Source organism: Ambystoma mexicanum, chromosome 4q, assembly GCF_040938575.1.
Source record: "Ambystoma mexicanum isolate Mex_15411 chromosome 4q, UKY_AmexF1_1, whole genome shotgun sequence".
In the NCBI taxonomy this organism is placed as follows: Eukaryota; Metazoa; Chordata; class Amphibia; order Caudata; family Ambystomatidae; genus Ambystoma; species Ambystoma mexicanum.
Genome location: NC_090928.1, coordinates 289530060 through 289674238, shown reverse-complemented (window position 1 = coordinate 289674238; position 144179 = coordinate 289530060).

The following is a 144179-nucleotide window of genomic DNA, read 5'->3' as shown; positions in this document are numbered from 1 at the left end:
CGGGAACTTCAACTGCTTAATAGCTTTTACCTTCTCCTCCTGGGGTTTGATTAGTCCTTGGCCCACATAGTACCCTAGGTATTTAGTGTGAAAGGTAGCCATATGGGTTTTCTTGGGATTTATGTGTAGACCAGCTTGTCTCAGTGTTTTAGGAATACTCCATAAATGCTGCAGATGATCTGACCAGGAGGTGTTGCTGTAAATTATAATGTCATCTAGATAAGTTCCGACATACTGTTCATGACCTCTTATAATGTAGTTCATCAGTCTTTGAAACAATGCTGGTGCCCCATGTAAACCGAAGGGTAATACGGTGAACTGATATAACCCGGTAGGAGTGGCAAACACAGTCTTCTCCTTATCTGAAGGTAATAATGGAATCTGCCAGTAACCTTTGGTTAAATCAACGGTAGTCAAGAACTTGGCTTTCCCTAGATTATTCAATAAATCTTCGATCCTTGGCATGGGGTAAGCGTCAAATTTAGATATTTCATTCAATTTTCGGAAGTCCATGCAAAACCTTACACTGCCATCTGGCTTCGGTACTAGGACTACTGACGAGCTCCATTCACTATGGGACGGCTCAATAATTCCCAAATCTAGCATCTCGTGAACCTCTTGGTTGAAGGCCTTTATCTTCGTTTCTGGTATTCAATATGGTCTGAGTATTATGATGGTCTCCGGTTTAGTGACGATCCGGTGGTGAGTTAGCTTAGTCTTCACTGGGAGTGAGGAGAATATTTCCGAAAAACCTTGTAACAAGTGAGACAATTCATTTGTCTGGACAGATGTTAACTCCGGGTCAATGTTCAGGCCCTCTAGTCCTATTCTCTCCTTGAATTTTGGAAAATGTTCTTCCGGGGGCACATCTAAAGTTATCATTGCGACAGTTTGGAATGTAGGTGTCCATTTTTTAAGCAGGTTTACATGCTACGTTTGACTGGGTATCCTTCTCCCAGGCTGTCTCACTTCATACGTCAAAGGGCCTAGGACGTGTTGTATTTCATACGGCCCCTTCCAAGCCGCTAGCATTTTGTTCTCTGATGTGGACAGTAGCACTAACACTTGTTCTCCTACTTTGAAGGTTCGTAATTGTGCTTTCTGATTGTAATACCTCTCCTTGGTTATTTGAGCTTGAAGAACATTATCTCCAGCTATAGCCTGTAACTTCTCAATTCTTTCCTGTAATTGAGACGCATACTCTGTCAGGGTTATTTCACGTCTGGCTGCTCCTCCCAATTCTCCTTCAGTATGTCCAGCAGAGTCCGGACTGGTCTTCCGAACAGTAGCTCAAACTGTCGGAATAAAAAGTATATCGTACCTCCTATTGTAATAAATATATTAATATTGGCCTACGCCAAGTTGCTCGAAAGTCATTTGGGAGATCTGTGTTACAAGGTCCTGACCTTTAATCTATGTAGGCCGCCATTTTAGGTAGAACCGCCATTTTAGGATTTATGTGGAAAAGTCACCCTGTGAGCTAAAATGGTGGACGATGTCATTGCAAAATACAACATGGCTGCCTTGACCTCTGTACATCGCTAATGTGTAATCTGCCTGCAGGCTTTTTGTTGAGGTCATGAACTGAGACCTCGTCCTACGTTGACCTATGTTTAAAAGGATTACTCGCGCAATGAAACCAATCCACGAGTATATATTATGATAATGTATTTACACATTGGACAAAGAACATCTGTTTTACTATACTGTATTAATGTTTAAGAAGGCCTGTAATACGAAACTTAGAATAAGCAGTTAATGCATACGCTTATTGTTACATGTAATAAAGAACGAACCAGTTAGATGCGGTTATTTGAGACTCGGCAACAAACCCTAGGATTGGTAACATATAAAGTGGAATATTAACCCGAAGAAGGGTTGGCCATAGCGCTCACAAAATGTATAAAAAGCGAATGCATTCTAATGTACAGTCTTTCACTGAACACACTGAACCACGCTGGAGTTCGTTGTGTTGTACTGAGGGCCGATAGCTATCTGACTTTGCACTGTTTTGTAATTGTATTCGATAGAGAATAAAGTACTTTGTATGTTCCTTTGAAACCTGTGTTTGGTGTATTTCCTTTTGGGGTACTCAGCCTCGATATTTTGTTTCTCTTTTCACAAAATGGTGAAAACCCTGTTGAGGATTGTGGGGTGTTCCTTAAAGTCATCATTATCCATGTCAAGATTCTATCCCAGTCTTTATTTTCGGGAACAGTTGTTATCTTTAACATTTGCTTGATGGTTTGGTTGTAGCGCTCGACTAAGCCATCCGTCTGGGGGTGATAAACTGCTGTTTTTAGGTGTTCAATTTTTAACGTTTCACAGACCTGTTCAAGGACATTGGACATGAAATTTGAACCATGGTCGGTGACAATCTCTCGAGGAATTCCAACTCGTCCAATAAAGGGAATCAGCACATCACATATCCTATGGTTCCTAGATACTGTTTTCGTGGCTTTTAATGGAAAGGCCTCTGGATATCTGGTCGCGTAGTCTACTACTACAAGGATGTATTTATGGCCTCTCTTTGATGGTTCCAAGGGACCCATGATATTGATTCCTATCTGGCTAAAGGGCTCTAGAACGAGTGGCATAGGTTGTAGTGGTGCCTTCTTCACATCGGCCCTATTTTTCTTTTGGCACTCCTCACATGATTGACAAAATGTAACTACTTGATTGTACACTCCTGGCCAGTAGAACCTGTCAAGGATTTTTTTAGTAGTCTTTTCCGATAATAGATGACCTTCTCCCACCTGTATGTGGGTGACTTCCAGGATGGTCTTGTAGAATATCTTGGGGATTAACAATTGCTTTAGCTCCTCCCCGTTCCGAGATATGGTCACTCTGTACAACAGCCCATTTTCCTTTACAAAGTGGGGACCTTGCCCTGGTGGGTCTTCCAATGGCCCCTCTCTGGTATATTGTAATAACGGATCTAGGCTCTGGGTTGACCTAAAGCTATCCCCGTCCTTGTCTAGCCTCCAGTCAACTGCGATAGGGCAAATATTTTTGGCTCTCCATTCTTGTTTTAACACTCTTTTTATCTTTTTACTTTTCTGTGTCTTACAGGTGGTGTAAGTATTTCCTCTTCATGAAAAGGGGCCGTTTCCAACCAGCTCTTCTCGATTTCGTGGACTAATTTAGAAAATGTTGGTATATCCGATCCAATTAGTAAGGGTTTGGGTAAAGTGGGTAATATGGCAGCTCTCACGCTCATAGTTTCCCCGGCCACCTTTATCTGAACCTTCTTTGAAGGATAGGCCTTTATGTCCCCATGGACACATCGGATAGGTATTTCCCCAGATGAACAATAATTTTCACCTACCAGCTCTGTTGTTACGGCCGTCTGTAGACTTCCTGAATCGACCAAGGCAGTGGTGTGCTTTCCATCTACCTCCGCATCACATGTATACAGATATTGTGACTGTCTTCCTGGTGTCTGTTCATAGGTTTCACTCTCCTTTACAGACTCAAGAACACCGACATCCATTGGTTCCGTCTTTGTTTTCTTCGGGCAGAACCTGGCAAGGTGGCCCCATTCCCCACAATCGAAACACTGGGGTCCTCGGACAGCTGTCGAAGTTTGACGATAGTTGATGGGACTTTCACTATTGGGTCGGGAGCGTATAATTTCTCCCTTGGGTTTTCTCAGCATTGAGTGTGGCCACCTCGGTTGTGACATAGCTTTACTTACAAAAGTATGAGATCTAGTATTTGTCGTATAGGACAATGCTTTGCCTTGTCCGGCCTTCTGATAAGCGGAGGCTACATCCACAGCTTCAGATAGTGATAGATGATGGTGTTGTCTAACCCACCTTTGACTAGGACCAGGAAGTGCTTCGATGAACTGCTCTAATATCACTTTTTCGGTTATTTCTGCAGGGGAAGACATATTAGGCTGTAGCCACTTTTCCGATAATTATTTTACTCTGTAAAACAATTGCCTCGGCATCTCTTCTCCGAGTAATTTAACATCCCTGAATTTAATTCGATAAGTCTCTCATCATGTCCCATTCGTTCCAACACCACTTTCTTCGTGTCCCCGTAACTGGTATCCCCCGCGGGGTTTGCAGCCTGGTATGCACACTGCATTTCACCGGTCATTAATGGTGCGATGTAATGACACCATCTCTCGGCGGGGCACTGTGCATTCCGAGCCACCATTACGAAATTTACAAAAAAATTAGCCAGGTCCTTACCAGCCGAGTATTTTTTGAAAAACTGAGGTGGGAACTTGAGGGTTGTTTCTGACATTTGTAACTTCAAGAGCTGGGCCTGCTCCATCTGTAATGCTTGCTGGAAGGCCAGTCTATCAGCTTGAGCTTGTTGGCTCTGCATTTGTAGGGCCTGTTGCAACAGTTGTTGGCCCTCAGTTAGGGTCTTAATAAGGTCCTTAATGGCGCTCTCAAAATCCCACTTCTGACACCAAATGTGGTAAGATTCAAATAACTAACATGAATAAAAGTCTGAGCCAGTAGGTAGTTGGTATGGATTACAAAGAGAACCCACTTCTTTTATTAACATATAACTCTTTTCTTTTAGGTTCAACAGTAAAGGATGTGTCTTCTTCTGATTCTCAGCTCTTCTTGTAGATCTGGGTGCCTTTCAATGGTAAGTTCAAGTAAGTGTCAGTATTGTTCTTTAACGTCTCTTTCTTTCTGCTGACAGTCTCTATAGTTTCTCCTCCTTTCTTCTCATCCTTTTCTCTGGCCTCTTTATTTTCTAGCCTTCTTCCATTCTTCATTTCATAAACCACTATGTAAGTCTTGTATACAAAATGACTTTGGCCCTCTCCTTTAATATACTTTAGTTTCTGAAAGAGTTTTCTTTTAGATTCTGGGCAGCATTCAGTGTTACAGGGGAGGACGTTTGAACAGCAGCTTTAATTAGGAACCTTTCTTGGTGGCCATTGGGGAGATTCTCTGTTACTGTATGAGTTCCCTTCTCCCAGTATCAATTATGGTAGCAATGACTTTGAGCATATGTCCTTTTATTACGCAACGGCGCTTACCCTGCAATCTTCATGTTACGACAACGGTAGTTTTCAACTTGCAAACTTCCTTACTAATAAACGCTTCGGCGTTAGTTTTATTTATGTCCACACTGCGACAACGGTCGCTTTCAACTTGCAAAACTTCTTTAAAAAAAAGTCATGAAGTCAGCTTCATTAATCTCCACACAGTAACAACGATTTTATTTATTTATTTATTTTATTGCATTTGTTACTCGCCCAAACCCTTAGGTACCACGGCGATGTTACAGACAGCTTGGTTAAAAACATTACTTGGAAATTGCCAATCGGGCGCAGTACATGAGAATACAAAATAATCATACATGACAACATTAAATGCAGGGCTTAAGTACAGTGATATTTCCTGGAGCATGGAAGGGGATTTTAGTCTTGGTTAAATAGCCACGTTTTCAGAGATTTCTTGAAGCCTGAGAACGTTTGCTCATTTTTGATGGGGAGGGGAAGAGTGTTCCAATATGTGGGTGCGAGATATTGGAAACTACTGCCTCCTGCCTTGGTTGTCTTGTAGCGGGGGATAGCTAGGAGTAGTTGACTGTTAGATCTGAGGGGCCTCTTTGATACTTTTTTGGTGATGGCGTGGTTGAGGTAGATGGGGACACATGAGTGGAGGCATTTGTATGTGACGCACAGGGCTTTGAATGTGACCCTGGCTTTGATGGGGAGCCAGTGATGGTTTCTTCTAATATTTGAGATATGATCTGACTTCCTTATTCCAAGGGCCGCCCGAAGGGCTTTATTTTGAATAAGCTGTAGTTTGTTTAGATTGGCTTTTGAGGTACCCAGGTAGAGTATGTTGCAGTAGTCGAGCCTGGATAAGATTAAAGCTCTTGCCAGCGTGATACAGTTGGTGGGTGTCAGGAATTGGCGACTGAGAGCAATAAGTTTTGCGGTGTAGGAGGTAGAGGATGAGAGGGCGTTAATGTGCTTGGTCAAGGTGAGGTTGGCATCTAGGTAGACACCTAGTGTTTTGACTTGTTTGAGTACTGATATGTTTGTGCCATCAATGTTGATGGATGAGTAATCAGGATGTAAGGCTTCTATTTTGGATTGGGAGCCCACAATGAGAACCTCAGTCTTCTCATCATTGAGGCAGAGGCTATTTAGTGCCATCCAATTTTGGATAATGGCATATATTTTGTTGATAGTGTCGGTGTCTTGAGTGTAATCTCCCGATAAAGGGATGAGGATCTGGGTGTCATCTGCAAAGTTGGTGTAGATGACACCCATGTCGTCTAGCGCTGAGAAGAGGAGTTTAGTGTATGCATTATATAATGTTGGTGAGAGACAGGACCCTTGGGGGACACCAATGGGTACTATGATTGGATTGGCGGCTTCTTTACCTATGGCGACCCTGGAAGTGCGGTCAGCAAGAAAGGATTTGATCCAGGTAGTAGCTTCGGTGGAGAAGTTAAAGTCTTTCGCTAGTGTGGCACACAGTTTATTATGGTCTACTAAATCAAACGCTGCGGAGAGATCGAGTAGGAGGAGGATGCAGAGTTTTCCTGAATCTCTGATGGTATCCATCTGGATTTTTAAGTCAAGGAGCGCCGTTTCTGTGCTATGGTTGGGGCGGAAGCCTGATTGCCTCGTGCCAAGGAGGTGGTTTTGTTCGAGGTAAGTTTGGACTTGGTTGTATGCTAGTTTATCCAATATTTTGAGGAGAAATGGGACAGTTGTTATTGGCCTGTAATTAGTGGGCACCGTGGGGTCTAGGGTAGGTTTTTTCAGGAGAGGGGTGACCCAAGCTTCTTTGATGCTAGCTGGTACTAAGTTGGTATTGAAAGAAGCGTTCACGAAGTTGGTGATAATAGGGGTGAGGGTGTGGGCACAGGATTTGACTACTGATGCAGGGGCAGAATCGCCTTTGCAGTTGGAGGCTTTAAGTTTGGCGATGGTGTCAAACACTACATTTTGGGATACTGGTGTGAAATGGAATGGGGAGCTGGTGAATTCCTGGTGTGGTCGATTTAGATTAAGGAGGGCAGGTTTATTGGCTAGTGATTGTTTTTTAGTTGTGATTTTTATTTGGAGTAGTTCAATTTTGGCTGTTAGTGCGTCTTGAATAGTGGTGCACCATTCCTTGCTGGGGATGGTTGGGTTTATGGCTGGGGTAGGGTTTTCCAATTCTTTTAAAATGGCAAATAATTCCTTGGTATCTGAGGTAGCATTGCTGATCCTATTATTGTACGCATTAGATTTATAAGTAATAGTATCTGTTTTATAGGTTTTGTTTATTTCTTGGTAGGCTTTTTCTGCCTCTGCAGTAGGATGCTTTCTGTAGGCATGTTCACGCGCGCGTTTGGTTCTTCTGAGGGCGATAAGGTCCTCATTGAACCAGAAGCTAGATCGCTTGTCTGAGCGTTTTTCCTTGGTGGTAAGCGGTGCTATAGCATTAATGGTTGCAGTGAGACAGTTGTGATATAAGTCAGCTAGGTGACAGGGGTTGTCACTAGTGATCGAGGTAGAATCTAGGATTTTTGAAAGAGGAGGCGTGAGGTTTTCTGGCGTGAGTTTGCGGGCGTTTCTAGTTTCATAGGTAATCATAGTTTTAGGTTTCTTTTGTGTGGGTTCGGCGGGATTGATTGTAAAAACAATGTTATGATGATCGGACCAAGAGAGAGGGGAGATGGCCTCAATAGTTATGGGGGTATTAAGGGAGAGGATCCAGTCAAGGGTCCTGCCTTTGATATGTGTGGGTGCATTAACTAGTTGGCTGAAACCCATGTCCTTCAGGGCGGAATGAAGTGATTCTGCTTTGGCATCTTGGTTGTCATTGAAACCTAGGTTAAGGTCACCCAGGATGATGTATTTCGAGCTAGGTTTTATTAGTGGAGCTAATAGCAACGGAATTTCAGTTTCTGGGTGGTTGTTAGGGCTAGGTGCTCTGTAAATTACTATTAAATTAATAGTAGTTTTAGCATTTATGGGAAATTTTACGAGTAATGTTTCATACCCTTCTATACTTTCGATGGGACAAGATCTAAGCTGTAATTTAGTTTTGACTATAATAGCGACACCGCCTCCTTGTGAGTGGGTCCTATCTGTTCTAAATATGGTGTAGTCGGATGGGATTGCCAGAGTTAGTAGGGGACCTGATGCTTGATGGAGCCAGGACTCTGTGACTACTAGTATGTCGAGCTGTGATTCCATGATGAGGTCGTGCACTTCTATAGCATGCGCCCCTAAGGAGCGGGCATTGATAAGCGCTCCTTTAAAGGTGGATAGTAATTTATTGGGGGTATCTGGAGCTGGTATGGAAGTAGTGTTGGGTATCTGGCTAGGAGTATGGTTTTGATGAGGGGGAAGTACTCTGGGCCTAGTTTGTTTGGGAGGTGTGTGTTCATATTTGACTGGGTTGGGGTGGTTGAAGGTACGAGACCTTAATCGGAAGTGTCTTGCTACACCTATCACGGGGTTAGAGAATTTTTCAGTATGGCTGTGGTGAGGTGACTCTGAAATGGGCAATACGTGTGAGATTGGATCAGGGCTGATAGCATGATGCTTGATGGTATTCTGATCGGTCCTGGGGGTGAGACTTACGTTGTTTGGGAATGGGGGAGTAGAGGGAAGGAATGGTCACGATCACTATACTTTGGTCTCTCATACCGTCATCGCGACTCTGCTTCTCCCTCTCGGAGCGTGTGGCACCACGTACCTTGTAATGAAGTGCCTCCAACAGGCTCTGATGCCGGCGATTCGTTTCGTTGACATGCGTTCACAAACGTGTTATTTCACAGTCATTTCCCTTTGCTTCCGACATGGATTGAAAGACGTCACTGTTTTCTTGCGACGGCAACAGCCACCTGGGACTTCGCTTACTCCTTCTCGATGAGCGCAACGGCGCATTAAATCATGAACTTGTTCGGCGTTAACACTCCGCCGGTTTTCTTATGAAGCGGCGCCTTTTCAGCAGGTAGCTCAGCGTAATTTCGTTTTACAGCTGATGTTTGTCAAATCTTCCTTTCGTGATCACTCCTAGTAAGCTCAGCTACAACCGTCGTTTTCAAGCTCGGGCTCCACCTCAATGACCCTTGTTCCCTAGGCAATCAAGAGAAGAGTCACCATTAGAGGAAAGTCCATACATAAATGATTTCCTGTATTTACTTCCTATATTAGTGATCATAGGCATGACATCTGTAATATTCAGGCACAGAGTTATCCACATTGTCACATATGCTTCTTCCATTTAGATTCCTCAGAATTGTAGCACTCAAATTGTTTTGAGTACATCTACCCACAGAATATCCCTCCATCAGCACTTCTCCGGCTCCCTATTTGCCAGAACGTTTTCTTCAAATGTACTTTTTCACCAACAACCTCTCTATTGGTTTTCTTCACATTGTACTTCATGCACCTTGTAGTTCTGCTTTGTTCTAACTGTTCCTGTAGCTAGAACTCTCTCCCTCTCATTATTCATCTTGCACACTTTCTTTCCATCTCCCATCAGAAAGTCCACAGCCTTTTTTTTTTCTTAAGCTCTTGTCATTACCAGGGATATTGTAAAATGTACAGCCAACTGCAGTATTATGGATCATCTCTGGTTTGGATCTTAATATGTTTCATAGCAACATGCTGCAAATGACAAGGACAACATAGTCTTCGTTAAAGTTTTTTATAATTTTGTTGTTCATTTGGACAATAACCTATTCACTGGCTTTTATAGAGATATTGCGTCATCCATCTGAATCCCCTTTTTCAAACATCTGTTCACTTGAGATCTCTCCTTCACTTTCTGTGTCCCATGTTCATTGCTCACTTTCTGAATGTTTCTATCTCTCTATTTTTTTTCATTCTTTCATTCACTTTATATGTCTTTTGGTGTTTGTTGGTTCTGCCTATCATTTCCTGAGTTTTCTGGAGTCTGTTTTGGGCCCTCCTACCCTAGCATTCATTCTGACCTTTGCAGATTGTGGGTTCTCAGGCAGAGCACTCTGGGTTTGCCTCCAGTAGCTTCCGCCTTCAGGGTTTCATGCTTGCCATGCTTTTCCTGATGATTTTCTTCTCTTCTCCCCGCTCTGGGTTTGGTTATTCCTGTCCCACTTACTACTTCTGTGAGGCCACTCTCTGATGTTGTCTCATTCATCCCTTCTCTATGGTTAGCCTATCATGCCCCCCTCTTCCTTGGGAGTGTCTCTTTCTAGCTCCTTTCTAGAGTTCACACTTTTAGTCAGCTCTCTGGGGTTCGTCTTTTTCTGTCCCATTCCTGGGAATCTCCTTCCATCCCCTTTTCTGGATTTGGTCCTCTCTCTGGGAGTATCCCATGTGGTCCTCTCTCTTGGGGTGTACATTTCTATCCATTTACTTGGGGCTGTATCCTTCTCTCCCTTTTCTGGGGAATATCAATGTTGGTTCCCAATGTAGGGCTGTCTTTTACTGTTCTCTTCTTGGGTTGTCTCCTTGATTCCCTTTTCTGTGATTGTCACTTTTGATCCTCTCTTCATGGGTGTCTCGATCTGTGCCCTTCTTAGGGTTGTCTCCTTCTGTTCTAGAGTTCATCAATTTCCCATACCTCTTCCCTACAAGTCCTTCCTCTACTTTTTTCCACAGTTGTCTACATCTGGTCTTCATTGGGAATCTGGCTGTTTCCTGCACCGCCCCATTATTTTCTCATCTGGTTTCAAGTGAGTACCCTACATCACCTCACCCTTCTTTTTCTTCGGTCCGGCCGTTGCACTTCTGACTTGTGGTAGCAATTTCACCCCCTTTGTCCCCTAAGGTTATCTGCTTTGACAGTTGCCTTTCTCACCATCATAGATCTGTCTTCCTCTTGGTAGATGTTGGTCATCATGGCTGCACTTTCTGCATTCTCATATTACTTTGCCACTTGCCACTTTCACTTCCCTCCTTACTTCATTACAAAGCCTACTCATCATCAATTGGTGTAGGAGAAACCAATTTGCATCTTGGTAGGTTTGAATGTGGGTTCCAAACTGGTCAAGCTGTTTGTCTAGTTTGCGGCCCACAATCTCATCTCTAGAGAATATCGCTGTTCCCAGGGAGCGAGGAAATGAAGTGGTGTTTTCCTTATCTCTCTAGGTACCACTTCTCTTTATTTGGCAGCAGCTACCTGATAAGGTTTTCAACATGGAATTGTTTTTAAACCTTCTCTTTTGTAAAACCCAGGATATACCTAGACAGTTGCTAACTCGTAAGGACTCCTGGTTGGGTAGGCAAACAAGGTATCATTTGATTCCAAATGCTTTACCCTCTGGTTCCTATAGAGTCTAGAACATCTCATTCCTATGTTTAATGCACACCTATTGACCTCCTACATTACTCTGGAGTCATCATTGTTCCCTGCAGATAGACTGAAACGCATGCTTTGGTTATCACCAAAGCCCATCTTACTTTATAATAGCACACACAGCACTATGCATTAACGAGGTATAAAAGCACATTTGTTTGTGGTTATCTTTGTTGATCCAAAATTTGCTGTGCCTCTCATTGATAATTACTCATATCAATATGGTTATGCAGATCATAACCTATTAAATGCGTGAATGCTCTTTCACATGTATTCCCATCCCTGTTATGATATTGCCTGCTTTGAAAGAATCAACAATTCATGTCTTTCGCCAGTCTGCATGCATCATCATTACCTTTCTACAAATTATAATTGGGCTAGATAATCTGCAAATGTTCAGATGTTTTGAAAAATGGCTTTCATGATTCCTAACATTGTCTCTTCTGGTTAGAACTGGTGGGAGTCGTAGGGTAGCACATCTCGAGAGCCACAGCTTGCTATTTATTTTCAAATCTATTTATTGGAATTTGTTATTTATTACAAACATAGGAAAATTACCATTACTGCCATCAAACAGTAAATCACATAGCGTCTCATATTATTAACGTTTACAACTTAACATGAAACTTTAACTATCTCCAAACGTTTGTTTCTTGAGAGGCCGGTGCCGAGTGGGGGCACAGGGGGGGATTAGGACCTTCAGGAGGGGGGGGGGGGGAACTTCCCTTGGCAGGGTTCACATGAGGTAGTGATTGGGCTGCCTCGAGGACTCCAGTTCTATCCATGGGACTTCCTACTGTGGGTCTGCGGTGGTTCATGGGGGCTTATCGTCGGAGGGGTAGAACAAGGGGTCTGTGAGTCCCTTCCAGGCATCTAAAGTCATACTCGTGGCATCTGTGGATCTAGCCACGCTCTCCTCCCAGGCTCTCGTTTCCGCCTGCACCCATCGTTTCAGTTCTCTGTGCCAGATTTTCTGTTGTGGTCCCAACGGTTTCTTCCAGGACATTGCAATTGTCCTCTTAGCCAGAATACACATAATGTCCATTAGTCTTATAGATGCTTTAGCTTTGCTGGTCTGGGGTATGTGCCGAGTAGGCATTCCGCAGGAGTCCATTTGTATCTGGTCAGCCCCAGATTTTCACTTGTCTGCTGTATTGTAGACCACAGGGATTGTGTCCTGGCACAGCGCCAGAATGCGTGAAGCAGGTCCGCATTGTCCATTTCGCACCAGGTGCATTTGGAGCTCTGAGTTTTATGGAATCTGGCCAGCCTGGATGGGGTTAGGTATGTCCGATGCAGAAGGTTCAGTTGTATTTGTCTAAACCTATGGTTCCTAGATACTGTTTTAGGAAATGTCAGAGCCCTTTCCCATTCCCCGTCTGTTAATTCTCGGCCTATGTCAGCTTCCCATCTGGATTTGAGTCCAGAACTGCGTGGGTTGGGAGTGTCATTTAGGTGGCTATAGATCTGAGACACTGGTCTCCCTCCCTCTCCCAGCTCGTACAGTAGCGTGATCAGGGGGTTTGTGTCTGGTTCCTCTGGCCATGTCGACCATCTGGCGCGTGTCGTGGATCTTAATTTTTGATACCACAGACACTGGCCTGTGTGGACCTCATTTTGTTCTTGAAACGTTTCAAATTCTTTGAGCTCCCCTTCCGTATATAGGTCCCCCCATGAGTATATCCCTTTCTGTTCCCAGAGTCTAAGTTGTAGTAGGTCCGCGGGGGATTTGCATAAGTCCGAGATAAGCGGGATGTTCGGGGAGTATTGGTGTTTGACATGGGCGAGGGATTCGGTCCTACGCCAGATTTTGCGTCCAAGGGTGACCATTAGGGGGACATTACTTATCAGGTGGGTGGGGGTCCAGGGAAGTTCTTTCATGTACAACGGGGAGACCAGTGGCTGCAGGAGAGGTGTCTCCGATGTGGCATCGTCCGCTAACCACTTGGTGACAAAGCTAAGCTGCGCGGCCAAATAGTATTGGATTCCCCCCTGAGTATACGGTAACGACAACGTGGTAAGCGCTATCTTACGTCTTCCCTTCCCCCACAAGAAGTCTCTAAGCATACTTTCCAGTAGGCGAAAGAAGGGCGCTTTGATGTAAAAGTGTACGTTCTGAAATCCATAGAGGAATCTAGGAAGGACAATCATTTTAGTTATGGAGGCCCTGCCCATCATGGATAGGGGGAGTTTCTCCCAGAAAGCCATAGATTTCCTCAAGGTCGGGAGAGCAGCCTTAGTGTTGCGCTCATGCATTTGTTCGGGGGAATGCATTATGTGTATGCCTAAGTATTTGAACGAGGTGTGTTCCCACCGTATTCCCACCGAAGGAAGCTCCGATGTTTCCTTTCCCTTAAGGTTTGCCAGTGGGAAGAGACAGGATTTGGCTCTGCTGAATTTTATTCCGGAAACCTTCGCGAAATTGTCTAGGACATCTAGCAACGTAGGCACATTGTAGTATGGGTCCTTGACAAATAATAGAACATCGTCCGCGTAGAGAGAGATAATGTGGTCAGTGTCTCCCAGCCGGATCCCAGCATCAAAAAATTGCTTTCGAAAGTAGATAGCAATGGGTTCCAGGCCTAGTACGTAGAGCATGGGAGAGAGGGGACAACCCTGTCTGGTTCCTCTGCATATGTTCCAGACCTCCGATACGTGCCTCCCAGTTTTTACTCTGGCTCTAGGTTTCATGTATAGTATCTTGATCCACCTAATGAACCTCGGGCCGAAGCCGAACCCCTCCAGAACCGCCAATAGCCACTCCCAAAAGATCGAATCGAACGCCTTAATGGCGTCCAGGGACAGTAGTGCATATGCTTCTGTGCAAGCTTCAGTTTGAGCAATGAGATGCTGCACTCTGCGCAAGTTCATGGTTGTGTTTCGGGCTGGTATAAAGCCGCATTGGTCTTCGTGTACTACTTGCCCTATAACTCTAGCCAGTCTATTTGCTAACACCGTTGTCAGGATTTTCGCATCGTAGTTGAGCATTGCTATCGGACGGTACGAGTCACACCTGTCAGGGGGTTTATTGGGCTTAATTATCGGGATCAGGAGGGTCTCTCTCATGCTATCAGGTAATATCCCTGTCTCGTGTGCTTCTTGAAAAACCTCGTGTAGCAGGGGCGTTAGGGTGGGCTCGTACGCCTTATAAAACTCCGTGGGCAGACCATCGCTCCCAGGCGTCTTGCAAGTGGCTAGCGATCTAATGGCTTCTGTGATATCCTCAGTTGTGATGTCTGCATCTAGGGCCTCCGATTGCTCTGGGGGCATCTTGGGGAGTCCTATCTCTTCAAGGGTGTCCATGATTTTTCCTATGGGGATCTGGTCGCTATGAGAGTAAAGGCGTTCATAGAAGCCCTTAAAGGTATCGTTTATGGCTTGCTGTGTCTGTGCTAGCCCCCCTTCCTCGGTTTGTACCCCGGTGATAGTGTGCCTGGGGTGCTCTTTCTTGCAGAGCCAGGCTAGCATTCTGCCTGGTTTGTCCGCCTCCGTGTGTGTTCTATTAGTTTTGGTGGCATAATCAAATTTGGTGAGCCTATTCCAAGCTAAGGTAGAGTTAGTTCTAAGTACTTTGAGGTTGTCTTCCCTTTGTTCTGTGGCAACCGGGGCTGCTTCCAATTGTTCTATTTGTTGCTCCCAATGGGTCAGCTCGCCCCTGAGTTGTCTTTTAATGCCCCCTGCCTTTGCTATTATTTCCCCCCTCGTCACTACTTTCAGGGCATCCCACATCGTGCTTAAGCGGTCTACGCTTCCGGTGTTTCTTTCTATGAAGGATTCTATGAATTCGTGCAGGTCTTCTCTACATGTTGGGTCTCCCAGGGCATCTATCGGCATTCTCCACATTGGAATAGGAGGTCTGGGGCCAGTGTGATTCCAGCCCACCAGGAGTGGCGAGTGGTCGGAAATGGTTCTGCCCAGATAATGGGCTTCTTCTATTTGTGGCATATGCTCATTGCTTATGAAAACGTAGTCCAATCTGGTGTGTAGACCGTGCGGAGCGGAGAAATATGAGTACCCTCGAGCGTCAGGGTGACACTCTCTCCAGGTATCTGCCAAGTGTAACCTATCGACTAATAGGGAGAGAGCCGTTGTAGCCGCTGAGGGCCCTTTTGGGTGCGGGAGGGACCTATCGAGTATCGGGTCATGGACACAGTTGAAGTCTCCCCCCCAGAAAAGGATTTCATGCCGATATGGCGCAATCTTGGCGTACATGGAGTTTAGGTACGATGGGATGTTGGTATTGGGGAGGTAGGAGTTCACTATGCAAATATCTGTTTGTTCTAGTCTGCCCCATAGTATTACAAACCTTCCCTCTGGGTCTGACTCGGTCTTAGTTATCTGGAAAGGGAGTTGTGGGTGAATCCAAGTGTATACCCCTCTTGCATACCTAGAGTACGAAGTTCCAACCCCCTGGCCTCCCCAGTGTTTACTTAGCCTCTCTAGGGATTCAGCCGTGCAGTGTGTCTCTTGCAATAACGCTATCTGTACTCTCTTTCTGTTCAAATAGGACTTGACTCTATTCCGGCGTAGGTATGAACCCAGACCCCTCACATTCCAGGTCAATATCTTAATGTTTGTTTTAGCCGCCATGATATGGTAATTGAGTAACACTCACAGTTGTCCAACCCCTGTTGGCCTCGTTTGCCCTTCCGTCCTGTCTTGGTCTTCTCCCCACCTGTTCTCTCGTTCCGGGCCCAGATCTTTCGTTGGTTGGAGATTTTCGAACTTGTGTAGATCCCATTGTGTTGAATGGGGAAAAACTAAACAAAACTTTCCAAACTGACCCTAGCAGCTGCTTATAACTTGCAGCGCTCAGGGGCTCCTGAGCCTTCCAGGCCACTCCTGGCCTTCCGGATCAGGTTGTGTGTGAGCAAACTGCTTACATCTTTTCTGGTGGGGTGGGTTGCTTGTCCGCCGCTTGTGTGGTCCTCCGATCTCGCGTCCGGTGTTGCGAGACTAGTAGTAGGACCTACATAATGGTTCGTTCGACTACGGTTCGTGTTCATTTCCTTTTGTTTTCTGTGGGGATTGCCCATTGCTTGCTTTCACCGGGGGTGGGTGGTCATCCCCGGTCTGAGTTCAATGATACTTCCTTGTCGTCCGCCAGATTGTTATGCTCAAGCCACATGTTAGCTGCGGCTGGGGTCTCTAGGAACGTCGCTTTCCCTTTATATAGAATCTTGAGACGTGATGGGTATAAGAGCATATATTTCAAGTTGAGCTTCCTCAACCGGGCTTTTATTGGAATGTAGGAGTTTCTGGCTCGTTGTACTGCAGGGGTGTAGTCCGGGTATATAACTATCATGGAGCCGTTTCTTTTTATCTCCCCGCCTTCTCTAGAGAACCGCAGTATGGTTTTGCGGTCTCTAAAATTCAAAATCTTTGCTATGATTGGACGTGGGTGAGATCCAGGTGGGGGATGTTTCTGGAGAGACCTGTGGGCCCTTTCGACAGAGAATCCCTGGGAGAGGTTTGCCACCCCTATTTCTTGCTGTAGGAGCGTTTCAATGAAGGTCGTTGGGTGTGGGCCTTCTAGATCTTCGGGAACCCCCAGTATGCGAATGTTATTGCGGCGCGCCCGACCTTCTGCGTCCTCAGAGCGGGCCTCTAGCCTGGCTACCTTTTGCTCCAGATCTCTGACCGTCGTCTGTAGATCTCGGGTGTTCTCAACATTTTCTTGCAGGGCAACCTCAGTCTCTGTAACTCTTTCCGTTAGGTTGCGAGCATCCTGCCGCATGAGCTGCATATCTGACTTCACCTCTTCAAGCCGTCCCTCGAGTGATGTGCGGAGGGCAGCTATTGCTTGGAGGACTTGCGTGTGTTTGAGGTCCTCCTCTTGTTGAGGCGGATCGTCAGGGAATTCTCGATCTTGTTGTGATGACTGCCTTTGGGATCTGACTGTCGTAAAGGAGTCCATCGTGACTAGTTTCGGCTTGGTCCTGGGGGGAGACATCTCCTGGTTTGAGGTCTATAAGTGCAACCCCCTGCAGAGTGCAGATCTGTCGACGACCCCTGTATCAAGAGTTTTGTGTGGGCTACGAGGGAGCTGTAGGCCTAGTTTTTCGGTTGTTTCCGGCAGCTGGTGTCTGCACAATTAGGTTTCAAAATCTTGACCAGTGGCTGTGGGCTCAGGCTGTGTGGGGAGCCTTGTTCTGGGAGTCGCTGTGGTGCCAACAGGTCCCGGGCTCCGCCTCCGATGAGCTGCCGGCAGGCTGATGTCGTCCCACCACCTATGGGTCAGGCTCCCAGGGGCTCCCAGTCACTGTGGTAGTCGCCCTTCTCCCTCTCGGGCCTTAGCGCCGTGAGTGGGTTCGTTCCGCTGGGGACTGCCTCCCACAAGTCTTCTCGCGTATCAGGCAGCCTCTAGGGCGACCGCAACCCCACAGGTCCAGGCCAGTCCTCCTCGCAGGAGCCGGTGATGGGCCCCAGGGCCGACCGAGCTTTGCTCCCTCAGGCCGCTGGGGGACCGTATGAGGCGTTTTCAGGTGGTCCCGTTAGGGAGCGTCGTGAGGGGGGACCCAGCCCCGCTTTTTGCATTAGTGAGGGGCCCGCCACCTTCTGTACTGTTCCCCGTGACTCTCTCTAGTGCAGGCTGTGAGCGTGAACAGTCTCACCTTCACGCCGCCGGGACTGCTAAGTGCTCCCAGTTCCAGCGTCCTCCTCCTGACCGCGCCCGTGCAGCGGTTCCTCCGACTTCCGCGGCAGTCACCGGCGCCGGTCTCCCCCCGTCGAGTATCCACCGGCGGGGCAGGGAACAGGCTCTTCCGCAGCGGCCACCCCAGCTGCAGCGGTCCGCAAGATGGCCCAGGGGGCCGAGGCTAGCTTCGTCCTACTCCGCGGCGGGCGCCGCCATCTTGGAGTCCCAGGGGGCTCGGCTTCGAGCTTCCCGTTTTCCGTCGTCCGCAGTCTGATTCAGCCCAATGTTGTCGCCGGGTGTTGGCAATCGGTTCCCCCACGATATTCTGGCCTCAGGTCGAGTCGTAGACCTTAATTCAGCAAAAGTAAAGCATTAGTTTCAGGATCGCGGACGGAGCTCCGTGGAGGTCTGTCTTTACGGCATGCGTGCTGGCCACGCCCCGCCGCAGCTTGCCTATGCACGTTCTTAAAAGTCAGATTGCTTTAATTTAGTTAATCACTTGAATTAATCTTTTATAACACACTTAATAACCGGAGACCGGTCTCTAAGCACATGACTAGGATTCAAACTTGTGTTGCTCTACAGAGTCTACACTGTCTAGCTTCCAAGGCAAACGGATTGCCCCTGAGCTATCCACCTGACTTTGTTTTCTATTTAAACACTGCTTATGTGCTCATGGTATCCTTGATCTCTTTCCAAAATATCTCTATTTCACCACCGCATTCATTTATGTCAAAGAGATGAGAGTAGCAGTAGCTATGCAACACCTCCAACACATCGAAGGCAAATACCTCCATCAGACCTACTTATCTGGCTTCATACCCAGATGCAGCACAGAAATGGCTACAATTTCTGTGATTGACAATGCCCTAAAAATCCCCAACAATGACAATCCAAGTCTCGTGGTTCATCTTGAGCTCTCAGAAGCATTTGATATAGTAGACCACCAGACACTCACCACATGGGGAACAGTGACATCATCCTCAGATGGTTAAAATTGCAGCTTTCTAATCATCACCAGTTTATACAAATGGATTCTTCCAGATCATCAGCTTTACCCATTGATATTGATATTGATATTGTATTTCTATCGCGCTCGTACACAAGTGTTTCAGAGCGCGACAAGGCAAAGGAGGGTAACAGGGGAAAAGAAAACAACAACCTTACTAAGCCCAGTCACATTGAGAATGTGCAAGTGCATGAACCCATCACCTGTGGAGTACCACAAGGATCGATCCCCCCGCCAATTATCTTCAATCTTTACAAGGAAACACTTGAAGCCCTCCTTGCTCCAAACAATATACAAATACACAAATACGCAGATGAGACACAACTATATCTCATGATATCCTCCATTGAAGACATGCACAGACTCAAGGCCTGTCTCACAATGATACAGTCTTGGATGTCAAGAGCCTACCTTAATCTCAACCCCTCCAAGAATGAAATACAACTTCTGTTTAAAAACATTAATACACAGACATCCAGAACTGGCTCTCCATAATGCGCCTCAAGTGTTTTACACCCCAGCTGGCCACCTGTGCCAAATCCCTTCCGTTGTACATCAACAGACACCTCTTCTCAAATAGCACATAGCAAATAAGACACAAACGGCTGGGTACCAACTTTCTCTCCTGCGGAAAAATCCAGCTGTTCATCCCAGAAAACAACTTCAGATCTGCTGTCAAAATATTGCTCCTCTCCAATGGATGGTCGCAGTGCACTTTTGGAAGGCCTCCCGGTGACTACCCTGGCACCCATTAGATGTGTCCTGCATGCTGCAGCATGACTCGTTTACGGGTTCTGCAAATTAAACCACATCACTAAGACATTCATAGAACTGCACTGGCTCCTGCGGCAAGCAGAATCTTCTTCAAATGCTACTGCTGCTTCTACAACGCTGTCACCCTGAAGTCCCCAAGCTACCTCACTGAGAAGCTCAGCATCGCTGGAGTCCTACAATTTCCTAGAATTAAGGACATGTTAAGGCTTGCACTCTGCCAGTGCAGGAATGAAAGAAACAAAATACTGGCCTTCTCCGTCTATGTCCAAAGTCTCTGGCACCTCCTCCCCATCAACATCAGACTCACCCCCTCACTTCTACAGTTCAGGAAGGTGCTCTCCTCTTAAAGGAATGGCTGCTCCCTAACACCTAGGTTCACACGCTCTTACCTTCCCACCTTACCTTCTTTAGACTGGGTAATCTGGTGCCCACTGTTTCCTCCCGTGGTTGCTTGTAGATCCATTGCTGGATTCTTGCCCAAACTTCCCTGTTGGTAGATTGCCACTCCCTTGTTTCTCTGCTTCCCTAATCATGTTTTTCCCGCTCTTAACTAGGTCTGTGCTAAAGAAAATACCATAATAATATTATAAGAATGTTTTCCCCATTACCTTCAGATTTGCACATTTACCACCAGGCACATAATGGGGAACTTAATGGAGTCCAGGGAGCCAACAATTATATTAGTCCTCTAACAACCTTGTCCGATGCATGATTTTTATTCCATGTGGTTTGCTAGTACATAAAAGATCACTAATTGACTCAAGTGATTCATTTTTTCTTTCTTTCTTTTCCACAGAGCAACCTCCCATTCCATCTCCATGTTCCAAAAAATTATTTAATATATAGTCCCCAGATAGACACAAGTGATTCTAAAGGATTTTGGATTGCTTTACTGTCACAGTTAGTGACAGTTACTGCAAGTGACCTTAGTTTACCCCAGATCTTAATGCTAGGAATTTGCAGTCTTCATTATTATAAGTCCCCTTAAGGAACATATATTTGTTTAATTAATACTAATGTTAAAAAAAGCAAAATCCCCAAAGCTTTGTTCAGTGTGAGCAGAAGTTGCTGTTTTCTTGTGCACTGAGGGTTCAGCTGCTGCTGTCTTTGGCCCTTCTCGCCATCAATTCTCCATCACTCACCCAAATCCAGTTAGGAGCACAAAGGTTAAACACCCCCTTTTGGATCGAAGCATGGTGCCATTTCGGAATAGAGGGAAATCAAATTAGTTACCCTTCTCGCCGCTGTGCGGCTGGCCTGTAATACAGTCCTATCCACTGCTGTATGTCACCCACAGATGGTTAGCCTGAAATGTGTGAAAATTTAATGAAAATGCTCCGGCTGGCTTCTCATTTTAAATTCTCAGTCGTTCATCATCACCTATAACTTGCAGAGCCTCACCGCCCTCTCTCCCCACCTCACATACCGGCAGCCACACATTGGCATTCTGTCTTGGTGCTTTGAAATGTTTGAGCGGCGGTGAGACAATATTTGGCTCCACCGCAGCAGATGTCTTCAGACAGAGGGAGCTGATACAAAAATATATATATATTCGTTTTCAACGGGTGTCCAGATTGACTTCTTTTATATGGATGGCTTAACTGTGAAATCAAATGACATGCAATTAAAATGGCCGCAGTTGTTATCTGTGTTGGAATGTCTAATAGGGCGATAGTATAGAACTGACCATTAAAAGAACTTCCTCACGCTCAGGGATCATTAACACAAGAGGTCTGCTAGAATAAAACTTGCATTGATTGCAGAGAATCAGTCTGAAAAGCAGGCGCAATCCCTGCAGGAATATAGATGATCGATATGATGTGCTAACTCACAACTTTCTCCAGCTTTTGGTGTTGGAAGCATACTATTCGTTTTTTAGATGCATCCGTCCAATATTACAAGCACAGAGTAAACGGGTCAATGTTGCCAGATCAATCTTGGGAGGACACCTTACTGGATGTCTTGACACAATAGATGGAGCGGATGTGACTAATAAGAGTGTTTGGCAGTGGACACTGAAGAGTCTGGTCACAGACTTTAATGATTTGATGCTCCCTGCAGACTACTTGTCTGCAGGGCTGCAGGCCGTCTAGGATAGCAGTCACTTTACACTATGGTAGATGTGGATAGCTGTGTGTTCAGGGTAGTCCTTCTGCCTCCTGCCTTGCCAGTCTGGATCGTCATTTGCAATCATTCAGGCCCTTCTGGGCGTGGAGCGCTGTAAACATATCCAGTTTCCCCACGTGTTACCTTTTGATAGAAATGTTCTAAGGTGACCCCTAAGACAACCTATGCTACGTTACTGCAGATTTGCGTGGAGCGGAGGATGACACGTGCTGGCCATTCTCAATTGTTATCACTTTTCCCAAATGGATAGTGGTCTGTTTATAGCATTCGGTGATTCTTGTGTGTCCATGCACTTTTCAAATCTGTTTGCTTAGATCTGTCCGTGAAAGGTAAGCCAGGCAAGACCTCAGAACCTAGGGTCGGTTCCTGGGGGTGCTATATCCTTTGGGCTTTTGGTTGTAACCTCGGATTGAGGCTCAGGGGTTACAACCAAGAGGCTAGTTAGCCCCTAGTCCCGACATTAATCTAGCCCTGGGTCTTTTCCTGAACTAGCAGCACCCCTGCCTCAGTATCCAGTGCAGAGTAAGGTGGCAAGAGTTGCTAAGCATTTGGAATTATTCAGCAATAGCACAATACAGAGAATAGCTAAATAACACGATGCAAAAGGCAAACATGCACACACACACATGCATGTCACACTCAGCCACGTACAAAGCATCAGCTTTAATTGAGCAAGTCAAGTGGATATGTTACCCTCTCCATTTTCTTTTCGATCACATCAGTCCATGAGATAGCAATGGCAGCACTCAATGAGATAATAACCAATTAATCAATAAGCAAATGTTCTCAAGGGCAGAATCATCTAATTAATGGATCTCATTCTCATTGAGTTGGCTGTGAACAAAACCTAAAGAAATCAACGTGTCCCAGCATCCACCAAGTTCTCAAATGATTTCCCACATAATTTGGGAACCATTCGATGGCACTCTGACCCTGATGATCTCCCTCTCTGCTGGGTAAACCAAAACCTATCCGCATGGAATAGTATGGTGATCGCCATGCCTAAGCGTGTTCCATACATACAGTGCAAGCATTTTGCGAGCATACTAGATAGCGGATGCAGCACATAGAAGTACATTTTAATGGCCCTGCCATGTTTTTTCACGGTGCCTGTCATTTCCGGTCTCCACCGTGTGTACATGCAGTGTGATGTACACCTACACAAATACAGTATCTAGATGGAACTTTGATAAACAGTAGCTGGTAGTGAACTGGTCATGGTAAACTGGTGTTTATCTCCAAATTCTTCTTCCAATGAAGCGATATTGCATCCTTTTGTAAAGATGTTGGGAGTTGCACAGGGATGCTACAGAATGACTGTTTTCTACTAAGCAGTTGTTTTAATGCGTGTTGCAAGCAAAAGATCAACATTGTTATGGGATAAAATTAACTGGATGTTCTCTGGCTTGACCAGAGCCCACAGTTACCTCCATAAACTCTTCTAAAAAGAAAAATCAGTGCCAATGGTTTGCAGTTTATTCTAATATAGTCTTATAAACAGAGTGAGTGGTCACTGTTGCGGGATAATGACCCACCATCAAGTTATGGCCCCAGGTGAAGCAGAGGGACAACAGTTAGGGAAAGGCCATTGTTACAAGCAAAAAAGACAGTAACTCAACCTTGTCAAAAGGTGGGAGGGACTCTCAAATGGAGGTGGGAGAACTATCAGGGTTAAGACCAGATCCAGTCCTATCCCTCAGGTAGATGGTGGCATCAGAGAGGGCCTCATTTACAGTTCACCCCCTTGTGTGCCAAACTGTTTCTGAACAGGACCATGACTCCAGCCTTGCCTCTTAGTGCCTGTACTCATCAGTATTCTTTTACTATTTCAGATGCCATAACACAAGAGAAAGAAGAGAACCCTGCAAGCAAGAGGCGTGAGAAGTGAAGCCATAAAGGCCTGAAGCAGTTACTGGCTTGAACAAATCTCCAGTGCCGCAGAGACCCAATTGCCACAGTGAAGCAGTTAACGAGAGAGAGAAAGAGCGAGAGAGAGAGAGATAGAGAGCAGCAACACAGAGAAGCTGAGCAACAGCACTGAGTGCTGCACAATATATGGGAATGGCAAAAGCCACCAGTAGTAGTGCAACAAAAGACAATCCGCTAGACCACCATGGATTTAAGAGGATAAGGTACCCCAAACTAATTAGAGAAAGGGGAGGTGAAGGTGGACGTGAGTGGAATCAGGTAAATCTTATTGAATAGCTGCAAGGCACCAATTCCTATCTTTCCCCATTAGAACACTAACCTATGCTGAGAGTAGGGCAAGTTAGGAAGGCCCTGAGGGAGTTAGTGTGCTTGCTATCAGGAAGTACTCATTTAGCATAAGGCAGTAAAGTTCATCAATCGATTAAACTATAAAGGGGTTATATATGCCTGGGTTAGGGAGTAGGTTTGTGGAAGGGAAGAATTTAACAACTGGTTTAATTCTCCCTTTGAGACAGAAATGGAAAATTTGTAATCCATCAGAATGAACACGTGGAATGAAATACATAGAATTGAGAAAGCCTGCTCAAAAGACAACAGACAAATAAAGTAAAGACGCTAATTATATTTTAAATTTTCACTAGGACAGGCAGAGAAATGTTTAAGGTGGATTAACTTTCCATCAGTGGTTAAGATGCTTCAGATTCCAAATGGTGCCAATTGGACACACTCTGTACCAGGCGTGTCGTTCTGAAGCAACAACCCATTGCTGCCATGTCTGCCCTGAAGAAAAAGAAACTGCATCTTAATTTCTTTGTCCAAAATATGTCAACTTTGGTTCACCAAATCTTATCACGGTATTTAGATCATGTGGTTTCAAACAAGCCAAGCCAGCCCTCATCTATGTTTAAAGCATTTCAGTTATACCATTTTTGCTACTTTTTGCATGAACGGTTTTGACCCTCTTCATTATGATTCATCTGACGCTTTACAGCTAGACTGGATTCATGCTCTCGTTTTTTAATGTGTAGTTCCTATATTTGGATACAATTATTCTTTTTTGCTTGGGACTTTTTGAGGTTATACTTCTATGAGGTTATGCTGAAACATATCAGATTGGCTTGCAATATGTTGTTCCAAACTGTACATTTGTTATCTTTTGTCTATTTTTCAGTGGGAAGAAAATAGTCATCTATCTTATTGTCAACCTGTCTGTAAGCATGTTCTATTCTTACAGTTGTCCTCCATTTTGTGCGCTGCTTTCAAATCTTTCAAAAGGAAGTGTATTCAGCAAATCTACTATAACATCTGTTAGGAAAGCTTTTCTTTTTGTTGCTTTCCCGCCATAGAAATCAATGGGGCACCCCAACATCTTTGCTAACTTTTGAAAAGCCTTGCTAAGCTCCTCTGTTTTGGGGCACTGATCTGACTATCAGTGTAGGAGATCTCCATTATAAAATTAACGGTTTACTTTTCCCTGCACACATCACCTTACTGTGAAGTTTAGTGCAGGCAATTTGTGTCCATATAACTGTGTTATTTATACCCACTGTCCAGGATGGGCTGTTGGTATTAGTTTGCTAATGGTTACTTACCTGGTTCTTTTATTCACTTGCTTTGCTATGCTACAGTATTCTGAAACTTTGGCAGAACACAGCAATAGTGCATGTTCATATAATAATAGTGAATGTTTTAATGTAGTACTTACCTACGTTTTATCAATACAAAGAAGTTGTATAAAGCTGTCATAAATAACTGCATTTGTATCCTTGTTGCTTAACTTGTATTAATAAGAGTGGTTTGTGTGTGCTTAACTGAACCCTGCACCACTCTCACACTTCCTAACTCTAAGCTGGCCAGTCACACTATCCAGTTAAGGTGTTGCTAGCCATTAGTGTCTATACTCGTTCACCAGTTTAGGGTGGATTTTCAGAACAAGGTAAACTTAAAAAGCTCCCGTGGATAGGTCTCTTGAGGGTTTACTCACAGTTTATGTCCTCTTCTGGACTCTTTCTCTTTTCTGTAGTAACCCTTCAGTTAGGCTTCCGTCAGGCTGCAGGTTTTCTAGACACTTCTCTAAACTTTCCCTTAGATTTCTCTGTGGCTCCCCATTCACTGCATAACTTTCTAAGGTCCTCTTCATGACTTCAGGATGTAAAACAATTTTCTTAATGCACTTTACAACATCTAATTTCTCAGCACACCACTTCTCAGGTCCTTCACTTTCGGTTCTCCTGTTTCGTTTCTTAGTTGAGTCCAGTTCTCTCAAGTTTTCTTCATGGTTTCGTCTCCTCACCACTCTCTTACATACCTATGTGAACTCCACATGTCCCTCCAGGTCGCTCCAGGAACTTTTCTGTATATATCTTTTATATTGCCTCTGAATGCCTAACTCATCTCAGGTTACTGCACAAGCTCTGATTCTCTCACAGTTCTCTTAGGTGTTTTGATGATCACTGGTACTCTCAGTATTCTCTCAAGTCCTTCTATTAGCTCAGATTCTGTCACAGTTCTCTTCTGTCTTTCCACATCCTTTGGTTCGCTCAGGATTACTTTAGAAATATTCATGAAAATGTCTTGTCTCAGGATTCTTTTATGTCCCTCCACATCAAAGGACGCTCTCCCTTCTTCCAGGGTCCTTTCAGGCAGAACATAGTCTCACTCTGCTGTCAGAGGTTCTTATTCAGAGGCTATTTAAGGAAGTATCTGTGCTCAGGTTTTCTTCTTGGTGTCACGTCTGCCTGGTGGAAACTGCCTACAAATTCTACTGTCAATGTACAACTGGCTCTTGTGGTAGGCACTCCGGCATACCCCTGCCAGAGTACAGCTGATAACAAATGAACTACCTTTTTCCAAGGAGCAGTTGCCCTGTGTATTCAGGGTGCGTTGAGAGACTTAATCAGTCTTCTAGTCTTTCTGACTTTCCCCAGCCTCTTTTATAGCCCTGTGCCAGTGGCTATTATTGAAAACCAGAGAAAGATTGGTATTTCCAATAGGCGACTTATACTGAGCTCTTAAATTGGTTTTGACTATTGTAACATTCTGTTTACAAATGTACCTCCTTTGTATTCCCCTCTTCGTGTTGGTCAGGACTTAATTGATATGCATATGGTTCAACTTTGGGCTATGATACTTGAAGTATGGGATGGAGCCTCAGCACCATTTTGTAATAAATGATGTGAATGGATGTGGCTCCCATTACTTCTGAGGTGTCTGTCTTTTCCTGGCAGGCGGGGCTTGTGCTTTCACCTGAGCGCAATTGATCCAAGCAGTGTCTTAACATCAGCTGCAAATATAAAATGCTTTCCTGCGTTGTTCTTGGGGTGATCCCTATCCATGTTCAGAGGTCCACAAACATTTGTGGTTTAACTTCCTCATGTCATTCAGTTATTTTCCGAATTTGCAGTTAAATTATTGTGGTTAATCAACTTCGAGTCACCAGTGGTTCAAAGATGAATATTGGTTTCTAAACCATCAATCAGCCCCACACCTCTAGTACACCAGAATAGATCCAAACAGATTGGAAACACAAGCTTATTATAAACCGCCTTGTTCAAGTTTGGTTATGTGGGCGGAACGGCAGGCTCATCTCCAAAAGGTTGTGTATCGTTTGTTAGTTGCAACACAGCAAAAAATACAATTATTACCCAATGATAAAAGTGACAGTCCAGTCAAAGTTGTATGCAAATATCGATTTTATTATCATCACAACAGACAGTTTAAGCACACAACGAAATACAACCACCCTGTAAAGGAATCCACAGGACAGACAGTTTCCAAGAAGGAAAAAGGGTGCACTTTGGATACTGATAGGAGGGTAGGTGGTATGGTAAATAATCACAATGTTCAAGGATACTTGGTTTCAACACAAAGGGAGCAATTGGTCATAAAATATCTCTAGGGGCCTTCAGAGAAGGACCAGTGGGACTGAATTAAAATGTGCCTTGTGCTGTAGATGTTCTTGGTGCTCGACGGGGTCGAGTCAGTTTCAGGGTGCTTAGTAGCCTCTGCGACAGAATTCAAGATGGGAGACAGCTGTGGGTATCAGGTGGCAGGCAGTTTGGTGAGCGAAGCTGGACGGACGGCTGCAGGCTGGCCTACACAGCGGCTTGGGGTCAGGAATTTTAGTGCTGGTCTGCAATTCTGAAGCACTGGTTGAGATGTCTCAGATGACTTTAAGCAACTACGGCGCAACAGCAGTCAGCGCTGCAGTGGATTGCAGCTCAAGTGACTTGACTGCCTTGAACATTTCCTTCAGGGTGGACATCAGTAGATGCTCATCAGTGCAGTTCTCATAGCTTTTTCACTGTGCTTGTGTCATCCTTTAGACGGATGGCCCAAAGATGAGGATTGTTTTGCAGGCAGCTGTGCTGTCCTTGGTTTAGGGTTCAGAGACTCTCTGGCACTTCCCACCTAGGAAGCTTGCTGCAGAGCCTAGCAGGCCATGTTGTGAGCTGGCTGGGACCTGTTCTGGAGCTGCTGGAGGGTCTTCTGGATTCAGTATCTCCCTTTGTTCCCTGGGAGATGTTTAGGGGAGGGATCTTACTTCCATCTTGGAGGTTCTCAGCCCTCTTTTAAAGCCAAATGGACCACAGAGATTGGTGAAGGTTAAGCCTACCTTAATGAACAATTCCTGGGTCCCCGCCAACAATCTCCTGTATGCGTGAGATCATAAACAGAGTGCTTTCCAACAGAAAGGGTAAAGGGGTGAAGACATGTAATGATAAGTCCCACCCATTGTCCTGGCTGCTGTGGATCAAATGGTCTCTCTGGTTAATGGAGCTCTCTGTGGTTCCTGATTAAAGCACCGGGTCTCCCTTGAAGCTGCGAGACCAGACTATCTGGCTCCTGCAAACCTCATTCTCAAACCTTCTTCAAGGGGTCCCCCTGCGGGGAGGACTACTGTAAGCATGCAATCCCAGCTATGACAGTCTAATGTAAATCAATACTGAGGGCAGGGGCTTGCTTCAGGTTGACACAGTTGTATATGAAAGGTTGTTGGGTTTCCTGTCTCCTGTGTTACACTCTGCCCATGTGGGCCTGTTTGAATTATCCTATGAATGGTATGCAAATCGCTGCCACCAGCTGCAGGGCCCAACAAAAGGAAATCCATGCAGCCTTTGTTAGTTAGTCAGGCTAGCCATGGCCAGGGGGAAGGATTGGTCCTCCCGCTTTCTGAGCTGCATTGCATATTACTCCTGTAATATCCCAACTAATTATAACAAGGGGGACTGTGCCTGTAGGCTGCGTCCACCCAGAGTACACAGGTGTATGCGTATGCCATGCGGTGAGCATAGGAACATGTGTGCAGATTAGCCCCACACATTTTCACCAGTCTGGCAAAGGCCGTTGGAAAAGGCTGACGCCGCTCTCTGCAGCTGCGCTGCGAGGGCCTCACGCAAGGAACCACCCCAGGAACCACAGCTGAAGCCCCCACCCCGCCACCATTGTGAGGCACGCGGCCCGGCCCGCGGTGCACATGGGGGAGCAGAGCCCCTCCCACACAGCGCGACTCCGCACAGCTGATCCCAGCACAGCTGATCTGCCTGCCGCGCCCACCAGCCCCTCCTCTCCTGCTTTAAAGGGAGAGGAGGCAGACCGGCAGGCGAAGCCGCAGTCTGGCGAAGGCCGTTGGAAAAGGCCAACGCCGCTCTCTGCAGCTCTGCTGCGAGGGCCTCACGCCAGAAACCACCCCAGGAATAACAGCTGCAGCCCCCACCCCGCCGCCATTGTGATGCACGCGGCCCGGCCCGCGGTGCACATGGAGGAGCAGAGCCCCTCCCACACAGCGCGACTCCGCACAGCTGATCCCAGCACAGCTGATCTGCCTGCCGCGCCCGCCAGCCCCTCCTCTCCTGCTTTAAAGGGCGAGGAGGCAGACCGGCAGGCGAAGCCGCAGTCTGGCGAAGGCCGTTGGAAAAGGCCGACGCTGCTCTCTGCAGCTCTCCGCTGCTCGACGCCGCGCAAGGCGCTATTATGCTGTCCTACACAAGGTAAGGCCACTTGCCTTAATATCTGCATGTCCCACCAATCATGGGGGAAGGCCCTCCCTACTACTCTGCGCACAGTGCCGTGCAGCTTCAGGAACGCACGACTCCGGTCGCGCACCCGCCCCACTATCACCTACACCCCAAATATAGTAGACCGTAACCTAAAGGTAGGTCTCAGATGTCTGCCACTGTCACGCAGGCACAACTCTAACTCGACTTACCCGATGACACTCTTGTGCCCCACAGGCCTGCCTGCGCCTTGGCACCATTGTACACTGAAGCCATTCCACCTCATCTCCGCCCGAACACATCAGACGCCCAAATCAAATGCCCATTACTAACACTGTCACGGAACTACCATCCACGCCTAGGCCAAGTGATGCTTACAAACCCAATGTTGCTACTAATGTCTTTGCTGCACTTATACCTAATGTGGATTATGCACCGCCTGCTATGCCTAGTGATGCCCCCATGCCAAATGCTGATATTGTTGACACTGTTGATACTGCTGCCCTTATGCCCAATGTTGATTCTGCACTGCCTGCTATGCCTAGTGCTGCCCCATGCCTAGTGATGCCCCCATACCAAATGCTGATATTGTTGACACTGTTGATACTGCTGCCCTTATGCCCAATGTTGATTCTGCACTGCCTGCTATGCCTAGTGCTGCCCCCATGCCTAGTGATGCCCCCACACCAAATGCTGAGATTGTTGACACTGTTGATACTGCTGCCCTTATGCCCAATGTTGTTTCTGCATTGCCTGTTTTGCCTAGTGTTGACACCACGACCAAGTCCAAAAACATATTACCCCCTATCCCTGACCCACCTACTACGCCCCCCAGACCACCCACTTCCATCACACCTCCAATGGTCCACACCCTTAGTTGCGCCCTGCTCAACGCTCGCTCCGTACCTGCCCACGCCCTCGACATCGACGACCTGATCATCAAGGACAATCTTGACCTCCTATTCCTTACAGAAACCTGGCTCAATGAAAGTTCAGGCCCGGCACTATCTCTGGCTATTCCGTCTGGGTACTCCATATTCAGGAAGGACCGCACGTCTCAAGAGGTGGTGGCGTGGCCCTCATCGCCAGGGAAACCTTTGCTATTAGGGAAGTGGCAGGGCAACTTGACCACAATAGTGACTACCTACCACTCAAAATTAATATTTCTCCTAACTGCACCATAACTGTGCACATTGTCTACAGACCTCCGGGTCCTTGCACTGACTTCCATGACACCCTCATTTTCGCACTATCCAATAACATCAAAAAGACTTCCCAGGTCATACTCTTGGGCAACTTCAACCTGGGGCTCAATGACCCCAAGGACCCCCATTCCAAAACCCTCAAGAACGCCCTATCCACCCTGGGCTTTGTGCAATCTATCTCTGACTCCACCCACATCAAAGGGCGCACCCTTGACTGGATCAGTCAACACAGCTGCTCACTACTTGTCAAGGAAAACACGCCCATCCCATGGTCTGACCACCATTATATCCAATTCAGCCTTCGCACCAAAAAAGAGACCAACTCACCTCCCGCCCTGTGCCCAGCTACTCTCGCCAGGAGCTCCTGCCAGCTCACTGTCAGGAATTTAGCACCCTACCTCCGCAACCTGGCCTTGCAGGCCCCATTCTCCAACAACCCAGAAACCCTAGCCAACACATTCAAAGAAATCATCACCCAAGCAGTTGACGCCGTTGCGCCACTGGCCTTCAAATAAGCCAAGAAAACCAAACACGCTAACTCATGGTTCTCCAAAGAACTCCTTGAACAACGTGCGCAGAAGAGGACTGCCCTCTCCACCTGGAAAGCTAAACCATCTGAAACTACCAAAAATGCGTTCAAAGCCATCTCTAAATCCTACAAAACCAACATCACCCTAGCTAAAGCTGCCTCCTTCAACGCTAGGATCTATGACGCCAAATCGGGGTCAAAGGAAATCTTCACCATATTCAGGGAACTGGAAAAACCATCCTCTCCTCCTCCTGCTCTCATCAAAGATGACAACTGGTGCAATAGCATTCAATCCGCAATGCTAGACAAGCTTAACACTCTTCAAACTAAAATTCGTGGCCACCAAAAATCCCTATCCCGCCTCATAGCTAACCTGCATAATCAACCCACCATACCCTCCACCACTAATCCCTCTCCATCTTTTGACTTCAAAGATATATCTGAGCACGAGGTCATCGCCCTGGTCAAGTCCATCAAACCTTCCAACTGTAAGGGAGATGCTTGTCCAGCTAGTCTCATTAAAGACTCAGCACAGATCCTAGCTCCATTCCTTACAGCATTCATTAATTCATTCATGTTCCAACTGGACTTAAGGAGGCCTGGGTACGCCCACTCCTCAAAAAACCCTCGCTGGACCCAACGATCCCGGGGAACTATCGACCTATCACTACTGTACCCTTCCTGCTCAAAATTCTGGACAAAGCAGCTTACCTGCAGGTCCAAAAGTTCCTTGAAGAAAACTGTCTCCTCGGCCTGCGGCAATCTGGCTTCCGCCCACGACATGGTACTGAAACGGCTCTCTTGGACTTAAAGAACCAAATGGACGATCTAAGAGACGCAGGGAAACGTGCTCTCCTTCTGCTCCTCTATCTATCCGCCGCCTTTGATCTGGTGGACCACAACACCTTGTGCAACCATCTAGCTACCCAAGCTAACTTTTCCCCCAAAGCCTGCGGATGGATTACCTCCTTCCTCCAAGAAAGGGGCATGAAAGTCTTCTCTGACTCAGCCTGTGCCACCCCTAGCCACATCACCTGCGGTGTGCCTCAGGGCTCATGTATCGCACCCACGCTATACAACCTCTTCACGAGGCCCCTGTTCAGCATCCTTGACTCCCTGGGCATCTCGTATACAAACTATGCGGATGACACCCAGGTCCTCATCCCACTCACAGGCGATTACCTGGCGGATACTAAAACACTTACCACCATCTACTCCACTATCCAATCATGGATGGCAGATAACTGGCTATGCCTCAATAGTGAAAAAACCAAACTCCTCCTCATAGGAGCACCTTCCACGCTGGGGAACCTCGGCGAACAGTATGCTTCCTTCACTATTGACAACATTCCCATCAAGGTTTCCAATCACGTGAAGACACTCGGAGTCTACCTAGACTCCGACCTGTCAATGGATAGACAGGTCAATGCCATTGCCTCCTCCTCAGCCTATTACTCTAAAGTCCTCAACGCTGCCAGACATTTCCTGTCACGCCAGAATTGCCTCACCATTGCTAGGGCAATAATTGGATCTAGGCTGGACTACTGTAATGCCCTACTCGTTGGGACCTCCAATAAGAACCTGGCCAAAGTTCATCTAGTTCAAAATAATGCACTTAGGGCGGCCACAGGTACTGCGAGAAAAGACCACATCTCCGAAGTCAGAAGACAGGCACACTCGCTCTAACCCACAAATGCCTCCATGAACTTGCTCCACCCTACTTGACCCAAAGAATCACCAAGCACTCTGCCACCAGACCATTAAGATTGTGCTATTCCAACACGATTGTCACGCCCAAATCACGCAAGGTGCGCGCCAGTGGTGCCAGCTTTCACACACGGGCCGCCACCCACTGGAACGCACTGCCACCTCACATCAGAATGATTGAATCCCACCAAGCCTTCTGCAAAGCGGTTAAAACCAAGCTCTTTGTATGAAACGTACCTGACTGCATTCTGTTACTGTATTACGAATAGCATGCCTCACCTGCAACTATGCTTGTAATTGTGTATCCATAAGACCTCTGGTCTCATGCATATCTGCTGAATTAAGAATCCAACACTTACTTGTAACAGCGCCTCGATGTCCATGGGCTGCAAGTGCGCTATACAAATGCGAATAAATAAATAAATAAATAAATACATTTTCCAGAGGTGATCTTCCATCTTTCAATTTAATTTAACAATTTAAAAAAGCCTAGGCGAGCGCACACCCATTGTGCAGATGGTCGAATTCCTCACATTTAGCAGCACATAAGCTCATACCCAGGTGCCAGGAAGTGGACTTGACTTTACATCCCCACCCATTTAGCCCAACATCTCTCATCACCCTTGACTTCTGCCATGCAGATGTCTTTGAACTTGGCCTTGCAAAGTATGCTTCTCTGTGGGAATATATGGCAGTACTGCCTTTAACTATCGTTGTTCTAGGACTCCAAGCTCAACTCTGTTTCCATCCTCAGTTCACGTGCACAATGACCATGACTCTGGTCTATTCTGGAACATTTAAATGTCTTAATTGAATCAAACTTGGCAGTCTTGGTGTTCTTTCTTTGCCCCTCGATAAGGGATGATTAATCCTTCTAACGTTTATTGCTTTCGAGAATAGATAACCGACCATGGCTACTTAGTTTTTGATGCCAGGACAGACAGACCTGTCAGACTCTTCCAGGATTTCAGCTCATAAGTGCTGCAACACAATTTTCTGCCTTTTTTCTTCATGGGTTTCAGCTTACTATAATTTGTTACATCGATGTCCAGCTTCTATACAATGGCGTCTTCGCCTGCAGTCTATTCACCATGTATAGCCAGCTTCTATGATCACTTAGACTACTTGTGTTTCAGCATCTGTACAATCATTGAACTGTCACATTTCCATAGCACTTTGCATGCATGCAATCTTCTTTACTGCATAGTAAAGTTTACTTGATTCTTAACTTCGTCATCAGTTTCCGCAACATCCATACATTCTATTCAGCCAGTATTCTCAGTGCGTCACGCTCATCTATTATGACGTCACTGGCTTCTCTTTCACTCTTTTTCATATTCCTTGAGGGAGATACTCCCTCAAATTGTGGTCTCTTCAGGGATACGATCAATGGGGTTTTTTCAGTTGAAGTGGGAGAATGGGAGAAAAGACTCCCCCCAATCTCCTCGCGCCCCTGGCGCAGAGGATCGCGGCCCAGACACCCGCCACAAGATGAATTCGTCTATCTACCAGACGACCAAATACCCTGGTAGAAGAGCATACGGATGTGCCCACCAGCCTGCCCGCCAGCCTGCCCTACTCAAGCCGACACCTGCGGCATGGATGAACTCGACTAAGCCTTCCACAATAAGGACCTACATCGTTAGAGATACCATGACGACCTAGCCAACTGTCAGAACACGCGTGCAACCATGCACACTGGACACTCCCACACCAATCCACACGAAGAATATACTCAGTGCTATGACGTAGGTGACGGACACACCCACTGATGCGCATCTTTATTATTTTTCACATAGGTTTTCCAAAATGCAGAAACGCAAGACGCACAAAGCACTTGTTTACATGCTTGCTGACGCTTCTCCCGACCCTTGCATCATGATGAAAATACAACAAAGACATGACACTGCCTATGAAGCTGTGTGACACCGCAACATAAGTGCCGTGCATTACACATCCCCACCTATGAACCAGGTCCAAGTAGGCCGCAAGCAAGAGCCGCCATGAACACTGAGCGAGCAAGAGTACAATTGCTGACCCTGCAGAACGAGCCCAGCGAGAGCTGGCAGCCAAGGGAGCGATGTTGCAACTCGTATGCTACCAGCCGACGCTAAGGTCACACCTGTAAGCAGAACCAGGCACGCAGAGGCAAATACAACTTTAAATGTGCAGAATTCTGCCTCAGCCACGGTCTCTCCTCACGTGACCAAGCCAAACCTGACAAGGAGCCAGACCCATGAGGGAGAAGTCGCCTGGGTCTCACGTCTGGGACACAGGCTGCAACAATGAAATGACCCAATGGACACCTACAGCAATGGGAATGGCTGCTCTCAGGCCTATGAGCAAATCCACGCATTGTCTGCACGAACACATAGTTACATATTGTTGCAAATGACAGGTACACCGCGAGCTGGGAACAACGATGGTCCCAGGCTGGGGGGCTCGCGAGTGGACCAATCAGAACATGGGGCACTCATCACTGACTCCACTAACATTAGCCAATCATTAGGGGTCTTTGTGTAACAATTTTCTAATAGAAGGGACAACCCAAGTATACCACCTGACTGACCCTTAACCACTAACAATCTTCTCTATACGTATGCTATACTAACCCTACCACTCGAGGAACCAATCCAGAGTGGCGATAGGTTTTTTGCTAACTTTCCCAGGTGACGCAAGTAGCGCGTCATACTGAGGCAAAAAGGGGCCTGCGAGCCCCACGAATTTCGAGAGTCTGGACGGACGCGTACGATCCTAGACCCATCCCTGCCGTTGTTCAATAAACAGCAGAATCACCTTGCTTCTTGTGTGCGTCTCATACTCATTTTTGGGAAACACGGGAGGAGTTGGGGCCTCCCAGCCCAGAGGTCCGCGGACAGCCCAGCCGACCCCGGGAGAAACTCCCCGACACAGTGGATACCTTTTCTCAAACACTCGCTGTGGAATTAGCACAACTGCTGGTATCAAACATGTCACATTCTCTAACTTCCAACATATAGGGGGCAGGTGGGTGGGATTTCCTGCAGAGGCATGCAGCTGCTCCTCTACACTGCTTTATCACCCATCCAGCAAGTCATATTGCCTAGAAAAAGTGTTGCACGGCTCGGGCACTTGAAGGAGTTAAGGATTTTAATGATTTCTTCAATAAAGTTAGGCATTACTGGGGTGGCCGATAAATCAAGACCAGATTAAGGCTGCTGTTAGGATTTGGGTTCATTTTCTCACAATCCTTAATAGGGATAGGAGAGACAAACAGTCCTAGGTTTGTTTTGCATTCATTGCTATATGACCTAATCCTGTTTCCCTGTTTTATAACAAAGAATGGAGCAGCCTGGTGGTTCTGCTAGGCGAATCGCTGGATCACAAGTATCTCTAATTCATGTCCTAGTGAGACACTGGATGTTCAGATTTGTGTCCACTATCAGATCATTAATATGACAGGCGTGGTCATTCAAGGATCTGGTAATCAGGAGTACTATTTTTAGCATAACTCCTGGTTCCACTTGGGGGTGATTATCGCCTTCACTGGTGTTTCCTTGCCGTTGAGAGCCTGAAATATTCATATCCTCAGGGATGGCTGGCGGTATAATCATCTCTTGGGTACTAGTGATGCTAGTGGTTTGATCAAGTTGAGAAATTTTAGCTTGATTCATTGATGTCCTATATTCTGTCTTTTCCTTTAAACGTGAGTAGTTTATCCACTTAAGAATATCAGTGGTTGGTGGAAGTTGACTGTCAACCTGGACAGCAACAGAGCATGTGCAGCAAGTGACCAGGCACCTGATCCTGTGAGCAGGGATAATGGCCACAATAAGGATATCTTTGGGCCTCTGGGGCCCAAGAATCTGCCCGACCCTCACAGAATTTAGGCAGATTGTGTCCCCTGCTCTCCCCCACCCTCATGTCCCCAGCTGTGACAGTGTCCCCTAGGCTGACCATCCTGCTCTTCAAGATCCAGCTTTTCGAAGAGGGGCCCACACAGTTTGCTGACAGAACTACAGCTATTCCAATGGAGTTTCAGCAAGGTGGCCACCGGTATATTCTCACTCCTTGAGCCTAGCATCCCAGCAGCTGGCGTATGGGACCAAGAGAGGGCTAAGTGTTTTGGGGTGGAGTAACGGGCATTTCATTTCAGGTTAACAACTCTTCAAGATTGATGTGAATGTGATACCAGAAATTAGCAAAGTGGTTAATTCCTGTAGTGTCAATGATCACTCTTTGTGCATTTCAACTGGGGTTGTGATTATGTAAGGGGGTGGTAAAAGAGGGAAGTATATGATGATCCTTTTTGTTAAAATAGACAATGAAGATTCACCCCTCACCAGAAACATACATACAGAAACAACACATGAAGAGAACATGGTTGGGGATGGTAATGGTCCTCCAGGAACACTCTCGATGCCCCCTCCAGAGTTGAACAAATACACTGCACAATGGGTTTTATGGTGAGCAAGGGGGCGCGGCATGCATGGGGTGTAAAGAATATGGATAACTGCTGAGTGAAAAGACAGCAAGAGAAAGGGAGTGTCAATCAATATATTGTAGATCCAATGTCCACAAGAGGGGTGCACGTACAAGCTAAAGAAGAAACACACTAATGCCAATAGTAACGTGAAGGGTGACGTCACAACACACATATATCATACCTACATTACACCTGGTGTGCCACACATGAGGGAGTAGGGCGCTGCGCAGGGAAGTACATGTACGAAAACAGAACTTATATGAATTTTTAAATGTAACTTAGAAGTGTAATGGTTAGGTATATTGATGATTAACAGTTTGGCCACAGTTTAGTAAGCCCAGATCAGACTAGACAGAAGCCATTATTTTGTTGTTTGAAAGGCCAAAGTTCACAGTAGAATTGAAGTTCTGCTGACATTCACAGAAACGATAGATCAGCTCACCAGCGGTTTGAAACCAAGAAACCCACAGTATCTAATTAATTGTTGAAGAAGGAAAAGTTTCTCATTGGAAGAAACCTCCATCCAGATGCCAGGTGCAGTGCCATGTGATCATTTGAAGGACATCGGGCTGGGTAACAAGGCCCCAGCAGCAAGTACAGTAGTACAAGAAAATTAAATAGGAAAAATGTAGTTTCTCCAACAGTCTCCTGCACAGTTTGTTCTATCTAGCACTGTCACGATGCAAGAGCGGAGACCGTGAGCGAACAGGTGCAGGGGGACGAGGGAAGAGGGGAACCAATCAGGGGACTGGGATATGGTGTTTCAGAGGCTGTAACAATGTCCCTAACATTGTTGCTGTTCCCTCAAATTTCTATTGGATAGATTTGGTGGGATGCTGTGGCTCACGCTCTCTCCAACAAAAGAGGTCCAATACACATTCATGGATTTAACAACTTGTAAATAAGCGGATGCCAGAGTTTCAACAGGTCAGCAGATAATTATGTAATTGAGGGAAGGGACGCTTGAGGGTTATGATGTCATGAAGACCTGTTGAGGGTGGTATTCCAGGAAATGTTTTTATCCATTCAGTAAATGTAATGTATACAAATATCTAGGGGTCCAGTGACGACCAACCAATTATGTATTAGCACATCCCCGAAATTGTTATGATTGACAAATTATCTTAATATGTCATATTATTATATAAATATATAAATACTGTGGTTCGGGCCCACAGAGCTGTTTGTTCTCCCAGTCGATTAAACAGTCTACACTTCTTTTGGATAACTTTTGAATTTTTCTTTCATCGCCCCTGAAAACCTCTGGTCTACAGTTAAATGTAGCAGGGGGATTGAAGTGTGTACATAAAATAGAGAAATTAATCCCTTACGATTTAAATTTTTATTCCAACATTACAATATACAAACATCATACGTGAGCACAGAAATACACTATCTAGGCAAACAATTAACAGCGTATATAAAAACCAATTCTGCAAATGAAAGAAATAGATAAGAAAGGAAAACACAAGGGTAAAAGAAAGAAAGTCAGAAACCAAGAAAGGACAGAGAGCCAGAAAGCAATTTACATGTTTAAGTTATGAGGCTTAATCAAATAGTGTTTTATCGACAATGCCACAGCACAAAACTATGGATGAAATGCAGAGCAGATGATACCTTCATTGCATGGGCTACTTTAATGTAAGACCACGGAGCTATTGATTAGCGCAACAATCATGAGCGGGCAACAGATGGAAGAAAGTAAACTAAAGTCAGCAGAGGCACAGCAATGAACATACTTCGTGTGAATGAAACGCTCCCAGCAAGTGCTTGCCAAGGAATGGCCACTTCCCTTTGAGGAGTGTGAAGAACCAGTAATAGTTGCAGTACTCCTGGAAAAGAAAGCAGTACTCATACCAGATAGGAAAAACAATTCTGGTCAAATGAATATTTTAATACGGTCTCTCTTCCCAGTATATGATCTGTTGCTGCATTTGTATCTGTATGTTATCATAGTTCAGTGCCCTGCGGCCATTTTAATGGCATATACAAGGTGACAGGTATTGATGGTCTTGTTGCATACAATCAAATTGCCAAAAAAGCAGGTTCGCCTATTCTAGTCATATCCGCATAGAATGAAGCAGCTCGCCACTCATGAGAAATATTATCTCTTTTATTCCTCATGTGAGTTACGAGTACACTTCTCTTCCCATGCTTTTACAGGGCGAGTACCATAACACAAATGTAGCAATGCCAGTGCAATCCATGCACAGTATCGGGGATGTATTCCTTAAATGCACTTTATGTATCACTAAGAAGCAACGGTTAAGTGAAGCAGAGCATTCACAATATTGGTTGAGTAAAATCTCTGGCAGCAGCTTTGCATTCAGAATGTGCTGGATAGCAGCACATTTCTCCTTCTGATTATCCTTCCATAAATTACACAATCTACCCGAATAGAACTCCTCTCTACCTCAGTGATGCTTCTTCTTCCTCATCCTTCTCTTGCAGCGGTCTGAGGCCTACGGGCATGCAGCACCTTATAAGCAATGAAATAAATAAATAAATAAATAAATGAAATTAGAAAAGTGGCCTGGAAAAAAAGAAATATTTCTGTTTCACACGGAAAATATCTTGCACAATTTTTTATCAAATCGGACACATGCCACTAGTTTTCAAGATTAGCTCACATTGTTTTCCCAGGTAAATTTGCAGAACACGGTGCTGATCTCTAATGATTTTGGGACGGGTTGTCCTCTAGCCAAATAATGAGGAAACACTTATCCATTTGCTTTTTTGAATGATCAAAAAACACAGTTACAATCGTTTAGTTCTACGTTGGCATCTCATTCACGATGAGAACAAGCCTCTGTCAAATAATGTAAATACATTTGTGGGGGACAAAGACTGATATGCAAATGGGTATTACCCTTCTGTGAAAGGTTCAGTGAGCTAAAGTGTTGCGGCGACCTCTCGAGTGGGTATCTTCCCAAAGAACATGTCATTTAGCTGTGTTCGTTCTCGCAGAGGCGCACCTATGACTATTTTTTGATTGTTTAAGGGACTTAGGTTTAGTCAGGCTAAGTTTCCTAGTGTCATCCAGACATGGGCCCCATGCTCCCTGTGCTCAGAGAGGCACAGCTTCATCTCACTGATAAGGCCCAACAAGGTTCAAACACGTGTCTGGGGTTGCTGTTGGTACTCTTGTTCAGAAGGGACTTGCCATAGCATTTCGGTGCTGGACTGCGCCTGTGGGCGGGACAAGGACTGATATGCAAATGGATATTTCCCTTCTGTGAAAGGTACAGTGAGCTAAAGTGAGGCTGCAGACTTTCAAGTGTGTACCTTCCCAAAAAACAGGTAATTTAGCCGTGTTCATTATCACTATGGGGGCCTATGACTATTTTTTGACTGTATTACATTGTCCAGCTGCAGTCCTGGTCTGACGCCTGCCCTTCCTCCAGGATTCCTTGATCTGTGTTTATCACGAGCAAAACCCTTTATGAAACAACTAGTGTACAGGCCCGTGTACATGGGCTAAAGTGCAGGTTTTCATTGACACAGTAGTACCACTATAAATCCTAAACCAAAAGCTCCCTCTAGCAGTGACAACAGGTGAAACTATACAAATTGGCATTGTCTCTATACATCATAAGGCAAAAGCTCCCTTTAGTGTTGACAACAGCCAGCTCCCTCTAGTGTTGACAACTGCCAAAGCTACTGCCTTGGATAAACATACAGGGACAAACATGCATATGGCCTTTTACTATATTGTTATTTGTTTCACACAATAGCCTTGCTGGCTTCATCCCTCTCTGTAACAGTTCTCTGCTGTTAGTGAAGGCACATTCTTTTTTTCTATCTTGCAGTGCCTGTGGCTATCACCCCCAGCCAAGGCACATGCAAACCAGACGTCCTGGGAGATAAATGCCCTCTTGCTCCACTGCCCAGGCCGACCATGGTGGCTCCCCACAGTAGCTTCAGTATTTTGAGCATCGGAAGGAGAAGAGAAAACATAGTGCTCTGCAAGGCAAATAGATGGCATTGGTTGCTGTGTAGCATGATTAGTGTTGATATTGTTTATCAATGAGCAACCCAGCTCACACTTTGGAGTCTCTGACTAAGTGATGGACAATGTATCCGTGTTCTCAGATATATCTCACCACCGTCTCCTCTGACAGACTGTGCAAATGTCAACATCTTGATCATTTTCACCCTCACCATGTTCATCACCTGCATGACTGTTATCATCAGAATCATTGGCCCAAGTAAGCAAGGAGTGAGTGGAGATACATTGTGTGTGCCAGGCTAATAAACATGCTGTGCCTCTAACATTTTCCATAGCCCTGACGTAACTGACTTACTGCTGAGACCTGATGCTCAAAACTGTCTATATTATGAAAATGCCCTTCCAAAACAGATTCAGTGGCTGGGTCATCTGCAGATAACACAACACACGCCTTCTCAACATGAGCCTTTGGCCTAGGATTTGGGACATTGGAGGACACTTGTGCCAGACTCAGATGTAATGGAAGATGGACTTTGGGCTGGCAGTAGGACTATTATTATGATTTGGGTATTTTTTTTCAGGGCAGATCTAGCTACTAGTGCAGAAGTAACATAGGAGGAGGGTGGTTGGTGTGGTAGCTAGATATCTACAAGTAATCAGGGAGTAAACAGCAGGTATCAGATCTCCCAGTTTCAGGTAAGGTGGGGAGTGGCAGGCATTTGGACCTACGTGTTAGGGAGGAGCCATTCCTTGAACAGGAGGGATTTGAGCTCCTTCCAGATCTGTAGAAGTGAGGGCACAAGTCTGATGTTGACTCTGAGGAGGTTGCAGACTCTTGGGGTATAGACAGAGAAGGCCTGTCTTCTGATTCTTTCCTTCCTGCACCGGCAGAGGTCACGTCTACATATGTCCTTACTTCTGGTGGATAATAGGCCTCCGGAAGACGCTGAGTTACTCAGGGAGTTAACTTGGGGACATCAGTGTGAAAGCCTTGTATATAATGCAGCAGGATTCGAAGATGATACAGGCTTGCATCAGGAGCCAGTGCAGGTTGATGAGGGTCGGGTGGATGTTGTTGAATTTACAGTGTCCTTGGATGAGCATGACTGCAGCATGCAGAACACATATAGGGGGTTCCAGGGTAGCCTGGAAGCCCTTCCAAAATGTCATTGCCCCCATCCAGCTAGGACAGCAGATCTGAAGCTGTTTTCTGGGATGAAGGGCTTTATTTTCCACAGGAGAGATAGTTGATACCAAGCAGTCTGTGTCTTTATTCCTATGTGCTGCTTGAAGGAGAGGTGCCTGGTGATGTCAAAGCCAAGAGACTTGGTGTTGGTGGTGAGATGGGGTGTGAAACATTCAAGGTTCACAACAGAGAGCCAGATCTGGATGTCAGAGTGTTCAGTTTTGTTGGTCAACAGTAGGAATTCAGTGTTCGGGGACTTTGAGCTTCAGGTAAGTACCCGAACATCCAAGACTGGATCAGAGTGATACAGGCCATGACCCTGTGAATGTATCTGATGGAGGATATGTTGAGGTAGAGATTCATGTCATCTATAATTGGTGGATGCAGATGTGTCTGGAGCAGGGAGGGTTCTGAGTGGTTCCATGTAAAGATTGAAGTTCACAGGGAGAGGATGGATCCTTGCAGGACTCCAATTGTGATGGGTAGAGTTGGTGACTTGGAAGAATCCACATATACAAACTGGTGGTGATTAGCAATGTAAGATCTGAACCAGCCAAGGAAGATCTGACTGATCCCCATGTGGCGATATGGATTATCAGTGATTGTCCGGTGTCCTACTGTGTTGAATGCTGCTGACAGGTGAAGGAGAACCAGCAGGCAAGGATGAGCATCATCAAGGATTTTAGGGCATCATCAAATCGCGTTGGTGGCAGCTGTTTCAGAACTTCATCTAGTTTTAGATACAGATTGGTAGGACTGAAGGAGCCTGTTGGTTTTGATGTTTTGGAGGAGTTGTGTGGCTACTGCAATCTCAAGTATAAGATGGGTGATGGGGCTGTAGTTACTGAGGTCATCGGGGTCCAGTGTTGGTTTTCTTTAAAAGTGGGTGGATTTGTCCAGCTTTGAGGATCGAGGGGAAGGTGCCTTGATTTAGGGAGCTGTTAATGATTGTCAGGTAAGGTAGGAGCACTTCAGTTGGATGGGTCTTGAGTACAAATGCAGAGTGGATGTGAACTGCATACAATGTGGCCTTAAGGGATTCTAGTGTGGCTGTGTGGTCATCCATAGAGAGTGTCTTGAAAGTTGTCCAGTTAGCTGTCATTTTAAGAGACAGAATGTGTAGTGTGCTATCAGTTGTGGCATTGGGATCTATATGTTGGCGTATTATGCTAATCTTGTTGATGAAGAAAGAGTTGATGGCAGAGAATATTTTGATGGAGTGCAATACGGAAGGGTGAGGAAAATTGTTGATACAGTGCTTGATGGCTTTGATTGGGGCTAAGATTTCATTGTCGGCTTTGACTATGGTGTTTTGGTAGTCGTAGTCCTTGGCAGTGGTGATCAATTGTCTGTGTGTAGCATGGAGTTCCTTGAGCAGGGCAAGGCCGGATGTGGTGCAGGAATTTCTCAATTTTTGTTTTGTTTTCTGAAGGTTAGTTTGTTTGTTGTTGAGGTTGAGTTCTTCAGTGTACTAGGAAGTGCAAGGTTTAAGCTTGAGGGTGCATTGTTTTACTGATGCATGGCAGTTGATGTTGGGTTTGTGGGTGGTGTTGAGTTCTTGGAGAAGCAAGTCTCAGTCCTGGTTCATCAGACATAGATTAGCCCATGTGGGGTGGAGTTTGCCAAGGTCTTCTGATCGAGAGGCTCCATCGGTAAGTTATCTGAATGCTTGTTGCTGCGGTTTAGATGGGTTTGCCTGGCTGGTATAGTGTAACTAATGTCAAAAGGGATTGCCAGATGTTCTGACCAGTCAAGCAGGCTTTGAGAGCTTTAATGGAGGGAGGGCAGGGTTGTCAGAATGAGGTGAAGGATATGACCACTCCTGTGAGTTGGGTCCTTGTTGTGCTTGGTGAGATTCAGAGTGTTGAGTAGGCAGTGGGGATATTTTTTCATTGACTTGGTTGATGAGTTGCCAGGGATATTGAAATCACAGAGGAAGATGTTGTTGGCATGATTGAGAGTCATGATGATGACCAAGTCCGTAAAGTCTTTAATGAAGGAGATGTTGGGCTTGGGTGGACTGTAGATGAGGTGAAAAGTGACAAGTATCAATTGGGGCGCGTGGGAAGTGGCAGTAAAGGGTTTCCAAAGAGGCAATGGTGGCAACATCCATATAGGTGGATGGCTGTAATGCCTTGTGTATGATGGGGAGGCCTGCACGATCTTGTTTGCACAGTCACATTGTAGAATTATGTAGCCGTTGGGGATGAGGACATCTAGAATGTGGGTGGATGTGGATGTCATCCAGGTCTCAGTAATGAAGATGCCATCCAAGTCATGTGTGATGATGAGATCAGCGATATCTGCTGCATGGTTGATTGCTGGGAGGACATTGGACAACATCAATTTTGGATTGTGGTGGAAGATAGAGCGCTGATGAGATCAATGGTGACACCGGTGATGCTGCTGAAATGTGGTGTCCATGTTGTTGTTGGTAAGTGGCATTGTTGGCGACAAGGGTTGATGGTAGGATGGGCTTTTGGGAGAGATGGGTGAAACAGAGTGTGCTCACTAGATGTTGAAGGAGACGGGGTTCTGGTCCTGGGTCCTTCTGGTCCAAACTTGATTTGCCCTTTTCTTTGTCTGCCCTTCACTGTGGATGCACAGGTGAAAGTCACCTTCTATCTAAGAGTCAAGAAAGGAAAGTAGGGGACAGGGCTAAGCATAAGTATGGGTCTTAGGTCATGTGACCAAGATCCACTTGCACTTGCTCGAGTACTTTTAGCCATGGTTAATGAGCTATGTCTACGTGTTGCTGTGCTGCCTCTCACGATTCACGCTGTCCTAACAATGGCAGCAACATTTCCAGACCTTCCTCTCCCAAGTGTGGCTGCTGGCCTTGAGGACATCATATTTTTTACTTATTATTGCTGAACGCAACTCATACACTAACAAACCTGAGCGCATTTTTCTAAGCATGGTAGTGAGGTCTCTGTGATCATGCTCATGGTCACAACTGCATTGTCTTTTCATCAATTATTTCCCCCACATTCAAAGTATGCCAATACATTTCACAGAATGTGCTACTATGCTCAACTAATACATGCAAGACTGCATTCAAAGGCCTGTGTGTGTCAGTTACTGTGCTCAACCATGGCTTGCTTGTCTACACTGTCAATCTACCAGTGTTCCTCAAAGACGTTTGCTCTTCCCTCAAAGTGTACTAATAAATGTGAAAAATCAAATGCTGGTGTCAAATAGTGTGCTCAACCAAGTCATACATGAGCATGCAATCAATCAGTCAGCACTACCTGAAGACATTTGTCCTCCCCTCAACATTTGTTAATACATTTGATATGAAATTCCAGTGTTCATGTCCCATACAGCAAGTAACCAAGTAGTGAGTGTGCATGCATTCAATCAACAAGCTCTCACCAGAGATGGTTTCCTTCCTTCAAAGTGAGAAATGGAATTGTTAAGAATTATTGTGCTTGCTTGAGTAAGCTACTGTGCTTATCCAAGTTGTGCTTCAGTGTATTTACTCAACCAGCACCCCCCAAAAGACATGGGGCCTCATTACGACCCTGGCGCTAAGTACCGAACATTACCGCCATGGCGTAATTAACGTTTACGCCATGGCCGGATGCCATAAAGTGCGGCACATTCCGACCCATCGCGCACGAGCATTACGCCATGGTGGTAATGCAAAGAACGCGATGCCGTAAAAGACCCCAAAATGGCCCCTACCGGCATCGTACGCTGCGCATGGTGCACTACCGCCACCCATCATAGCGATGACCGCAATTAGCGATGACCGTAATTAGCGGTGACCGCAATTAAGCGGAAGCGGAAGTAGCGTCATCGCGGCGTAACGGGAAGGAGCACGGCGACCATCTTTAAAAACACAATCCATTGCTATCCTCCCCAACCATACCAGATCCGACCCTGAAACCTTTCCAAACCCATCACCCACCCTATTACTCACCCAAAAATGCCGAAAGTTGTGAAGAAGGCATGCGACCGGCAGCGCCAGGACCGCTTTACACGTGAGGAGCTCACCATGCTTGCCGAGACACTGCAGGACAATGCTGCAGTAGTATTTTCCACGCAGATGACCAGGCCGGCAATAGTCCAAAAGAAGGCCATATGGGCCTTGGTGGCACAGCGTGTCAGTGCGGTGGGGGCCGTACCCCGCACTGCACAGCAGTGCAGGAAGCGCTGGGACGATCTGAGGCTACGGGTCCGGAGCATACTCTCAGCAAACCGGAACCTGGGGACGGCAACCGGGGGTGGATCAGAATCCCCCATCAAGCTTCAGGCATGGGAAGAAATATGTGCCTCCACCATTAGGATGGAGAGCATCGAAGGAGTCGGAGGGATGGAGAGAGGAGTCCCGACATCTGGAGATGCAGGTAGGTGGCCAAATCAAGCCATGCTAAAAGCAACAAAGTTCAATCATGTGAAGTACCATGTTGACCCATAGTGCATATGCAACACATCGGCAGGAGAATGCCCACAGACACATCCGGAATACACTCTGCACACATGCAGCATGCACACCCTAACTGCTGGCACCCACATACCACCATGCAACTTCCACACAAAAGGCACAAAACCTGTATGCCCCTGCCGGAAATGTTCTGCATGTACCTACTGTTAAGATGTCACTCGTCACAATGCACGGCCAATGTCCGCAGACCCATCAATAACAGTATCCCACCTTTGCACCACCACAGGCTCTGATTCAGACCTCCAAGATGAGGACACCACTGCCTCCAGAGCCACCAAGAGGGCCAGGACAACAGTGGCAAGGCCGCAAGCCTCCACCTCAGCCGTCCCTGGAAAAACACACCAGCAGCCACAAATCCTGCCAGGGGAAGAGGCCAGGCCAGTGACAGCCACCACAACAGTCATCGGAGACGAAGCAGCAGCACCACACACGTCAACAATTGTGCCCACCAAAGGGACAGGCTCCGCTGCGAGCAGCACCCTGGGGGAAATTGCTGCCATAGCAGCATCCTCAGACAGTGAGGCAGGGAGCATCGAGGACATCGATGATGGAAGCCCCACTGCCCACCCACATTCCCCCCACACATCCCTAAGCCCCCTGCAGGCGGATGCCACACAGGGGCATTCGGAGGCCGAGGATTGGCCAGCCACCCCATCCCCGCAGCCTGAGGCGAGCAGCCCAATGGACATGGCAATGCCACTGGGCATGAGCCAGCGCAACCAGCACCCTGCAAAAGATAGTCACCCGCCAGCAGCAGCTATCCACCCTCCTTAATGAACACGTAGCAGAGTGTGGGGGTGCAAGTGTTGCCATGGAGAGAAGTGCGGACCGAGTCACGGATGCCATTGAGTCCTCCACAAAGGACATCTGTACAGAGCTCGCTGCTGTGCGGCACGTCCTCACAGAACTAGTACAGGCCATTAGGGACACGCGTCCAATCGTGCAGCCAGGACCCTCCTCATCAACCAGCTCGGCACAGAGCAGCCCCATCCGCAGATCTGGGAGGAATCTGCGCAGCACGGGCAGGGGTGCCCCGGGGGTCAGGGGAGGGGACTGTCAGTAGTGGCTGGACAGTTGAGCAGGACTCCTTCACACACTGCTGCACAGACAGTACCACACCTTCATAGGGATTCCAGGGGGGTGGTGGGAGGGTGGAGGGGGTGTGTTGGGGTGTTCAGGGGGGAGGTGGGAGGGTGGAGGGGGTGTGTTGGGGTGTTCAGGGGGGAGGTGGGAGGGTGGAGGGGGTGTGTCATTCCTTTTTAAAATCACAATACACTTTTTCGTTTTGCACAAATCATATGTGTGGACATTGCTCATTGCGTATGTGTGCTTTATTGTTGAATAGTCCGCAGTGTGCATTTTCAAGACACACACATTGGCCCGAGTGCCCTCTCCATGTCACACGCACACGACGTGTGTGCTAGAAGCATTGGTCAATGAGATTCTGACGCATTTCACGCCCCTCCTGTGCATCGCTGCCTCCTTGAGGTGCTGCACCATCCCCACCCTCATCATCCTCATCGCCAGGTGGTTGCAGGTCTGCGTCAGGGGGCAGGGGCACATTTCGTCTGACGCACATATTGTGTAGCATGACACATGCCATCACAATCTTCGCAACCTTCTCATGGCGGTACAGGAGTGCCCCGCCAGACCTGCAGAGGCAGCGGAAACGTGCCTTCAGTAGGCCGAATGCCTGCTCAAACACCACACAGGTACGTGCATTGGCACGGTTGAAGTCCTCCTCATGCTGGTTCTGTGGGTTCCGGACTGGTGTAAGGAGCCACCTCTTCAGGGGATAGCCTGCATCACCTGTAAGTGGACAACAATGTATGTGTTAGGGATGAGAATGATTACTGAACATGACGTGACGCCATGCCTTGCATTAGACTGTTACTTTGCACCACTTTTAGTCGCACTAATGGATTCACACTATGCAACCGGTATATGTTCATGGCTCTCATGTACTGTTTTGCATGCCAAGTCACAATGAAGGGGTGACAAGTGCCTTGTGTGTGAACATCCACTGTGTCCGTTCAGGCCGTATTTCAGGTGACCTGGCACGTGTCCTGTGAGGTCAACGCTCACATGATTGCAACATTGATGTCTGGCACATTATGACCCCAGTGAACAATACTGATGTCAATGTGGACAGTTTGTGGGCCTTGCTGTCTGAGTTGTGGTGTATTGATGTTCCTGTCCGTCATGTGCCTCCTTTGTGCGCAGTTATGGGGGACAGGCCTATCAGTAGATGGTGTTTGGTGACGTGCATGTAGCTGCTATTCGTTGGAGTCAATGTTGTCACATTTTGTACAATACACTTGCAGATGGTTGTGTCATGGTTGGGACACACCTTCATTCCCATGTTAGGACTGCTTAGGTCAGGCATCATGTATACAGTTGTCAGATGACGTAAGTGCTGCCTCAGGGTATGGTCTGGCTCCTGCTAGCCGCAGCCAGGTGAAGTATGCATCATCCCCCCCCCTTTCTGCCAGGTGAAGTATGCATTGGTACGTCGATCACCTACCCACTTCGCATTTCCATGGTTATGACATTAGACTCACCGAGTAGCCAGGATCTTGGGCCTGCATGTCGCTCCATGTAGCGTGGTATTGTGGAGTTCCTCAGGACCATTGAATCATGAGTTGATCCGGGGAATCGGGCACAACAATGTATGAAGATCCTGTTGGAGTCACAGAGCATTTGCACGTTGATTGAGTGAAATAGTTTACGGTTGCGGTACGGTACCTCCATGGCATGTGAGACCACCAATTCCACATGGGTGCAGTCGATGGCACCAATGCAACCAGGTATGCCAGCTAGTGCATGGAAACCCACTTTGGTGTTAGCAATCTCCTGGGCAGACCGTGGCAATGAGATGTGGTCGTCTGTGTGCTTGTGGAGGGCATCGAGCACTTGGATCAGTGTATGTGAGAATAATGGTTGTGATATGCCATGCAAGTGCCCCACTGTGTGCTGGTAGGTGCCTGTGGCCAGGAAGTGGAGCACAGACACTACCTTCAGTAGGGGGGGATGGCGGTGGGTGTATCAATCATGCTGACAATGTCGTTGTGTATCTAAGTCTATTTATTTTATTTATTTATAAAGCGCTCACACAGCCCGCAGGCATCGAGGCGCTGTTACAGGAATTGTTTGTTTTTTCTTAGTTGCGTAATTGTGTTTTTTTGTCTTAGTTACGTATTTATAACGCGCTTAAACACCCGGAGGTTTCTAAGCGCGGACCCGGGGATCGAACCTGTTGCTGCTTCGTGTCGTCTTGCTTCCAAGCCGCACACGCTGCCGCTGAGCTATCCTCCCGGCCCTGTATCATGTCCACAATGGTGGTGATGGTGTCCCGGTCCAGTTGGTACAGGGTGTGGATCTGCTCAGCGGTGAGGTTGAATGGACTGGCTCTGATGCGTGGGATTGGGGGCTGCCTCTGTGGTGGCACTGGCTGTGCTGGTGGGGCTTGCTGGCCCTGCCTTGCCCTCCTTCTCCTCCTGCTTTTCCTCTGTGCAGCCTGTTGTTGTTGTTGTTGTTGTTGTTGTTGTAGTTGAAGTTGTAGCACTTGCATTGCTATCAGGTCCTCCTGCCCCAACATTGCTAGTCCTATTGGTATCATTGTGGAGTGTGACTGGGTCTGGGAAGGGGTTGGGTGTGCTCTTTTTCTACTTCCTGAGTCTGTATTGCCTCCACCTGTGCTGATTCTGTGCACCTGTGGCAGCTGGATTCACTGCACAAGGCCCTTTACGGTTGGTTCACGATGGCGTTACTAGCGCCATGGCGGTAAGGTACTCTACGGGCTGGGTGATGGCGTTAGGTGCATGTCCGCTTGGGTCAGCATTCGCGTACCTTTCTGCCATGGCGGTGATTACGGTGTGGGAGGCCGCGTGCGCGCGTCCTTGGTGCAGTTAGCGGCAGCGTTAACTATGATGCCGCTAATGGCATTGTAGTTAACGGTCAGGGGTCATAATCGGACCTAGCGGAAAACGATGGTGGTAATCTTTTACCGCCATCGTTTTTCACTTAGCGCCAGGGTCGTAATGAGGCCCATGATCCCTTCTCGCAAAATGTGATATTAAATTTGACATGACACTCATGTGCGTGTGTCACCTACTGCACGTCATGGGTCTACATGCATTCAATCAACCAACATTTCACCAACACATTTGCCCTTGCCTCAAAGTGTGTTAATTGATTTGACAAGCAATTCAAAGGCTTGTCTGAGCTACTGTGTTCAACCAAACTGTGAGTCAGCATGCATTCCATAATCCAACGCTCTCCAAAGATCTGTACACTCCCTCAAAGTCTAATAATACATTTGACAAGAAATATAAGTGATCAACTAATTCATGGTTTAGCATAGATTTAATAAATCATTTTTCACCACAGACTTTTACCCTTTCAATGTTAACAATACATATACATATTCATTTCAGCTGCTAATACATTTGACAAGAGATTCAAGTACTAGTGTCAACTTATGAGCCCAACGAAGTAATATGTACCTTCAATCAACCAGCACAAATCAAAGATTTTGGCTCTTCTCCCGAAGTGTGCTAATAAATGTATAAAGAAATTCTGTTGTGTGTCAGCTATTTTGAGCTACTCAACCCAGTAATTTGCGAGCACATATTCAATGAAATTGCTGCACCATAAATACCTCTACGGTCTAAGCAGTTGGTGTGTGTGTACATGATTGCAGGTCAGTCAGGGCTTCCTAAGCACGTTTTCCCCTCCTTCAAATATATGTATGTATTTATTTATAGCATTTAGGTAATGCCCAGCCCATAGTTAACCCTGTGTTTGTATAGAAGATATAGTAAGGAATCAGTTGGTATCAGAAAAGCATTGAAGCTAAGTCACATGTATCCAACAACCAGGTTATCACAAGTCTCTTGAAGGCAATATAAGAAGTTTCATTTCTGATAACAGGGGGACGGGAAATGCAAATGGGGTGGGGGGAGGCCTGTCATACGGAAGCTAACGCCTCCTGCTCTGGCATGTTTAAAACGAGGGGGGATCAGCAAAAGGGTGTTGGATGGTCGCAGCCCTCACCCCTGGTCTTTTTGGAGATGCTGGTGTTGCGTTAGATTGGAGTTTCCTTGTAAATGCAATGGTGAGCAATAGTCAATGTTTTAAAGTCAATGCAAGCTATGCTGAGCAGCATGGGGTGTCACAGCGTATGGCTGTGATGTGATAAGAGCATTGATGACCCAGCGCAGCACACAAGGCTTTGTTTTGGAGCGCTTAGTGATTTGCTAATTTGGGTGCAGAGGTTTAAGTAGGGCACTACAATGGTCCAGCTTGCTAAGTATAATCACTCTAGCGAGTGAGAGGAAATGACCCGGTGACACGAATTGCATTCTCAGAGAAATGAGTTTGGATGAGTATGCAGTAGACGATGCAAGGGCAGAGACATGCTTAAACATTGTTAGTTCTGGGTTCTGGTAAACCCCTAAAGATCTAACCTGTTTGAGAACTGGTACAGCTGTGCCGTTGATGAGAACGGATGAATAAGTAGTCTGTGTCAAGGTTCTTAAGGTGGTAGTGTGAGCCAACAATGAGTAGCTTCGTTTTAACATCATTAAGGCATAAATTATGAGCGGCCATCCAATTTTGAATGGAACTGTAGACCTTGTTGATAGTAACAGTGTCTTCAGGGTGATTGCCTGTGATAGGGATAAGGAGTTTGGTGTTGTCAGCAAAGTTAATGTAGGTAATGCACAATGAGTCAAGTATATCAAAGAGAGGTTTGGTATATGTGTTATAGAGGGTGGGGAAAAGGCAGGAGCCTTTAGGTGCGCCAAGAGTGACTGGGGTGGGGTTGGTTGCTGCGTTACTAATGAAGACTCTCAAGGTCCATTCACTAAGGAAGGATTTAACCCAAATATCAGCATCTGGGAAGAATATGAAATGGGAGCTAAGGAGCTGGTACAGATTATCATGGTCCATATGGTTGAAGGCAGCGGAGAGGTCAAGAAGAAGGAGGATGGCTACATTGCCAAAGTCACAAATACTGTCAAGCTGCATTTCAAGGTCAAGTTGAACTCAAGGATGCTGTTACCATCTTCATCTTTTATCCTGGCTTGCAACAATATGTGTTACTACTGACTTCTGCAATTGTATTCGCTCTCCACTCTTGCTTCTCCACTCTTTTTGACTGCTTACTCTCTGTTCTCTCCTCCTTTCCCTTCTTCCTTTCCTATCTTCTCCCCTATTTTCTTCTATGCACTTACTGTATCAGAATTATCCCTGGACGTAATATGATAGCAACCTCGTCTGTTTCCTCCACCCTCCCATTACTGTTTTTTTTCCTCCATCCCCTGCTCCAGCACTATCTGAAATGTCGTCAGGCCTAGTATGATAGTCACTTTTTTTGTTCCTCCCTCCCTTTCTGCACCCCTCTCCCTCACCTTTTTTTTTTCTCTGGCTCTACCAGAAATGTCGTCAGGCCTAGTACGGTAGTCACCTGTCTGTTTCCATTTCCTTCCCACTCTCCCCCTCCCTTCCTTATCTATGTCTTAGCTCTTGCACTATCTTAAATGTCGTCAGGCCGAGTACGATAGTTAATTTCACATCCTTACTGTTCATGGCCTGTAAGAATGTCATTGTATTTTTCCTTGTTCCCTCCCTTGCCTTGAAGCGCTTTAAAACACATTGTGTATAGGCGCTATATAAATAAACTATCATATATCATATCAAGAAGAGCTGTTTTGGTACTATGTTTGGGTCAGAAGTTCGACTTTCTTGATCCTAGGAGTTGATGGTGTTCAAGGAATTGTTGCACTTGGCTATAGGCAATACAATCCAGAGCAGGAAAGGAATGGTGGTTATGGGACAGTACCTAATTGGATGTGTGGGATCCAAAGAGGATTTTTTGAGGAGAGGAAAAACCCAGGCTATTTTGATGTTGATGGAACGATGTTGGACTTGAAGGAAAAGTCACAACATTGGTAATGAATTGGGTGTTCGAGGGGGCACAGATTTTGACAATGTGTGCCAGGCAGGAATCTCCCTTGCAATTGGATGGTTTTAGGGTTTGGATGATGTCCAAAACCGTGGCTTGAGAGACTTGGTGTAAGGAAAAGGTGGCTGGTCTGGTGGGATTGTTGGATTCTGTGAAATCTTAGTGGCAAGTTCAGTCTTCTTGGTATTCATTTTGTTGGGAAGCAGGTCATTTTTATCAGCGAGGGTGTCTTAAATAATGGGGCACCATACGTTGTCAGTCCTAGTTGGGGTGTTCGATAGATTGGGTTTTCAAGTTCTCTTAAGAGAGTGAATAGCGCTTTGCATTTGCAATTCTGCCATCATAGGAATTGGCTTTGTGGGAGGAAAATGCTTTCTTATATAGCTTGGTAGTGTTGGACAGTTTAAGGTGGTTTAGAGCAGTAGGTTGCTTCCCACAAAGATGTTCAATTGATCGCATGATCCTACTGAGTAACACAAGTTCATCTAAGAACCGGATGTTGGTATGCTTGAGTGGTTTGGTTATTTTAGATTTTAACTGGGAATGACTATTTATGGTCTAGAGAAGATGTTTGTGGTAGTGATCGACAAGTTCAACAGGGTATTTGCTCCCTGGTTATGAGGATGAGAGCATAATAATGAGGGTGGGACTGACTATCTTGTGTGTACATTTCCTAGTATGTCTGCCCAGTATGGGGTTGAGCAGGGGAGTTAAACGTGGGGGATGCTTGGCATGAATGAGGTTGAATAGACTTAAGTGATGATCTGACCAGGGTTGTTGCTGGAGTCCATAGTGTCAGAATTAGTGGTCAGGATCCAATCAAGGATGCGTTCTTTGGTGTGTGTGGGGGTGGCAACTAATTGTGAGAAATTGATGTCTTGAAGTGCTTGGGTTAGCAGGACTGTTTAGGGTCAGAAGCGTCAGAAGGGTCTTGAAATGTTAAGTTGAAGTCCCCTTTTATCAAACATTTAGTAACTAGTTTGATGAATGGTGCAATCAAGAGGCGATGTCAGATTCTGGTGAGCCAAAGGCATTAGGTTGGCAAGAGAGTAGGAGAATGTTACAGGTCATCTGGTAGTTGATCGAGAGTTTGAGTAGCAGTAGTTCATACCCAGGAATGGATGGTAAAGGGATACTTCTAATGATGATTTCACAATGAGGGCCACACTGCCTCCAGAGGTGGTGGTACTGTCAGCTCTTTTGGGAGGAAGGCCAAGTGCAAGTAATCAGCCAGAGACGTTGTGGAGCCATGTTTCTGTGGTTGCAAGCAGGTCAAGTTGATGATTAATGATGAGGCCATGGATTTCAATGGTGTGTGCACCAAGAGAGCGTACTTTGATTAAGGCACACTTAAGTGATCGATTCTGATAGACAGGAGGGAGATGGGAGGGGAAAGTGGTTACAGGCGGGGTGGGAAGAGTAGAACCAATGAGTAAAGGTTCCTGGTCAACTGCACTGGGGAGGGCGGTCAGGCTTGTAGGAGGTGGGACGGGCAAGATCAAGGTGGCAGGGAGGGGTGGAGGGATGGTACCGGTGGAAAGTCTTAACCTCTTGGATTCCCACATGATAGGGAACATGTTTGGGAAGGTGAGACCTGTAAGCACTGTTTATGAGGAACCGAGTTGTGGGCAGGATCGGTAGGGGAGCCATTGGCAGGCGGAGTAGGTGCTTTTCGGGTGATGGCAACTTCCCTATTGACATTGAGAGGGGGCATAGGCACTCTGTAGGCATCTGGCTCACATTTATTTGATGAGCAGGAACTAGTAAGTATAGGAAGGAAGGTGGTGGATCTGGGTAGAGGGTGGGACTGAATCTGTAGTGGTGGCGGTGAAGTAACGGCAGAAAGTTGCTGAGAGCAGTTATGGGTCTGTGTGTGTGAAGCTCTACCAGGTGGGGGAGCAGGTGGCAGGGATAAAGTGGCTGGAGAGTGTTGAGCATTGGCACTCTGCAATTGCTTGTATCTCAGCTACTGCGCTCAAACAAGCTGAGCAGAGGTTCAATAAATAACCGGAAAAGTGATGGGTGAAGGTTTTGAATAAATATGAACCACTGGCATTGCTCTGGGCAACCTTCCACACCACCATTTTTAGCCCATCTGTGCCATTGCAAATGGGGGCCAGCCATATGAAAGTCAGTCAGGTACTGCCACCAATTGGAGTAGCCTATAGCAATGTGCTAAATCAGGTCCCCTCTGCACGGAAACACAAGCAACTTCAGACATATTTCGGCCTTGTTGGGCCTCATCAGTGAGGTGCAACTTGGTTCCCTATGGAGCAGCAAGCAAGGAACACACTTCTGGCCATACCATCTGTCATACACGGAGACCAACTATAAACAAATAAGTGATGGGTGGAAGGTTTTGAATAAATCTGAACCACTGACACTGCACTGGGCAACCTTCCAGACCACCTTTTTTTTATCCCATCTGCACCATTGCAAAATGGTTTCAGCCATTTGTAAATCAGTCAGGTACTGCCACCAATGGGAGCAGCTCAGCCCAAACTGCTAGACCAGGCCCCTACTGCACAAGCAACCCCAAATATGAATTAGCCTTGTTGGGCCTCATCAATGAGGTGCTGAGCTTAGAGGCCCAAGTTACTCCTCACTGATGATGCCCAATGAGACCGAAATATGTCTGGGGATGCCTGTGGTCTCATACAGAAAGGATGTGACCAAGCAGTTCGGGCGTACTGCCCCTTTTGGTTTGGTACTAAGCTTGATTTGCATCTGGTATTTCCCCTTTTGTAATTGCTTGGTAGGAGAAGAACGATGGTCTGGATGGTTGCGCAGAGCAATGCCAGAGGTTAAGATTAATTCTAAACCAGGCAGCCCTCCGCACTTATGTTTTACACAGGTTCAATAAAGCCATACACACTAAAGACTTAACCCTTCACTAACTGTTTGCTAACACGTTTGACAAAAAATCGAGCTGTTTTGTGGGGTACTGTTCTCCAACAAGCTATGCATTAAATCAACTAGCGTTCCCCAACAATGCTTGCTATTACCTCAAAGTGTACTAATACATTTGACAAGAAAGTTAAATGCCAGTTTGAGTCAGCTATTATGAGCCACCCAGCCAAGTAATTTCTGAGCATTCATTCAATCAAGTTACCCCAGCGGAATTCTTATTTTCTATACAGGCAGGTGGTGTGTGTGTCACACCCCTTATCACTCTGCCGCTAATGCCACTGCATGATTAATCAGCAAGATCCTGGAAATATGTTTCCCAGGATACTAAGAAGACTCAGTTTGACATTTAATATTGAAATAAATTCAAGTGCATTTGTCAGTTATTGCACTCAACCAACTTGTGCCAGAGTGCATTTAATCAAGCCAATCAACCCAACCCACCACAAAATATGCACTAGCAAAGTTGGGCTAGCCTGCCTTTTTAGATGACATACAGATAATCATTTAATATATTTGCAAACATAAAAAAGAAAATTAAAGCTGTTGACAGTGCCTAGAAACAACCCTCAAACAATGTATAAAGCCCTGTGTGAGAAACCTGATGGTATTCTCCCCCCTACTCCCTGGGGATCTTCCATTCAGGTGGCCAGGGAAGGGTCATCACTTTTGCATCCCAACTCTGCGGGTGGAGAAGCGAGGGACGATCACCTGGGAGGTGGGGCACGAGAGATGGCCAGGAGGATATCCAAGGGCAAGACATGGTTTTTCCCCAGTCCCAATAATACCCCAACCCACTCTCCCTCAGACTTCATGGGGTATTATCAATCTCACCCCATCTCCCCCTCCCTATTCCAACCAATACTGAGACGAGGAGGGGACAACTAAGAACAGTAAAGATTACCCATAGAAACAACATGGGGAAAGTAAGCGAACCCTACCATAGAAAGAACTCAAGTTGTCCCAGTAATAGAATCAGGCAGGATCAGGCATTTTATAATTAACACTCACACCTGACTCCACTATAAAAGGTGTGGTTTCAAACAGGTGGATGAACAAGCTGGAGAGGCATACAGGACCAGAGAAGCCACGCAGCCTGCTGCTGCAGAAAGAAGGATCCGGAGTAGAATGGCGTGCCGAGACACTGGCCCGGTGTTTGTGAGCAGCTGCATCGTGGCTAGGGAGCCATGTCTCCAGAGAGCCGTAGTGAGACAGCCGGTATCCTGATGGCAATGTCTTTGTAATTGCTTGTGCCTTTTGGCTGGATGCCGGGCCAAAGGATGTCTGAGGGGCAGATGGTGAGACCCTGGCCTTGACCCAAAACATCCAGCAGGGACCGCTCAACAGCTCTACGCTACCGGGTGAGTTTCACACGAGAGAGAGAGGAACTCGGGAGCATGCAGATGGCTGGAGCGGGAAAGAGAGACAAGCAAGATGTGTAAAGCGGCAAGAGGCAGAAAGCAAAAATTGACAGTTTAAAGAGACAGAAAGTAATAAAAAAGGAGAAAACACGCTAGTGATAAAAAAGGAAGGAAAAGAAATACTAGCGCTGGAGAAGTAAAAAAGAGAAGTAGAAAGAGCGCTAGTGCCACCAAAGGAAGGAACAGGCACACTAGTGGCGCAGAAGTAAAAGAAAAGCCCAGAGAAAAAGAAAAAGTTGCAAACGACCCAGAAAGAAGGAAAAAAGTACAGGTTTGCACAGAAGAGTGAAAGTAGTGTGCAAGAGGCATGATAGGAAAAGACAAAGATGGTGCAGGTGTGCACGACAAAGTGAAAGGAACACAGATGAAACGGATGCAGGAAGCACCTGAAGATAAAAAGGAAAGTGTAAGAAATAAAGAGAGGGGCAAATGATCAGAGTAGTTGCGCTTAGGAAGAGCAAAGAGCCTGGGGTTTTTGAAAGCCTCTGATTTGACCCCATGAAAGGATTGCATGTGAGAGACCAGTATATAAGAAAAAGGTACATCCTGACAGATCTACGTTAAAAGATCGTTTTGGAAAAGCTCACGTTACAAAATAGCAGAGCCGACTTGCTTGCATTTTGTAACTCAAGCATTTCCAAATTTGCCTTTTTGAACCCCGCTTTACATTTGATGTATGCAGGGGCATCCCCGCAGCCCATAATATAATACTGAACTAGGGGCGCGGGGGACACCACTGCAACCCATGCTCCCCTTGTTCGGTATTATGGGCTGTGTTTTTTTTTTATTGAGCCGAATGCTCACTAAAAGTGCATTCAGCTTTTTATTTACAAGCTTTTGATGCGATACCCATCCTAACAATTTGAATTGGTGTTTGAAACTGAAAGAAGCCTATGATTGGGGAAGGGAACACTGAGATGGCTAACAAAGTAAGCCAAGTGCATTTGGACAAAACTGAATTTGTGTTGGAAGCTGAAATGGGCCTTAGCTTGGGGAAGGGAACCCTGAGAGGCCCAATCAAGTTGGAAACATATTGTTTCTTTTTTGTGGTGTCAAAAGGATTGAAGCTTGGGGAAGGGAACCCTGAGAAGCTTAAAAAGTAACTCTGTTATATTTTGTGGTGTTTGGAACTTGAGCAAGTTGAAGTTTGGGGAGGAGTACCCCAAGGAACCCAAAGACACTGAAGGTATTTGAAATCACTGCAAGGTGGTTTTGTGGAGAAGGTCTTACGAACAGCTCTTTTTGATTGAACTCATCTTCATGACTTTGACCAAGCGACACATGGTGAGGAGACCGCCTGAAACCAACTTTGGTTTACAGTTTTATGTGAACCACTATTTTCCTTTTAAAAGACTTCCTATCACATATTTGTAAAGAGTGAGGGCAAGCGTAAGTTTAGACACAGACAGACTTTTATTTTGGACTATTAGACAGTGACGGCCATTAGAGACATCAGTTATGGGAACCATCCCTTTAGAGTTAGGGCCAGTCAGGCATCACACCAACCCCGGAACCTTAGTAAATAAAGGTTTTAAAACTAACACCTTTGAGTCTGTGTCTCTCTTGATACCATGCCTGTCTCACACCTGTCCCATCTCTCCAAAAAATAGCAACATAAATCCTTCAGCCCCCTTTCTGAAAGATTCCCATTTGCTACTGAAAACCTACAGAAGCAAGTTATTTATATAGATGAGTGCATCTGGCTACCCATCTTGTGTTATTTTTATTTTATATTATTGTTTAAAGCATAGACCTAGCTCAAGAGCAGTGGAGATCTCTATAAGGATTGGGTAGTCAGCATTTGGGCTGTCATCTTTTAGCAGTAGCATAGTACTTTGAGTTGTGTTTTGTGCATCCATTGGGATTAGTCCATGGTCAGGCACTGTTGACAAAGTTATGTTTTCAGAAATTAGCTTAATTGGAGAATTGTGTGGATGTTCTCAGATGATACCGGGATCAAGTTCCAGAGGGTGGGTGCATGACAAGAGAAGGATTTTGTGTGGGTCCTACCTTTGTGTACTAGTTGCGATTTGAGCCGATTGGTTGATTTGTTGCACAATGAGCATGTACCACCAGATATGTGGAGTTTAGCTGGCAGGTACGCTGGTGTGCTAGTCATGATTGCTTTTTACATGATATATGTAGTCTTGAACTATATCCTGGCTTGGAGAGGAAGCCAATGTAGTTTGCGTAGGGTGCAGTGATTCAGTCAAATTTCGTAGCGGCTGGGATTCCTTGGGGTCCTGTCAGGAGGGAATTTCCCCCATTGATGTACAAGATCACAAGTGCCTGCACTATGGTCCAGAGGTTCTATGGCAGGGGGAAGGGTTTTATTTTGAAAAGGGTGGTGATTTGTTCCCAGGCTGTTTGTGCCTTCTTAGCTGTGTGTTTCTGGAAGGACAGGCTGCTGTCAATTATGAAGACAAAAAAACTCATTGAACCACATCTCTGACAAATCTGTAAAGTTCGGCAGATCCTGAATATAGCAGAAGCAGAGTTGATTCAGGATATGACTGAATATTTTCTCCCAGGCTTAGTGGACCCATCTTAAGGGAATGGAAGGCAGTGCCGACTTAGGGGTGAGGCTACGTTTTGATGTTACATGACAAATTATACTACAGTCTAACTATGTAGTACTTTAAAAGGGGATACTTCCTCCCAGAACAAAGTATACTGTGTCAACTGTCTTCAACTTCTTTTCGAGAGCAGCATTGAGCCTGATTACACATTTATGGCAGGTAAATATGCGGGGAGGTAAGGATGACATGAACCATACAGGCATTATGTCTGGGTAGATGTTTGGTGTGTGGCGATCCCTCTTGGGAACTTTTAATTGATAGAAGCCTCATGCTCCTGAAGGAATATAACTGCTGGTGCAGTATGTGCTGTAAAAAGGTACACTATTAGGGAAAACAAGTGGGACCATACCTTACTTTTTCGGATTTAAAAGGACGCGGGATGGGTCACTGGGGGGACCAGTTGGTTTTGCTTTACCTCTGTCTCTAAAATTCTCTTTCACTCTGCGCCAAATGGTTTCAACAATCCACAGAATTGAAATGTGACCTTAGGGTTAGTTAAAAGAATGATAATCGCAAGACAATACATAATTACTTCGCAATGCATCATCAACACAAAGGCTCTCTCTTCACAATGCTGCAGAGTAAGTGAAGGGGCCCTGTGGGTGGAGGCCAGATAAAAGCGGAGCAGGTGGAATAGTGGCTCCATAGTAGACAATTTCAGTTTTTGGAGGTTTTAAACAAAGGCTGTTATCAATAACCCAATCCTGAAATTTCAGTAAGAACTTGAGATGATCCAAGCGTCTGGGCAGGAGAAAAGGGTTTGAAGTCTATTTGTGTGTCATACACGTAAGTTCGAATGGTGGTAGTGAATGAAGAAATAATAGTGGCACAAGATTTAAGATACGAATTGATGATCCTAGGGGAGATTATGGAGCCCAGAACTCCCCAGATATGAGATGTAGCCTAGAGCAAAAAGGGCTTATTCGCACACTGGGCTAGTGTTTTTGTGAGGAATGAGGAGATCCAACTAAGACCCAAACCGACAATGCCAAAGGACTGTTTCTGGCAATAAAGGATGATAGTGTGGTTCACTGGAGGCAGGCGGATGACAGATCAGGTAGGGTGATTATTATTATTATTATTATTATTATTATTATTATTATTATTATTATTATTATTTAATTTGTACATGGCACTGCATGTCCATCGGTCTCAGAGCACACAATTAAAAATACAAGACAAACAAAACAGAAAGGCAAAGTGAGTGGATCAGCAGAGGGGGTGACCTACGAGGACATATCCTCATTAACCTAGTATAAGTATGAATAGGTACGTTTTCAAGCCTCTATTAAAAACTGTCAGAGACTGAGAGGTTCTTAGCGTCTAAGGAAACGCATTCCATTCTTTTGGTGCCTGAACATTAAAGCTGGTGCCTCCATATTTGGCCAGACTGCACCGCGATTTCTTAAGTTTATGGCTGTCATTGGAGCTCAAATGCCTAGTTGTATACTTTGCACTCAGGCAGTCTGAAAGACATTGGGGGGGCAATGGTGGTCCAGCATTTAAAAGAGAGAACTAAGAGCTTATGAGAGATCCTGTGCCTGACAGGAAGCCAGTGTAGAGCCCTTCTTGAGTCACTTGTCACTTATATGGTTGCATTAAGATAGGCCAGATACTGCTTGTATAGCACTGTTCTGGGTGGTTTGAAGGGAGTGAAGATTAGCCTGGGATGTCCTATCAAAAGGCTTTTGCAATAATTGAGTCTGGAGTTTATAAGGCAGTGGCCAGAACTGATATAATATTGATGGAGATGTATGACTGGATTTGATTTAATAGCTTAATGACATAGCCAAGTAACATGCATAAATGTGCCATCTGGGTCTTCATAGTCAGTTGTGCGTTCAAATGGGCATCCAGGGTCTTGACATATCTAGTCACCATGATCGTGTTATCTCTGATGTTAAAGCACTCATAGGCTAAATCCAGTTACTTAAGCTGTGGCACGGTCGCCACAATCAACAACTCAGTTTTCTTGTTATTGAGCGCATGACTGGTTGGGAGCATACACCCCATTCTGGTCTCAGAGTCTTGAGCATGATTGCCAGATAACTCCAGGACCTGGGTGTCATTGGCATAGTTGGTATAGCAGACACCCAGACAATCCAGGAGATCAAGCAGAGGTCTAATATAAATATTAAATAGTGATGGTGAAATGCAAGATCCCTTTGATACTCCCGCATCAATGATGGTATGATGAGATTGGGCATTGGCTGTAGAGAGAGCTAATAACATTAGCAAAGCAGGTTGCCCTTTTTCTATTATACCTCCAAGGTGGGTTTTAAGGTCCAAAATGGCTTTTTCTGTCCCATGTCTTGCTCTAAACCCAGATTAATGGGTGCCTAAGATTTTATTCTTCTCTATTTATTTATTTTTACATTTATTTCAGCATACAAAGCCCTCAGGCATCTAGGCGCTACTTACAGAAAGTGCATGATACAGAAACATATGGTTAAAGACATACAGTGGTATGATTACACAGACTGCAAAACCTCACCTCATGTTACAGGGGACTTCATTGGGCAGCATTAGAGTGAGATAGGTCTGATAACATGGACTGGCAAAGCCTCACCCCATGTTACAGGGCTACATCAGGCAGCATGAGAGTTGATATAGGATTGATTACAGAGACTTGCAAAGTCTCACCTGATGTTACGGGGGCAACATCAGGCAGCATGAGAGTCAGATAGGTATGATTACACAACTGGCAAAGCCCCATCTCATGTTACGGGGCTACATCAGGCAGCATGAGAGTTGAGATAGGTATGATTACACAGATTGGCAACGGGGAGCTACAAGAGGTCATCTGGGTGGAAGGTCTCAACCCCCCTGAATGGCACATAGGGGCACTCTAAACAAAAGAAAAAAAGCTTACAAAGATCATAGAACAGCAAGAATCGATTTTCTCACATAAGACACTCTAAGCAAAAAACAAAAAACTTACAAAGATCACAGAATGCCAAGATTCGATTTTCTCACATAAGGCACTCTATGCAAAAAACGAAAAAATGTTGCAAAGATCACAGCCATGTTGGAAGTGTGCTGGCTAGCATTGTGGGGTCACAGAATGACAAAATTCGATTTTCTCACATAAGGCACTCAGATCAAAAAACCAATAAGCTTACAAAGATCACAAAACGCCAAGATTCGATTTTCTCACATAAGGCACTCTAAGCAAAACACGAAAAAGCTTACAAAGATCGCAGAACACCAAGATTCGATTTTCTCACATAAGGCACTCTGAACAAAAAACAGAAGTGGAGAACACATACAACAGTACTAGCAATAGAGATAGGTCCGGTCAAGGAAGATGGAACCTTGTGCATTAATATTGGTTACCAGTGAAGATGAAACATCAAGTGGAGTCATGAGTTTAGAATGTCCCGTAAACGTTTTTGGGAGGAGCTCCTTCATGATCTGACAGGATCAGACAGGGCCCTTTTGTGTGTGCCTTTGCTGAGGGCCAGCACTGGCCACCCGGCACTCCTGATTGGCTCTAAGATTGGAGAGTGGGCCAATCAGAGTGGGGAAGGGAAGTGGAGGACAGGCACTCTGGTGTCAGGCAGCCATGTTGGAAGTGTGCTCGCTAGCATTGTGGGTGCATGAGAGAGAGAGCCTTCAAGCTATGGAGAGCGCACCAAGTACAGTGCAGCCAAGAACATGCTGCTGAAATGAAACAGCAAATTAGGTGGCAAATATGAGACATCACAATGGCTTGCTGCTCGGACGAGTGAAAAGTGAAACACAGCATCTGGGAATCACAAGGACTTCTGAGCCTACCTTATAGTGGCAGGGTGCTTCTCATGCAGTCCTGCTGAGATGTCTATGAAGTCAAGAAGTTGTAAGTAAGCCACCCTTTCCAGGATCTTGAGCAAGAATGGGACATTTGTTATAGGGCAATACATTTCAGCCACAGTGGGATCAAGGGTACTCTTTTTTTAATAGAGGTGTAACCCAAGGATAGATAAAGGCAATATGCCCTCACTGAACGATAAATGGACCTTCATTCAGATTTTGTTGGCTGTCTCCATGAGCACAAGTTTGGCTTCAGGGCGGCCAGAAGCACGGAAACTGCTCTCCTGAACATCCGTGAAGATCTGCTCTCCAACCTGGACTCTAACATTCCCTCTGTCCTCATCCTTCTTGATCTCTCTTCTGCTTTCGACACGGTCAACCACATCATCCTGCTCAACCGTCTCCATGATAACCTGGGTGTCACCGATCAGGCTCTGGCCTGGTTGACTGCTTAACTCTCTGATTGACCCTCGCAGGTCCAACTGGGGTCCTTCCTATCATCTATCTTCCTCTCTACCTGTGGGATTCCCCAGGGGTCTAACTTCTCACCCTGGCTCTTCAACCAATACCTGGCAACCTTCGCCCACTGCATTGCCATTTTCTGCTCAAATTTCCAGTGCTATGCTGATGAAACTCAACTCATTTTCCGGCTGCCCTCGGCCACCTCCTCTCCCTCTCTCATCTCTGACTGCCTAACTGCCATTCAAGATTGCTGTGCCGCCAATGATCTTTGTCTGAATGCCAGCAAGACTGAGATCCTCCTCCTCGGCACACCATCCGCATCCTTTTCCCTCACTCTATGGCCGGCCTCCCTTGGCCCTCCTTCAATCCCCTACCTGCGAGGATAAAAATATTGGCGTCATCTTTAACTCCACACTTTCCTTCTCTGCCCATATCTCTAAGGTCTCTAAAAAATCAAACTTCATACTGTACCTCCTTAGAGGTACTCTGCCTTTCCTCTCCTTCCCTCAGAAGGTCACTGTCTCCAACGCTCTGGTTCTCTCTAGGTTGGACTAGACTTGTCATTGGCCTCAAGCCCTGGGATCGTATCTCTCCTGCTCTGAAATCTCTCCATTGGCTCCCAGTGAATGCAAGGATTAAATTCAAAATCCTCTGCATTGTCCACAAGGCTTTCTGGGGCCTGGGTCCAAAATACCTTCAGCTATCCCTCCGCAAATAACTCCCCTCTCAAGCTCTTCGCTCCTCTACCTCTAACTCCCTCCGGGTCAATCATTTTTCAAAGAAACAAGCTGGGGGTAGATCTCTATCTTCGGCTGGGGCCTCCGTCTGGAACAGCCTCCCTGCCACTCTAACACTTGAGGAGAACCATCTCCAGTTCCAGAAGCACCTCAAGACATTCCTCTTTGCTTCTGCCTTCGCCCCCCCTCTCCCTTGCTGATCTGCTCTTTCTTGGCACTGTGCACCTGGCCATCCTCTGTTCCCTGGGCCCAGGTACCTGCTCACCCTGCCACCCTCCTGCACTGCCTCCTGGCCACCCATTGCACTGGGGACTGTATCTGTACCCATACAGCACCCCCCTTTTTCTTCTTTTTCTGCACGTATCAGACTTAACCAGTCTGCTGCCTTAAACACAGCACTTGCTGGCCGCACTATCACTGTTCATTGCCTCCATTTTCTATTTCTTTTTATCTATTAATATTGATCTGCTCTCCTCTGCTCTGCACTTTCCACTCTCCCCCTTCCATGCACTTTTTCCCTTTACCCTTTCCCATGCACTTGCACGTTCTCGATTTCACTGGGCCTAGTACGATCATTGTTCTGTTGTGTTCTCCCCTGTTCCCCTTCCTTGCCTAGTCATGCTCTGAAACACTTGTGTACGAGCGCGATACAAATAAAATATCATATCACATCATACCATTCTAGTGATCCAGGGGGTCAGAACACTCAATGACTCTTTAAGGATGTTGGGATTGCACATCTCTCCCTTGCAGAACTTCGGTTTCAAGTGTCACTATCTTCCATATTTCAATTTCAGAACAATGTCTGAAATTGAATTTGGGTATCCGTGGATAAGTGGAAGAATTAGCAGCAGTTTATATTGTCATGTAGGGGCCAAAAGTCAGTTCATTTAGATTAATTTGCCATGTAACTATGGCTTCTTGGTGCCCAAGGATTTTATCAAAAAACTCCTGCTGTATTTCTTGATGCCATTCTGAGTCTTCAACCACACTCTGATCGCATGTATCTTTGCCCTCAAATTCCTTAAGCATTTTAAACAATTAACTGGAATTGGATCTGGCATCACTAATTCTGGTAATATAATGTTTGGATTTGGCTTTCGTGATTGCATTTTTAAATATTTTCGGAGAATTTATATAGTTGTTTGCGTAAGAATTGAGGGATTTTTTTCACCACTCCCTTTCCTGGGGTCTTTTCTTTAATCTTGTCTGGAGTATGTTAATCATCAAACCAAGCGTTCTTTAGGTTCTCAGGGTTCATTGTTTACGTTTTTCCTGGTGCCAAAGACTCTATGATAGAAGACAAGCGAGATGTCTAGAGAGTCGAGAGTCGAGAGGTGATAACTGAGATTTCAAGAGCTCTGAGAATTTGGGTTGCATAACGTTCCGAATGTACTGGCTCTTTTTTTTTAAATTCTGGGCTGTTTATCTAGGCGAGATAGTACCTTAGGAAGAGAGACTGTAACATTCACCAATAAATGGTCAGACCAAAGGCATATAGGTATAGAAGAATTCCTAATAATCAGTTGGTGTGTAAGAACCCAATCGAGGGTGTGTCCGTTCCTGTGGGTGGGTTCTTTGATCAATTGGACATAGCCAATAGTATCCAAATCTGCTTATCGTGATGCAGCTGATTTATCCTGTTTATCTTCCGCCCAGTAGTTACAAGAACAATTATAGGTGTTTTAGGCTTAGTAATGTTTTTCAGGAGTTCAAGGCGTCTCCTTAGGCTGTCTATAAATTGTTAGATTGCTCACAGAGATTTTTGGGCTTATTCTCATTTTTATTAAAATACTTCCACAGCCCTCAGGGCTGACATGGTTACCTGTATGACATTCCAGATGATGCCTTGTCATGAGGGCAGGTCCCCGCCACCCCGCCCTTTTGGGCAGTACGGTCTACTCTAGAGATGTTGCAATCACGAGTAGGGCTAGAGATGCTGCCATATTTGTGGATTCATTAAGCCATGTCTCTGTAATGGCAAGTAACTCTACATTAGATGTGGTGATATACTCTTCAATCTCAGCTCCGTGTTGCACAATGGAGCGTGGGTCCAAAAGTGCCAAACTGAGATAGGGAGCTTGAAGAGGTGTCATATTAAAACTACCTTAACGGGCTGAAAAACTTTAGCATTTGGGTCAATGGAATTAGCAGGTGCTATCTGTGAAGGACATATTTTAATATCAGGGTGAGGCATTACTTTCTTTTTTGGACTGTTTGGTGGCAAAGAGATAAAAGATTCCCTGGCATCTGCGTCATTAGCCTGTGTGCCTATAAACTCAGTGATACCAGGGTCCATCTCCTGGAAGTGTACTTGTGCCGGTAAAGATGTTAACATAGCAGAAAGAGTGTTTAGAAGGGAGAAGTGTGATACATAATCCAGTTGTTTTGAGCGGTATAGCTTAGTATCATGGGGTGTAATGCCCCTTACATTGCTGTGCAATTTTTGGAATAAAAGATGAAGATGTGATATGTTAGATCAAGTTAAACACAGAGTTAGGGTAATAAACTACCTTAAAAATGTGAATTCGCAATGAGCACAGAGAAAACTTGCTCCCCTACACTCACCGGACACGAACCGGAACATACTGGCGCCTTCCCAACGTGCCAGCATTGACCGGCCACCAAGGGCATTAAGTGCCCCTAAGGCTGCTACGAAATGTACTTCTGAAGGACTTAAGGTGCAAACCAACTGGATTACAGCGTTAGAGTTGTAAGATTTGGGAAGGCAGTGATGTGGTAAGCGGGGGCACTATCTCCTTACTGCTGTCCCTAAACTAAAATGCCTGATAAAGAGCAAAAGCAATATGCTAACAATTCGAAGATCTAAAATGCCCCAAAAAACAAGTGCAAATATCAAATTTCAAAAATGTCAAATCAGGGCAATTTCTTTAAATGAAATACACTTCTCCACAATTAAACCCATGTAAAAATGAATGGTATCAGTTGCATGGACATTGATTTCAAAAGCTTTCAGATTTCATCTCTCATGAATAATTGTTCTGTGTCAGTGCCTCTTGAGGAGCAGAAGTCAGACTTATTTCCTTGGGTGAGTGCAGCTCATAGTCATAATCTATGACCCTGGAGAGTGAAAATCAGAATGTTTCTGGAGAAGTGATCTAGTACAGAGTAGAACAACTCTGTTAGATATGGTGGAATAACGTAACCTTCTTGATTTAGGAAGAGAGAGTTGAATGTATTTTGGCCCGAGGCCCCAGAAGGCCTTGTGGACAATGCAGAGGGTTTTGAACTTAATCCTTGCAGCCACTGGGAGCCAGTGTAGCGATTTCAGTCCTGGAGAGATACGGTCCCTGGGCTTGAGGCCAAGGACAAGTCTCGCAGTCCTGTTCTGGATGAGTTGCAAAGGGCGGAGAGTAGAGGCAGGCAGATTCAGATAGAGGCTGTTACAGTAGTCCAGCTTCGAGAGAACCAGGGCTCTAGAGACAGTGAGCTTCTGGGGGAAGGAGAGGAAAGGAAGGATACCTCTGAGGAGGTGAAGCTGGTAGTGTGACTTCTTAGAGACGTCAGATATGTGATGAGAGAAAGAGAGTGTGGAGTCGAAGATGACCCCAAGGTTTTTAGCCTTGCAGGTAGGAGCAGGAAGAGGGCCAAGAGAGGCCAGCCAGAGAGCTGCAGGGAAGGAGGGAGTGGGTGTGCCAATGAGTAGAATCTCAGTCTTACTGGCATTAAGGCAGAGGTCATTGGAGGCACACCATTCCTGGATAGCAGAAAGACAGTCAGAGATGAGGGAAGGAGAGGAGGAGGCCGAGGGTAGCCTGAAAATGAGCTGGGTATCATCCGCATAGCACTGAAAATTGGGGCAGAGAGCGGCGATGCGGTGGGCAAGAAGTGCCAAGTACTGGTTGAACAGCCAAGGAGAGAGGTTAAATCCCTGGGGGACACCACAGGTAGAGAAAAATATGTCAGAGAGGAAGGACCCCAGTTGGACCTGGGAGGGTCGATTGGAGAGGAAAGAGGACAGCCACGCCAGAGCCTGACCAGTGATACCCAGGTTATCACAGAGACGGTTGAGCAGGATGGTATGGTTGACAGTATCAAAGGCAGAGGAGAGATCAAGCAAAATGAGAACACAAGGCGTGCTTGAGTCAAGGTTTGAGAGCAGGTCCTCACGGATGTTCAGGAGAGCAGTTTCCGTGCTTCTGGCGGCTCTGATGCCAGACTGATGGTCGTGAAGACTACCAACAGATGGTTGCTGGGGGGATAGAAATAACAGATTTGGGCAAGGGTACTTGTGTATAACAACTGGCAGGAGTTGTTAATGCCCGAAAAAAGTTAACCAAGCTATTTTTTTCAATTGAGACGTGCATCCCTAAGGTCTCATGATTGGGGCAAGTAAAGGTACTTTTCTCGGTTTTTTGATGGCCACAATAGTAGCTGGAAGAGGGGCAAATTGTACCTCAGATGATAGAGTCTTCATGAGGAAGAATAATCTGCAGGATGCTAGGCAAAGCAGATTGGACATCAGCATCAGGATGGAAAGATGGTGAGATAGTTGTAGGTGAGCGAGAACATGAATTTGGAGAGGTGGCTGTATGTATATCGGCCACCGGCAGATGGACTTCAGGAGGGCTAAGCAAGGGTTTTGTGGAGGATGAAAAATAATCACGTAGCACCCAAAGATTGCAATCAAGACGTTCAATATGAGTCGATTGGTTCACAATATTTGCTTCTGGAGAGTTAAAAATTGTAAATAAGCCAAGGAGTGAGGTGTTGATCGCCGACAGAGTAAGCTCTATCATGGTTGGCGTAGAATGTGGGATGTTCTGTGTGTCAGGGTGACTTTTTGGGCAAGGAGTGGGGTGCACATATGAGGAAGATAGAGAGCGCACCAACCGGGCCGGAATTGGGGAAGAATGATGAGTAGAATCAACATGCAGGTCAGAGCGGATTGGGGACTCACACTGACTTGCATAAATGGAAATTTCTGAGCCTGGAGAGCTAATTACAGACAGATTTAAGACCTGCTCAGGTTTATTGCTAGATGGATGGCTGGACAGATTCTCATTATGTTGGCACTGGGTGAATTGTTCTTTGCTGAGGACATGAAGTAATGTCTGATCGGATAGGTTATGATGCACGGGAAAGGAGCTGACTGAACACGCTTTGGGCAGGGCCAGTTATTGAAGCAAAAAAGGTTTCTTGCCAAAGGCCGACGGTATGTCATGATTGCCAAATTATGGCTTCCAATTGTGAAATGCAACAGTTGGGGGTACCGACGAATTGACTGGTGTGCAACGTGCATAGGTTTCACGCCTGCCATTATGTCAGAAGGGCAAGTAAGAGAGGGCATGCACGTTTTAAGGGTGTAACAAGGAAATGACATGTGCTCAATGCAAAATCAATAGAAACACTAACAAAACAATAATTATACTTTTTAGTTAGACAAACAAATATTCAGACACAGATGAAAACAACTCGGCTATCAACGTACTTCAATTAGATTCAGATCAGTAACGTATGTCCTGCGGCCCCGTGACTTTGAGCGTTAACGGCCAAGTGGTACTTATCTCGGTACTTGCCCGAGATACGTGCGCGCGATGCGCGTGTGTTGCAATATTATTCACACTCCAATGAGGAAGCAAGAAAGCAGGGTAAAACCCGGCTTGACAGAGGCAGACCCGAAGTGATTCTCAGTCAAGCTATGGTAGTGCGTTCGTTTCTCTCCATCACAGGCGATCCCCAAGGGAGGCAGGGAGCAGAGTCACGAATACAAGAGCAGAAGCAGCGATCACAGCGGCCAAGCAGTACTTATCTCGGTACCTGAGATTTGAAATATTAATAAAGGCACACAATGCAGTGTAACATGGGAGGTGTGAGATGGAGAACAGACCTTCAGTTTTAGCTCATGAGGAAGTATTCATCCTACTGCGTTTCGCTCTTTGGAGACTGCAATGTTGAGCCAGTAATTAACTGTTCAGTGACACTGGAACCGCTGTGCCCTCTTTAAGGTTAAACCGGCCCTTTACAACCCACCAATTTCCATCAAATTTGACTTCTTCCTGCTCTTCTTCATGGACTTGAAAAGTCCTTGAAAGCATTGTTTACATTCAAGCTTCCACCAACATTGATCCCCTTTATACAAGTATTTGTCCCTTCCTCTTTACCCAAAACCGCTTTGGTCTATATTGTTAACTCTCTAATAGATGCATGTTACTCTGAATAATCCTCTATCCTTATTCTTCTTGAACTCTACGGTTGATCACCCCACACTTCTTAACACAGTCTCGTCCTCGGGCTTCTCCGGTGCTGTGCTGCATTGGCTTTGTTTCAAGCTATGCAATTGTTCCTTCTCTGTCTCCTGGGCTGGTGGTCACTCTCCCTCACTTCCTTTGCACTTCAGTGTGCCTCAAGGCTTCCTCATTGGCCCCTTCTTATTCTCTCTCAACTGCATCCCTTTTTACTTATAGCCTCCTTTTGTTTCTCTTTTAATTTTTATTTCAACGTTTCCCAAATCTGTGTTTCCTTTTCTGCTTTCTAAAGTATCCTCTGGACTTCAAAGAGGTGCAAACACGGGTAAGCTGTATTTGTTTGTAAACCCAGTGCTCTGCCTGCATCTAAAGCCATCCAGCCTCTCTCTTCAACCACCTCCTGTTCCCCCGTTCCAAACGAACCTCCACTCACTTTCCAACCCAAACATTCCAGGCATGCAGATGCAGGCATCACACTCTATTTGTAATACAATTGGCGTAAGAAATAATATCGCATTAGAACTGACATCATAATGCCCATAACAAAGTACCAAGAATACTACACTGCCCCCCCCCTTAGAAAACAAACTAAAAATAACATTTAGAAAATGAAAGAGCAGGAATATATTACAAAACATCTTAATGTATCTACAAAATGCAAATTTAAAAAAACAGATTCCTACAGAATGTGGTAATGTATTAATCCATAACATAGTCATTGGTCCACACTGGACATTTCCTAACTCTGGAATCTTGCATCATTCTCCCACCATTAACACCACTAACATCCTCTACTCGGTGCACATCAATATCACCAGCATCATAACTTAGTTGCTCATTCACTCCCTTCGAATTTCTGTGTAGATCATCCTCAATTAACTCAAATGCTCTTCTGTTGTTTTTCCTTCTTATCCGTTCACCTGCACCACCGCCACTCACACAATTCCATTTACTGATCCTATCCATGTTCCAGACTGACCCACCCCGAACTCTAACGACTCTCTTAAATACTTCTATTACTTTCACAGGGTCAGAGTATTTAGATTCACCTTTGCTCACAGGACATCCCTTCTTGATCCTGACAAAATCACCCGGGACAATTTTCAACTTGTTCTCTTCAACATATTCATTCTTGTCACCCCCTCTCTTCTTTTTATAGTTGCGCAATGTGTTGGGCACTCTGCCACTCATCATTTCCAATGGAGATTTTCCTGTGACCCTCCTGACAGAAACCCTGCTGCTCCACAATTTTTCTTTGAGTGTCTCTTCTATGAGCATGTTGTTCCTCAATGCTTGTTCAATTGTCTCTACTAAAACCCTATTGCATCTTTCTGCCAAGCCATTGGTTTGGGGATGATAGTATGCTGGAAATCTCCAATCAATCCCTAGATGCTCAGCAAACTCCTTAATTTCTTTGCTTTTGAACTGTACTCCATTGTCACTTATCATGACTTTGGCGTATCCCTCTCTCCTAAAAATGTGCAGCAAAAAATGTATTACCTCGCTGGTGTCAACTTTGTTAACTAGTTTGGCCTCCATCCATCCGGAATAGTAATCAACCAGTACAATCAAGAATCTATTTTCCTGCATTAGATTCCCGTAGGGCCCTACAATGTCAATGCCTAGCCTATCCCATGGTGCCTAAACCTTCGACATGTTGATGGGCTCCATTTTAGAACTCTTGCAACTTTTATCGCAGTTTTGGCAGGGCCAACAATTTCTAACAAATCTTTCAACCATTAAATCTATACCAGGCCACCAATACTTTGCCCTCACATTGTTTTTTGTGCCTGCACTGCCTGGGTGCCCTTGATGAGCTTTTCCAATCAGATCCATTCGTAATACCTGTGGAGGAATGAATTCGTCCCCTCTCAGTAATAGATCGTCTTTCACAGAGAATTCATCTCTAATTTCCCAGAATGTCATGCACTCATCATCCAACAACTTCTTGTCCGGCCACCCTGACTTAGTAAAATCCATACCCTTGAGTAAAATTTGACCCTTAGCAAGTTCACCCAACCACATTTCCTTTGATGTTACTTCACACACAGTCACTACCACTTCAATATCTTCATTAATATTAGTGTCACAATCAACTAACGGCAATCTAGACAAAAAGTCTGCTATCAGGTTTTTCTTTCCCGGAACATACTTCACCACAAAATTATAATCTTGTATTCTAAGACTCAATCTGGCTAGCCTGGGAGTAGCTCTTCCCATACCACGTACCGCAAGCACTTCTATCAATGGCTTGTGATCGATCAGTACTACAAATGTATTTCCCCATGAGTATTTCCTAAAATAATTAATTGCCCAAACAAAGGCTAACATTTCCCTTTCTATAACTGAGTATCTGCTTTCGGCATCAGTAATTGTTCTGGACGCTTGATTTATAACCTTTTCTTGACCATCTTCCGTGATTTGTGATAACACAGCTCCTAAACCACTTCCACTGGCATCTACAGTCAGTCTAGTCTGTCTTCCAAATAAGAAACCTCCTAACTCTACAGCTCCACAAATCCTCTCTTTAACACATTCAGCTGCAGCTTTACATTCATTATCCCAAATGAATTTGGCATCTTTTTTCAACAGTTTTCTTGCCAGTTGAGTGACTCTGGCAAAGATCTCCACAAACCTATTGTAATATTCACATAAACCAAGAAATGATCTAAGCTCGTCCTTCGTGGTGGGATCAGGGGAGTCTTTGATTGCCCTCATGGCCTCTACCTTAGGCTTGTACCCTTTTCCATTCACAATGTGCCCTAAGTACTCAACTTCCTTAACTTTGAATTTGTATTTACTTTGCTTCACTTTCAAACCACTAGCATCCAATCTGGACACCTCCTCATTCAATCTTTTGTCATGCTCCACCTCACCTCTGCCATACACAATTATGTCGTTTTGATATACTAAAGTTCCAGCCATTCCTCTAAACAGTTGTGTCTTGACCCTCTGGAACACTGCTGCTGCAGAGGCCAAACCGAAGGGCATACGTTTGTATCTATATAAGCTGAACGGCGTAACAAAAGCGGTAATGTCTCTGCAGTCTTCCGTGAGAGATATTTGGTGGTAGGCACTTGACAGATCTAAAGTGGTAAAAGTATCTGCTCCATCAATACAATTAAACATTTCCGAAATTATTGGTAAAGGAAATATGTCTACAATAATGTTCTTATTTACATTTCTCAAGTCTACACATATTGTTGGCTTTCCATTCTTCTTTATGGCCACAACAATGGGATTCACCAACTGTGATGATTCTATCTTCTCAATCACATCCTCCATTTCTCATCTTCGCAGTTCTACTTTACTGATCAAAGCAATTGGTATTGGTCTGGCTTTAGTGTGAGTTACTGGTATTGCTCCTCGTTTTAGTCTTATTCTGTGGGCAAGATTTTTTAACAAACCTCATTTCTCTTGAAAGACATTATCTGGATTTGACTCTGTCTTCTTCTCCTGATGATTGCTGCTGTTCACTATCATTACTTGTTCTTCATCACACAGATCCAGTCTTATTCGTAGAGCGCTTGATCCCTCCAACCTATAATGTTTACACCCTTTTTAGCCACATAAACTTTTACTTGCGCCCGTCGATCTTTGAACTGAATAATGCTGTAGAACCAACCCTTGATTTGTATCATTGAGCCCTCGAACCCGCCTGGATTCTTTATGTCCGGTGTCTTCAAATTGCACCTGAGACCTTCTCCACTAAGCTTTTGTCATGTCTTCTTTGTGATGATAGTGTAAGGTGAGCAACTATCCACCTTGACAAATAACTTCCAGTTGCCTAAAATAACTTCACACCTTGGACATATAAATTCTCCTCCAGGCGGTTCATGAATCACAGAAACTCTTTCTTCATCAGATTCATCTTCCTCCTGTATTGTGGACACTCTCTTCTTACACCTGCAGGTAACTGCAAAATGTCCCTTAATCCCACAGTTTTCACATTTTTGTCCAATTGCGTGGCAATTTCTGGAGTTTGCATAATGGCCTAATCTGCCACAACTGAAACATCTATCACCTTCTTTTGCTTGTGGAGGATGCATCTTAGAGTCATTTTTTGTCCAAGATGTCTTGTAGTTTTTCACTTCTCTATATTCTAAAACCTCTGGCTTTGCTGCTCCTGTTTGTGACATCTTCGAGTCGTTCCTTGGTACGTACAGCATTTACCAGCTCTTGTTCTTCCACTTTTTGTGTAATTTTGTTTTTATGCTGCAACATATTTTGAGTAGCTTCCTGTTTCTTACGCTTTACTTCCTTTTAACACAACTGGCTGTGTTCAATCCTTTTCGCTATCACAATTGTTTCGGGTAAGGATGGGTTTCCCACCATCCATAACCTGTCTTGTATTAATGAGTCCTTCGTGTGAATTATTATTTGGTCTCTAATGAGCTCATCCAAGGTAATTCCATGTCCAAATCGGCATGTGCGGGCCAACAGTCTTAATGCCGACACATACTCTTCCACGCTTTCTTGTTCTTTCTGGACTGTTGTGTAGAAATTGTACCTGTTGATTTCTACATTTGTCTCTGGTGTATGGTATTTATCTAAATGTCTTAGTGCTTTTTCATGTTCGTCACTGTCTCCAGCTTCATCTATTGTCAGCTCTGGAAGCTCCCTATATTTCCTCTGACTTTCCAAACCTAAAGCATGAAGTAATAGTAGTTTCTTCTTATGAGGTGTTAAACCTTCCTGCTCAACAGTCTGGATATAATTAATCCAAAACTCTTTGCATTCGGACCATAACAGGATTGGCTGGCCTGAAGCCAGTAGGAAATTTGCTGGTGGCTGAATGCTGATGCCTTACATGTTTTATAATTTTCTGCTTATTATGCCCAAAACACAACCAAAAACGTTTAAATTTGTATATGTATGACACCCCTTTGACTTATTTCTTGTTTAATGTACGTGGCTGATTCACATAGAGTGAGGAAAGAAAGAAAGAAAAAATCTTTTTTTTTTTAACTGAGACGAGGAGGAAGCATTTAGTGCTTATTCCCACCTGACTTCCCTAATCCAGACAAAATGGCGTCACATCGTGTGACTTATCTATGTTCTTTTCTCTAATGTCCTTGATTATGCTACGATGCGTCCACTTACTCCAATAGCTATTGGCTTCCTTTCTGTCGCTTTTTTTTCTCTTCTTTTAACAAAGCACAACGATGCCCCCGAAGCAGAGATTGCTCTTACCCTGCCAAAAACTCTACAATTAAGTTTCGTCAGCTTCCCATGCACTGTTACACCGTCAACCAGCACAGATGAATAGTTTCATCCGGTCATCGGCTCTCTCCCGCACTGTGGCTACTCAGCACCGGGTCATCCTCGTCGCCAAGTGAAGTATCCTCTGGACTTCAAAGAGGTGCAAACACGGGTAAGCTGTATTCGTTTATAAACCCAGTGCTCTGCCTGCATCTAAAGCCATCCAGCCTCTCACTTCAACCACCTCCTGTTCCCCCGTTCCCAACGAACCTCCACTCACTTTCCAACCCAAACATTCCAGGCATACAGATGCAGGCATCACACTCTATTTGTAATACAATTGGCGTAAGAAATAATATCGCATTAGAACTGACATCATAATGCCCATAACAAAGTACCAAGAATACTACACTATCCCCCCCTTAGAAAACAAACTAAAAATAACATTGAGAAAATGAAATAACAGGAATATGCTACAAAACATCTTAACGTATCTACAAAATGCAAATTAAAAAAAAACAGATTCCTACAGAATGTGGTAATGTATTAATCCGTACCATAGTCATTGGTCCACACTGGACATTTCCTAACTCTGGAATCTTGCATCATTCTCCCACCATTAACACGACTAACATCCTCTACTCGGTGCACATCAATATCACCAGCATCATAACTTAGTTGCTCATTCACTCCCTTCGAATTTCTGTGTAGATCATCCTCAATTAACTCAAATGCTCTTCTGCTGTTTTTCCTTCTTATCCGTTCACCTGCACCACCGCCACTCACCCAATTCCATTTACTGATCCTATCCATGTTCCAGACTGACCCACCCCAAACTCTAACGGCTCTCTTAAATACTTCTATTACTTTCACAGGGTCAGAGTACTTAGATTCACCTTTCCTCACAGGACATCCCTTCTTGATCCTGACAAAATCACCCGGGACAATTTTCAACTTGTTCTCTTCAACATATTCATTCTTACACCCCCTCTCTTCTATTTATAGTTGAGCAATGTGTTGGGCTCTCTGCCTCTCATCATTTCAAATGGAGATTTTCCTGTGACCCTCCTAACAGAAACCCTGCTGCTCCACAATTTTTCTTTGAGTGTCTCTTCTATGAGCATGTTGTTCCTCAATGCTTGTTCAATTGTCTCTACTAAAACCCTATTGCATCTTTCTACCAAGCCATTGGTTTGGGGATGATAGTATGCTGAAAATCTCCAATCAATCCCTAGATGCTCAGCAAACTCCTTAATTTCTTTGCTTTTGAACTGTACTCCATTGTCACTTATCATGACTTTGGAGTATCCCTCTCTCCTAAAAATGTGCAGCAAAAAATGTATTACCTCGCTGGTGTCAACTTTGTTAACTAGTTTAACCTCCATCCATCCGGAATGGTAATCAACCAGTACAATCAAGAATCTATTTTCCTGCATTAGATTCCCGTAGGGCCCTACAATGTCAATGCCTAGCCTATCCCATGGTGCCTCAACCTTCGACATGTTGATGGGCTCCATTTTAGAACTCTTGTAACTTTTATCGCAGTTTTGGCAGGACCAACAATTTCTAGCAAATCTTTCAACCATTAAATCTATACCAGGCCACCAATACTTTGCCCTCACATTGTTTTTTGTGCCTGTGCTGCCTGGGTGCCCTTGATGAACTTTTCCAATCAGATCCATTCGTAATACCTGTGGAGGAATTAATTTGTCCCCTCTCAGTAACAGATCATCTTCCACAGAGAATTCATCTCTAATTTCCCAGAATTTCATGCACTCATCATCCAACAACTTGTTGTCCGGCCACCCTGACTTAGTAAAATCCATACCCTTGAGTAAAATTTGATCCTTAGCAAGTTCACCCAACCACATTTCCTTGATGTTACTTCACACACAGTCACTACCACTTCAATATCTTTATTAATATTAGTGTAACAATCAACTAACGGCAATCTAGACAAAAAGTCTGCTATCAGGTTTTTCTTTCCCGGAACATACTTCACCACAAAATGATAATCTTGGATTCTAATACTCAATCTGGCTAGCCTGGGAGTAGCTCTTCACATACCACGTACTGCAAGCACTTCTATCAATGGCTTGTGATCGGTCAGTACTACAAATTTATTTCCCCATAAGTATTTCCTAAAATAATGAATTGCCTAAACAAAGGCTAACATTTCCCTTTCTATAACTGAGTATCTGCTTTCGGCATCAGTAATTGTTCTGGACGCTTGATTTATAACCTTTTCTTGACCATCTTCCGTGATTTGTGATAACACAGCTCCTAAACCACTTCCACTGGCATCTACAGTCAGTCTAGTCTGTCTTCCAAATAAGAAACCTCCCAACTCTACAGCTCCACAAATCCTCTCTTTAACACATTCAGCTGCAGCTTTACATTCATTATCCCAAATGAATTTGGCATCTTTTTTCAACAGTTTTCTCGCCGGTTGAGTGACACTGGCAAAGATCTCCACAAACCTATTGTAATATTCACATAAACCAGGAAATGATCTAAGCTCGTCCTTCGTGGTGGGATCAGGGGAGTCTTTGATTGCCCTCATGGCCTCTACCTTAGGCTTGTACCCTTTTCCATTCACAATGTGCCCTAAGTACTCAACTTCCTTAACTTTGAATTTGTATTTACTTCGCTTCACTTTCAAACCACTAGCATCCAATCTGGACAGCTCCTCATTCAATCTTTTGTCATGCTCCACCTCACCTCTGCCATACACAATTATGTCGTTTTGATATACTAAAATTTCAGCCATTCCTCTAAACAGTTGTGTCTTGACCCTCTGGAACACTGCTGCTGCAGAGGCCAAACCGAAGGGCATACGTTTGTATCTATATAAGCCGAACGGCGTAACAAAAGCGGTAATGTCTCTGCAGTCTTCCGTGAGAGATATTTGGTCGTAGGCACTTCACAGATCTAAAGTGGTAAAAGTATCTGCTCCATCAATACAATTAAACATTTCCGAAATTATTGGTAAAGGAAATATGTCTACAATAATGTTCTTATTTACATTTCTCAAGTCTACACATATCGTTGGCTTTCCATTCTTCTTTATGGCCACAACAATGGGATTCACCCACTGTGATGATTCTATCTTCTCAATCACATCCTCCATTTCTCATCTTCGTAGTTCTACTTTACTGATCAAAGCAAATGGTATTGGTCTGGCTTTAGTGTGAGTTACTGGTATTGCTCCCCGTTTTAGTCTTATTCTGTGGGCAAGATTTTTTTAACAAACCTCATTTCTCTTGAAAGACATTACCTGGATTTGACTCTGTCTTCTTCTCCTGATGATTGCTGCTGTTCACTATCATTACTTGTTCTTCATCACACAGATCCAGTCTTATTCGTAGAGCGCTTGATCTCTCCAACCTATAATGTTTACACCGTTTTTAGCCACGTAAACTTTTACTTGCGCCTGTCGATCTTTGAACTAAACAATGCTGTAGAACCAACCCTTGATTTGTATCTTTGAGCCCTCAAACCCGCCTGGATTCTTTATGTCCGGTGTCTTCAAATTGCACCTGAGACCTTCTGCACTAAGATTTTGTCATGTCTTCTTTGTGATGATAGTGTAAGGTGAGCAACTATCCACCTTGACAAATAACTTCTAGTTGTCTAAAATAACTTCACACCTTGGACATATAAATTCTCCTCCAGGCGGTTCATGAATCACGGAAACTCTTTCTTCATCAGATTCATCTTTCTCCTGTATTGTGGACACTCTCTTCTTACACCTGCAGGTAACTGCAAAATGTCCCTTAATCCCACAGTTTTCACATTTTTGTCCAATTGCAGGGCAATTTCTGGAGTTTGCATAATGGCCTAATCTGCCACAACTGAAACATCTATCACCTTCTTTTGCTTGTGGAGGATACATCTTAGAGTCATTTTTTTGTTCAAGATTTCTTGTAGTTTTGCACTTCTCTATATTCTAAATCCTCTGGCTCTGCTGCTCCTGTTTGTGACATCTTCGAGTCGTTCCTTGGTACGTACAGCATTTACCAGCTCTTGTTCTTCCACTTTTTGTGTAATTTTGTTGTTATGCTGCAACATATTTTGAGTAGCTTCCTGTTTCTTAAGCTTTACTTCCTTTTAACACAACTGGCTGCGTTCAATCCTTTTCGCTATCACAATTGTTTCTGGTAAGGATGGGTTTCCCACCATCCATAACCTGTCTTGTGTTAATGAGTCCTTCGTGTGAATTATTATTTGGTCTCTAATGAGCTCATCCAAGGTAATTACATGTCCAAATCGGCATGTACGGGCCAACAGTCTTAATGCCCACACATACTCTTCTACGCTTTCTTGTTCTTTCTGGACTGTTGTGTAGAAATTGTACCTGTTGATTTCTATATTTGTCTCTGGTGTATAGTATTTATCTAAATGTCTCAGTGCTTTTTCATGTTCGTCACTGTCTCCAGCTTCATCTATGGTCAGCTCTGGAAGCTCCCTATATTTCCTCTGACTTTCCAAACCTAAAGCATGAAGTAATAGTAGTTTCTTCTTATGAGGTGTTAAACCTTCCTGCTCAACAGTCTGGATATAATTAATTCAAAACTATTTCCATTCGGACCATAACACGATTGGCTGGCCTGAAGCCAGTAGGAAACTTGCTGGTGGCTGAATGCTGATGCCTTACATGTTTTATCATTTTATGCTTATTATGCCCAAAACACAACCAAAAACGTTTAAATTTGTATATGTATGACACCCCTTTGACTTATTTCTTGTTTAATGTACGTGACTGATTCACATCGAGTGAGGAAAGAAAGAAGGAAAAAAATATATATATTTTTTTTAACTGAGACGAGGAGGAAGCATTTAGTGCTAATTCCCACGTGACTTCCTTAATCTAGACAAAATGGCGTCACATCGTGTGACTTATCTATGTTCTTTCCTGTAATGTCTTTGGTTATGCTATGATGCGTCCACTTACTCCAATAGCTATTGGCTTCCTTTCTGTCTCTTTTTTTTCTCTTCTTTTAACAAAGCACAACGATGCCCCCGAAGCAGAGATTGCTCTTACCCTGCCAAAAACACTACAATTAAGTTTGGTCAGCTTCCCATGCACTGTTACACCGTCAACCAGCACAGATGAATAGTTTCATCCGGTCATCGGCTCTCTCCCGCACTGTGGCTACTCAGCACCGGGTCATCCTCGTCGCCAAGTGAAGTATCCTCGAGTCTTCAAAAAGGTGCAAACACGATTAAGCTTTATTCATTTATAAACCCGGTGCTCTGCCTGCATCCACTGCCATCCAGCCTCTCTCTTCAACCACCTCCTGTTCCACCATTCCAAATGAACCTCCACTCACTTTCCAACCCAAACATTCCAGGCATGTGGATGCAGGCATCACACTCTATTTGTAATAAAATTGGCGTAAGAAATAATATCGCAATAGAACTGACATCATAAAGCCCATAACAAATTACCTAGAATACTACAATTTATCTGCCTCTTTGCAGTATCCTCTTTTCACCTGATTGCTAGAAATCCAGTCCTGGTTGCACTCTCGGTTTCTCCATCTCAACACTTATAAAACAGATGTTCTATTTTTCCCCCTCTTCTATTATTTCCCCTTCTCCTTTCTCTCCTCCCTCTCTCCTTTCTTTTTATTCTTTTGCACTTCATTTTAAAGTGCAGTTGGATCCCTTTCTCTCTTTTTCCTCACGCATTGCTTATTTCTCCTGTTATTTCTGCTTGTTTGATAACCGTAAAATATTTCCTTTTCTCTCCTTCTTTGTTACTAAACTCTTGAAAGCCATACACGCTTTCATCTCTCTCTTTGTTCCTCTAAATCTTTCCACCACCATTCTCTAGCTTGGCGTTACTTCCGATCTCATATACTTTTCCAACTCCTTTCTATTGTCTTTAAATATGTACAAGGCTTAGCTCCTCCTTATCTCTCTTCTCGTGTCACGCTATACTCCCCTCACAAGTCTTTTGCACTCTCAATCACAATTTCTTCTTGCTTTTCCTAAACCACCCTGTTCCCAGCCCTACTTTCACTACTCTGCTCTCCTGGCCCCTAAACACTGGAAGCCTCGACCTCTTTCTGTCCATTCTTCTGCCACTCTTCTACTGTTTTCCCTCCCACTAAAAATTGGTTCTGTTAAACACTTCAGACTAGTGAAATATGCTTGCTGTCATCTGTATCTGTGTATCCTTATTATTGTACCATTGTCATATTTTGCAGTGTCTTTTGAAAGTGCTGTACAAATTAATAAATAAAAATTCAAATACAAATACAAAAACTACCTTTATTGTAGACAGCCCATTAGCATGGGGAGGAGGGGGGTGATGGACCCTGTAGTGGTGGTGGATAACCTGAGGAGGCACATGGTGTTCCACCACTCTTTCCTCCTGCAGGGCAATGTGCAGGTGGAAGGAATAAAGCAGTGATGGAGAAATGCTAGCTTCTCAGTGTAATTCCTCAACTGCAAGAGTTGGAGCAATCTGTGGGAGAGCCCGAGATTGTCTAGGACGGTTAACAGGTCTTTATAACGAAAATGTCATGTAGACATGCACATGTACCGAAACTATTACTATCTTGAAAACGGTTGGGGTGGGAAACAGGGGTTTGGGTGGAAGACCCCTAAAAAAATAATTAAAAAGAAAACAATGTCTCATGTTTTTTGTTGTAAAATTTTCGATATAAGTGCATTCTACATAAAATGTGTCGTCATACAGGTTCCATGTGTTAATATCCCCGCTAAAATATCGCCATACAAAAATATTGCTATATTTTTGCAGCGATATTAAGCCATGGAACCTGCAGGGGACTCCCCTGCAACCCGCATATTGTTTTTAAAGGAGCGGGGGACACCCCCGCAACCCCAGTCCCATTTACCCCATCAATTATCCCCACCAATAATATCGCCTATGGCCTTACCCGACGACCGTATATATGCCGATATTATTGGTGGGGATAATATTACCTGATACCGTTATAAGGACATATAACCATTTAGGACATACTCTATATGAGACCTTGAGAATTTTAGTGGAAAGCTGCTCCTGGTGAAAAAAGTTGAGCTCTTTGTTGGGTGACTCACCCCTGTGGAAACAACCCAAGACCTTGAAGAGGTGGCTGAACCCTGTGTGAAATCCTAACAACCTTAAGGAGTGGCTGACAAAACGTGAGCAATTTATTGTATTGCTTTTGTTAAAAAAGCAGATTCAATGTTTCAAGCGCATGCAAAGATTCAAGTTGAGAAACCATCCCCCAGCTAGATATTAGGCCATTCATAGTGACGTGGCTGCCACGTGGACACATGTACGTCTAGTGGCAGAGGTGACATAAGTATATATTAGCATAGTTGTAGTAGAGTTTTAGGATGATAGCTAAAATACATACGCAGCAACATACACGCAGCAAGAAATACACATGCAGCAAAGTATTGAAACATACATGTAGCTAAGCCTTTAAACATTATAGTTTTATAGTATATTGTTAAATTAGGCTGTATAGCTGTAATACGTCTCCATTATGGAGTTTGGGCAGTGTGAGCTGCCATCTGTCATTTTGAGCAACAGAACAGCCGTTTAGGTATAAGATTAGGGTTGCAGGACACTTGTTTCACCATGGTATTCTGCTAGGTTGCCTTTCAAAACTAAGGCCCTTTCAAATTGAATTCTATTTTGTGATGAGTTCAGGCGCCTCAAGGTCAGGATGTTTTTGTATGTAGGGCAAAGATTGATTAATTGTTGCAAAGGAAGCAGCCCCCATGACTCAAAACCCAATTCCAGACAAGCAGGTGCCATCCAATACAAGAGACAAATGAATACACAAAAGATGCAAGGACATGACATGACATGACATTAGTGCCAATTTACAATGTTAGAGTGCGAACACATCGCCCCCAGTGCTGCGAAAGGCCCTGTTTGTGTGGGGTATCTGCCTTGGTAATTTGAAGAAAATAGGCAAAATTAAATTCAAGCTGCGGCGCCTCAGCTTGGCTGGTCATCAAAAGATAGTTAGAAGGTCATGGTGTATTTGTTTGCGGCTTGTGTCTAGATGGGAGGCACATGATGTGCAGGTGTAGGGCTTGAAAAACAGTGGCCCTCAATTATAATGTTCACGAGCTTAGCAACTTATCTGTCCTCCCTACTGTTTCTCACATTTCCATTGGTAAGATCTGAGTGGGACAGAACGTCTCAAAGTTATCTAAACGTTTTATGGTCCAATTGGTACAAACCTTCTGTGTCAGGAATACCTTGTATGGGCATCCAATGGCAATGCAGCCTGAACATGAATGAGGTCACGGTTTGGGGGTGAGGAGGGTGGATCTGCCAAGGATTGAGCAGGATTTATGGTGATACATAGGCATTTGGTGATGTTTAGCCAATTATATTGCTAGGTTTTGAATTATTGTAACACATATTAAATAGGCAAAATCTGTGTTTTTCAGCAATACATTGGGTATCCCCAAATGGAAGTGGAGAGAGGGTGTTCGGGTTTTATGCTGTTTGATCTCTCCCTGTTCTTCTGGAAATAAAGCTGGGTTCTTTCTGCAGTCTGTGTACTCTATTGTTGGAGCATTTCTTGTTTCCTATTTTTGGGTTGTTATGGGACAGCTTCAGCTTTATATTTGGAGGCCACAGTGAGATCCTCCAGTTACCCTGCGTGACTGGTTTACCCCGCCACATGCCTGGCAGAAATGCCTTCAGCCTACAGAGACCAGTTTCCTGTACACATATCCTGACAAGGAGTGCAGGCACCCCTTTATCAAAAAGGCCTGCCTGATCCCTTATGGTGAGCAGTCAACGTAGGCAGTGCAGACAGATGAGAGGGGTCGTAGCATCGCGGGCACTTAGAGGGTTCAGGACAACACATTATACTTCTGCGTAAAGGCGCAGCATTGGGTATATTTTCTTTTGTTGATTATTTGGAGCAGACTGAGGAGAAGTGGAATCTCCCTTTTAGTAAGGGAACCTTTTGTGTAGTATTGCATGTGATAAAAGGTATTGAGGTGACCCTCCCCCGCTGTGGGAGACGATGATGTCATAGTAGAGTCTAACTGTGTAATGATGTGGGATATCTCCTCTTATAATTCGAAAAAGACAGCACTGTGTAGAAGTAGACACAGTGTTATTTTGTCCCTGTGAAGAGGGACAGTGTTTTGTTTGTCTCTATGTGTAGGGGACAGTGTTTTTGGCTTGTCCCAGTGGAGGGGGACTTGAGGGAGTGAATATAACTAAAACAATTTTTTTTATTGTGTTTTTGTATTGGGTAGAGTAGGGTGGTGAGAGGTTTATATTTTTAGATTGGATTCTTGTGTTTTTTTGGTGTGGGTTGTTGTGAGGTAAGTATGATGTTATTGTTTTGAAGGGTGTGTGAGTAAGACGAGTGAAGGTATGGTGTGTGATTTTAAGTGTTTGAAAAATAGAAACCGATTATTAATTGAAACTGTTTAAATTGGGGTGATAATTGAATACACATAAATTGGGGTGGTATTTGGCTCTGTGCAAAATTAGGCTTTGGGCAGGGGGTAGCATTTTCAATATAAGATACTGCTGGAATGGTATCAATACATACCCATGGTGACTCCACTGGAGCAGATGTTAGACACACTTCCGAAGTATAGGGTTAAAATAGTAAAATATCTTGAGTGGGTCCAAGAGACAACACGCAGCATGTTCACACCCGGGTCAAGAAAAGGTACGCATGACAGGGCCATCCTTGAAAACATGCATGATATGATATGGCATTTATAATGTGTCTAAACACAAGTCTTTCAAGGCACGACGAGGCAAGGGAGGGGAAAAAGAGGGAGGACAGAGACAACGATTTTACTAGGCCAAGTGACTTTGAGATTGCGCACTTAGCAGCGAAATATAAAGGAAAGAAATTACAAATAAGGCAGAGTATATAAGAACTAGAAAGATAAAGGGAAAATAATGAAAAGGACAATGCCCCTAACTCTGAAGCAGATAGAGTGAGTGAGGAGAAAACAACACAGTCATAGTCTTCTGCTCTGTCAGCACCTGCTCCACCACCATTGCCGTCACTTGCTTCACTTACATTGGGCCTGCCCACTTACAGGATGTATACCCTGCAGCAGGCTATACTAACCCTCAACGTTTATCCATGTCAGACGGAAAAATGAACAAAGAAGTCAGTACCATCGCCCAGTAAGAAACAGCCAAGTGCAACAGACAAATGCCCTTAGTAATACAGTAATTTTTGAAATAGGGAAGAATGCACAAATGCAAATAGAGCATGTGCCGAGAGAGGCAGAGGAGGAGCTCACAAGAACAGGGCGAGAGAAAGAGGTGCTGCGGGTGTGACTATACAGACTGATAGCAGAGGAGGACTCAGCATGTTATGAGGAAAGGACAGATGATGAGGACAGCAATGATGAGTATGCAGGTGTGACATCATATAGGAGGAGGCTTAGAAAATTTCTGGGCAGAATAGCAGTGGCAACGAGAAAAGAAACTCAGGGACAACTCTAGGGGACATGAAGAGCATGTTTGCCACTTTATTAGAGGAATAGACATATGCTCTTTGGCAAAAGGTAGGATACTTAGAAGTAATGATGAGCAGCAATTCTCATGACAGAGCGCCATTTAATAACTGTCAAGCCCATGTATGGAGGGCACAAAGGGAAATCTACACAGACATGTCTGACGTGCTATCCATTTTAGCTCATTCAATGAAACCAGATGAAGGACCAAGCACAGTATATTCAGCAAATAAAGGAGATCTACTGTTTAGAAAAAGTCAACTTTAGGACAGGAGCATCCCTCTTTTTATCACATTCTCTCTAGGGGTCTCCCCACAGGCATACAGACTTAGCTGGGTAGCAGGGTGTGGATAGAGACAAAGGCATGGGCAGAGTCCAGGCACATATCCTAAATTATTGCAGATTAAAACAAAACAAGGAAAATAATCAAATAGATCAAGCTCAGAATGCGGAGGCTAAGTTAGTGCAGAGGAAACTGGCTAAATATAGTATGGAGGGTGAAGCAATAACAAGTACAACGGGCAGATAGCATGCTGACAACACCTCACAAATTGGGATAGCTCCACAACCACCACAGACGGGCTTTCTCATGCACTTACCATACACAGGATTTATTCCACCGATACCACAAGGAGGGTTGTATCACAGTTCCCGCACAGGTCCCGCAAGGAGGATATATCCAATCAAGTGGATATTTTCAGCAGCGTAGAGGAGGTTTCCACAGAGGATGGGGGTTTGGATTTGGATATGGTGGAGTGTGACCAATGTTTGGGGGCCAGTGTTGGGCCTGTGGGAAAATAGGACACTTTTCAAAAGAGTGCAGAAGCAAAGGCCAAATAGCATATGGCCCTGCCAGCATTCCAGTAGATCAGGCACAGCCCCAGAAGATGTTTTACCCCACACAACCACAGATACCACAGCAAGTACATCCACAGCCACAGACGCCATGCTTTCAGAAGCCGCAACATTCACAGTCCTTGGTACAGCCCCAACAAGTGCAACCTATATATTACCCAAACACACAAAGTGTCCAGCAGCAGCAGCAAACACAGGCGTCATCTCCATTTCCCCAGCAGCCTCAACCTGTTCAATTGGTACAAAGCACGACACAGCAAGTTTCACAATCAAAGCCCTTTTGAACACAGGCAGTCACACTTGCACAGGCACCCACTCTGCAATGGAGCAGTAATTTGTTACCACAGGGCACAGTACTACATTACGTGGGTTGAACTGCACTTTACGGATGATGACAACATAGGAGAAATTGTGTTTCAGGTATGCATACCTTGTCAGGTAACTGTAGAACACAGAGAGATTCCCCAGAAGGTGCTTCTTTTGAAGACACTACCAGGATATTTACAGCAAGATGTGTACCCAAAGTATTATGGATGACTGTGCCCCATGATGTTGGACATCTGGGGGAGTTCAGGCGGTCTGCATTAAGCAGCATTAAGCTGAAGCCAAGAGCTATGTTGCCCCAGGTAAAGCAGTACCCCATGTCAAGGATAACTGACAAGGGAATATATGACACCATTTTGGCATTATGGCAGCAGGGTGTCATATAGAAATCCGAATCCCCATGCAATATGGCTGCCTACCCTGTGAAAAAAGAAAAAGGGGGGTCTTGGAGGATGGTGCAGGATCTCTCCCCATTGTACAATAGTGTAGACGCAGAGTTTCTAGTAGCACCGAATCCAGCCACAATTTAATTTAATTCTTAATAGAGCGACAAATCACCAGCAAAGTGGAGGACTTGAGGTGGAGAGGTAGGGAGTTCCACAAAACTGGAGCAGTAACAATGAAGTTAGTTTTTCCGAATTTAGCTAGGTGAAAGTGAGGCTGACAGACAGCAGAACTTACACAGAAACATCACAGGGACACTATCCTTTGGCTAGTTAGAGTGGTATATTAGACATAGTAATGCAGGGACATTTATCATGCAGCAGGCACTTGTGGCAGCATCATGCACTATTCAGAAATAATCTACCATCACAATGGGCTGTCCAGTGATGCTCTACATGGAACATGCAGCGTTTACCATACTAGAGAAATCAAAGTCTACCTTTGCAAACCAACATGCATCAGGTTATGAGGTGATACTGTTGAATGCTTGAGTTTCCATAGCGCAAATTCACCTGGTTAACCCAGCAGCATTTATTGCAGATGCAGTGCAGGAAGATGATAATATGCATGATTGTGCTACATACAAGGACGGGTTGGGTTACCTCAGCCACGTTAAGGAAGATCCCTCATAAGAGGGTGAGATACTTTTTGTTGATGGATCGTGAATTATCCATCAGAATTCAGGATGTAGGCACACTGGAGCAGCAGTGGTATGTTATGAGGAGGGTGAGTTTGAGATGGTTTCAAAATTAGACTGCTACCTCATTTTTCTGTGCAGGCTGCAGTACTTGTGCCATTAATAACAGCTGTAGAGATGTCAAAAGTGTTCTGTGTCACTGTTTACTCGGATTCTGCATATGTCACATCAAAAGTGCATTCTGTGTTGGCAAGATGGAAAAGGAGAGACTTTAGGAAGTCTGATGGTACAGCGGTCCAACATGAAAAATTACTTTCTAGATTCATTGATGTGTCGTGCCTTCCTTCAGAATGAGCAGTTGTGAAATGGGCTGCTCCTACAAATGGTACAGACATAATTTCCCGGGGCAATGATGTAGCAGACATAGCAGCCAAAGAAGCAGCATATTTACCATATGTCACTGAACAGGTTCCCACATTTACAAATATCCCATGGCCATTGCTACAACTTACTGAACCGTACAATGCTCTACATGTTGCCCTGATTATATAACTGCAAGGAAATGTCCCCCAGGATGAGAAGGATTTATGGACAAAAGGGGGGTGCTCTTTATTGCCCACTGATTTATTATGAAGAAAAAACATTTTGGGAAAGTTTGTTATGCCAAAAGAATTAATTAAAATTGCTTTTGAACAACTGCATTACCCCACACACTTTGACAAACAAAGCATTGCTGCAGATATTCAGGGTAAATGGTTCATGCTAAAAATGCAGGATTATGTGGCAGAATTCATCCCCAATTCTGTAACATGCCAGCAATAAACAGCAGGGCATACTTTGAAAACAATGAAGGTGACATTGCCTCACCCTTCGGGTATGTTTAGACATCTCCATATTCATTATGTGGACATGGCTAATCGGTGTAATAATTTATTTTTATTTGATCATTGTGGTGTGCTGCAAAATTCCTTATCAGAAAGGTGTTCCCATGATGGAGTGTTTGACAGGTGTCGAGGTCCGACAATGGGGCACATTTTTTCAATGACCTCTTTAAATATGTAAATTCCCTTCTGGGTATTAAACAAATACTTTGCTCAGCTTATGATCTCCGGGCCAACAGTATGGTGGAACATCTCAATGGTCTGCTTAAAGAATGCCTTGCAAAGCTTTATCGTTCGCATGACAAGAACTGGCTGTACTATTTGCCATTGGCACTTTTTACTTTGTGAAACCAGCCAGGTTCTGACCATCTCCTTACCCCATATGAGGTGGTGACAGACAGAAGAATGTTAATGCTGATTGCTGCTGCTCATACTAACTCTGATGCGCATTGTTTAGTCGAGGTCATGGGGAGTGAAGTTCAGGGGTATCTTAGGGAACCTAGCAATTCTCTTAAGTTTATATCTATCAGACAGTGCCCTATTAAATGTGGTCCGCATCCTCCTCCATTGACCAACCAACTGCGCAAGAGGAGGAGACTTTGTTGTAACTGCCTCAGCTGTACCCTGGGGACAGGATTTTTAAACACAAATTGACTGATGTGTGTTGGCACCTTCACAGTGATATATGCGACTCCAACTGTGGTGAAGGTGGCTGGCCAAAGACCAAGATACATCTTATAGATGTCCGAGTGGACAGATCAGAAACCCCTCTCCGGCAGAAGAAAAAGTAGGAGACACAAGGGAAGTAATTATGTTTTCAAAATAACTTTTTCCACCTCACTAGATTTCTTTTGACGAAAAGACTGTTTTTCTTGCTCATCATGGCTGAAGATATCCAGAGGGAAAATTATGAGAAGGATGTTGTATCGTCTTATGTTTCTTCTGTTTCTATCTCCTCTTTGTCTGCTGTTCATTTTTTTATGGAGTTTTATGGATTCTAGTAACAGTAGTATGGTGATTTTAGAAAAAATTAGCATGCCCAGGATCAGAAATAAAAGAGCACATTTCTGATTCAGAATTGTCTTTTAAAGGCATTAGGGTGGAGCCTCGCACCGACACTGACAACATGTGATATGAACATATGTGAATGGTGGGAAGAGAGAGTGCAAATGATACTTGCTATGCGTGCTAGTTAAAACCGCATACTTCTGGCCCACCTAAGCCTTTTTCCTCCCACATGTAAAACCACAGGATATAACACAATGCGTGACTCATTTGGTCGTATGCAGGGTTGGAGGGATGTTCCAGGGCATACAGCTTGGGTACAATGAGTCCAAGAGGGTCATGTGGTCCAGGATGGCAATTATATTAGAATAAAGGCAATGGCAAAACATGAAGAAATAAAGAATGTCTTGGTGTACTATGAAACAGAGGGAACCAGGAAGGGGGAAAGTAATTCTTTCAACACCACACTACTTTTGCTGCATAGATAAGGACTCTGGTGAGCTAAAACCTTGGTGCAAGAAAAGGGCACACATGGAAATAGGTGGTTCAATATACTAAAACATGAGTGAGTAGAAGGGTTGATTGGGCGTAGGGTAGTGGGTTGGTGGTGAAAAAGAGAGGGAGGAAGTGCATCAAGTTAACAAAAAATACTACAAAGTGTGGGATGATAATGTTCATCTATTAACATGGCTTCATGAGAAATAGAAACCAGTTCCAATAGATGCACTTACCAAGCATTCTTTATGTTTCAGAGTGAGACACTATTAGGACAAATGGTAGAACACTAACTGTGAGGTGACACTCCATCTTCCAGGCATACAAGGTGGGACTGCCGTATTAACGGACCATTTTGGGCCTGTGGGTCCCACCTCTATGCTCAGCTCCCATCATATTGGCATGGCATATGTATTTTCATCACTTTACATTCACTGACTCTTGTTGTACCGTAATCGCATCTTATCCGATTCAATGAACATCCAGCTATCAGAAAACTGTGCCGCATATGCACTCGGTCACTGGAAGTGTAAAGCAATATGGGAAATGTGACCTTATCAAGTAGAAGGAGAACTGTGAATTTGAGAAGGAACAAGAGGAATAACTATTTTTCTCAGGAGTCGTCAGCGAGGTTCCAGGAAATACCGGATGAGTTTAATCTCTTCTCCAAGACAGCCATTTTCTGTTACTTCTTTACTTGCTAGAGGTGAGCAGCAGCCTGTGGCCAATGCCAAATGGTGCCAGATCACCCAATGGGAGCAGATGCAGTTGGCAAATGGCACTGAAAGAGGTTTGAATTCCATTAAAGAGTGTTGGTTGAGTGTTGGCTGCTGTGGTTGTGGTCGGTGAGATGTGCTGTTTCCTTGTTGATTCTTGCTGAGTTTCCTCATTGGAAAATCTGGACTAGCTGCACCACCGTGCTACTGCTGTGAGACAGTGCAGGAGCAGTGTTTCTTCCAGCTCCATTGACAGTAGGAGGGGCATTTTCCACAAACACTCCACTCCCGATGAGGAGCCGAGCGTCGTGTTGGCTGAGTGTTGGCTGCTGTGGTCGTGGTAGGCAAGATTTGCTGTTGACTCTTGCTGAGTTTCCTCATTGGAAAATCCAGACTAGCTGATTGAAAAGGCACTCATAGCAAAACAAACTGAGTTACCTCCCACACTAGGTGACGATACGAATACCGGATGGGTGGTCGGTGCAACTAAGGAGTTTAAAGGGGCGAACATGAGCCCGAGTGAACTGGCGAGTGAGCTCCCGACACCGGCCGGCAAAACAAGAGCTGGGGAGAGGGCATGGGCTCATCAGGAATTAAGAGAAAAAAGGCTACCATCGAAAATGTATGAGAAAGTAAAGGATGCACGGTCAAGACCCAGCCCTGCAAAAAGAACGGTCGGCCAATTACAAAATGGCATAGTAAATCAATGGTAGAAGGGAAAACGATGAAATGGCATTTCAGGGAGAAAACACCTACAATGCATTCAAATGGTGAGTCCCCAGACTTGATGGCGAATAGGGAGGAGGTCCGAATAGAAAAACTCCAGGAAAGCGCTCGAGTTGACATTTCTGATGCAGAATTACTGTTTAGTTTAAATCAGAAAAGGCAACATTGTAAACAGCATCCATCTGAAATGCTTAACGACAAACAGTCATTGGAGTTGCTGGGAAAAAACTCAGAAAAAGCTGCCCTATTAGCGGAAATGCAACAGAGTCTGGATAAAGGCCAGGAGCTGCCTGCTTTAGGTGAGGGAGGCATGGCAGGAGGATTGATAGATGTAAAAAATAAAAATTCAACAGAGGAAATACCACCAAGGGAGGGAGCACACTCAGAGAGCATGGAAAAGAGGAAGGTAGATAGTGTGGCAAACATTGACACAACAACACATGCGCTAGCTCAATTAGGGAGGACGCCGGTTGCCTCGATACCAGTGGAGTGCGGGGATGGCTGGTGCCCTTCTTGAGGAGAGAAAAGATGGATTGGACAAGTGGACAACGGCCCGGTCCCTGGCAGAAGAGCCCCCCAGAAAAAGCTAAAAAGATGCAGCGACCCAGAAGAAAGACAGTTGGAGGAGCCCAGTTAGTTCCAAGGCATAAAGAAGAGCGGTTTAGGTCAAAAAGAACACATCCTGGCCCCACAAGGAAAAGGGGGGACTGGGATGGGCCCTCAGAAGATGATCTCGAGATAGAGAGTGAAGCTGACTCCGAAGACAGTAGGAATACAACAAAAGGGCCACCTCATTGTAATAATTTGGACGGAAGGGGTGCACTGCCAAAGGAAAAATGCCCAGAATACAATCACAATTTAGAAGAATAATGTGCCAAATTGCAGGCTGTTCTGGGGTCAATGGTGTCAATTACCCTCCCACCCTTCCTCAAATTATATGAAGCACTGAATGTAAACTATAGAGATCAATCCACACACATAGCCTTGATGCAATCCAAGTTAATCTTTATTGAATCGCATATGGAGGCAGTGAGAGAAAAAAGATTCTTAAAACACTGATTGATCTGATAGAAGATGCTAGGGAGGATAAAAAATCCTTCCTGAAGTGTTTTAGAGACACCATACATCTGATGAAACCCCAAGAGGTGAGTGAAAACAAAAGTAGCACTACAACACCAGCAACCCTAGAGATAGAGAAGCTGGCAAATCCCAGCGATGGAAAAGGAAGACCAGACAGCGTCAACCTGACGTCAGTGGGGCTTGTTCCCATTCAGCAACTCCCATGTATTAACGGAAATGTAATTTGCCCCATGGCTACTCGGAATAATAAGGATGGAGTTGCAGTCTCAAATGGATGCATTGGGAAATGCAATGAGGGAGCGTCAACTTCAGCTGAAACCATGTCTTTTAATGAACCTACTCCTAAAACGATGGAAACACTTGATTCAAGCCTCCAAAATCCCATAAGGGAGAGCAAAACTGGGAGTGCAACCCAGTTTTTCATATTTACAACTGAAGGTCAATGTGCACAAAATCTGGAGGATTTGAGACTGAAAGGCAAAAGCGAGACCAGCAACAAACCCTTCAAAAAACTTCAGAAAAAGAAAGGACGGCAAGACACTAGCCCCAAAACAATCACTTATTATATGAGAACAGTCACAAAGGTGACTACCAGTTCTGCAGTGTCTCAATTGACACGTGGAGGGGACAGCCCTAAAGCCCCTGCAATAACTATGGTAAAAGCAAAAAGACACCAGAAGCCGGCCTAAAGCATCCAAAATGATGTCTCAGACTGGGAAGACGATCCTTTAATGCAGCTGTCTACATATGAGGAAAATGATTCAGTCTATAGGGATGGCTCAGGAGTTATCATCTGTACTACATATGAAGAGGAGGAAGAAATGTTGGAAACACAGAAGAGAAAGGAAGCAGTGAGATTCAGAACCCTAAAAGAGAAAAGGGCACAACTAGTTCAAAAAGAAAGAGCATCAAACAAGCAATCGAACATGATAGAGGCTTTAGTCGAACGATCAAGGCAAAATAGATACTCCTGTTTAAGAAAAATTGAGCCAAAGATTAAAAACATTAAGCGACCGCCGAGCTCAAAAACTTGCAGCGGGGTGTCATTTGAAGACCACAATAGAAGGAATACATACCCCAAAGTGTTCCTGGAGAGAGTAATAAAGGCAGATGACGGTCTGATACTGAATCGGGCAAATATAATGGCCCTCCTACACAATGTCCCCAAGTTAAGAGTCATCAAGCCCAAGGACCTAAAGATTGTGGACTTCATAAATGAAGAGAAGCATGACAGAGTGTGTCTGCATATGACCTCCAAGGTTGTAAGATCTTTGTTGATAAACGCTACAGATGACATGAGAGTCATTGGATTTGATTTAAGGGAGAGTGTGGCTGCACCATAAGAGATGAAGAGGATGAGAGAAGAAGAGTTAAAACCAAGAGGCCGCAACAGTGAATTTGTGGACAGATGTCAGAAGAGGAGGAATCTAAACCTTACAGATATTCACTTGAACAACTGCTAGGTCCAAGAGCATTAAAGATCACAATAAAGAATAGAAAATTGGATAGCGCCACTCTGCCAACCGCAAACTTGCAAACTTTGGAACGCAGAATATCAAAAGAGGAATCTTGGGATTGGCTAGCCAGAACAATGGCGTTGTCAGATAAAAAAATGACCGGCTGCCAGGAAACACAGAAGGAGATGAGGATATGATCTGGGAACATTAGAGATTTTACACATCTGTTTCAATCTATAGATCCAAGACTAACCACTCTAGACATTCTGTGTTTACAGGAATCCTGGTTAAGGATACCCCCTATTTGGATGGTTACACAGGCTTCTTGAACAAAGCTTTAAATGGAAAGAACGGAAGACCTAATTCAGGACTCCATAGCCTGGTCAGAAGTAATATGACTGGGAAAGTGACCAGGGGTATTAATACCAAATCCCTGATACAAATTATTGTGATTGAACAACAAGCGCATGAAAACTCAAAAGAAGAGACCATGATCATTTTCAACCTTTATTGGAATGTGAAGGCAACAGAAGGGAAGCACTTCCTAGAGATGGTTACAAAATGGTTAGGTGACCTAAGGTCAGAGGTGGACGATAACAGAATAATTAAAGGCAAAGACCTGAACATCGATGAGTTGAGGACAAATAACATCGATGTAAAGGAATGAAACCTTGTGGATAAATCATGTCAGAAATGGCGGGAGAAAATGGAGTGTAGAAATCTGCACATGGTGAATGGACATGTAGAAGGAGAACAACCTGGAGCTGAGACATGGTACTACGGAAGATTTAGTGCCACGTTTGATTATTTCTTTGAAAGTGAATTCACTAAAGGTAATGCACACCGAATTTGGTGATCACTGGTCACTGATATTAACCTGTACACTTCTCTTTTCCCTACGTGTTGGAACGACGAGAAAGAACCAATGGGAATGCAAAGTTGTACTCGAGAAAAGAGGAAATCGGTTAAAGATCAATGGGAGATCATTACCAGTACTATTCAAGCACCTGGAAGCATTGAGATCTAACCCAGAACATGGAGTGGAGTATGAGTCTCCTGCTTGATGTTGTTTAGAAATAGAAGTGGAGTCATAGGAAATGATGGCAAAAAAAGAAAACTTCTTTATGATAAAGAAGCAGGAGACAAAAAAAGACAGTTATTAAAAGACTTGAGGGCTCTAAACGTGGCACCACTTATTACAAGGATGGCTATGAAAAAGCGCTAAAACAGAACCATAGAAACTGGGTTAAGTCACATCGAATGATCATGTATCAAAATAATGGTGAAAAAATGTTAGACCCAATGAGTAACAAAAACACAAGACAACTTTGGACCCTCCTTAACTGTAAAGAGTGTGACATAGGAGCACACCAACTAAATCCAATACAAGAAGATGTTTGGGTTGAACAATTTGAAACACTATATGGGCAAAAAGGTTCTACGAATAAGTCCTTAGAAGTGTCACCTCCAAGTAATATACCACGTTTAAATACCATGAAAAGGGAGGAGATTAAACACATCATTGCTAAAGCCAAATCATGAAGAGCACCCGGCCCTGATGGGCTGTCCATTTTCACACTTAAACTAGGCCCAGAAATATAGACAGATTTCTGTGTAGAGCTGTTTCTAAGAATAAATCGACTAGGAAAAATTCTGAATTCATGGAAAAAGGCGGTAGTTATACCAAAAAAGGCAACAGAAGTAGTCCCAAAAACAACCACCAAATTTCCCTCCTAGACGTGCTAGGTAAGGTCTATGCCAGAATCCTCCTTAAAAGATTAAAGACATGGGTAGTCAACACAGAAAATTTCAATCAAAGACAAGCAGGCTTTGTAAATCATGTGGGCTGTGGAATGAATCTCCTTCTAATCAGTTTCATAAAAAGAAAGATCTTGAAAGAAATGAAAACCTGTGCACAGCCTTTATGGATATGGAGGAAGCCTTTGATGTGTGGAAAGAGACCATTAATGGACCAAATTGAAATCCAAAGGCTGCCCTGAATCAATTCTAGATCCAATTAAAGAACTGTATACAGGAACAACATTGCAAATCCGGTTAGACCACTGGGGAAACCTGTCCAAGGAAATTGATAATTGCAAAGGCTTGAAACAAAGATGCCCTTTGGCTGCAATTCTTTATAACTTCTTCATAAATGGTATGAAGGAGATACTGGAACCATTAAGATCGTGTTCCCCAAAGATAAATGGAACCGCCGTAGGACACCTGCTTTATGCAGACAATTTACTCCTGCTGGACTTTACACCGGTCGGTCTTCAGAGAAAGCTAGACACCCCACAGGCCTATGTAGCGAGAAATGGGCTAAATATTAACATCGGGAAAAATGAGATACTAGTGATTAAAAACCCAAAAACCAAGATAAAAAGATCTTTTACTTGGAGACATGGACAAGACAAACTAACAACAACAGTCTTGACTAGATATTTAGGAATCATGATCAGCTCAGATCAAGGAGACACTCATTGGAAAAAAGTCTTCTGATCAAAATGAATCAGTTCATAGCCTTAAGTCTAGTAATAAGAAGACAAAATTGCACATTTCCTTACAAGCTCTGATCACATTCTACAATCAGAAGGTTGTACTAGCTTTAACTTATGCGGGGGAAGCAGGTCTGAACTTTCCGAAAGAACATTGGGATAATCTGGAAAGTAGATATTGGAAGCGAATTCTGAAGCTCCCAAATACCATACCAATGAGTGCGATAAGACACGAGCTGGGCCTGTACTCATTACACGTCCGAATTCAATGGGGATTCCTAAGGACATTTCGTAAGGTAATTGGTACAGAGTGCCCGCCACAATACAGAATAATTAAGATCTAAGAGGAAGGCATGTCATTCTTGCCTTTAAATGAGTGGAGGGATGTGTGTCTAAACATACTTGCGGAATTGGGCACATCAGTGGAAACCCTGTGCCACAATCCAAAGAAGGTGAAAGAAGCCTTGCTGGCAGCATATTGGGAAGGCATGGAAGGAATACGAGTGAAATCAAGACACCATATATTGAGTAAATTGCTTACCGGTTGTCCAAGCATCACCCCAGAATATTTGAGAAAATTCCCTTGTCCGAAATATCAAGACATGATCCTGAGATTCTGCTTAAATATATTAAGAACAAAAGAAGTACTGTTCAAATACAGCTAGGAAAAGGACGACAAATGCTGATATTGACAACGGAAAGTGGAATCTCTACAACTTCTGATATTATTCTGCCCCAAATGGAGAAAGAAGAGAACAACCCTTTTACTTGAGAAAATGAATAAAGTACATGGACTGAATGCTGAAGCATGGTGGGAAACCCTTTATGGCGCTACCAATAGACCAGAAAGCAAATGACCGTAAGCTCTGTTAGAGTAGCTTACTTTAAAACAAGGAAAGGGCACCATAGAGGAAGGGAACTTAACCCTGGGAAACACAAACAGGTGGACATTCGAGAGGAAAAACAGTCGGACTTCTGTTTGCCAAGAGATGGCCTTATGGGGAACAAATGAGAAGGGTTTACGTTTGGGAGGAGGGTGGACTGAAATAATGTGGACTTGTGGAGGGAAATGGAGAGACTTAGGGGGTCATTACAACCTGGGCGGTAGCCATGGAGCTATTAGCTCCATGGCTACCTCCCATACCGTGCCCGTGTCCGGTGTAGTTCAATGGGGATTTACCGGTGTAGTCCGACCCTGGCGGGACCGATAAGTCCCCATTGAAGAAACCATTCCCCATTCCCATTGAGCCCCCATAGGGCTCAATGGGAATGGGGAGGCTGCAAATATAGGCTAGCGACTTGAAAAAACACTTTATTAGAACCCTGGTCCCTTAGCGGGACCCATAAGGGACGTGGGGTCAGACCACACATTCCTTACAGTCCTCGCCAAGGGACCTTGGAATAGGGTGTTAAGGGATTACCGGCACCGGTCTCCTTACCGGTGCTCAGTATCCCCTACCGCCCAGGTCGTAATAACCCCCTTAGTCTGGGATGACAAGGGCAATAAGGTGTTGTCTTTGAAATAGTGATTCCATCTCTTGCCATGAGAAGACAAGGATTTTATGAAAAGCAAAAGTGTGTATAATAACTATGTGCGCTTACCAATAAAAAATAAAATAATTAAAGAGGTTCTTAAGGTAGTTCACCTTGCAGAATAGGTATGTTTTGCATACGTTAACAGCCATGGAAGCATGAGTGTGCGCAAACATAGGGATACGTTGTTGCGCCATGGACCCAGTAAATGATGCTGACAACGGAAGCTTGACTGACACTATTACCAAGTTGCACACCCTGAATGTAGCCATGGAGAAAGAGAGTAGCAGGGTGGTCTAAGATAATTGGTACAGCACACTCTTTTCCTGGATGCCTAGGTGGTTGAGGAAAATGTTTAAACTTTTTGATCCCCATCCTCAGAGTGCAGATAGTTGCATTTTGTGGCGGTGGGGTGGTGTAGCAGGATTGGGACCAGGGGGAACAGCTTGATAACTTTAACACTGGGAAGTACTGATAGTGTTGCCACTCCCATCTTGAGATACGTTCAGAAACCTGTACGGCATTAAGATGGCCAGATGAACATACTTTTCTCTTCACTTCCAAACCCCACTGGGGTGCATTGAAACATGAATATGATGTTGTAACAGTCATAATAATCCAGAGACATCAGGTCTGCTTGATAAGTCAACAGAGTACGGCCTTGGGGCATGGTGGGGTCGGGTGAAAGCTGTGAATTGGGCATCCCGAAGATGCAAGACCGGAAGGAGGGAGAGGAGCTGAGCCGCAACGGCATTCTGTGGCACTCCTAGTGAGCAAAAGCAGGGAGCTGCCGCAAGAAAACGGAGAAGTGGAGGAGCCACGGGAAGGCAGAGTCGGGAAGCCGCTGCCTTTCCGCATTAATTTCCCTCCTGGAATGCTGGAAGCGGGGAGAGGCACTGAGTCTCGATGGCATTCCGCGGCAATCATAATGAACGGTCCCAGCAACACCGACCCGAGAGACACTGGCATACACGTTAAACATAACGAAATGCCCACCATGAATTTCACTCACATACGATCCTCACTACAAGATGAGGTGGCCGGCCCCATAGACAGCAGGTCTCCATTACACTTGGTGCCTTCAGGAAAGGGGGCAGAGGGTTCAAGGGGTTTATATAATCTAAGGAATGTTGAAGGCACTGATTGGTCAATTATCAAAAAGGTATTTAAAGCACCTGGAAAGAAAAGCGTGGGTGTTCATTCTTGTTTTCGTTGCAGAGCCAGCTGGACTTCGAGAGGAGAGCTGAAGGAAACCTGTAGGCCTATGAGGATTAGACACAGAAGAAGATTTGGAGGTCCATATTGCGTACCTGGACAGGAAGAAGGAGAATAAGAGTACACTGAGAAAAGAGAGTCAATAAAGACTACTTTAAGTTCAGAAGCCGGCCTGCTGCCTCTTTGTCACAGAAGTTTGGCGGCAGCGGTGGGATCGACAAACGCCATGGAAGCAATCATCAAATCTTTGGCTGACGGGCAGCAACAGCTACAACAATTGGTACAAGTCCACAGTCACCAAGCCCAGGCAGATCGGCAAGCCCTACAACAAGCCCTGCAGTTACAAGCAGCAAATCAAGATTCCCTCAAACAAGTTACAGAAGCAGTGGCAGCTTCTAGAGGAGCGACTACGGCACCTTCTAACGTGTTGCAAAAATTCCAACCAGGTGATGATCCTGGATATTTCTTCACAAACTTTGAATGGGTTGCCAGGAATTCACAGTGGCCGGTCGACAAATGGGGGCACTACATAGCACCATTATTGACTGGAGCCATGCAGGGAGCCCACCAGGCAGCCAACCTGAATGGAGACACAGTGTATGCAGACTTCAAGAGAACCATTTTGGAGAGCATGGGGGTAGATGAAGAAGCATACCGCCAGAAGCTCCAGGAAACCTGTATTCACAATGGTGAGACTCCAAGGCAGTTATACTATCGGGTGCATGACCTAACAGATAAATGGTTAAAACCCGCACACAGACGGTGCAAGAGGTACTGGAAAAGATAAAACTGGAACAATTTGTGAAAGCTCTCCCAAGTGGCATGCAACGGTGGGTACGCCAGCACCATAGGCCAACCCTCAACGAAGCCATTGACATGGCAACGGCCTTCCAAAAAGCGGGTAGTTCAAGACCAGTACCCCTGGAAATCAACAAGGCCCTTCCCACTAGAAATACAGGGAGTGGAACCGATGTAAAACCCCAAAGAATGGAACCAAAGACCGCAACGTGGCCCAACACCAACAGACAACCGCAATGTTTCGATTGTGGCGAATGGGGCCACATTGCCCGCTTTTGCCCTAGAAAACCCAAAACCGAACCGATGGAAATCGGATGCATACAAAATCGGGAAGTCAGACGAAGGCGAGAGCCCTACTTGGTGGAGGTGAAGGTTGATGGGGTTCCACGACAAGGACTACTCGACAGAGGAAGCGAACAGACCGCCATCAGACCAGAAGTAAGTGTCTTGGGGAAAAGGTGAACTAATGTGATTCCAGTAAAATGTGTGCATGGGGATATAAAATCTTACCCAGCCCAACAAGTCAATATTGAACTTAATGGTGTAACTAACCCCATGGAGGTAGCCATCATGCCTCAGTTACCTGCTCCTGTATTACTAGGAACGGATTTTCCCGCCTTTCAGGACTGTGTGGTAGAGCAACAGTGGCTAAAAGATGCACCTTTATCAACCGTCGAAATGGTAGAAAGTAGATTTAGACCAAGAAAAACTAGGAGAGAAGTACGAGATGAAAAACGAAAATGGTGGAGAAGTTTAGTGGCCTTGTAGATTGGATTCCTGAAGATAAAAGTGTATCCTTTAGGACTGAAACCCAAGCTGACCCCTCTTTAAGGAATGTACGGGAACAAGCAGTTGATGGGTCCAGCCCTCCTCCATCTCTACCATGGTTCAAGATACTCAGAGGTCTTCTGTACAGAATAACAACCGACCATAATGGGCAAATAGTAGAGCAACTACTAGTAGCTACCAGTTTCAGACCATCCATCATCAAACTGGCACATGATAACTGAACGGGAGGACATATGGGCCGAGAAAAGACGTTAGAGAGGATACTGAAGAGATACTACGGGCCAGGGGTATATAGGGAGGTGGCTAAATACTGTGAAGAATGTTAAACATCAAAAATTGACTCATTCAAAGCCCCCTCACGCACCATTACAACCAATGCCACTAATAAAGGAGCCATTTTTTCAAATTGGAATGGACTTAGTGGGTCATCTGGAACCGAGTAGTCATGGGTTCCAATGCCTACTAGTCGTGGTTGATTACGCTACGAGATATCCGGAGGCTTTTCCCATGAGAGGTATAAGCGCAGTACAGGTATGCAACCAGCAACCATTCTTTGCCAGAGTTGGAATACCCTCAGAGATTGTGACAGACCAGGGCTGGAACTTTGTGTCAGGGGTGATGCGCAGGGTATGTCAGCAATTGCAAATCAAACAGATCCGCACGTCTATATACCATCCACAAATGGATGGGCTGGTAGAACGGTATAATAAGACAATCAAGCCCATGTTAAAGAAAGTAACAGCTACTTCCGGAAAAGACTGGGACAGGGCCGTGCCATGGGTACTCATGGTCCTAAGAGACACCCCACAATCTTCAACAGGGTTTTCACCTTTCGAATTACTATTCGGACACAGACCCCGTACAGTGTTGGACATAGCCAAGGAAGAATGGGAACAGCAAGAAGAAGCATCAACTCTCATGGATTATATGACAGAGCTAAGAGACAGCCTCTCCAAACTCAGGGAGCTAGCCAGAGCAAACCTAGGAAGATCACACGTGACACAGGAGAAATACTACAATAAGAAAGCCAGAGTACATAATTTTAAAGTAGGAGATAAAGTCCTGGTGTTGCTACCTACCAGCCAAAACAAAAGGCTAGCTCAGTGGAGAGGCCTTTATGAAATAGTAGCAAAATTAGGACTGGTGAACTATTTGGTAGAGCAACCGGATAGACGAGAGAAGAGACAGAACTACCACATAAACCTACTAAAGGAGTGGAAGGAATCCAAAGGTGGGGTGGTGACGGCCAATGTAACTACGGTCAAAAATGAAGTAACAGCCTTTGAGACGGTCCAATGGGGTACCCAACTACAGCCCAAAGAAAAAACGGAGTTAGAGCAAAACATCCTCCAGTTACAAGACGTATTTTCTTTTTCACTTGAAAAACAACCTTGATGGAACACAAGATAGAGACCGAACCAGGACAATTAGTATGTATACGTCCCTATCACCACCCTGAGTCCAAAAGAGCCGCCGTAAAAGCCGAAATAGAGGAAATGCTAAGATTAGGGGTCATAGAACCCTCGTGCAGTCACTGGTGCTCTCCTATTGTGCTTGTTCCCAAACCGGACAGTAGCATTAGATTTTGCATGGACTACCGGAGACTGAATGCCATTTCCACCTATCAAGCATATCCGATGCCACGCATTGATGAACTACTCGAACAACTAGGCTCTGCCAAATACATCAGCCCCATTGACCTGACAAAGGGGTATTGGCAGATTCCTCTAAGGCAAGAGGACAAAATCAAAACGGCATTCGCCACCCCTTTGGGATTTTACCAGTTTACGGTACTACCCTTTGGGTTGAATGGGGCTCCTGCTACGTTTCAGTCCTTGATGAATAAAATTCTAGCACCAAATGAACAATATAGCTCAGCCTATCTGGATGACATAATTGTGTTTAGCAAGAGCTGGGGAGAACACCTGAGACACCTCAAGGCAGTCATAACCTCACTTAAAATCGCCTGACTCAAAATAAACCCAAAGAAAACCATAATAGCAGCCAGCCAAACTAAATACCTAGGAAATATAGTAGGAGGTGGGGTAATTCAGCCTTAGCTGGATACAATTGAGGCTATCATGAAGCTGCCTATGCCAAACAACAAGAAACAGGTGAGAGCCTTCCTGGGGTTCATAGGCTACTACTGTAAATTCATTCTTCTATTTTCAACCATCGCCAGTCCATTAACAAATGCCCTGAAAACGACTTACATGGCAGATACATTACAGGACAAAGAAGCCCAACAAGCAGTGGCTCAACTTAAAGAGTCAATATCAACCCGCCCTGTGCTCAGGTTTCCCAGACTTTAAAGAACCATTTTTCTTGCAAACAGACGCTTTCTGGATAGGACTATGTGCTGTTCTATCACAGGGCAGCAAAACAAATCTGCAACCGGTGGCCTTTATCAGCAGGAAACTACTGCCACACGAAATAGGGTATTCCACCATCGAAAAAGAATGTTTGGCAATCAAATGGGCCTTTGAAACTCTACGGTATTACTTAGCCGGACGTCAGTTCACTGTATTTACTGACGACGCGCCACTGCAATGGCTAGCCAAACATAAAGATTTGAATCAAAGAGTCTTGAGGTGGTTACTCACACTACAGGAATTTTGTTTCCATACCATACACAAACCGGCAGCCTTTCAACTGATTCCGGACTATCTGTCTATGGGGAGGGGTGTGTGTAACGGTCATAATAATCCAGAGACGTCAGGTTTGCTTGACAAGCCAACAGAGTACGGCCTTGGGGCATGGTGGGGTCGGGTGAAAGCTGTGAATTGGGCGTCCCGGCATACCAAAGTCAGGTGGGGTACCGCCGAAGATGCGAGACCGAAAGGAGGGAGAGGAGCTGAGCCGCGACAGCATTCCGCGGTGCTCATAGTGAGCGAAAGCAGGGCGCCGCTGCAAGAAAACGGAGCAGTGGAGGAGCCACCGTTCATTTCCCTCCTGGAACGCCGCAAGCGGGGAGAGGAGCTGAGCCTCGATGGCATTCCGCGGCAATCATAATGAACGGTCCCAGCAACACGGACCCGAGAGACACTGGCATACATGTTAAACAAAACGAAACACCCACCATGAATTTCACTCACATACGATCCTCACTACAAGATGAGGTGGCCGGCCCCATAGACAGCAGGTCTCCATTACACTTGGTGCCTTCAGGAAAAGGGGCGGGGCTTCCAAGGGTTTATATAACCTAACGAATGTTGAAGGCTCTGATTGGTCAATTATCAAAAAGGTATTTAAAGCACCTGGAAAGAAAAGCGTGGGTGTTCATTCTTTATTTTCGTTGCAGTGCCAGCTGGACTTCGAGAGGAGAGCTGAAGGAAGCCTGTGGGCCTATGAGGATTAGACACAGAAGAGGATTTGGAGGTCCATACTGTGTACCTGGACAGGAAGAAAGAGAATAAGAGAATACTGAGAAAAGAGATTGAAGACATTTTTAGTTTTAACTTTTTGAATTACCAGTCAATAAAGACTACTTTAAGTTCAGAAGCCGGCCTGCTGCCTCTTTGTCACAGATGTAGATTTTCATTTTTCTAGCATGCACCCCAGAGGAATATGAAGCAACTGGAGAAAGCTTGCATAGAGCTTGTAAAATGTGGCTGCCCAAATATTATTATAATAGGGCAACAGGGGAGGGTACACAGTTGCTTATTAATACATTAATGAAGAGGGAAGTTTTAAGATGCAGATTCAATGTTCCAAGCCCATGTGCAGATATAAGTTCAGAAAACCCCCACCAGCTAGATATTAGGTCTTTAATAGAGACGTGAGCACGTCTAAGTCTAGTGGCATTTGAGACATAAGTATATATTAACCTACTTACAGTAGAGTTAAAGGATGATAGCTAAAATATACATGTGTCAACATGCACGCAGCAAAAAAAAACACAAGCAACATATTGAAACGCACATGTAGCCAAGCCTTTAAACATTACAGTTTTATGAGTATATTGTTATATTAGGTTGTAGAGTTGACACATACTCCCATTATGGAGTTTGTCTTTGGGCAGTGTGAGTTGGTCATCATGAACAACAGAACAGACATTCTAGTATAGAATTAGGGTTGCAGGCTACATGTTTCACCATGTTATTCTGCTAGGTTGACTTTCAGAAATAAGGCCCTTTTTAAGTGAATTGTATTTTGTGATGAATGCAGGCACCTCAAGGTCAGGATGTGTTGGTTTATAGGGATGAGATTGATTAATTGATGCAAAGGAACCAGTCCAAATGACTTGATGCCCAATTCCAGACAAACATGTGCCATCCAATGCAAGACACTAATGAATATACAAAAGATGCAAGGACATGACATGACATTTGTGCCAATTTACAAAGTTAGAGTGTGATCAGCTCATCCCCAGTGCTGCGAAAGGCCTTGTTTTGTGGTGTAGCTGTAGAACATAGACAAAATTAAATTGTAGCAGAAGTGTCTCAGCTTGGCTGTACATCAAAAGATAGCTAGAAGGTTATAGTGTACAGGTTTGCAGCTTGTGTCGAGATCTGAGCTGTATGATGTGCATGGCTTGAAGAAAAGAGAAAATCATTTCTAATGTTCCGGGGCCTGGCAACATATCTGTCCTCCCTATTGTTTCCCAGATTTTCATTGGCCAGGTCTCGGTGGGACATGAAGGTTCAAAGTTATCTAAAATATTTATGGTCCAATTGGAACAGAGCTACCATGTCAGAATACCTCATACAGGCAAGCCAATAAGAATACAGTTCGAACATAAATGTGATCATGTTTTGGGTGTGGCAAAAGTGGATCTGCCAATGATTGAGCAGGATGTAAGGTGTTCTATAGGGATTTGGTGACGTGTAGCCAATTATATTGCTAGTTTTTGAATTATTCTAACACTTATCAAAAAATGCAAAATCTGTGGTTTTCAGCTTTCAATTGTGTAGCCCCAAATGGGTGTTTGTATGCTGTTTGCTCTCTCCCAGCCCTTCTGGAAATAAAGATGTGCTCTTTCTGCATATTCTGTACTCTTGTTTGAGCATTTCCTGTCTCCTATTTTTGTTTGTTCTGTGACAGCTTCACCTTTCCATTTTACTGTGTGAAAAAACAAATTAACCTTAAGGTTTGACTGTGTCCTGTGGGAGAATGTGATAAACTTGGCGGTCAACTGCGCCCTTCGGTAGAATATCAGAACTTTTGAAAAGCAGTACAATAAGACAAGACAAGATCTAATAAAATAATACATACACAATACACAATAGGCAAAAGCCGCCGTTAAGTGCCCACTAGTCACTACTAGAGCTATCTGTTTTCTAAACACATGCAAATGAAACTACCGGCTCAACTTTTCTGTTAAAGATATGTACCAGGTAAAAAATATTCGTCATCATTATTGCAACTGGGTAGATGTTGTTTCATAGGGCCTCATTATGAGTTTGGCAGTAATACAGCAGTAATTCCACCTTGGCAGAATTACCATTACCGTGGTGGTGTCTGGTGGAATTACCACAGTATTACAACTTGGTGGGAGCATGCACACACCATTGACGGGAAGTGTAATTCCACCTGGAATCAGCAGATTTAGTCTTACCACCATACATTTAGTGTTTATTCATCAATGAAATGAGAAGCATGGCAGTGGCCATTTTGAGAAACTCATTCCACTCGGCACCCCTTATTTCCTATAGCCATTTGGACCCAAAAGGGAGTGCAGTTATATCCTAGGAGAAAGACAAAGGGAATGTGCGCAATCTATGCCTGAGGAAGCAGAAATTCAGTTAGGCCAAGCTGCAGGTCCTCAGTGATGAGGTAGTGGCCTATGTTAAAGAGGTATGTGACTCTCGGCATCGCAAAACATCTGGCCAGAGGAAGGCAGCAACCTGGGCAAACATCTGTGACAATGTCACAGCAGTGGCCATAGTTCCACGGGACAGTCTGGACTGCAGTAAAATCTGGATTGACCTTGAGACCAGGATCTGCAGCCTCTTGTCCAAACACCTGTGGAAACATCGACCAGAGAAGGTGGCACTGTGGATACCCTTGTCCTAAACCTGTGGGAGTAGAAGGCTAGCGACATCCTCCATATGGAGGTGATTGAGGGAGTTTGCTGTGGCAAGGCGGAGCCAGCAGCAAAGAGGACGCTGGTGAGTCTGAATGTCCCTCCTTCTCCTGACAATGCATTGGCCAAATGACCATCCCAAGCATGTGGCCCTCAGCATAGATGGGCACAATTGACAGGAGAAAGTGCCACCACATGCCAATGCACCAAAGACAATGCCAGCAAATGCATTTACAAAGGTAGGTGGGCAGGTGTGCACATACCCCTGCACAGTAGTATGAATGTGTATGCGAGCACATGCAACTATGAGCAGCACCCACGTGTGCTGGGAAAGGCCAAGTGCCAAAGTGAACCCCCCAACACAGCTGCATGTACAGGCCAGATTGCCAGCCCAACAGGAAAATAACACATGCCAATGGGAGGTACACCTTCAGCAGACACTACCCCCACCTTGCATTGGCCATATTAATTGACCTGCAATCAACCATACCCATCAAACCACATGTGTACGATGTCTTTCCTCCCTTCTTGCATTACAGATCCACCAGAGTGCCAAGAATCTATGCAGGTGGCAACAGTGCGTGGTATAAGAACCTTTAACATAACATAACATAACATAACATAACATAACATAACATAACATAACATAACATAACATTTAGCATCAATGACTAGCAAGCCCAGGTACAAGTATCTAAGATGGCTAAGAGAACGTCATTGCCTTCTCAACAGGTTCACAGGCCACTCCCAAGGAGGAGGATGCAGGCCCATCTACCTCCCATGGCCGAGTCACCAGGGCAACGCCAACAGCCTCCAAATCTGCACGACTCAGCATTGGTAAAGGCAGATGTGAAGCACCTGGTTCCAGCAGAGCCACAAATGCCAGTGCAGGTATGCACCTGATGGCAGTGAAACCAACAATGCTGCAGGTGCTGCACCCCCAACAGCTGCAACCACCACCCAATAGCCGGCCACTGTTGTTGTGACAGGGGAGCCAGATGCTTGCACCGATGCACAAGAAGCTGCACCCGCAAACACCGAACTGACTTATGACACCCCCTTGTCACCTAAGCAGGATGACCAGCCACATGGTCGATGTGGCCTGGAGTCAAAGGGTGACATGGATGGAAGTGAGACCTGGGGTCCTTTAAGACGAGGTAGCAATACTTATAGATGGATGGGGATGCAGAACTTACTCATACATCAATAATCAAACTGATTCAGTAAGTTGGCGAAAATTAGTACTGTTTTGTTAACAATTATCTAAAACAGGGAGTTACAATGGACATCAACAGACGTTCGCTTGATTTCTCTCAATGTGTTACATTAAAGACACACATTTATAGCAAGTATTTGTCATCATTGACGTCACACTATGTGGCAAACTAAGAAAACCTACTTGGGGATGTGATAGGCTTAACGGGAACATCTAGGTATACGTTCCCTACTGACGGGGGTTGTGATTGGGTCTCTAAGATCAGGTGGCCAACTAAGCCCATCCCAAGTGCAAGTCATCTTCTGTGTCATACTAATATTAGACACTCTATTGGTTACACAAACTATAGGGCTCTTTAATACGTGGCCCTCTATAATTGGTTGGCACCCTTGTACCCTTCTGGAATATTCCAATTGCTAGCAGCACACAAGCTGGTTATCCCAGGGTCTGGGAGGGTTGGCCTGGTCATGCCTCCCCACCCAATTAGCAGAACATCTATCATCACTCTGTGCTCTGCCATTCAATTAGGCTTTGAACATGGCCTTGTAGAAGCGGACTGTGCCTGAGAATAAAAGGGAGTGTGGCATGGTCTTATCTTCAGGTTTCTGTGTAGCTTGACCCAAAGTCTATTTTGATCTATCCATGGGACTGGAGACCACGTTTTCATGCTTTCGTTGCATATAATACTATTAAATGATAAACTCTTGACACCTTCAGTGTTTTTCCAGCCCATCTCAAACAGAAGTGTGTTTTTTTCTCACATTCATGTAGCTTCTTGACAGACAACTAGGCTCAGGGTGGCCTCGACTCTTGGTGCTGGGCCAGCCAGCCTTTCTTGAATTCTCCTTCGCCTTCAGCTATTTTCCAACTGCACCACACGCAAGCCCTTTCCCTTCACTAGGTTTTAAGTTTGCTAAAGTGCATTGTGGAACATGCAGATCCTATACATTCCCGCAGTCTATCACTACGTAGCCAGCTTTGAGATTACTTCATCTACTTGCATTACAGCATCTGTACAAGTGTAAACTGACTTTACATTTTCTTTAGTGCTTCTTCGCACAAGCATCTTCATTTTGATCTAGAAATGTGGCTTAACTTCGACACCTCCTCTTCAGATCTTATAGAACCTTTATGTTCCTTTTTCATTTGTGTCTTTTCTAGGTGCCTCAGTTCTGCTTTACGCGATGTCACCAGTCCTTTTTCTCATTCATTTTCATACTTCTTCCAGGACTCTGTCCAGAAGACCATTATTTTTTCATGAATACATCTAAGGTTTTCTTAATGGATACCTTGTCTCAAGAATTATTTGCGGTATAGGCATCCTCACTGGTATGCAAGTGTCGGTCGCAATTTCCGGTTCCCAACATATAGGCACATGGGTGTGTAGCTTCGGGTAGGGATATTTTATTTTTTATTTTATTTACTTGTTTTCATTGTTTACAATTTTTACAAGATTACAGTTTCCTTAACTTCTGAAAGACAGATCCCCTGCTACGTTCCCATTTATTCTTACTAAAAATAAGAAAGAAGAAGGAAAATGAAGGAAAAAATGAGGAAGAACAAGAGGGGAAAAAGAGAAAATGAATAAAAAACGAGTTAGGCCCTCCCTGCAATATCCTCCACACAATGTCCAACAAGAAATGTTCAAGGTAGTGTTATCTGTTAATTGTTATCTGGTAACTCTTATTTTCGACAGTATTGACAATAAATGGCTTGGATATCACTTTCTCACTAACCTGGGCAGACAGCGGTTCCAAAATGAAGACAGCCGGCAAGAGTGTGAAAGACCTCCTGTGAGAATCCTGCCCTCCCCTCCTCGTGAGTGAACATCAGGGAGGAGGAAGGCACAACCCCCAGGGAAACCCTCCTGGGGGAAAATAACCTGGAACCCTGGGTAGCAGTAAGGCTCTGGACTGGTCGGTCGAATGTGGATGCAGTTCCTTAGACGAGTTGGCACGTAATGGGGATGAGCATTCTTTCTACGAAGGAGAGACAGAACAGGTAAGTGCAACTGATGGGGGGTTTATGAAGTCCAAAGTAGAGCAGAATAAGGGGACAGTAACTTACTATATCTTCAGATTGGAGCCAACTAAACTGCAAATGTAATCTCTGATTCTCGGGAGAGCCAGAGAATATTTTCCTGCACAGCTGATCGATAGCAGTGCTAAAATTAACAGAAAGAAGATCCACGTTATAACTGTTTGCTGGAAAACAGGTGGAGGGATAAATAGAGGGTGATAAAGGCAACACTCACTGTCGAGAGTGGAACTTCTCTCAAAGGAAACACTGAAGGAATGAGAGTCTCAGAACGAAGGATAGGCCAAACAGGATATCTGCGAAAGGAATAATGGGATAGTAAAGGAAGTTAGAGCAAAAGGATGATTGTAGTCAAAGAATCAGCAAAGCTAGATCCCTAGAAGCGGACTTACGGAGCGCCGATAAAGGCAGTAGCGACGCGTTTGATTGAAACTCTTCCTTCCTTATCAAAGTCACGTGATCAGTCGCGGATGTTGCTTGCGAACATGAAATAACTAGACCGCTGCTTCCAGTATGATTCAATAGAGCATTGGCCGTCTTAAAAGTAATGTTTCTCAACGTACCACCTAATCTTTTATGCTGCTACCACAATCATCGTTGGTAATGTATAACAGTATGCCCCCTCCTCGGGGGAGGTGAACCCGGCTTTCCCGGTGAAGCTGAAAAAATCTTCTCACCAATTTGGCGGCATGAACCCCCGAAGCTGATTCCCACATTCTTTCAGAAGGCGAATAACCTTTCCAGTCAATTAAGAATTGAAGGCAGCCTCTCCGATACCTTGAGTCACAGATGTTGGCTACTTCGTATTCTGGTCCGGCTTCTGTAACCAGCAGCGGAGGGCGAGTTTAAGTTGGCTGTAAAAAGCGGTCTTTCACTAATAGCTTGATCTGAGAGACATGAAAAACGGGATCTATTTGAGACCAGGATGGAGGTAATTCTAGCCGAACCGCTGCTGATCCAACTAGGGTAATGACCTTAAATGGACCAAAATATCTGGGAGATAACTTGGAAGGAACCAAATATCTGGGAAGGAACCGAGAAGCCAGCCAGACCAAATCCCCCTCTTTAAGTGCAGGTAACTCACGGCGATGGCGGTCCCCATACCGTTTAGCCAGGTCCTGGGCTGTCTTAAGAGATAGACAAGCAAGCTGATGCCCTTTTTGAATGCCATAGATGAGACTATCCACTCCCGGGCAGCAAGAGGAAGGTGGAGTGATTGATGGTAGAAAAGACAGGTGATATCCATAGGAACAATACAAGGGGGTAGTCTTTAGAGCTGAGTGTTGGGCATTATTATAGGCAAATTCTGCCAGTGGGAGCAACTCTAACCAATCATCTTGGGCAGCGGATACAAAACATCGTAGGTACCCCTCCAGAGTTTGATTCAGACGCTCCGTCTGCCCGTTGGTCTGAGGGTGATAGCCTGAACTGGGTGACCTCTTGATTCCCAACTCGAGACAAATGTTCTTCCAAAATCGAGAGGTGTATTGAGGGCCTCTATCCGACACCATAGTATCGGGAAGGCCATGTCGGGAAAAGATTTCTGAGAGGAAGACCTTAGACATCTGTGTGGCCCCAGGAAGCTTGATTAGTGGTGTGAAGTGAGCCAGTTTGGTGAAGTAATCTATAGTCACATAATAGTGGTACATTGAGAAGAAGGAGGGAGATCGACTATAAAATCTGTAGAAATCACTTGCCAGGGCTTGTCAGGAATAGGCATACGAGATAATAGACCATAAGGCGGAACCCGAGGGTTCTTGGACTGCTGACAAACTACACAAGCGGATACGTAGGCATGCACGTCAGTCTTTAGCGTTGGCCACCAAAAATGCTGTGTGATCAATTCCAAAGTGTTTAGGTACCTCCGATGTCCCGCAGCTCTGGAATCATGACACATTTGTAAAACCTCTTTTTGAAGAGAAGCGGTTGGGATTAAGACTCGTTCCTTGTGGAAATAGTAACCCTGATTCAAGGAATGTGGCTGGGAGACTGCGAGGTCTTCACATAACTGCATATTCCGAGTAATTTCTTGCTTAAGAGCGTGAAGAAAGTCAGTAACCATGGCCACAAACTTAGCTCTTGGGAATAAAGGTTCCGGAGTAAATCTGTGAGAAGGGGAATCTTTGCGAGAGAGAGCGTCTGCTCGTAGATTTCGATTCCCCGGTAGAAAAGTAAATTCTATTCTGAATGGCAGGAAGAAATGGGCCCATCATGCTTGTCGACTGCTAGTAGTGTAGGCTTGCTGTAGAACTTTGAGGTTTTGATGATCCGTTCGGACCTCCACCAGAAAGGTTGTACCCAGTAAGAGATGTCTCCACTCCTCAAAGGCTCTCTTTATAGCTAAAAGTTCTTTTTCGAGGCCTGAATAATTCTCTTCAGAAGGGCTAAAGGTCTTCGACAGATATGCCACTGGTTTCTCTTCTCCTTGAACGTTCCTTTGGAGAAGCACAGCACCCAAAGTATGATGAGAGGCATCAGTCTCTACCACAAATGGTCGGGATTGGTCTGGGGTGGATAAGATTTCAGCTGATGTGAAGAGATGCTTTCATTTATCAAAAGCCTCTTGTGCTGTATCATCTCAAATAAAAGGGACTCCCTTCTTTAGCAGTCTGGTGAATGGTAGAACAGTTTCAGAAAAATATGGAATGAATTTGCGATAGAAATTCGCGAATCCCAAAAATCGCTGGATCTCTTTTACTGACGTAGGAGGTGGCCAGTCTAAATGGACGATACTTTCTTTGGATCCATGGATATTCCTTGGGCTGACAATACAAATCCCAAATAAGTAACCTGCTCTTGATGGAATTCACACTTTTCAGCCTTACAATACGATTGGTTTGCCTGAAGACGACCCAGAACTAGATTGACATGTCGGATGTGCACTTCCTTGTTCTTGGAGAAGACCAAAATATCATCAAGACATATTAGGAGGATGTCTGAAAATAGATGGTCCATAAAGTGTTGAAAAATAGCCGGTGCGTTAACCAGGCCAAATGGCATGACATGATATTCGTAGTGTCCGAATGGAGTTCGGAACGCAGTTTTCCATTCATCGCTGGGAGCAATTCTGATGAGGTGGTAGGCACCTCGTAGATCCAGCTTAGTATAGAAGGAAGCTCCCTGAACAGCTTCTAAAATGTCAGGGATCAATGGCATTGGGTATTTGTCTGGAATGGTAATTTTATTAAGACCCCGGTAGTCAATGCACGGTCTTAGTTCCTCTGAGTCCTTCTTTGGTATAAAAAATAGTGAGGCTCCAGCTGGAGAGTTAGATTCAGTGATCAGGCCGTTCTGAATATTTGTCTGAAAGTATTCCTTGAGGGCGGTCTTTTCTCTCTGAGATAACACATACATACGTTCAAATGGGATTGGCTGATCAGGGAGAATGTACAGTCATCTCTTCAATGCAGGGGCAGAGTAGGGAACTCAGGAGTCGAAAACACAGCTAGGTATTGTTGGTTGCATTCGGGAATGTTCCTAATATGACTGATAGATGTAACTCTCTGAACGCTGTCTGTCTCCAAAGGAATTTGTATTCCCACAGAAGCCTGGGACAGACAATGGGTGACACAGTATTCAGAACCCAAAAAGAGAGTGCCTGCGGTCCAATTGATAAATGGATTATGGGTCCTTAACCAGGGGAGACCTAAAATTACAGGAAAATGAGCAGTTCTGATAAGGTCAAACAATAGGTTCTCCTTGTGTGAAACTATTAAACATGTTACCGGAATAGTTTGTTCTCGAATTGGCCCAGAGCTCAAAGGAGTTCTATCAACCCCCTGAATAGGAGTGACTAGTGACTTGGCTATCCTGGCAATACCCTTATTAGACGCCCACTCATCATCCAAAAAGTTACCCGCAGCCCCACAGTCAATCAGCGCAGGGATGCCTTGTAACACGGCATTTGGGAGGACTATTGTCAAGGAAAGTACCACCATGGGTTGTTCAATAGGATTAGAATCTAGGCATAATTCAATCTTAGTTGGGTGAACTCTGTCGGAAAACGCCTACCGTGGTTCCCCCTACGGTAGGGACTTGGCGTTTCCCGATACCTGGGAATGTGTCCGACGAGGAGGAACCTCAGGACAGTCTCTTAGGATGTGGGAGGAAGAACAACAATACATAAATAGACCCAAAGTCTTCCGCCTTTCTCTCTCGCAGCTAGATAACGGACCCCTCATTGAGCCTATTTGCATGGGCTCTTCCGTTGGTACCGGTTTGGTATTGTTGGAGAGAAAGTCAGTATGAGGCCGGATCACCTTCCCCTTCTTCCTCTCGTGATGCCGTTCCTGCAGCCGATAATCAATCTGCATCATAAGGGTGATCATGTCTGCCAAATCGGCCGGTCAAGAAACCTTCGAGACCTCATCTTTGAGTTCTTCAGAAAGACCTTGTCGAAATAAAGTAAGAAGGCCATCATCAGGCCATCCGGTTTCAGAGGACAATTGTTTGAAGAGGGTGATATAAGACATGAGATCCTTTGAGCCCTGCTTCAAATCAAGTAGCTTCTCCTGGATGGTTACCGATATTTCTTTTCGGCTGAACATGGATTTCAAACTGTTGGTAAAGGCAGGGTAAGAATCAAGGATAGCATTACCCGAAGTAACTAAAGGGGTTGCCCACGCCAACGCTGTACCGGATAAATGGGAGATTAGAAAGCCAACCTTATCTTTATCTGTTGGGAAGAATCGGGGCTTGAAAGTAAATTGTATCGTGCAGCTATCTAGAAACTCCTTCAATTTGTGAGGATCACTATCAAATTTACCAGTCTGTAACATTGATAGGGGAGTTTCTGTAAAAGCACGGGCTACCTGCTGCTTTAACTGAGTGTTGTCTTGTTTTAAGGTTTGCATTTCTAAGGACATAGACTGCATAGCAGCCATGAGTTGTTGCATCTGTTGCTCCATTGTGAAACGCTGTCCGCCCTGGCCTACTCAATAAGCCCAATGGCGTCGTTATCTGTTATCTGTTAATTGTTATCTGGTAACTCTTATTTTCGACAGTATTGACAATAAATTGCTTGGATATCACTTTCTCACTAACCTGGGCAGACAGCGGTTCGAAATGAAGACATCCGGGAAGAGTGTTAAAGACCTCCCGTGAGAATCCTGCCCTCCCCTCCCTGTGAGTGAACATCAGGGAGGAGGAAGGCACAAACCCCAGGGAAACCCTCCTGGGGGAAAAAAACTGGAACCCTGGGTAGCAGCAAGGATCCGGACTGGTCGGTCGAATGTGGATGCAGTTCCTTAGACGAGTTGGCACATAAGGGGGATGAGCATTCTTTCTATGAAGGAGAGACAAAACAGGTAAGTGCAACTGATAGGAGGTTTATGAAGTACAGGGTAGAGCAGAATAAGGGGAGAGTAACTTACTATAACTTCTGATTTGAGCCAACTAAACTGCGAATGTAATCTCTGATTCTCGGGAGAGCCAGAGAATATTTTCCTGCACAGCTGATCGATAGCGGTGCTAAAATCAACAGAAAGAAGATCCACGTTATAACTGCTTGCTGGAAAACAGGTGGAGGGATAAATAGAGGTTGATAAAGGCAACACTCACTGTTGAGAGTGGAACTTCTCTGAAAGGAAACGCTGAAGGAATGAGAGTCTCGGAACGAAGGATAGGCCAAAGAGGATATCTTTGAAAGGAATAATGGGATAGTAAAGGAAGTTAGAGCAAAAGGATGATTGTAGACAAAGAATCAGTGAAGATAGATTCCTAGAAGCAGACTTACGGAGCGCCGATAAAGGCAGTAGTGACGCGTTTGATTGAAGCTCTTCCTTCCTTATCAAAGGTCACGTGATCAGTCGCGGATGTTGCTTGCGAACGTGAAACAACTAGACCGCTGCTTCCAGTATGAGTCAATAGAGCGTTAGCCGTCTTAAAAGTAATGTTTCTCAACGTACCACCTAATTGGCCAGGTCAGTAGTCTACTGTAAGCCTATCAGTCTCTGCCACCACGAACTCCATTGGTAATGTGTAGGCTTGAAGGGCTTTCCATAATCCAACCACCCATAGGTACTGTGTTCTTATTTGTTTAGGACTGTTTTTGATTTCCTTCCATTTTTACTTCCTTTTTTTACATTTCCTTTTGCACCTGCACAGGCCAATGTCTTTTGCAGGATTTGTGCCACTGCGATCACCAGTGGGGTCTTCTCTCCACTCATCAATCGTGACCACCAGACTTCCTACTCGTATAATTCCAGTGTGGAAAAGTGATGGTTCAAATAGATTTTACTTAATTTGTCAGTTCCCGGGCAGGATAACATAAGATGTCTCACTGTTTCTATCTGCTCTGGATTTTCACAGCATCTGCATTTGTTTGAGATGGAAAGGCCTCTGATGGCCAAGATTTCGTTAGAATCTAGAAGTTTTAGACAAGTCCTTAAAAGATGTTCTGAAGAGCTGTGTTCGGAAACTTCCTCATGTATTCCGAGATTTGAATTATCTTTTTTGTATTGATCGGTAAATTAGTTGTTAATTTATTTTTGGCTACGTTTTCCAAAGTTTGATTCCAGTCTGTTTCTTGCATCTTTTTTTAACCTTAGTTGGGTTCTGCTTAAATTCTTCCTCTGAACTGGCTATCTCTTTAAGTTTGTCCTTGTTTTTCATTTTCCACTTCCTTAACAATTTGTTGTGGCCTCCCTTGATTTCAGTGTTAATTATCTCCAGTATTTCCGGACGGGTTGGAAGAAGTTTCTTTCTATACAGCATCAGGCTGTTCTGGTCAATCGTGGCCTGAAGAGACATCTGACTTAGCTCTCTGCATATCGAGGCCATTGGTGTTTATTTGGTCAATCCCAGAACTGCTTCGCCAATAGAAGCCCTCCAATTTTAGCCATATTTTTACCAGAATATATGGCATGGCTTATGCTCCATATTAGAAGGATGGGGTTGCTTTTGCTTTGTAAAAGTTGATTATTGGTATCATTGAAAACCGGCCAAATCTTTTGTCCACTGCCCTTGTCTGTGCTGATAATTTTTTTACTTTTTCAAACAGGACTCTTTGCATCGCTGTTTCTGTGATGTTGCTGTTCAGTGTTACTCCCAGGTATTTAAATTCCTTTACTCTGTCTAGCTGAGTTCCATCCAGATACCAATTGAATTTTTCAGTTATCTTACTTGATTTTTCCAAAGACATAATTTTCATTTTGGCTTTGTTGATCTCCAAGTTGTAAGTTTTATATATGCAAATAAGTTGTCCAGTTGTCGTTAAAGACCGACTGCCATCTGGTCTAGCAGAGTTAAACCATATGCATACAGGAGACTTGTTATTTTTGTATATCCTATAGTTGGCAGAAAAGATCTTACCTTCTGCTCAGAGTTTTGAAAGTCACCCAGGTATGCGATAAACAATGCCAGAGCGAGGGGACATCCTTGCTTTACCTCTCTCCCTGCAGGGATCTCCTCAGATAGTAGGCCCTACTGATTTAGTCGGACTATCATAGAAGTTTCAGTATAGAGAGCTTGTACAGGCTCCAGAATTAATTTAGGGCACTTCCAGGCTGTCAATTTCTTCCAGAGTTTGCCACGATTGACCAGGTCAATTAAAATCCTATAAAAACCCGTGAGCTCCCTTCCATGATTTTCCCTTTCAGGGTGCTCAGTAGCATTATGTTTGCTGTTGTTCCAATGTTTTTAGCAAAGCCTGCTTAGAACGGGTAAGCACAAGGTGCCAGCCTTGCCCATGATTGAAAGCGGGTCAATATTAGTGAGCCGAAAACATTGCCAATAACATAAAATAATGCTATTGCCCGGTATTTCTTAGGGTTATCTTTACTACCCTTTTGGAAGATTGGAACTACTGTTGATGTTTTCCACGATTTTGGTATTGCTCTTGCTTCGGTGCACCTTTTGAACACCATGTGCATGAAGTTTGCCCATTCCTCTGGATGGTTTTTAAGATCAATGTTAGTTATACCATCTGGGCATTGGGCTCTCGAGGTGTTCAACATCCACATTTTTTACAGGATAGTCTTGCTGTCATGTGGGATGTCCCAGGTTGTACACAATATCTTTTCCACAGCACAGATTTCTCCAGCCGGTGTTTCGAAAAGTTCCTTAAAGTGATTTACCCATGTGTTCTCCCCTACATTGTTTTGGAGGGCTTCATTATTTGTATTAGCTGTTGTTCTTACAAGAGACTAAAATTCTTGTGAATTACCTCCACAGATCGCTCGGAGCATCTCTTCAGAGTCTTGTTGGTAGAGTTTTTGTTGGTATCCCGTTACCCAGGTTTTATATTTCTTTGCTGCCAGCTAGCTTTTTCCCGGGTGGGTTGGCAGCTTGACCTTACCGCCATTCGCCTTGCCTTTCACAGTTCACGTCTTTTTTCCACTAAAGTTTTATCATATCTGTGAATTTTTGGTCTTGAACTATGCCCTGAGATTTTCTTTTCTATGCGGCATAGGGTGAGCAGAGGTCAGAAGTCTACTGTAAGCCTATCAGTCTCTGCTTCTCTAGATTCATCAGTCAGCTGATACTTTTTGGTCAGCATTTCAATATTATTTACTGTTAGTCTTAGACGATTTCCATGATTGCCATCTTCAATTTGGGTCATCATCTTGAGTTTTGATTTTGAAGCGATTTCCATGAAGTGGTTAATAAGTTATGATCGCTGGATTTGGTCTTTTTTACCGCAAAAGTGGTTATTAGGGGAAGGAAGTCTCTTGACTCAAAAAAGTGATCTATTTTCGCTTTTGACTCTTCTCTTTCCCATGTAGGCACTCGTTCTCCTTGATTAAATAATAAGTGTAAGTTATTAAATTCTTTGGAGGTCATTAGAGTTGACCATAAAATTTCTCTCTCCTCCGCTGGCGATGTTTTCTTTTGCACATTTACATTTTCCTCCACCTTTCCAGCATGATGCATTTAAGTTGCTGCATATAAGTATACATTTTGCATGGTGTTCTACATATGCCTCATTAATTGCATTCTCAATCATTGACAGGTAGCTCGTATTGCTCGCTGCCTGTGGGTTCCAATATGTATTTATTATTATCAAGATGTCTTTCCCTTTGTCATCTTCGGACGTGCCCTGATGTTCCCAGGATATAATTAAGGCCAACAGAAATAGATTTGAAGTGAGTATTTAAATAAATTGGAGTCTGCTTCCAGAGCGTAATGTAATTATTAACCCTGATGTAAGTCTTCCTTTTTCCCCTTTTTGGGCAGGCGAAATGAAAAGCTTGTAACCATCCACGTACGGCTTTTCAATGAGCCATGTCTCTTGGAGACATACTATATCAAATTATCCCATATCTACGTTGATAGGGGCCGTCAGATGGTGGAAGCCACCTGTGTTCCAATATACTAATTTCAATAGCGCTGGCTTTCATTTAGAGGCTTCTATGTTTTCCCCCTGCGACGTTAGATGTTGAAGGGTCTTGTGTTGCTATTTTCATGGTTGATTCGCCAAAGCCTTTGGGATCCTGGCCCACGTTTTCTCTTCGTGGTCTCGTAAATTCTTGTCCTATGTGTTAATTGATGTTGTGGGTACATCTTGCTCAATGGTTTCTTTCATTTTTGCGAATGGACCATGTCGTACTCAGTCTATTTCTAGAGGATCTTCAAAAACTTTTTTTAACTTTCTCTTAACTCCTAAAGCTTCTTCGCGGTTGTATCTTTTATTTTTATGGGTTTGAGAGAAGTATACCTTTTTTGTTTCCACTTTTTTCTTTGCTTGGAATGTTCTCCTTTATATAGTTGTTCTCTGGTCTCTTTTTTTCTCGTGTGTCCTCTTCTATTCTTAATCGGTTAGCATTAGTCCGACTGGCCGCCAAAATCTCTGCTATTCTTTTGGCATGGCTTGGATAGTATAAGGTTTTCCCAGTGTTTGTTACTTCTGTAAGGTCATATCCTAACATTAGAAGGCTTTCCACAGCATCACTTAGCATACCCTTCGCTACTGGTGAAGTGATGTGTAGGTAGGAAGTAGCCTTACGGCCTTCGTGCCCTGGTTCAACTATTTTTAGATCTTCAGACCGCAATTGGCAGAGGTTTGGTATACAATGGAGTAAACTCAGGATTGTTTTCCTGTTCAGAATCAACTCCTCACCTTTGACTAGTATTTGTTCCAGTTTGAATGTTTGGTTACTTCTGTCTTTTTCATTCATAGGATGGTGGACTTTGTCATGCTGCTGCCTCCTGTCAGAATGAGTTCTAATATGTCTGTGTGGATTTTGATAATCCTTCCTTTCTTTGCTTTTTCCAATTTGCATAGCTCTCGAATCTCGTGATGATTTTTCCATGTCAACCAGTCTCTGTCTTGAGCCACTTTTATTTTTCAGGCCCTGTTTCTTCTTGCTGTTCTCCTTTGTAAAACTCTCATGGTGGATGGAGGTTTTATTTTCTCAGTACTTAGTGAACTGTCATGTGGGCTTCGATCTCCCCATTTTTTGTTGTTGCTACTTTTTTGCATCTGCTTTCTAATGTTAGAAAAACTGGTGATTCTTGCAATTCGAACATTCATGTTTTCTGTTTTTCTGATGTTAGGGGACTTTGGCAGTGCCTTTAAGTTCCTTTTTTTTGGTTGAGGAGCGTCGGTTTCATCTACTTTGCGCTCTTCAGCTGGATACTGACTTAGATTCATCAAGTCTTCAATGGCTTCGAAGTCTTCTATAGTTACTGGTGATGTTTGTGGTTTGTTTTTGTCAGCCACGTTTTTTCTGCCAAAAGTTATGTCTGGTTCGGTCTCCTTGATTTGAATCCCACGTTGAGTTCTCTGTGGGACTGGTTTCGGTGCTGTGTTTTTTCTGTTCTTTCGGTGGTTTTCATACTCCGGTCGGGGATACCTCGTTGATGTCCATTTGAGAGTGGAACCTCGGTTTCATCCTGATGTTTGTTCCTTGTCTAGGAAAAAATCGCAAAATGTTTGTTTGTATTCTCGTTGAAGTTATTGGTACTTTCCTTTTCTAAGATTTGAACTTGTTTACTCGTTTCCAAGATCAGAATAGGTTCTTCTTGTTCCATACAATTGTTTGGTAAATAATTCCTCTTTGCTTTGTGGTTTGCCCTATTGGCCTCTTGAGACTCTGTTTGATTGCCTCCCTTTGCACTTATCATTGTCTGGAATACTGTTTTGGAGTTACACTGCCAATTTCTACCCGTGACCAAAGTTTGTTCTAAGTAAGTCGTCGGAATTTGCGGTTTTGTCATAATGGTCTGCTGAGGCCGGTTCCATAGATGTTTGCGTTCCAATCGAGGTTGACTTTCGATATCCATCTTCATTCACTGAGTCTGTGTTTCCCTCTTTTCTGGTTTCTACGACGTTAATTTGCGACTCAGTGTTTTTCGTTGCCTTTTACCTTGAATCTACTGTGATGAACCCTTCAAGAATATATATTAATTTGCAGTGCATCATGGCAGTGATCATGGTGTGATCCTTCAGTGTATCGTTTAGCTCCTCGTAGAGCTTGCTCAAGTGGGCTAAGGCAATAGTGACTGCTGACATAATTGAAAAAAGGTCTGTTCTTTTTACTGTGTTTCTTTACAGTTGTTGATGGAAGCCAGTTCAATCTTCTTTTTCGAGTAGGTGAGTTGAGGGGAGTTGGCAGTGTTGTGTGCTCTCCCTGAATGTTCTTATTATTTACCCTCTCTTGCCTTTCTATCGGTCTAAGCTCATTGGGTTTTAGTAGTGGATGATCACTCATTAGGTCAATATCCTCTGTGTTGTGTCCAAAATTAATCTTGATATTTGTTTGAATTCTACCTGTACTTGAATGTGGTGATTGGATTTCACAGGCTTGCGGGCTTGTAATTAAATCTTCCATATCCACCCTTAACAGATATGTATTTTTATTTCCGTTTTGGTTTTTTAGTGCTCTTTCAGTCGTCGGTTTGATTGCTGTCGTTTGGCTATGTGTCTCTAAGCTCTGTACTTCATCCAAACCAATGAATCCACTTTGGGGAGTAGAACAGTGTGCATGATCTTTTGTTTGGCCCAGGCCTCTCAATAAAATTTCCCTAGATGGAGCAACAGACGTTATTGGTGGCTGGCCAAAGTGCCATCTTTTTGAAGTTTACAGATTTTCTGACAATGTCATCCAGGCTGTGCTTATTTTCGCACAAGCTTGTTTGTTGACCTGTTTTCCTTTTTTTACGACGATCAAATCTTCTTTTGCAGCTTCCAAACGTGTGTTTGTTTTATTAAATATTGTTTTCCTTTGTTTACAAAAGAAATCCTTTAATGGGTTAGTGCATGGAAGACTGATGGGGGTGATCTTCCTATATTTCCACGACTTGATAGATTTCTTTGGACCATTTTTGTGTGGTTTGTTCTGGCTTTTGTTCATGGAGCAGAATTTCTCAATTTTTTGCTGTTGTTGTTGTTGCTTCTGCAACTTCCATCGATTTTCTAGAATGTCGTATAAGAGATTTAATTTGCTGCACCCCCTTAGCGGTTTCGTTTCCCTGGTTAGTAGGACTCAGCGATTCCATGCCATCTGAGTCGTCCAAACCACCAGCGCGCTTCACCTCCCCGCCCACCGGCTCCGCACATTACCCCACACCCAACTCCTGAGCCGATGAACCATGAATCTCCATTTGTGTTGTTCGGGGGTAATCTGAAAGAGCAGAAGGGCTTGCTGTGTCTTCGCCTTCCATTGCTTCATGTATTTCGATGTGTACCTCAATAAGAGCTTTCTCCTTTGTCTCCTGTTCAGTAGTCAGCATTAGGTTTGTTTAGGCTTGACCTCTGCATTTTCATTGCCTTCAACTTGCTTGTGGCTCCGATGTCTCAGTACAGCCTTTTTGAGGTGTTAATTGATTTTCTCTTTCATCTCTCTCATTTAACTTGTCAGTTTTTTTCATTTGTTATTGAAGCCACTCACCCACACACCCACCCCCACCTCCACCATCGAGGGAGGACAGACCCGACCATTGGCGACATCCGCCTGCTAGTCCCTCCACCAGGCGGGCCAGGCGGACCAAGCCGATGTGAGTCTGCGGGGGAGTTTTGCTCTGGGGGGGAATATTGGTCCGTTCAGCTGACTCTTCAATCAATGGAGCATTTCTACTGTTGCCCTGATTTTCTACAGTACTCTTGGGTGAAGTTAAAATCATTGGGGGCATGTTGTTCAGAATGTTAGGAGTGTTTGAGTCTGCAGGGTCAGTAAGGGGGATGACGGACATTTTTGCTAGATAGTGTGGTGTATGATATCTAGCTCCCCTAACTTCCCAGACTTCCACTTCCATCCTCGTCTTCGTCGAGGTCGATGACAGGTATGCGGGGAAGTTTCTAAAATGAGCTGTTGTTGGATATAATTGGCTCTGCTCTCCCGAATCCCGAGCTCTTCACGGAGAAGACGCGAGCTCCGATGGCAGTGACCTTCTTCTTCTTTATTACGCTTAAGCGCCATAGTGTCCATAGCATCCATATACTGCCAAGACTGCTACTCTGCTGCTGCTCCGTAGCTGCTAAGCAGCCATAGGGGGTTTTTAAGCAGTTCCTCCCACTCCAGCAATAGGCACCAAAGAAGGACTTTAAAACAGCAACAGACTGCCAAGATTGCTACTCTGCCACTTCTCTGCGGCTGTTCCATGGCCGGAGGAGTTTTTTAAGCAGGTCCTCCCACTCCAGCAATAGGCACCAAAGAAAGATTTTCAAAACAGTAACAACCTGCCTACTCTGCTGCTACTGCAGGATATTTGGCTCTTCCTCTACTGAAGAGTAAGTGGCAGGGCTTTCGGCTCACATTGCTTCTGCCCCAGTTCGCCACATCGCCCACAACCCTTAGTGCAGCATTCACAGGATGAAGGAGGCTGGATTTTATGGAGCAGAGACAGGTGGTAAACACTGGTGGACACCCAAGTGCAAATCCTGCAGTCTATCTGAGACTCTGTCCAGGGCACCTCACAGTGGATGACGATAGTCTGCAGTTACTTCTGCCACCCTGACTGTTGTGGGACAGCGGAGGATGGAGATGACTTTACTTCAGCTTTTGCTGAGGCAATGCAGGTCAGCATGCTCCTGACACTCAAAAACATCCTGGACCCCAGTAGGACCAGTCCACCTGCATCACCCCATGGAGAGATCTGTGCCCAGCACCCCAAGGCACTGCTCTTTGTGTCATCTGACTCCAACCGTGCTTGAGCAGGCTTCGAAGGGAAAGAGTTGAAAATGTTTTGGGGGTTTTTGTTACCAACTCAAATTCAACCAGGCGCCTGGTTTATACTTGAATTCTCAAAATGGTGTTGCAGGTGCGTGAGGCAGAAAGAGGCAAAGACCCCAACCTCTTAGCATAACAAAGTGAAGTAATTGGCCATACACATTAAACGACTGTGCGACACTTGATTGGTGAAGAATTATCCTTTTTAGTGTTTAGGGTCATGTTCAAGAGAAAATAATGAATGAAAACAAACAGTGCCCTATCAGATTGTTTCATCAGTGTCTTTTTCAAATCAAGGCAAATTAAAGCTATACATTTTACAGTAGTCATTGGTAACAGTATTAAATACATGGAATCACAGACATTGGGGAAGGGTGAAGAGGGCAGACGTTTTAGGAGTATTGGGAAAAAGAGAAATAAAAAGAACATAAAATCAATTCTAAATTCTTGCAAATGAGAGCTTGCCAAAGCTGTATTACACGTATATGTTTACTGCAGATCAATAAGGCTCTTTTCAGACCTTACCTAAATTTCACAAATGAGTTCAAATCTGAAGAACAAAGTATTCACGGGATAAATCCCTCCTGCAGAATAAATTTGTAATAATCATGTGTCAGGAGTATTTTGTGCATTGCAATACTATCTACATGTTAGAGCTTGTACTTTGCTATACAGTGAGCCTATTCATTTGAAAAGGTGGGGGCAGCCTGGTGTGTCCCTCTTTAAAGCAGACTTGTGCAATAAATACTGCAAAAAGCTATTCGTTCGGCCCATATGCAGAGTATTTGGGTCAGGTATCCATTATGCCATTTTAGAAAAATGGGATCTAATCCCCACTAAAACAAAAATCCTTGCTGCATATTCATAATACTCAATTTAGATGCCCGGATCCCGTATTACAATAAATCACGTGGGTCCATGCTCAGCGAGCATCTCACTGTATACCCGCTCAGTGGAGCTGTCTATCACTTAAGGGCTTACCTTCAAAGAGTACGTTCTGTCTCCACACGTCAGGCAGGAGTGCCTGATTGCGCTAGTTGGGTTTAACAAACGTTGCCATGACAACGTGTGTCCTATTATTGTGTCTATAGCTCCTGACATGTACCGACATTAATGGGCGCCATGTTTAGGGCTAGATGTACGTGATGTATCATAAACAGAAAGGGGATGACCCTAAACTGCTCCTTGTCTGTTATAACCTAAAATGTGAGTTTAATCTATGATATGTGGAATTACGCGACGAGACTGGTTATACATACCATGTTCAAAAATTAAATGGAAAGCGCATGAGTACATTGCCACAATAATAGAAAAACTCTGTGGGGAAGCAAATCCATATTACCATATTCAAATTGGCGCTGAGCATTGGTTCATTAGGCAAAGTTCAGGGTGATTGCTCTGGCTAAGGGAAGAATTGTCTGTTCTACAATTAATATCAATTATTCACACAGCTCCCAAAGTCATTCAAATGGTACCAGTTAGTCAAAGTATGTCGTTATCTCAGGCAAATGTCATATCAATTCAAAGGGCCTCATCACGAGTTTGGCGGTAACCCTTAAATCCGCAGTAACGCTATTACCACTGCATTTAAGGGTCCGCCAAATCACAGGCTTGGAGGATTTTCCCCCAGCTCTGAGCTGGAGGCAAATCCGCAGCGATTTTGCTGATTTTCAGTGCTATTAGCGCTGGCGGTAATACAGCTGGAGTTAATATTGCAGAACATTCCCCATTGGGTCCAATGGGGAATGGGGACTTACCATTCCGCCAAACCTGTGATCCGGCGCTAATAGTGCTGGGGGGATTTGACGGTAGGGCTAATAGCCCCGGCAGTAATACCGCCGGGTTAGCGCCAAAGTCTCAAAACCCATACACTGGATTACTTACTTACTTATGCAGCAGAAATACCATTTTGGATCTCAGCAGTAATTCTGCCACTGGATTAGCCACTGCGTTAATTCCACCAGATGTTGGTAGTAATGCCTCTGTGACTAATTCCGCGGTGGCTAATTCTGCCAACGGAATTAGTGCTGACTCCTTATTCCGCTTTATGCTAAAAGTGGTGGTATTTCTGTTACTGCCACTTTTGCTGTATACCGACAAACTCATATAATGTTGGTGGTATCTTGGTAACTCCACTGAGATAGCACCAAACATATTTACCATTACCATCACTCTGGCAGAATTACTGCTGGATTACATGTGTGTATGACAGTGTTAGTCCCCATTTATGGTGGTTGTAATTCTGCCGAAATTGCTGTTTTGTGTCACTAAGGTGGAAGAATTACCGCCACCATTTTATTAGAGGGTTTTCCTCAACCTTACCTCCAAATTCATAGTTGGCCATAGCGGTAATATGGCAGTAATGTGCCAGTAACTCTGTCACTGATGCATTACCACTGTTTTGAGCCACACCGCCCCACTCAAAATGAGGCCCGTAGTCTTTTTCCGTGAAGAGATTGCTCATTTTGATGAATGGCAATTGTTCACATAGCAATGTGAGGCTTCTCCTAAGATTAGAGACTATAGCCCTGGCAGCACTGAAGATTCTCTCAGACTGCACACTGTTGGTGGACAGTTTAGCAATTCAACAGCAACTTGTACAATTGCCAGTGGCCGGATGGATCACTTGTTGTACAACATTGCAATGCATCATCATCCTTTGCCATGATTGATGAGTCTTTAAGATAAACATCAAGCATCTGTGTGGTCAATGGTCCACTGTCTCTTCCTGTTGGTGACCCATATCTATGCAGGAAAACTGAGTCACCTGGGTGGATAATTTACAGATGTTCCCCCCTGAGGTTCCACATACGCTGCAGCAAAGTATCCTTGCACATTTGCACCGTGTCTCATCCTTGTGATGCCTGCTGTGTGCCCTACAACTGAGTATGCGATGCAGTACTTTTAGAAATGTGGGTCCATAAAGGAAACCTGGAGGTATGCAATGTTATCTTTAAATCCAACTAGCCTGTGGACCACTACTTATGGTTCAAAGCAAATCCCTCAATAGTTGTGTCTAATTGACACCAGATGCATTGACGCAGGCCCGTGCCATGCTGTTCAGATTTATTTCAATCAGGTATAGCAGAGAGACATCCCTCAGAGATGCATTGCGATGGCTAACATCCTCTGTGACCTTCCTGAAAAGTCCTCACGTGAAGTAGAGAACAGATGTCACTGACAAAGTGTTAAATAATGGCCCATCTGGAGCTCTATTATGAGTGTTGCAGTAATCTGTGTGTAGGCACTGCAATGCTCATGCAGCCTGTCGGACATGCCAAAGTAGAGTTCTAATTGATGGCAACCAAGACCTCCAGGCTGTGCTGAAGAACTTAGTGCAGCTGTGGTTGGTGCAGTGCATTTATAATAACTGTCACTTTTCTTTATTTGGAATGAAATCCATAACTGTTCTATAGCATTAATACACTCACTAACACATTTTGTAAGTATGTCATAAATTACACACAATAACATACTTTAAATAACAATAAAAACAATTGTAGTCATTTTTTAAAATGGTAGAAAGTCCTTGGTTAAAAATGATGCAGTCATCCAACAAACAGGGGTGTCCTACATTCATTATCAACTTCTGCGCAGCAGAAATAGTTCTAGTGTTCTGTTGTTTGCATACAATCACCAGGGTGCTAGTCCTAATATCTTTTGTATTGGACACAAAAGGGAACGTGCTGCTGCAGCACCTGCCCCTCTGTAGCTATAACCTGTACAATTCGGATCCTGCTTTGCGAGAGAAAAGGTGTTAGCCAGGACTGTCTCATTGGTGATGAACTGTTCCCATTTGCCACTGAAATCCAAGGTTTTAGGCAAAAGCTCAGGGCAAGAGGTCTATTGCAAAGAACTATAGCCAGGTAAACATTGAGAAGGCTCTGACTGTCAGATGCTAACATTTTCGGCCACACTCAAACATCCCCTCGATATGCACCACTGGCATATATGAAGCTAAGCTTTGTGTCCTACTTACAAGCAATCACACAGCTGCTTTCTTATGAGGGATCATTGCGAGGACCACGGAGCTATGCTGCCTGTAAGATGTTCTGGGAACGGATGCACCTCAGATCTTTTGACTTTCACATGTTTGTGCATTTTTAAAAAATTGTTTTATTTTATTGGACATTTGCATGGCGACTATACACAAGTGTTTCCAGGTGTTACAAAACACGATAGGGGGGTATGTGGGGGTGGAAACAAATGTGGTAACCAATGTGGTCCTTGCCTTCCTTCTTCACAACGCTTTCTGGCAGAGTGTGCAAGTGGTCAGGTTACATTCCTGTGTATTCTCGATGAGGTGCTGCCGCACATTTGACATTCATGTCTGGCTAGCAAACAGCCTGGGCGCATATGGGTATGATGTGCTGGTGGTGTTTTGGATGATATGTAATATTTGATACGCTTTCTGATCAGAGACAAGTGGGAAGCTTCTAATTATTCTACATCCTCTATATTTGCATTGTCATTCCAGTCCTTCTCCTCACTATCCCTGATTAGCAGCAGCAATGATTGTTTACATCTGGACTCTTATGAAGCATACACATGTTTAACTTGATCACCATCCATCTCGTCATCATCATAATTGTTATCTGACCTACCAGTGTATGGGGATGGTAGAGATAGAGAACCACGATTGTCAAACTCCTCCTGCTGATCAGATAGTCCCTGTCTTAGTCCTCCCTGAACTTCTGTGGATAAGATTTGCACGTCTTCCCCTTCAGCTTTAAGAAAATATATGGAGTTGAATCTCCTCTATCGGTTCTAGAGGATGTTCATTATTGTGATGCAATAACATGTTCCTTTATTTGTATTGGTGTATGTACCCCAAAGCTACCTGTGATGGGGGTTTGGAATGCTATTTGGATAATTTCAATTGACCACATGCAATTCTGCCCCACTCAGAGTACAGAACACATGCTGCCACAAGAGTGAAAAGACCAAGAGCAGCACATCTACACCCTTCCTGCAGCTCGGTTGTACGTTGTCATTCTGTCCCAAATGCTTCCTTCACTCACCTACTAGTGTGTCATTCGACCAGCCCACACCCCCTCCCCTCAAATTACTGCTACTCCCACCCTGCAAAATCAGGTGAATGTGTCTAACAAGCTTCCTTCAGGATTGGAATTCCAGTTTCCTCCCACCAGATGGCACATGTCTCATTCACTCATGTCAAGATACAGACACTGATATGTAAATCACTTGCCTCTCTCAGTCTCTGCTGCCACTCCCAGAAAAATCAGGTAAACAAATGCTACTTTCAGCGATTCTTTTTTTTTTGCTCCTTACACTCCAGGGCATGGCACATGTATTGTCTAATCACTTTAAGAGAAAGACGCTGACTTGCATGTCAACTGCCTCCCTTAATCTCTGCTGCTACCGGCCACAAAAACCAAGTGAGCGTGGCTCTCCACAATCTGCCCTCAGGGATTCCTGTGTTTTCCTGCTCCTCCTCACAAGTGTCACCTGATGTCAAATGTCTTGCCCACGTCCTTAAAGAGACCAGCACTGACTGGTGTGCCACCTGACACCTTTCCTCTTGCTCCTCTTGCCTGGTGTCCCCCGATGGTATATGCCTTATCCCTTTGCTTCAAGAGATTATGCTCACTATTGTGTTACCCATTTACCTGGATCTCTGTTGCTTCCTTCCAGAAAAATCAGGTGAGCGTGACTCTCTCGCGAGCTGCTCTCAGAGATTCTCAGCTCCCCTCACTCCTCCTCCTAGTTGTCAACCAATGGCATGTGTCTCATCCACATGTGTCAAGAGACTCACAGTGACTTGTGTATCTATTGCCTCCCTGAATCTATGCTGCTACAACCCAGAACAATCAGGCAAACATTACTCCCAGCAAATTCAGGTGAGGGTGGCCCTCTCCCACGTTGCCCTTACAGATCTCCATGTCGTATTGCTCCTACTGACAGTTGTCACCTGATGGCAAATGTCTCATCCACTTACTTGAGGAGACCAACACTACTCATCACAGGTGTCACCTGACAGCAAATGTATCATCCACGCCCTTCAAGAAACCAACATTGATTGGTGTGTAACCTGCCTCCCAGAATCTCTGCTGCTCCCTCCAGAAAAATCACTTCTCACTCTCTCACTTCAAGAGACCGCTACTGACTGGTGTGTCACCCTCCTCCCCAAATCTCTAGTGATGGCACTTGTTCACCCACTTCAAATTATCAAATATCTCACAGAGTGCTGACTCTGACTGGGTCCTCAGTCCCTCACTTTCTCACAGTACCCTTCTCCCTAGTCATCTGCCCTGACTCCACTACAGTGTATCCCGTCCCTAAATGTCCTAATCCTTCCTCCAACTGTGACTTCCTTCCTCTCTAAAAGCCACATGAGGCTGAATAGGAGCACTTGGCACTTGTCCCCAATGTGGACAAATTTCGGACAAACCGTACAGAAAGTTTGTTGAAGGTTCGACCTAGTCAAATCTTGTGCACGCTTACTGTTAATATGCATGTGCAGTGCATATGTGTTACACTCCCTTATAGTAGATATAGGTGGATGGTGAAGAAAGGGTTGTGTGTGTGTGTGCGTGTGTGTGTGCATGTGTGTGTGCATTCTTCAATATAGAAACATGACCACTAAGTCAATGTATTTTGCTTTTATAAATGATTAAGTTTTGTCCATAAAGAAGATACTTTGCTTAAGAATGTTTTCTGCTTTACAAACTTACATTTGTTGTTACCAAAACAGTTATAAAGCATGTATTGTAGATTATTTTATTGAATGATTAATGCTTTGTGTAACAAATCTGAGGAGCTTCAGGACAAAGGGGGTGAGCCTGTTATGCTTGGCACCCTCTAATGGGCAAGTGCGATCCCACTTGGGTTGATCCCCCTTCTCCCTTAGGAGACAGGCAATCCCTAAAAGGGATATAGGATATCATCCCTTCTCTCAAAACACTAATGGTTTTGTTGGTTATATTGGAGTTAAACTGTATAATAACTTGCAACCTCCTCTACCAATACCTGGCTCGGCATCCAATGCAAACTTAATTCCATCTTCTACATGTAAAATAGTAGAAGGATGGGAAAGCCAGCCTCCTGTTGTCAGATCAAGTGAGGACCCAATCGCGAAAGAGCATCAATGCATGGCATGGACTCTAAACACACTCCAGTGGATATTGATAGATGTGAGAGTAGCCCACTGAGCTGCAGAGGAGAAGAGACCTCCTCCTAGGAAATGTTGCAAGGAGAAGCCAGCCCACACCCGGCATGGGAGGTAGAAACATGGTCAAGCCTGTGGAATGCCCGAAAACCGTACTGAGATGCCGACCGAAGAAGAAGGCCTCATGAGAACCCCAAGCAGTGCAGAACAGCTAAGTGGTATAACGAGGAACTAACACTGAACTCCCAATGGAAGAGGATGGGAAAAGTGCACCAGCCAGAAAAGCTGCATCAGTCTACTGGAAAGAGACCCGTAGGAACACAGTGCAGAGACAGAAGGTATGCAGTTGCTTCAGGGAACTGAGAGGAAGGCGGAAAGGCCCAATTAAACTCCAAAGTGTGGTTAGAGACTGGAAACTATTCGGCAGAGAGGGAGCAATGATACTACAAGTTGGGCAGAGAGGCCCAAGACTCCAAGATGGGGTACGAGAAACAAAACCCAAAGGTGGGGTAACAGAGAGAGATCTGAGACCCCAAAGTGTGGTAAGCAAGAGAGATCCAAGACTCCAAGTCAGGGTAAGAGAAACAAGACTTCATGGCAGGGTGAGATAATTCAATTCCCAATGTGGGGTACAGATCAGACCACAAGCTGGGTTAAGAGCAACCAAATGCCAAGACAGGGTGAAAGAACCCTCACCCGAAGGTGTGGTGGGAGCAACAAAACCGACAGATGGGGTGACAAGCATCATACCTCAAGGTGGAGAGAGCGAAAGCAGACCGCCAAGATGGGGTGAAAGAAGCCAGGCCCTAATATGGGCTGAGAGACCCCAAAGCCCAAGGTGGTGTATGAGACCCTGGGCCCCACAGAGGGGGAGTTAATTCAAAGGAGAGAGTATTACGAAGATTGTAGGTGGGGAAATCCAAGAATACCTGTGTGGATCCAGAAAACCAGTTTGATCTAAGACTGACACATAACCCCAAGGAGGGGAAACTTGAAGGTCTTGGTCTCCAGTTTGAACTGTGCCACAGTGCAATGAGCCACATTGTCTTGATTAAGAAACGTTTGTCTGAGGTCGGAAAACAGCAAACATGCTTTCCTTTTGCACATAGGCCGTTATTCTACTTTTGTTAAAGTTAGACTTTTTTGTGTCCAGTGGTAGGGACACTACTCAGGTTATCACATGTTTTCTGGATGGTGGACTTCATTTACTTTGTAGGACATCCTGGTGAGCACTCCTTTAGACTCTTTTTTTTCTTTAGAAGCCAGCCAAGAACTTTAGGGACAGCATAAGATTTGGCTGTTCTAATAACAAATCTTTTGACTCAGAATGCCACTCTACCGCACTCCTCATTCTGCCTTACCACCTCTTTTTCTCTTTTTGGTTTTTCTTATGCTGTTTTAATACTGTTGAATAAACATAAATCATTTCCGTTCTGAGTATATAATAACAATGACATTATACAGATTTTATTATTAAGGTTTGTTAGTATTTTTTTTTGTGTAACATTTACTTGTAAACCAATTCACAAAACACATCTAAAGAATATAAATTAAACACATTCATATTTAACAATCAGTTTTGGTTTTAGTAGATTTTTGATAAGTTTTCTTTATAATCAGTTAAATACGTTTTTGATTGTAAAAGTCAGACTTTGTGTTCTTGTTATATAGAATTGTAAACTAAGTAGTTGCACATTGTACTGCTGTAGCAAGAGGGCTGTGATGTGAAATAAACACTGCATTTTGTATTTTCCATCATGATGTGTGTCAGGGAAAGGCAGCATTTAACATTTCTGATTAAAATAATTAATGCATGCAGCTTCACTTCTTTAAATGTCACCCTGTCAAAATGGAGGGCATTCTAGGTTAATTGAAATTCCTTACAGTTGATAGACCAAATAATGTTTTGCTCGGTTATCTGATGTATTTTTTGCTTAACTGTATATCTTGTTTGTCCTTTTAACATGCAGTGGAAGCCCCCATGTTCTGTGCCAAGTAAAACATTTAGCATTGTGTCTATACCAATAATGAAGCACATATTCACATTGGAGATGCAGCCCTAAAAACTCCAGGAGTGTGAAATACACATTTATTATTAAACTGCATTTAACAAGCTATCTGTTCGTGTTATTTAATTATTATTGGACTGTTTGCTGAGAGAATGTCGACCCATTTGAACCCAATAAAGCTTTTGAATGCTTATCTTTTGCTGTAAAGAAAATACAACGGATTACCTTCTGTGCAGGAATGAAAACATTCTGATTAGGGGCATGTCCACCTTCTCACCTGCTTTCCAAAGTCACTAAACATTGGTCATTTGCACAGCAGAATACAAATGTGCAGGGAAAAAGGCAGCATAGACATATGTAAGCCATGATTTCCCCTGCATACTTGCGCTCCTACATGCATATATTTATTTAATTATATTTGCATTTGTGGCGGCACACTGAACCCTCAGGTATGTAGGCACTAGTTACATTAGGGGAAGGGGTTTACAGGTAAAGGTACAGGGAAAGTAGGAGGCATATGTTTAGGACGTTCAGCAGTAATATAGAGGCTTGTCTCTGAGGAGCTTAGGCAAAAAGCCAGGTTTTCAAGTTTCTCCTAAAGGACCAATAGGAGGGTTCCATTATCATGCTCATGGGCAGACAGTGTTAACAATTACAATTAAAGCGAAAATGCCTGCCGGCGCAAATGCCTGAGCTTTTGTATGGCAGAGAGGAAGAAAGGTAGCGGAAATGCAAGTTGCATCCACCACTCCTCTCTGCCAGACAAATGATTGCAAATGGGGTGTGACGTTAATGGAATGGCGTACAATCCTTACTCATTTCTTTTAAGCCTTACATTATCGTTATGCCCTTATAGGCATTAATAACAACTGTACATTAGCAGTTTAATCTGTTATTATGCACATTTCTTTTCTAATGTAAAAATGAAGTTCGTGGAGGCATACGTTGAGAGCGGAACAATCAAATTCGGCATTCTGGAGATCACGGAAAACGTGGCTGTTTGCGTAATCTCGTTTGGGTTGATGGTTACCCACGGTTATGACCTCCAACTGTATGCAACTAATACTGTAGATCTACTGTAGTGACTTTGAACTCTCTGTGCGTGTAGCTGTAACTGTAACAGCTCCTTGATGCCTCTGGGTTTAGAGCACTTTATAAATGAAATAAATAAATAAATAATGAAATAAATAAAGAAGCTTTGTAAAGTCATGTCTTGGAATTAAGTAGACATTTCTGAGCAGGAACAGATGCCTGTGTTCTAAACACTAATGTGTGGGGGGTCGGGATTTGACTGATCTTTGTAAAAGTGGAGAAAGTTGGAATGATGGCACTAAGGGCATGTTGGGAAAGGATGGTAGCTTTGCGTTGCTGATCATCATCTCTAAAAAAAATTGAGTTTTAAGTTTAACAAGTACATAAGAGCTTTGCAATGTTTTGGGCTTTAATGGTACTTCGCTTTAGGAAAGCTTGGCTACAGCCTTCCTGGCAGATCTTACAAAATGTATTGGATAAATAGCCTTGTATGATAATTTGTCTTTTCTTGTGTCACTTCTTCTGAGGGTATGCTCTCATTTGGGTTTTGGATGACAATTTTGGATTTGCGATCTTTCCATATCCATTTGAGGTAGTGTTTTTCTTTATTTAAGAGTTATCTGAAGGACATGATGGTAGCAGGATGTACATTCATTTGATTTGGGCACTGACTAGCGAATGGCCTGCACCAAATACGGTTTTGACAAGTTTATTGAGCTGACCATTATGTATGAACACAACGTCCAATGTGTTACAGGGTTCATCTGTGAGGAGACTTGACATTTCGTTTAATGCCCACAGCTCTATGTTTTCCACCTAATTGGCAAGATGTGTATGGCTTTGATATCTAATCATCTATAGAAATTCCCCCGAAAATATAATTCTCCCTTAATGTGGGATGTCGTACAGCAGTTTCGGAGAAATAATAAAAGATGAGGAATGTTTCCAAAAATGTGGACCTGCAGCTTGGTTAAATATAAAGGTTGACCATGGTGATGGAGAGTTAGGGGATATTCATATAACATAATGTAGTAACCAAACTTCTGCACTGGTGTTATTGATTAGTAGGTGAGAGATAATAATAATAAATAATAATAATTAGGCTTTTATATAGCGCTACAAACCCTCAGGTATCTGAGCGCTGCTTATTATTACCCACGGTGTGTGGTGCTCATTTATCGACCTCGGAAGGATGAAAGGCTGAGTTTGGCCCCGCCGGGATTCGAACCTGCGTTAACAGGCTCTGCACGGGTGTCAAAGCGGGCGCTCTACTCGCTGTGCCACTTGACCGGCATATCCTGGCCCTTTTCTTGGATCATCAACGTTTTCAAAGTATTTTGTGGTTTAGGAGAGAATGTCATTTAAGATTGTGAAGAAATGTTAAGTAGCTAATTCTTCCCATTTAGATCAAGGGAATTCACTTTGTCACATACCTCTCATGTTAAGTAGCTAATTCTTCCCATTAAGATCAAGGGAATTCACTTTGTCACATACCTCTCCTGGTTAGCAGTGGACAATGTGTTGAGCATGCCTATTGTTATATCCTATTAGGGTGGGTGGATCTTATTTTCTGGCTTCATGTGATTTGGCTAAGGGCAGTGGGTTACGTATATTGGGTTGTGGTTTTCAATTAAGGTCTGAACTCTGATGGTACTCAAGGGTAGATCCCCATGCATGTTACTATTAATTGTATATAGCAATGGAATTGTCAACAACTGGGACACAAACAAAGCCAGAAATCAAAACTCCAACTGGAATCCATACGTTGGGCATAACCCAAAGCTGGATTAATACATTGAAAGTTTCATAGATAGAGCGACATCCATCAAACTGGACAAATGCATTAAGAATTACTATAACCTGACACCTCCAGAGATGAGGGCTGTAAACTCCCTGAACAGCAACAAGGGTATTACAATCAAGCAAACACACAAAGGAGGAACAGTTGTCATAATGAACACCTGTGACTAAATGTAGGAGGCACACAGGCAACCAAACAATATAAAAGAGAACTCGCCAAGATTATAAAAAAACTTCTGAACTAATTTCAGGGACACATTCAGAGCATTGCAACAGAAACAAAATCACCTGGTACTTTCTACATGTTCCCCATACTACACAAAGAAAACCATCCTGCACACCCTATCATCTCTGGATCAGGCAAACTGACTGAGAACATCTCTGGCTGAGCGGAGAACATCTTGAAGCAACTTGTAAGACTCATCATCATCCACAGCACTACTGATCTGCTCAACAAACTGGATGATATAGTCTCCCTCCCACATTGCTAGCAGCCATGGATGTGGAGTCACTCTAAACAAACATTCCCCACATCATAGGTACTGAGGCATGTAAGAATGCTCTTGGTGACCATAACCTGCTTGCTGAACTTATAGGCAAGTAGATAGAATTCACATTGGGTGGCCACTATTTCACATTTGCTACTGATACTTATCTCCAAATGTTGGGGGCGGCCATGGCACTCATATGCAAATGTACTCATGGCACAATTAGAGACTGATTTCCTTTCCTCCTGTGACTGCAGAACTATGAGATAAATGCACTACATCATTGATATCCTCCAGATTTTGACTGCTGGAGAACAGGACCTCTTAAACTTCCACAGAAGATTTAATGTATTTCACACAACCATCAATCTCAAGCCCTCATACTTTCCTGAAAAAGTATGTTTCCTATACACCAATAGAACTATTAAAGATGACCAATGTAATGCATCAAATGACATCATTACTCCCTTTCCGGCGGTGACCTCCCCCATGTGGAAGGTAATGGCAGCAACAACCTGATCCTGATCCTGGGGTCAGATAAATGAAGGAGGATCACATGGTGGGAGCCAACCTCCAGGAGGGAGTGGTGGTGTCCACGGGTGAGTCATGGTGCCCCCCTTTACCCTTACAAGATGAATCTCCCACACAGAACATCCTAATGGCCTATTGTGGTTCCTTCCCAGCTTCCCCAAAGGAGAGTGCTGAATTTTTCCCAATCAAATCTCCAGAATGATTCTCAAACATTCCTACAAAGTTTTCATGCAACTTAGTAAAAAGAAACTACTAGTCGCAGAAATAATTCAACATTGCGACAAATTAGAGGAATGGAGAATACAATGCAGAGGAAGCCCCAGGCACAGACAACACTCCAATTGTTCTGACCATACACCTTTGTCTGAGATGGTTAAAAGTAGATCACAGGAAGAAATAGCAGACTGCTGGTGGGAGCAGGCTGCAGGTCTTCAATTGGCCGGAGAACCAAGAGAAGCATGTGGGAGCTGACCTGCTCATACAGTGAGCAGTAGAGGATGCTGCGAAGAAGAATTCCTGCAAGAATGCCAGAAGCGAGAACAGTGCTCCTGGGTGTTCAACAGTGGAAAAATACAACACCAATCTTACCAGAGAGACGTGAGGAAAGGAGAAGCCCAGACAGAGCCATGGGAGATGTAGAAACCGAAAGCCGAGCAGCGCAAAGGAGAGAATCCAGCGGATGTCATCGGCAAACTGCAGACAGAACAGGCGGCGTCACAAACAGCCAGTGTGTTCACACTGGGACAAATGGAACACCGGAGTGTATTGGCAAACACACTGTATGTTAAACATCATCAAGAGTACAATTTGTTTAACATATATGTGTTTCTTCAAACTTCATGGGTTATCTAAGAAATAAGTGAAGAATATAACAGATATCTGTTACTAACAATTCTTGATGGATATGTATAAAGCAATATATAAGTGATACATTTATGTTCCATTTACAATCACCTGACTGACTTCACGGTAAAGAAGATTCATCAAACGCATTCTCAGATGATTTCAGATTTGTTTTTGGGGTTCTGGACATTTTCCTTTGTTTTGGTGAAGATCTCCTCTCTGGTTTGTTTAATGCATTGATTATATGCTTTGTTTATGATTGAGTTCTGGTAGCCTCTGGCGAGAAATCTTACTGCTGTTGTTGTTACATTCTGTTGAAATATTGGCGGCTCACTACAATTGCGTTTCATCCATAGGAATTCCCCGTTGGGTATGCTATTTTTCAAGCACACAGGGTGGGCACTTCCTGCATGATGCACTGCATTGGTGCTTCTTGATTTGCGGTAAACCTCTGTTGTGATGGTTTCATTTACAATTTTAACTTTTATGTCCCGAAACACTACTTCGGAACGATGATGATACTGGGTAAATTTGAGACTCGTGTTACGTGTATTTAGAATATTGAAGACGTCCATCCATTCTGTTTCAGTGCCCTCCCATAGGACAAATAGGTTGTCAATATATCGACGCCATACAGCTACTTTGATGGTATAGACCTACAGGTTATCTTCAGAGAAAAGGTTTTCTTCCCAGGATCCCATGTAGAGATCCGCATAAGTTGGGGCTACTGCTGTGCCCATAGCCGTCCCACACACTTGGTTATAATGTTAGCATCAAACATAAAATAGTTATGGAGAAGGCAGAAAGACAGCATATCCAGTAGCATCAGAGAATGTTCTCTGAAGCTCAACGATCTTGTAGATAGATACCTTTTAGCTGCTTTGATGCTCTCTTCGTGGGTGATGCAGGTGTAAAGAGCAACTATGTCAAGCGTGACCAACACATAGGGCCTCATTACACGGAAGGCGGTGATCCAGGGTGCTATTAGCACCCTGGACCATGCCGGTAAATTACCGGCACCGCCTTGGCGGAAAGGGGATTTACCGCCCCATTCCAAGGTTGGTGGGGCGGTAAATCCCCCTTCCGCCATTGCCCTTCCCCATTCCCATTTCTGTCCCATAGGGCTCTATGGGAATGGGGAAGGCGCTAATTACGGCACCGCAATTTTGCGGTGCCGTAATTAGCTCCGAGGTCCCTTAGCGGGTTGGTTTTTAACGCCTGCAAAAAGCAGGCGTTAAAGCACCAACCCGCTAAGGGACCTCGTAGTACGGCGGTAAGGGTTACCGGTCACCGTTGCCATTAACGGTGACCGTTAACCCTTACCGCCGTCCGTGTAATGAGGCCCATAGTCAGACTTCAATGGTGTTTGATCAATTTGTTGGAGGAAGTCTGTGGTGTCTCTGATGTAAGAGGGAAATGTTTCCACAAATGGAAAAAGAAATTGATCCAGATATTTAGATGTATTTTCAAGCAGAGAATCAATGGAGGCAACTATCGGCCTGCCAGGGTTTTTTTTGTTAATACACTTATGGATCTTCGGTATAAAGTGTATAATAGGTAGGATAGGAACATCTTTGGTCAGATATCATTTTTCTTGCTTAGTTAGCAGGCCTATTTCATACAAATGATTTAATTTTATATATATTATAGGACGATAGCCACCCTATAGTTAAGGTGAGTCAGACTCCCATAGGAACCCCTTAACATTGTATTGTTAATAACTTTTGTTTTGATTAACGGATATGAACAGAATTATGAAAGTGATTAGTGACTCGTGGGCCTCCCCAGACTAAACAGTTTCGTAAAGTTCCATTAACAAATGAAATATCTTCCAATAGAGAAGCAAGGTCAATGTTTGCCAAAGGGCACATCCCAAACAGCTGGATGGATTTGGACCAGGTCTGAAACAACTTAAGCAGGAGTTATTTAAATATTTGAGGGAGAAGGCGGTGAACCTTCTAAAAAATAGATAGCTATATCGCGGGTAAATTACCAAAACCTGTATTTTTTAGAAATTCAATGCCTGACATCTTGTTTTTCTATCAATCCGAGAGATAACTGCAGTTATAGCCGAGGATAACGGGAAAAGAAAGCTAGTTGCTAAAATAATTGCAAATTACATTAGTCTAGAGGTGGAGAAGTTGCTTGAGGACACCAAGGGACATTTGGGAGTTATATGTGGGGTCCAAGGACTGAGTTAGCAAAATTAAGCTTTCTGCAGCTGTGGGTATAGCCTTTAATAGCCAACATTTCAAATTAAACTCATGTCATGGAAACAGCATGTATCAAGGGGGGCAATGGGATTAGGTATGGGAGGTGAGGAGACCATGGTAGCAGTGTGGGGAGCTGGTAGTGAGTGGAGGGTCACTTGGTTTGGGTTCTGTGGGGACATTGAGGATTTTTTCTTCACACAATACTTTTTCCGGATATATAGGACTACAGATATCTGCAGTTATAAGTTGTTCCATGCCGGCGGCTGTAGATTTTAGGGAGTTTGTGTTTTATTTCTTTTTAAAAGTTATTTTTATAGGTATAGTGATGTCAGGGATGAAACATCACAAACCATCTCCTAAGGCCATGGTCAGTGTCACGGTAGGTATTTCGGAGTCTTATTTATTTTGGCTGTATGTTTCCAATCTTTCTTATATGGAAGACTGTTGAGAAAAAAAGAAGAAAATTGCAAAAAAAACATGTGGTTCTTAAAATGGAAATTCTTTGAAGAAAACTATAACAAAGTAAAAGGAGTATAGATAGCCCCTTTAGCCAACCTGCTCTAGTTTGAGCTGCCCTAACAAATGTATTGTAGCTTGTATTGAGGCGACTCGCAGGGAGATGGAACAGGCCATGAGTGCCTCCCTACGAGACCTCGGGGCCAGGGCAGAGGCCTGCCTACGGGACATCGACATGGAGTTCGATGATGCCCTGGCCCAGGACACCACAGAGTGAGCCGCAGGACTTGCCCGCCGCCATTGTATATAGTTAGATAGTGTTAGGTTTCCTTTCCTTTTCTTTTTTATTTTGGTTGCGCTTGGACAATGCACCACGTTTTTGCATTTAGTTTTTTATTAGGTAGTATTTTTGGTAGGTTTCGTTTCATCAGTTGGGCTCATGGACCCTGGATTGTTCATTTGTACATAGTTCACCATTGGATTATTCTCATTTGTTTTTATTTTCACCATGGAGCAATAGATTTCATTTTTTTTTTCCCTTTGGATTATGATTTCTTGTTTTTTATTCTTTTACGGACATGCAGCATTTCTTTAATTATTCCCATTGTTGTGTGTTTTCTTTTAATTACATTCATGTTGTGTTTAATACATGTTTTTCTTCATACTTCGATGTGTGGTATTATCTCATTGGTTTCATGCATGTCATGATATGGGTTTTCACATTCACTTGCACCCATTGGGCCTCATTACGACCCAGGCGGTAAGTTACCGCCTGGGCCGTGACTTTACCACCATGGCGTAAACTACGTTTATGCCATGGTGGTTGGCGGACTTAC